Source organism: Perissodus microlepis, chromosome 18 (genome assembly GCF_051167445.1).
Source record: "Perissodus microlepis isolate ML-2025 ecotype Zambia chromosome 18, ASM5116744v1, whole genome shotgun sequence".
Lineage (NCBI taxonomy): Eukaryota > Metazoa > Chordata > Actinopteri > Cichliformes > Cichlidae > Perissodus > Perissodus microlepis.
In genome coordinates, this window is record NC_140478.1 from 12,916,457 (window position 1) to 13,060,635 (window position 144,179).

The following is a 144,179-nucleotide window of genomic DNA, read 5'->3' on the forward strand; positions in this document are numbered from 1 at the left end:
AGCGCGTTGTGCCTGTGGTAAATCTACGTCACACTCCGACAGAGAATCGCTTTGACACAACCTACCTATACAACAAATCCAGCATGGCCAAATTAACACTGTCAGATTTGATTTAAACACTACTGTCGTGTCTATATGGGTCCACACCAGAGAGTGTTAATTTAACTCTTTTTGGAGAGTTGGTATATTAGCTCTGATTTAGTGTTAAATACCAAATTTGTCTGGAGTTGATAATTTAACACTTATTAACACTAACTAGAGTTTATATATTAACTCTCATAGAGTATTTTATCTTAACTACATATGAGTTATCTTCTAATTAATTCTAAAAGGTGTAAATTTGACTGTTCTGAATTGTGTATTATTGTAGTGTCTACCTTACAATATAAAGCGCCTTGAGACGACTGTTGTTCTGATTTGGGTCTATATAAATGAAACTGAATTGAATTTATCAAAGGGTCTGACGTAGGTGAGATTGGTCAATGCAAATAACAGCGTGCTCATTACTCTTTTCTTCAATACGATATGCATGTCCTCCATTAATCACTTTGTGGAACTTTAACATACTTCTGTACTCCCCCATACTCCACCTTTGCAAGCATATACTGTGTGGAAATTCAATAAAAATGTGTTGTGCAGTAGTTAATTGCACAAATAATCTGGTAAACAACTGCAGCACAGTAAAAAAGAATCATTTTGAGCCATAACCAGATTTCATTGCCCATATTTAAAGGCAACATTATACCCAGAACACATTTGTTAAAATGGTGCTGAAACAACTGAAGAACACAGACAACAGTTAATGCTGAAATAAACATTATGCCAACATTTTATGATTTAAACATTGTTTTAGCTTTGAGTTTGAGTTTGACTGGATATTCATATGCAAACTTTTTTTTTCAACACTATAGTATTTGCCTGCATACAATAAATTTCAGCGAGCTAAAACAGATTATTATGCTATCAACGAGCAACATGGCTAATGCCTTTCACACAGCTTTACTTCAGCTCAAAAAAAGCCACAGAAGTAAAAGCTGAAAATAATGATTAAAACAATCTCAGAAAAAAACAACTTACCAAGCGTGACAAACAACTCAGAAATATGGAGAGTAACACGTTCTTCTTGCTTTAGCTTCAGTCGGAACCTGTGATACTGGGGGTTGCGTCTGTGAACTTACTCTGCTAGTGTTGTAGCCCCTGTAGGAGTTCAGAGTTCAGAGGTCAGGAGTTAATATTTCCATTGTAACACCTCCAGATATGATATAGAATCGCTCGTTTTTAACACGATTTTAAATAATATTATTTTACACCTCAGAGTTTCATGAAAAGAATGTGGGTCTACTTAGAGTAAAATTAACTCTACTTTTCCACAAAGTCTACTAACACAAAAACATTTAACACTTTTAAATTTGCTGTGTACTGTACAACACAATACAACTTTATTTATATAGCACATTTAAAACCAAAGGTACATCAAAGTGCTTCACAATAATACAATAGATCAAAAATAAATTTATATAAAAGACATTAACAAAATACAAAACAAGCACTAGCACTAACAGTAGCAGATGGGAAGCACTAATTAGACCAGAAGTGTGGGCTAAATAAAGTAGGTATCAGACCTCAATTCGGAGATAGGGTCAATTCATACATATAAAATATCAACTAGGAGGCTAAACAAAGATCCAATAATAGGATTAAAATAGATGAGATGAGAGCACTGGCTAGTCAGGAATGCCAGATTAAATAGGTAAGTTTTCAACCGTGATTTGAAAGATTGGATAGAGTCCGAGGCATGAATAGTAGCAGGAAGGCTGTTCCAGAGGTTAGGCGCACCTGAGACAAAAGCACAATTGCCTCTGGTCCTCAGCTGAGACCAAGAGTAATTGACTTGATGATCTTAGCGCTCTAGTTGATCATTGAAGTGACCTGGAAAGTGTAATGACTGCAACAAAGATCTGACTAAAGACAAACCTAAATACTGCTTCTTATTGTAGCTGGCTATTAGCACCATGGTATTGATGTGCCATGTGATCGTGATGCTTTCAGTATCCTTCCTGTAACAGTTTACAGTATAGTCTGTTGTAAAAAGATTTTATTGCCATGGAAGACTCAAGAAATGTAAACACTTCAGTTAAATTCAAATAAATACTCATGTGCAAAGTGTTAAGGCCAATGTGTGAACCACCTGCCACTGGAACACAAACAGAGAGGTAAATGTGGATAAGAGCACTGTGTAATAACAAAAACTAACCATGTCTTTTTACTATTTTTAATTTACTTTTTATATAAATAAAAGAATTGATACAAATATGTAGCTATACATACTTGCGTTTAATTTCAAACTGAATTTCTGTTATTACTGTGGCCCTTCAGGATTCACTGGTTTAAGGTAAAAATCCTACAATAGTAATGAGAAAAGCCCAACAATCTGACTATGAGCAAGCACTTGGCAACAGTGGGAAAGAAGAACTCATTTTTAAGAAGAAGAGATCTCCAGCAGAAGCAGGTTCAGGCCATCTGCTGTGAACACCTGAGCAGTGAGGCAAAAGAAAAGTGAAGAAAGGAGAGACAAGGACAAAACACAAACTGTAGGAGGTGAGTGAAAACAAGGGAACAACATGAGTGGAGGAGAAATGGGAAGTCCCTCAGCAGCCTGAGCCTATTTCAGTGTAACTAAATCCAATTAAGTATTTTACTGTCGACATAAATCATATTTTTATAATAACACATAAAAAAATTTGTAATTCAGCATGATTAATAAGATTAATAAGACACATCAAAACTCAAATGATAAAACACGTTTTCTGTTAGTCGGTTTAGAAAGAAAAATGAATAGAATGTATGTTTTGTTGTTGGATAAGCCTTTCCTGCCTATATTATGCCTTCTTATTTGTGTAGCCCTTTGCTATGCTTACAGGCTCCAAGAGCTTTGCGAGAACGCCCACAGTCTGATAACAGTAAATGAAAACGACACTGCTGATGTTAGAGTGGCAGTGACAACAAGGGGAAAAACTCCCACAACAGCATCAGCAGGAAGTAATAGATCCTGTGCTCTGATCTTCATGTGCGGAGAGCTATTCAAAACTGTAAATAAAACTATATATATTTTTAGCTCTGATTATGCATTTTCATAAAGTGGTAACTCTACAAAGCAGTTATCTAGATAGAGTATATAAACCCATCAGGGCTTTTCATTTTTGTGAAGTTATTGCATTATAATGCCTCGTGTGAATCAGTTTTTTAAAATTTAGATACGTTTAAATTTCTTTTTTGTAGCATTGTTGGCAATGAGGTAGTTTTTTGCTGCTCAAAATAATTGGGCTGAAGGAGGAGTGTGAGGCAGCTTTGACCCCCGCTGGTTGCTAAAGGGAGTTGTTTGACTCTGAGCTGACCAAGCCTGGCTGCTCGCCAGCATGCCCTTACAGCAGTCTGGCTCTTGCCTTCCATGTTGTTCATCTCTGTAGAGAAGCTGCTCCTCAGAGGAGAGTATATAAGACAAGAGAGCTGTGGGGGAAACCCCGCTGTGCAGCAGTAGACTGTAGTTCATCTGATGAGAGGATTTAGAGATCAGTAGTTAAAGCGTTGTAGGTATGTAGGCAGAAAGCTGGAAGAATGTGAGAGTTGTTGAAACAATAGCTTGTCTTAACAGCACTGTGGTGTTGAAAGATAAAGACATAGTGTTTGGCACATGTTTACTAAACCTTTTTCTTGTTGCGCTGATCCCCTATGCAACAGTTCAGTGCCCTTCCCAAATATGCCTGTCTGGAATTAGCTGATGTTTTCACAAAGCCATCAGAGATACGAAATAGTGGCATGGCTGAGAGTTACAGAGTCGACACAACATGCAACAATCTGACGTAAATGTCGGTCCATTTGCTCTGGCAAAATCTTGCTAGATTTTCCTACAGGTTGTAAATTATACGCTGGAGATTGATCACAGTGCATGCAAAGAGTCACACACTGATAATATGCAGCCTACATTGCATGAAAAAGTATTTGCTCTCTTTCTGATTTCTTTCTGGTTTTTTGAATATTTTTTAAACTTCCATGATTCAGATCATCAAACAAATAAACAAAGACAACCTGAGTAAACACAGTTATTTCATTGTTTCATTCATTAAGAGGGGAAAAAAGCTAATTGGCCCTGTGTGAAAAAGCAATTCTTCACCTTTGTTGAATCATGAATTAAGTTTGATTAACTGCATTTTTTGGAAAGCTGAGTGTAATTTCACCAGCCACAGGCCTGTTGATTTAAGAAATCACTTAAATAGAATCTGTCTGACAAAGTGAAGCAGGTTAAAATATCTCAAAAAGCAACACATTATGCCACAATCTATTGTAAAGAAAATCAAGAAGGGTTACAAAGCTATTTCTAAGGCTGAGAGCCATCTGAGAGCCATTATCTACAAATGGAGAAAACATGGAACAGTGGTGAACCTTCCCAGGATTGGTCGACCTGCTAAAATTACTCCAACAGTGCATCAACGAGTCATGCACTGCTAACAAAAGAATCTAGAACAACATCTAAAGATCTCAGTTAAAGTCAGAGTTCATGATCCAACAATAAGAACGAGACTGGGCAAAAATGTCCACGGGAGATTTTAAAGGTGAAAATCGCTTTTGGCTGAAGAGAACACAAAGGCTCGTCTCACATTTGCCAAACACATGAAGTAGTGTTTGGCAAAAGAGTGCTCAGGAGAAAAAACGAACTTTTTGGAAGGTTTGAGTCTCATTGCATCTGACATAAAACTAACGCAGCATTTAATAAAAAGAACATTATGCCACCAGTGAAACATGGTGCTGGTAGTGTGACGGTCTGGGGCTGCTTTGCTGCTACAGAACCTGGATGACTTGCTGTAACCATGAATTCTGCTCTTGACTGCTCTTGAGTGCTCAGGTTATGCAGCAGAACAGCGATACGAAACACACCAGCAAGTCCACCTCTTAATGGCCCACAAAAAAACCAAAATGAAGGTTTTGGAGTGGCCTAGTCAAAGTCTAATTGAGATGCTCGAAAACCCTCCAATGTCGCTGAATTAAAACAATTCTGCAAAGAAAAGTGGGCCAAATTGCCTTCACAATGATGTGAAAGATTTATTGCCAGTTATCACAAACACTTGATTGCAGTTCTTGCTGTTAAAGGTGTCACAATCAGTTATTAGGTGTAGAGGATATCTTTTTTTCCCTTAATAAGTCATTTAAAAACCACATTTTTTTTCAGGTATTAAAATTTGATGATCTGAAACATGTCTGTGTGTTAACTCAGGAAGGGGGCGGATACTTTTCCGCAGCACTGTAGGCTATCAGTATGGTGAGCCAAAATACGATCACAGCAGTTCAAAATCTGTCAAGAAGCACAAAGTGCACAAACTAAAATCAGAAATATTACTGGACTTAAATGAGTGTTAAATCAGACAATCAGGCACTCAGCATGACTTTACTTAGTCGTCCTTACACAATGTAACTGCCTCCACCAACACTGGGCTTTGTTTAATAGGAAATACTAAAAAATAAAACAGAAACACACAAACACAAAACAATCCTCAACCTGAATTTCGAATGAGTTAAAAAAGAAGGAAAATAATGAGGTCAAGGACCTTAACACTAAGAAATATATTGATCTCATTCAGATGAAGATAACTAATCAGTACCACTTCTTTTTACAGTCTTTGTATTACTGTATGTTTTTAGCCTGTGTAGTCTGTATTGTGTGTTATCTGCGACAGCACCAACCAAATCATGCCATCAGTAGCCATTGATGAATGTGCTAGAACTTTGAGCCCTACACTTAAAACATCAAAAGAAAGAATCCAGTAATTGCAGGTGGTGTGTTCAGGGTCAATTATCCATTGAAGTGAACATAAAGGAAGAGCGAGTGTTTAACTCTGTATTAAGATTGTGTATAAGTCATTTAACCTTTAGCTTTAGGCAATTATGAATTGCCCTGTCATGTTTGACCAATGCTACTGAACGCTGTTGTTAGGACTGTATTAATTGGACTCGTCAAAAGCCATAATTTGGTCACCGTGAGCCTGCATCTGCATCTCAGGAGAGGTTATCGCCAGGGATCAGAGCTGAATGGTAATGAGGCTGCATGGGCAGGAGAGATAAACCCAGAGACACGTATGTATGAGAAAGAGAGACTGTTTTGTTGTCTTTGTGGGTGCATGTGTGTTGCAGAGGTACACTGGAGGCTGTGTGTGTGTGTGTGTGTGTGTGTGTGTGTGTGTGTGTGTGTGTGTGTGTGTGTGTGTTTGGAATTTAAATGATGACACCACCAACTGCGGAGTACACTATTGTTCACAAGCATAATACATTCCCTTCACGTTTTCCTTTTTCCTCCCCCTCTTTGAGTGTGTTTATGTATTTGTTTTAATCCCATTATGGAAACACAAATCTGTTCACATTGTCACATTAATGATTGTTAGCGCTTATTTTGGGGGCAAAACGCTCCTCTACAAAAAATACAACTTTTTCTTTGGTCTAATAAACATAGCTATACACAGCTACGTGTAAAATATGTGAAACAGCTCGTGGTGATTAAAACACAGAGCTCCTGCTATTTTACACTGATTAATGTGTAATGCTGTTATTCATGTGACTGGGAGCATCGGCCAGCTGTTTGCAGTGAAAAGGCACTGATAAACGAACTGTACACATGCTGTCTGGCTCCAAATGCTAAATAGTGTAGTTACAACTACCTGCTGAACATAGTGAAGGATTTAGTTGCTAAAAACCTGTAAATTTATCTCAAGAGTTGCTGAAGACTAAAACATGTCCTATTAAGTTGACATTCAAGAACTGAAAAGAAACATACGCTTAAGAAGTAAGTTTTGCTCATCAGCAACCCACAATATTTAAGTGAAGACACTGAAAATAAATGTTTTACATGTTCATGGCCAGATACATAATTTGTTTTACTTATCCTTGAGCTACATCTAGAACCTGATTGGAGTGTGATAAACTGAAATGACTGGGTGCAAATTCCAGGGAGCTTTCCATGGTGTACCAAAGAGTACACAAAGAGCAAAACTTTTTTTTGTCTTTTGTAAAGTCCACTCATTAATTGGAAATAGACAGATTTTGTAACTTTAATTAGCAAAGGTCCATGAGTTCTAGAGTTGGACAAACTTAATGAATGAACAGCAAGGGCTTTAGGTGGCCAAGAATCAACTGATTAATAAGACAGAGATTGTGTGCATAGACTGAAGAACCTGCTTGAAGGACAACCGTCTCAGCAGCAGACATCAATCAGGACTTTATGGTACAGTGCCCATGCATAAGTCTCTTTTGACTTCAAGGTACCTGACAGCCTGCTCAGTTGATTAAAGAATTCTGAGATCACGAGAAAAAACATTCTCTTGTCTGGGGAAGATAAAAACGTTGCTCTGGAGGGACTTCTGAGCAGCAGGAACAGCAAAACTGGTCAAAAAGAGTGGAGGTTGAATGCAGAGAAATACATGGAGAAAAAGGTCTGCAGATCTCATTAACCCAAGACTGGGTCAGCAGCGTACCTTTCTGTGTGTATTCACTGAAGCATAATGCCAACACTGTGCTGAAATGGCTTCAGGACTGTCGTCAGCATCAGTAGAAAAACATGAACATGGCACTTCACAGATGATAATGCAGTCTAATGAATCTGGAGAAGATAAACTCCACAAATTGAGGTGTGCAAGCTTATATAGACTTACATACGAGGACTCAAGGCGGTATTATTATTTCCTCTCTGAATTCACTGCAGTGCAGATTTAAGGGTAAGATTAGAGTTAATATTTATTTCAGGAGTTTTGGTATCAATGGGTGTGATTGGGATAAGTCAGACTCCAGGGAATGATTAAGAGCCAATAAAAATGTACCATGTGCCAAAACAACCTTGTGTCAATTGAAGAATTGCTGGGTTAGTTTTTGCATGTCATGCAAAAGGTTTTGCCTTCTTGGAGACAAATCTGTTACTCCAGCTGCACAGTTTGGGTTAACCCCTCCCATCCATAAGTTATGTTATATTGAGAAACCAGAAAATAATGAAGATCACCTTATCACACGGACTTTTAATTTCTTGCTAAATTACTTAATCATGGGTGAGTGGAATCATTAGATTGCAGTATGCAATATAGTATAAAGCCTTAACGTATGATGTAGGGGTAAAGCCTTAGTGCATAGAGTTTTGCTGAGTGTTGACTGTGTGAGTCTATAACATCAGCGATGCGAGGGCGGTGGGAAGGGTACATTGCTGCCACACACATTTACAATAAAAGTCAGAGGAAACATGCACACACAACGCATTGATTTGTTTGCAGCTGCTGTTTGCTGTTATGGATTGATAAAACACAATGACCAAAACCTCTCTTTCTTTTTTCTTTTTCTTTTGCTGTCATCAAATGAAACATAGCTTATAAGCTCAAAATGTATTAAATTACCTGCTTTGTGAAACAGAACGTTGATGCTTTTTTTTACTTCAGGTTGGGCTGTTAGATGGGTTTTCAGCAGAGTCAGCTTATTCTAAATAATTTTTCTTGTTCCAAATCTGTAATCTTTCCACACAATTCATTGTCTTGATGCTTTATTCCCATTCCGTCCAACAATCATGCATACAAATAACATGCATTCCCTAAATTTGATCAGGTGTCCTCTCCAGCTTCAACTGTGTGGCCTTAAAATCGGCTCTTACCATCCATCACACTTTACAGCACATCACACATTATAACAATCTGGGAGCACCTAAGAGAGGCAGGGAAATTCTGAAACAGCTATGGTGGGAGGGAGAGGATTAAAAGGAGCAAAACAGCAAGGGAATGTGTGTGTGTGGAGGGGTGGGTGGAGGAAAAAAATTGAGGAGTGGGGGGGGGGGAGAGCATCAACCTTTTCTAATCAATATCCATTTCCCCGGGCTGTCATGTTGTTGCGAGAGTGGCTGTTGCATTACCAAACAGAGAGCGTCTGATCCTAAATAAAATATCACCTTCAATGCAAACCATCCCATTCATCTTCATTTAACAAACGCTCAGCTTTTGGCAATACCTTTTATGCACCCTCCCTGCCACAGTTAGAATGAATATGTCAAAATGACAGTTCCTGGCACCTGCATATAGGAGCATTTCTTCACAGAACGACACTTGACTGTTGGTTTCATTATTGCATTGCACAATTCATGCAAGCAACATGCAATTTCATTTACAGTTTATGACTTATGAGCATATGAACAGTATATTGCATTACAATAGTTTTGCTTTTTTATAATGAATTACTATGCAGCAAATCCAAATAGGTTTTTTTGTGTCTGCAGGGCATTCAATTCAATTCAGTTCTTTAGCGCCCAATCCCAACAACAGTTAAATTATATTGTAAGGTAAAAACCAAGTAATATTCTGGATAAAACCCCAACCATCAAACGATCCCCTGTGAGCAAGCACTTTGCGACAGTGGAAAGGAAAAACTCCCTTTTAACAGGAAGAATCCAGCAGAAGCAGGCTCAGGGAGGGGCGGGCATCTGCTTCGACTGGTTGGGGAAAGAGAAAAGAAGAAATAGAAGAGAAAAAAAGATCGCAAAGGGAGTCAGGACAAAACACAGACTAAGGGAGAGAGAGAAGAGAGTGAGAGTATGCGGTCATTATTTGCTTTATTGGTAAATTCAGTAAAAACACTGTATAGCATGCACTTTGTGTCTGTGTGTGTGGGTATGTGCTGTAAGTGTCCTAATGACACAACATCAGTTAAAAAAAAAACAGTTTGTGCATATAGCTGCGTATGTGTCTGCTTGTGCATATCGACTCCTTTAAATACATCTCGACTGACAGCTGACCTTATCAGCAGAAAGCAGGACCTAATTTGTGTGATGATAAGTCTGAGAAAAATATCTGAACGCACAAATTGGCTGTCCCCTCTCTCTCTTTTCCCCTCCTGGTTTTCCCTCTTTTTCTCTCCTTTCTTCCTCCGCTCTCTGTCCATCCTGAGTATGAGGACGGTATTATGTAAATCATCTGACTGTGTATCAAAAGAAAAAAAAAGAAGAGCATAATGTCATTACTGACATGCTGTTTGCTTTCGTGATTCTCATGGCTCTCTATCAATAGGGTCTCTGTAGAGGAGAAGAAAAAGAGAGACTCCTTTGGACTGGTTCGTCTCTCTGCTACTGCTCTTGAGTTTAATGCGAATGAGAAGAAAATTGAGTTTTTCGGATGCTGTGCAGCAATTCTGCTCATGTCACTTGCAGCCTTTCTCTGATTAGTCATCGCAAATGCCAATATCACTGATCAAATTCAGCTGTTATCGTTGTATGCATTAAGATTTCTTTTCGAACAGCAATTTAGCTGATGTCTATCTGCAACTGCACAAGGTTAAAAACTAGCAGTTGCAGCATGGGAATATGCTGAATGTTGCATCTCTAATGAGATTTTGCACACCTGCAGAGCATTTAGTTTGCACAGGGTCCCTAAACCGTTCCTGTGTATACCTTCCTGCTCTCCTCATTTGCTCAGTACCTTTCTTCACAAGTAGGCTTAGCACATATTTTTAACAATGTGAAGAAAAGAGCCTCTTCTGGTGGAATTAAAAAAAAGAAAACAACTCCCAAAACATTGGTTTGGGTGCATGAAATCAGTTCTGGAAGTCACGTTGAGAATGCAGTGCAGCTGCTCCAAGTGGGATTACGACATGATTTTAATGTTTGTTCAGTATTCCAAGAACAAAACCGCACAGCAGAACCAAATCAGAGTTTGGCTGTAGTTGTAGCAACAATAACAGAGGACACAATGGAGGCTTAACCAGTTAACATTAACACAGATTTCAGTTGGGATAAACACTGTGGTCGGGCATCCTGACAGGGGAAGAGTTTAGCTGTTGTTACTCGTGTTTATGTTTACTTAACCTTTTCATCGTCAGTTTTTAGTGCCGATCGAGGTGACAAGAATTTATTTTTTTTTTTTAAATGTGTGGACACATGAGGTCTAAACTGTTTTTAAGATACACTGCAGACATGAAAAAGAAAGCAAAAGAGCCCCTCATGTATGAAAGCACTCATTTGTCCGTCTTTGCGCTCTCCTCCTCTCTCGTGGCAGCTTGTCGCTCTGCACTCTGATCTGTGGAGCAGTGACAGGACCCTGATCCTCAGAGCTGCATCTCCACTTTAAGTGTTGAGGCAAATGACCCGCTATGGGGCAGGAGGGTAGGACAGAGGATTATATGCATGCAAGCACATGCAGGCACACTTGCGCATAAAACTATAAGAGGGCTTGCGAGGTCTTAACTCGTCCTTGGGGTCTGCCCCGAGATGTCATCTCCTCCAGCAGGCAGTTGCTAAGCAGTCCATTTCAGCCTCTAACCCTGCCTGGGGCCAGCACCTTTGAATAGAGTACTAATGATGCCTTCTTTATGTCTACATTTTACTCCCTCTATTTCTCACTGCCTTTATTACTATTTATCTATCATATTTACCCCTCATACTATACTGTACAGTTTTTGCTTTTCATAGCATTTGTTTATAACACTGCCCGTCACTGGCCGCACCTGTTCAATATTCTTGTTTGTGAGCATGTCTGTAATTATGTGCACAGCCTCCCATTTGCAGCTCAACACATCTTTGTAAACCTCAGTGTCCATTAACATTGCATTTACTGTCTTTGTATCATTAAGGACCACAGACGTGTGTCCTAGTAAAAGACTAGGACATAAACTGAAGTGATGTGGCCACGGTCAGACTCACATTATTCTCTGTTCTATTTCCATGGCTGCCTGGGAGCCTAAAAGCCTTCATAAATTACACTGTTATTTGGGTCAAACCTCTGTTAGTAAGCACGTGGCAGATTTAGAGCCTCAACTGCCTACCCTTAGCTGAAAATTTGAGCTGCATGTGTGTATAACCATGTTACTGCACACACACACATGCATGCACAAAAAATGCACTGTTGTAATGATATAAACAATGAACATTCATTCATGTCACACACAGTTCAACAGCAAGAAACAGACAGGGGAGAACAGTTTAAATGTTTTTTTGTTTTTGTGAGCAGACCACAAGAGGAGTTGGAGTCAGCAGTTGCACAATGTTTTAGGAACCCATCTTGTGTGGTCAAACATCAACTATCCCAGCGTGTGAGCTCAGTCCATGCGGTTATGGATGGTGTGTGTGTGCGCGCGTATGTTGGTGGGCCTCCAAAGTCGCTGTTAGTTTTCCATGACATTTTACAAACCCCATGCTTGTGGTTTTACACTTCAAAAACCCACCGAGAGTTATTCCTCTCTCAAACTTATAATTTGACTGTCCTGCTGTTTTTTTTCTTTATACCTCATTTTCTTCAATTCTACTCAAGCTGCTCTGTGATTGTGTGCGTACTACTATGAAATGAATGGGATGATTTAACTGAATAGGTTGTCTGAAAGCTACATTGGTTTATAACTTAAACATTGTTAGTCACTATCTATTAAAAAAAAAACTTAACCAGAAGGCTGTTAACATCATGTTGCCATAGCTGCAGTACACAGACAGCTTTCGGGTGCAGCACTGAGTTGTAGGATGTCAGAGAGCAATACATAGTCAGGGTAAAATGTGCATTTTAAAATGACTTTTTGGATACAGGAAATCATTTTGCCACCTGTGTGTACAGGTAAATTCATTAGTATATCTTACTGATTTTAACATTAAGGTTGGAACATGTTCATGAATGCTGGTTTTTACCAGGTATAATGTTAATAATTAGCCCTAAACAAAAGGTTAGCATGTCTTCTTCTTCTGTTGACCGCTCCTATTAAGAGTCACCACAGGATCAGCTACCTCCATCTCACCCTATCCCTTGCAACTTTTTCTGTCACACCATTTCTCTACATGTCCTCCTTCATAAAAAACATAAATCTTCTCTGTGGTCTTCCTCTTTTCCTCCTGCCTGGCAGCTCCATCTTCAACACCCTTTGTCCTTTATGTGCACTATCCCTCCTCCGCTCATATCCAAACCGTCTCAGCCTTGTCTCTCTAACTTTGTCTCTAAATCAACCAACCCGAGCTGTCCCTTTGATATACCGGCTTCTAATCCCGTCTATTCTGGTCGTTTCCAATAAAGGTTAGCAGGTATTTACCAAAGTATTCAAAATTTTGACCTGACTGTGGCACCAGATGGGAAAGTCAGGGCATGCCACAGTCAGAACCAGAGCAGTAGATCTGGGGCCAGCTAAAAATTAGGATTCTCACCTGAGACAGGAAAACTCAAAACCAGCAAGATGCCAGTGTGTAGATGTTATGTTGTTTTAACAGTTTCCTTCTTCATCCAACCTGTAATCATTTTATATGCAAGAATCTGAAGATTTAAATTCTACTTATTTTTAATGCTTGCAATAGCTACTTTGTGACAAGTGACATTTAAAAAAAAGTTATAATATAAACAAATAAATGAATAAAACTTTTTTTTTTTTAAAAATTCCTTTATTTATGTTTTTTTTTTTTGCAGGGAAGTCAGTTTAGGTACTTTTTATACTCAAAATTTACATTTCCGACACCATTTTGATGAGCTCTGATTAGCAGCACCTCTCAGCCATGCTTTCCTTTTAAGGCACTTCGCAAATTCCCAGAGCCATCACCAATCAATCAAAAAGTAGACATGCCCACCTGTCAGTGATGGCCGTTATGTTGATGACAAACTGTAGGGAGTAGGAAGAAGAGGAGATATGAAAGAGGAAAGCAACCAAATCAAGGTAGTGATTTATATAAAGAAAAAATGCATCCATACATCCCCTTAACTTCACCAAATCCTTCATGTAATCAATCATAGCTCCTGACAGAGTAAGAATAATACCACAGCATGGAGACAATTGTGTAACAAAGGCAGCTTTCCCAGCCTAATGATGTCTCTCAGCTTCAAATGTTTCCAAACTGACAGTAAAATGTTGAGAGCGTTCCATTTAAAACTTTGGAAAATTTGACAGACCACTCCACATGTCTGGAATATCATATTGTGGTAGCTACCCAACTTTCTTCAAAGGATCAAAGGATCACAACTGTTACAAAGAAGTACTTTATGTTGGCTCTGATACTTTATTTAATTGGGATTCTGGTGTGCTATGACACAATCGAAAGCAAAACAGTAACGCTGCAACAGCTGCTTCTGCAACACCGTTACTCCATAATCATTCCAGATGGGGAAAAAAAACGATTGTAGCAGTTGATGAAGATGAAACAATAAAATAAAGGCAGTGTGTATATCCAGGCTAATGCACAGAACACAACCATATTGTTTTAATGCCTATTTTGCAGTTAAGACATTACAGAGGGCCGCAGATAACCTTGTTTAATGGGTTACAGAAATGCAAATAGTCATTTGTTGGCCCCACAGGTTCTGCAAATCCATTTAATTTAGAAAACAATACCTTTGGATGCTCCAGCAGTAAAACTGCTTCCCCTGGCCCAGCCCCAGCACAAGGAGGGGGTTGCTCCTCCCTGTAACACCAAAGCTTGATTGATGGCACTTGAAGAGCTGTGTTTGATTATACGGGATAGGAGAAACACATAAATACGTGGTGTGTACAAAAGAACTCTGATGTCTCTGCACCCCACAAACACATGTACACACGCAGGCATCAGACGTAGGAAATCGTGCAATGTACTGCAATCAGCCGTCAGACACACACACACACACACACACACGCACACACACACACACACACACACACACACACACACACACACACACACACACACACAGTTTACGAAATGATTTTGCAGGAAGGCAGAAGCAGGCTTGTGCATTTCTGAGTAGGAAGATGTTAGACGTATGTTTATGTTTAAATAAATAAGGCCTCTAGAAACACCATCACCCCGCATGAGTCACTGGATCACTCCATGGCTCGTGTGTGTTTATATTTCATAGATCAGAACATGTCATCTTGCTACACTAGGATTAAATTGCGATTTTCATCATTTTTCTGTGTCGATAGAGAGCACAGTCTGAGCGAGAACAAGCTCACCTTTGGTTCGACTCCTGTTTGAGTCAGCCAGCAGCAGTTCAGCATGTCAGATCTGCCGTGCATTAAACAGTGATTTCCACATCTGTAAAGGATTATGTGGTCAATATTATCTCAGTCCTTCCAAACCCCTCCAAGTTTTTCTTCACCTTTTTTCTTTTCCCAAACTCAAATGTTATTTATTTATATCTGCCTCTGCTCCATTTCGAAATCTGTTACTGATTTGGAGAAAGGGGTTCAATAAGGCAGAATTCGTGCTGATTTTGTGTCTCTTGTTAGCTGTTTGGCTTGAGTCAAAATAAACAGCATTAGAAAATTCTTCAGTTTTTTGTTTTATTTGTGATAATCATGGATAGATTACAAGGCGGTCAACTTCAGGGCACGGTCTCTCTTCTTAGGGGGGTAGTGCCTAGTTGTCACCATCGTTATGCCTTTTTGCCTTTTTATTCATTTAGATCTTGCTATATTACAGTATTGCAAGATTTAAGTTTTGCAGGTAAGTGTGATGCAGGCTTTTCTAGGAGGTTTTCTGGGTAGTAAAAGGACACAAACAGGTAAGAACAAGGCTAATGAACACTGATCAAACAGGTAAGCAAAGTAAAAGGAACACTGATCAAACAGGTAAGCAAAGTAAAAGGCTTGAGCTACACTACCACATGAGCAGGATAACAATCTGTGGTGGATTGGTGGAGACTGGGTTTAAATACTGCATCGACTGATGATGGAAAACAGGTGAACCTGGCAGGGGTTTCCTGAGACCACACCCACTACTACAACAGATTGATTGTTCACACCTAAATTCACAGAGACAGGAGACAAAAAGAGGGGGAGAAGACTGAGAGTGGCCACGACAAGTCTTCCTGTCACTGCAGAGCCTTTGCCTCCGTGTAGTTTTTATCTCAGTGTTTCTCTGTTAAATGATTTTCATTGCTTTATCAGTGAAACTCTACTATTTGCTGTGCAGCTCTAATATGAAGGAAAAAAGCTGAAATCACAGCCCTGGCAGCATCCATTTTCTTGTTCTACTGCATTCACAAGAACTTGTACACACACTCAGACCATGACGCAGACATACACCCGGGGTGGCGTCTCGTTCCTGTAGCTGATGAGAGCAGGCATGATGGGAGTGAGGCATGTAATGAGATTTATAGAGCCGGGCTCACTTTTCAAATTCAATCAGGAACTTTGATTACTGATGAAAATTTGAGACAGGAAATCGCTTTGATAGCAAACTAAAACCTCATGAGACAGAAGAGCACTGATGTGTGCATGTGTGTTCAGACCCGGGGAATACTGAGCCTGTCTGAACTTGGCCATATTTGATTAGAGCGAACACACGCAATGCAATCAAGAGCTACAAAGCAGGAACTTCTGTGATTTTTGCCAATGACTGATGAAATCTTTCTCAGATTTTATCTACTTCTCTCATTTTGGCTGCACAAACTCAAATACTCAAAGTAAATAAATAATGTTAAATGAAATCTGTAAAAAGTCTAATAACTTTACTGAATATTTTTTAGTTCCTGTGAGATTTTTTACTGTTTGAGTTCATCTAACCACCTTTTTAAATAAAATAAAATAAAAATGTGGCCCATTTTGTGGAACAGAATAATATTTTTCCACTTATTTCTGCCATATGTCTGCTAAAATCTGCACTTGCCCTTTGTTTTTTTGTAGCATCCTGAGTAGGCGTATTGGGGAAGTTCTGGATTTGCAGGAGCAAATTAAGGACGATGGCAAATATGATGCTCATGTTGCAATAATGACGCGTTCTGCTTTTGTGCCATTATGGTTGAATCTCAGTTGCTCAATTTGTGCTTTATTTCACTTGACATTATAGCAGAGCTGTGACACTATTACTTCAGTGGGTTAGTGGGTTGATGAGAATCGTGTTAGCACAGAATTTGACATGTGCAGAATAAAAAATTTGCTTTTTGGAAAAGAAAAGCTCACAACGCACTGTTAAAGAATGACTTAGTCCCATTGGTGAAGTAAAAAAAACAACAACTAAGTCTTATAACTGATAATATTATATATAAAATTGATCTCTTTGCCTGACCCTTGGCCGAGGTGGTGGATCTATCGATGTTTGCTCCTCTGTGTTATATTAATGGCTGCTGTTGCACATGAGGGGACACTCTAACCCACACCTGACATCATGACAGAGGAGCCCAATTACCATTCACAGGGGAATGTGTTTCCATGTGTTCATGTGTGTCTGTGGATCACAAAAAAAGACAGAGAGGGAGAGGGACAGAAACAAAGGCAAAGACTGGAGATGAGAGATAGAGTGCTTGTGCATGTATGTGATACAAATATGACAGGCTCATCAGTCACCAATGGCCTTTTAAAGTGTTCTCCATAGGGACATCTGACCTTTTCACATGATGCCAATAGCAGCTGCATGATGAATCAATCCTGTAAACCTTTGGCTCCTGGTAGCCTCTGTTATCCAGAGTAAATATGTGAGATGACATTCCGCCTGCAGAGACACCTGGAGACTAAAGCCCAAAGTTATGGATCTGCCTTCAATGGTGAGAGGAAACCCATGGTGATAGCAGTAAGACAGAAAGAGGCAATGAACCTCAAAGAGAGAGCTCCATGTGGAGAAAAGTTTTGGATGGATGGGTGGTTGTATAGATGGATGGAGGTGAGGGGAATTAAAAAGCTATGAGAAGAGGAAAAAGCAAGGAGAGGAAGATAATGGGGTAGTCGAGGTCAGAGAACTGGCCACAACCTTTCCGTCTGTCTGCACAGGATGGATTGGAAGGGGGAGGAAAAAATGGGGATGCACAAGGGCAGCAGGAAGATTAAGAAGAGGGCAGTGGGAGGAGATAGATACTGAGGAAATGGCGAACAGGGCCTGCATTTTTTGCATGTCACGCCTTGTGTGAGTGTGTGTGTGTGTGTGTGTGTCCGTGTGTGTAGCGATGGTTGAAAGAGGGAGACGGAGTGAGCGAGCGATAGGGGAATATGGAGCCCAATATGATGGGCTAAATGAGGTGTAATGGTGGTAACATAGAGTGACAGCAACTGGGCCAGTGCATTAAGGGGTTAACCAAGGCCAGAAGTCACTGACCTTCCCTTTCCCCTGAGACAGAATTATCTCTCAGTAAGGAACACACACACAGCACACACACATTGATAATGAAGATGTGGTTGCTGGGCTGCTTTATATTGCCATTCAAGAATGTTATGATGGGAATTTCACCAGCGCTATCACCATTAGAGCAGAGCTAGGGACAAACCCCCCCCCCCAAAAAAAACACCATTGGATTTGCCAGCCATGCATGGATTTTATGGTAGGCTGATACTCACCAAAACAAAATTTTGTACTGCACCCTTTGGTACACATACAGAAAAATAACCCTTCACAATACTTTCATCTACACATCATTTGTATTTTTTCTTGTTCCACTGAAGTCTTATATGGAAAAAAATATATTAATAAAGCTGACTGAATTTCTTTTATCTGAAACCTGTAAGTAGTATGTGACAGACAAAACACAGACTAAATCCTCAGTATTTCTTCTAATATAATAATGGACGTTACTTTAAGTTAGTTTCCTTATATATGATTTTAAACTGTTATATTAAATGTGATTTAGGCAAAGATTGTTAAAAAAAAATCTGCAGGTAATGTATATAAGTCCCCCAAGACAACAACATCAGTAATCATGTGTTAGAAACCAATAATAAAATATTCAAAATGAACAATAATGAGATAATGAGTTGTAGGTTACATCTGAATATAACATAGAAAAACTTCACCTCATCACTGTGGCTTTGGCTCAGGTGGTAGAGTGAGTTGTCCGCTAATCAGTACTGGAGGTTTAATCCCTGAGCCAAATCTTTTGGCCAGACAGTGAAACCACTGAACCCAAAGTGTCTCCCAGTGGCAGGCAAGCACCTTCCCTCGAAGCTACCATTGCTCTCGCTCTCGCTGTGGCTGTGTGTGTGTGTGTGTGTGTGTGTGTGTGTTTGAGAGAGAGTGAGAAACAGAATGGGCAAAAACACTGTAGAGCACTCAGGCTGTTATGGTAAAAACGTGATATAAGTGCAGTGCATTTACTACTAATTGAGAATTTAATTAAAATGGATATATGGAAAACATAGTTTGCCATGTTAGTTTATCCAAACAATACACTTATTATTATAAATCATACTTGTATTAGTATGATTCATAAAACATGACTTAATGTTTTATGAATCATACTATGAGAACTGATTGAGATACCAGTAGAAATATTGCTTTAAGTTTGTTTTTAATTGATGTTTGTTTTGAAATTTTACTAACAAGCACTGCTTGCCTTGGTTGTTCTCACAGAATGCGTTTTATATAAAAATCTCTCTCTCGTCCCCTCTGGGGTAATATATGTTTGTTCTTCAAGCTTGGGTCCTCTACCTGAGGCCTCAGCGTTTGAGGGTTCTGTGCAGTATCTTAGCTTTTCCTATGATTGCACGCTTCTGGACAGAAACCTCTGATTGGCCTGGAGCTGTTGGAGTCACTCTTATAGTTTTGACAATTTTTCTGGCTTTTGTGGTTGCCATTCCCATGTCTATCATAAATGCAGTTTTCTGCTTCTTATTGCCCAACACTATTTCTTGTTGGTTGGCCAGCAGTTGCTTGTCTGTCTGGAACTCACCAGGGGTGTTTGGGGACATCTAGTCTGTATGTGGCACCAATGTTCCTGTACACTATGCCACCCGCTTGGTTGTGCCTCTCAGTGTATGCTTTCCCAACTAGCTTCTTACATGTTGCTACTATGTGGTGGGTTTTTTCTTGGTACCTGCCTCTATGGGTCTGATGTTTAAGGCCTATTCTTGTGCTGCCATGATCAGAGCCTCTGTACTATCCTTTACATTGGCTTTTTCTAGCTACTTGTAGGATTTCTTGACATCAGCCACTTCTTCTGTCTGTCAATGCTACATCCCATGCAGGGGCTTGGTCATCCATGATAGTTCCTCCTCCTGTTGCTCACCGTCAGTCTTCAGCTGTTTGAGGCTTTCTTGAAACAGCTCATATCAGGGGGCCATCTTAATGATGTGTTTGGGGATGCTCAGTGTTTCATCCTGGATTGTGGCTCTTATTTTTTACCATTCAACTGGTTTCTCAGCCCCTTCTGGAAGTATTTGGCTATGGATAAGATTTGTGCATCTTCATCATGGTACCTGTTGTGGGAAGCCTAAGTACTTGATGTTGTCTTATATGTTTGCTATTCTACCTTCTGGTAATTCCACCCTTTCAGTCCAGATCACTTTCCCTATCTTGCCAAACATTTGTCCACACCTATGAGTCCACATGACATCCCGATGACCTTGCTGTAGATCCTGGTGAGGTGAATCAGTCAATATCTTGTTCACTCCCAGCATACAGTTCGATGTCATTCATGTATAGAAGGTGGCTGATGGTCGCATCACTCCTGAATCTGTTTATGTAATAGTGGGGACAGCGCATCACCTTCATTTGTCTTCATTTGTTGATGATTTGTGCAGTTGCCTTGGAATTGGCGTCCAGTCCTTAGCAGTCCAATTTGGTTTCTGATGAATGCTATTAGTGCACTATTAGCCTTGTATAATGCCAAGCACTCCAATATCCATGTCTGTCATATAGTCTAAGGAGCTTGGAGAGAAAAGTGTCTGGACTTCTTTAAGTTGATTCAAGCAACTTCAAGAAGCAACTTAAAGAAGTCCAAACACTTTTCTCTCAAGGCTCCTTAGACTACCATGACCTGGATGACTGAGACCCTTCACAGACATACTGTCTGTCATATACTTTTGTGTAATCAATCTAGGCGGGGGTCAAGTTGGTCCAATTGATCTTAGAGCCCTGTTGTACTGCTTTATCAACCAGGATCTGGCTTGGTGTTATTTCCAATATCTGAGAGGAGCTTCTATGTTGTTGTGAGGGAGGTAATCGGCTGCCGTGATCAGGATTGTTTTGCCCCGTGTTAACCAGTCTGGATGAGTAGCTGCTGTTAGTAGTTTCCTTATTTGTGGTGTTAGGTAACCACTGACTTTTGTTAACTACTTTAGCCAGTAGACATGAATCATGTTAGGACCCGGTGCTGTCCAGACCTTCATTACGGAGACTCATTGTTGGATGTCTGCCTTTTTAATGTCACTCCGACTCATGGAAGGTGCTGTGATTGGATCTTAGGTCCACCAGCCACTTGGCGCTGGTGTTGTTTGCCATCACTCTTGTAGATATTTTATTGTCCTTCCTTTTCATCCAGGACCTGTCTCTCATGTGCCCATCTTCTTCCTTAATAGTGGCTTCCAGCCTTCTTCTCCATGGGGAACTTTCTCTACATGCATGCTTTATATTATATCCAAGTGCAGCTAGGATTACTGTGGCAATATATATGAGCTCATTGGTTTCAGTGTTACTGACAGTGGGGATGGTGTGTAGAGCAGTGTTCACATCAGCAAGCATCTACTGTAATGGGACTCACTATCAGTATATATATCAGCCTCGATAGTGTAGTGGTAGCAACATTACTGTCATTACTGTCAACACATACAAGGCCAAGGCTGAGAATATGGAATTAATGGAATACCAGCCGACCCAATGAGATGCGTTTTATGCGATACGTGACAACTATAAAAAGCCGTCATCTACACCTGCCCAGAAGCACCTAGTAGCTCAGTTCAATAAGTAAAATAAAACGTTAGATGGATGCTGGGACTGCATTTTTTTTTGTATATATAATATTTGTAAGTTTGTTTCAATCTTCTCTGGGATCTTCTCTCTGAGGGAGCAAGACAAGCAGGAAATGTGTTGAAGAAAAAGACACTGCAGGCTTCAGGTGAGAAATTAGAAATATTAGCATATTTATTACAGCGACATGAAAGACATTAAAATGCCTACACCCTTTACAACAAGCAACGCAGAGGAAATTGGCATGGGGACAAATAAGCCTTGTATGATGGCCAAACAAAGAGAGAGAGGAGGACAAAGAGGGAGATAGAGAGAGTGCTAAAAGTCTCAGATGAGAATCACTCATTAACATTTACGATACAGACTTTGTGGAGAATGGATACAAACACTGTATTTAAGTTCAAGCAAACCAGCCCACGTAGCTAACCTTGACATGGTGAAAAGTGATAAAAACCAGGGAGTTCAGAGTAGAAACCAAAATGGTTTCTTCTAAAGTGAGAGTGCTGATGAATAAGTGGGTCAAAAAGAGGACAATGTCAACAATTCACCATTATTTTGCAGGCAGTAACATAATGTTAAAAATGCAAGAGGAATTTGGCACTTATAAAGAAAAGAACTGAAAGCTAATCATATTCATAATTTGCAAATAAATAACAACACTGTGATTTTCCCCGTCCACTTTTACAGGTCTTCAGGTATGACGGTTCTAATAGTATCTACTTAAAGGTATGGAAGTTATGATGGTACAGTTTGAGGGGGCCTCTGGGATGTTATAAAACCAGGGTGTTAATGTGAGGTCACCTTAAGAACACAGATAAATACACTTTACTCTCAATATCCCCTGTATAGGGCAACAAAACAGAAAAATAGCTCAGAAAATAAGGCATCTAAAAGGCCAGCGGTCACGGGTAGTCCGCTAGAGTGAAATCATAGAGTTAGCAAGAGTAGAATGAACAGTTTCAAACTCTGAATTTGCATTTGGTCTGCGGCTTATGCTGAAAAAAGCAGAACACTTTGTCACGCCTCTATTTTACTAGTTCTAAAACATTGGGGCTGAACAACACAATTAAAAAAGCAACTTTTTCACTGGCAGCAGAGTGGCTCAGATTTTATAACTATCAGGTCTGTCTGGATTTCTCTACTAGCATGGTGCATGTTACTAATTGTATTTTTGAAATGTTAGACAAACGTAGGTTTCTACTTCAGAATAACAATATGCTAAATTACAACCACCAGGGGCACATTTTATCTGTTGTAGATAACTAATCAATTAAATTTACCGGTTTAGTCAGAGGCGGTACAAAAAATGAAGATAGCTTCTGGGTCCGAAAAGGACTTTAAATCTGCATTTTATTTTTTGGCCACTGGGGTTGATAGTGGTGGTTGCAAAAATACTTCCAGTCTTGTAGGAGTTGATAGAAAAATGTCACTCTGCTCTAACCTCAGGGGACAGTTTCCTCAGTATGAGGAACGGTGACTCATTTGAAGGCATACTGAATACAATGAATAGCATAATTCATTATTATTATTCAGAATATGATCACTGGCTAATGACATGTGATTGACAAGCCATTAGCAAATGAGAGTGTGGTTTTCCCTCATTAAATCCAGTTTAAAAATGCCAAGATGATGATGAGGTAAACACACACCTTGGGGCTTCAAAGCAGAACTTCACGCACAAAAGTATGTAAGAGCACATTGGCTACGTCCATCTTTTATACCGTCTATCGCCTTAGCTAAGGTCTCTCTTGGCTAACTGAGTTTCCAGGTGACTTCCAAAGCCACATGTACTGATTGGACATATACATGTACTGGATTTAAAATACCCTGTAACTCCAGAAAATAAAGCAATTTAGTAAGTAAAAGATGTACTTCTTAGCCTTTGAAGTAAAGTCTTGTTACAAAGCTAATAGATAAGCTAACAGTCACAGCTCACTTACATTAGTTCCGACAAACATGCTGCAGAAACCATTTCTTACACTTTTACTCTTTTGCTCTTGACTTTAGGGAAGCAGCATTACCCTTCATCCTCTTCACCCTCTAAAAATACTCTTATACCATGCAAACTACTGCAGCATGTATAGAAATGCAATGCTTGACAAGTCTGCTAAGCTCAGCTATCATTTCTAGGGTAAGGAGAGAGCAAATGTTCAATCTGTGATATCAGATCCAAGTTTAAATGGAGGATTTTTCGTGTTAGACTTTTCGTCCTTCCCTCTCCTGAACAAGCATCTTTTAAAAATTGTGTTGTATGCAGTCCAAGGTCAAAAAAGTGCATGTAACGACTCTTTAAGGTGGATATGCAAATGAAGCCAGTGTATCAATAAAGAAAGTCCATTCTACTCATCCTAACGCTATAGTAGAAACTGCAGTCACTCTCACCTGTCAATAAAAGCTGAAGCTTTGCACCATGCTACATTCCTTTGTTCAGACCAACGTATCACCTTCACCTATGTATGACCCACCCCTGAACGAGAACTTCAGAAATCTCTTTTTCACAATAAAAGTACATCATAGTCATCATCATTGTTATCATTACAAACATTCTAACATTGGAAATCAACACTGTACATATTTTACACTATGATACAATCATATATTCTGTACTTTATGCCACTGTTGGTCCTACGGAGTACCACAAATATTAAAACTGGATGCAGAAATACACTAAAAGCGGGTTCAGTGCCATTATTACAGTGTACACAAAGAGGGTCCCTTCATATATTACTGTATAATTATTGTGATAGTTATTGTGATAAGCAGCAGTTTCCTTCTAATACAGAAAAAAATGCTTCTTTAGGTTATGGGTATTTTTTTTTAAATAAGGGTGTTCAAAATGACAGATACCAGGGAAGTGATAGAGTACAACACGCACAAATCATCTTTCTTTTTTTTAAAGTCAAATTTACCCTCTTGTGGTGGCACAGCTGAAAGTCAACACTGCTTCTATTTCATTTTGCTGAAAAAGGGTCCAATGCTTCTTTTCATCAAGCAGACTATTTGGAAAACACAAACCACTGTAATTATTCCAACTGGCCTTGTGTAACCATCCAGCCACGGGAACTGATGAAAGAAAACCATAGAGTTGGAATGGTGGGTCGTTATTTAGATGAACATTTCAAAGTTACTGTACATGGCACAACACTGGAAAAACAAGTCATACGTCCTTAACAGTGTCAAGTCTGTCACGACATCTGTCCTGACATCTGTCTGCATCAACTTTGCTCTTCACAAAACACTATAAACCTCTTAACATACCTGAAATACTGGAAGGCAAACTTCTGGGCTGAAGTGTTTGCAACAACACCATACTATAACACCTGTGATAGACTGCTGTTTGGAAAAGGCGGCGGAAGAGTAACATTTTCTCTGTGCTAACTGCACCGTAGCTGTTTCTGCTGTATTCTCTGCTGTTAGTTAGGTTGTACTGTAAATGCAAGAGTACTTGCAAACATGCACTGGGAATAGTTTTTATGGAAGTGTGTCTGGGAGCAGTCACTAAGGAAGCCCTGGTCTTGGTCCAATACACTATTTAAAAACGAATCATAGTTCCATCCTATGTGAGCTAGCAAATCTATATCCCTCTCTATCCCTAAAGGTCCAGTTTTTCAGTTCCCCTCTCCCCAAACCCACACATTCATTTCATTCAAAATCTTGGCTCATTCACTGGCTTTCTGTGTACAGAGAGCAATGCAAGGGGCCACACACGTACTAATAATTACGTCTGTTAAGGTTGAGCCTATAAACCTCACCAACAATACAAACTTTAGGTCCATCTCTATGGTTGTGAGACACACAGCCCATATAAACATATATCTACACATGTACATACCATCTGACCCTTTTTAAACTCTTCAAGGTGAAAACTCAAAGCCAACAAAATGACAGAAAAAACAACTGTACACCTAACAGACAGTGATATTATATTCTAATTTGTTTTTTTGTCATTTCTTTTGTTTAAAGTCTTTTTTCCTCCTGTTTTGTTGAGTTGACACGGTGTGAAATGATCAGGGATGCTTCAGGTGCAGCCTTGCAGTTGGAAATGTGTCTCTTTGATGCTCCATAATGGTGACCGTATTGCTGGGACTCTGAGAGCTAAAGCCAGAAGTGCCCACCAAGGACAGTACAAATGGGGAAACTGCGAGAAGGTGAAGGAGGCAAGCGTCCATGTCGTCTCCATCTTAATGTGTCTCAAAATCCAAGAAGGCCCAAGCACAGAGCTTACATCACAACTCTGTTGCTGTGGGGAAACTCTTAACAGGAGCATCCAGTTTGACTTTGTCTCCTCGTGTTTCTCTAATGTTGAAAGTGTTATACTTGGACGTGCGTCCCCTGGGTCTGCAGGCTCTGCACACTGGACAAAATCTTCTTCTGGTGGCCAGCCAGGGACACTCCCATCTTAGCCAGTTCACTAGATGGAAAACACAAAAAAGTACAGGCAAAGTATTACGAAGCTATTTTGTTACGAAGAAAATGCATCTGTTTTACATTTAAAATACCAAGTTTCATGTCCAATTCACTGTCTTCACATTCAAATGACACCAAAGTAGATGTGTTATTACTCATGCTGAAAATCCTGTAAGTCTGCACCTGACACTGATGTAAAGGATAGAGTCCAAGCTGACATATCCAGCACTGGAAAAGTTCTCCTTGTAGTGGCCCATCTTGATAGCATCTAACCACTCATCCACTGTATTAACACTGAACTCTGGTGTGGACGGGTCCTCCCTGCTGGGATTAGAAAAAAACCCACAAATACAAATTCAATGAAGCTTTGGCCGGTTTATGGCTAGAAAAACAGTTTGTTGTTACTGCCGAAGTCAATAATTTGTGCTTGGACACAGATTCGTAAAAATAAAAACTATTCGCATCAGTCTTGGTTCTGCCGACAGAATCATTATAATTCTGCAATGACCGCAGCACGACAGCCTCAAATCCCCGCTGAAAAGAAAAACATAAACTTTAAACCCAACCATTAGCAGGTAAGTATGATTAATGCTGCCCTCACCCCAGAGCAAGCTTGTGTGGTATTACTTGTAAAACCCTTGACTTGTTTGCTTGCTTTTTTTTCTTATAAATTGTTAGAAATGATCTATTTGTCATTGCACACTCAAAGGTAACACAATCGTTTTTGCTAAAAGAACTTACAATATTCACTTACATAGTGCAGTATATGCTTTTGTGTAAGCCTGTGTAAGTCTTTTCGTCTTGTTACATAGTTCTCTGAGTCTGCTGTGTTCTGCCTTTTTTAGAGGTGCCTGCATTTGTTTTTTCTGTTGAGTATGTCAGAGTGGAAAGGGATTGGAACGTCTGCATGCTGTTTTCATTCTGAGGGTTAGCTAAATGCCTGCAGTTACAAAATGCAAATGCACAAATAATTATATTCAGTGGATGAGTGCAATATAACTGGGGATTAGGGGCATCTACACAGAATGTGAAACAAGCATGCGAGTCTGTATCAATGAATTTCCATTTCATAAATATGGCTTTGTTTATAAAAGATAATAATGTTCTTTCATGTCACCTCATTTACTGCTTTGCACTTTGTGCCTCTACTCTCCTACAATTTAATCCAGGCATGCCAAGATTTATCAGTGAAATTTGCAGTCATAATTCACATCTTTCTCTCACTGACCATACTGAGCTGTTTGCCAGCTCTCTGAGACTGGCTGGGTTTCTGATGAGCTTGTCCAGGATTGTGACAATCTGTGCAAACTTTGGCCTGTCGCTTCGCCCCTTCTCCCAGCAATCCAGCATGAGCTGGTGCAACACCACAGGACAATCCATAGGAGCAGGAAGACGGTAGCCTTCGTCTATTGCTTTGATCACCTGCATGGAGAGAGGTATCGAGTTCTGTGATCAGTACTATACAGGAAAAATGTAAAATGTGCAAACTTGTTGTTATAGATAGGAATTTTACTGAAGACTGAAAAAGTAGCTCTTTATCGCTGGCAGCACTGTGTAAGTGCACTAATTTGATTAACATCGAACCTGAGACTGTGTGTTTATGTGTGACTCACATCCTGGTTGGACATCTCCCAGTAGGGTCTCTCTCCGTATGAAATCACCTCCCACATGACAATGCCGTAACTCCACACATCACTTGCTGAGGTAAACTTCCTGTAGGCTATTGCCTCTGGAGCTGTCCATCTGATGGGGATCTTCCCTCCCTGTAAATGGTCCCAGAGGCAGTCAGCATTTATTCACATACTGAATATCAGCCGCTCTGGGCCCACTGCATCGTGCTGCCAATAATAGAGTGAATACTTCAAGGCTGTTGTATTAGCGCTGTAATAAATCAAGATACAGCAGAGTACTGTAGAGGAGAGAAAACAAATTATAAAATGGTTGCTGCAAAGAAGCCTGGTGCAGTGCTGTTTTAGGAACAGAGCAGGAGAGGTTATACACTAAGCAGCGCTCTGCTTTAATATGACAACAGGGGTTAATGTTTGCTCCAGTGTTTGTTCTTATACTTGTCTTTCTTCTGTTATCTTTTTTTTCCCTGCACCGCCGCCCCTGCCTTTGTCGTCGATCCTCAGATCAAAAGGATTCATATAGCCCACTGTATACACACAATAGGCAGCAAGAGCTCTCGCTCTCTTTCACTCTGACACACACACACAGACACATTGTACCTCTATAGGCTCCGTTCAGCTTTTTAACATGCGGCAGCTGCCTCTGCACCACCTAGCATCCCCCATCTCTGCTCGGTCAAAGTCAAATAAAAGGCAAAGCTTCCAAGTCACTCTGCACTGTACTTTTGTTTCCTCCACCTCTGTACACACCTACCGTACCCCTTTATCTCCCCCCTCCTAACTACGCTTACTCCATCCTTCTGCCACCTTCCCCCCTTTCTCTCGCTCTCTGTTCTCTTCCTGGATCATCTTCGTTTTCGGGCTCTACAACCCCCACCTACTCCCCCCTGCACCCCTCAGTGCCTGCAGCTCTCCATCTACGTCTCCTGACATCAGTAGGAGTTTGTGTGTGATTGCAATAGAGCAGTCAGCGGCTGATACACTCCTCCCAGGGCAATGCTAATGCCATATTAAAAATAACATCCAACCCTTCCTATGAATATGAATAATGCCATCTCCTTGTGGACATTTTAGATGAGTTACTCCGCAGTGGTTTAACTTACTGACGTTTAAGTTTCTCCATTCTCTCCTAGCTCAGTGAGAGGATGCTCTCGTTGCCAAAGACTGCTGTGATTTGACTTGACAGCATGGGTTTATGTTATTGGCTGTGAAAGCCTTTGTAGAACAATGTTCAAAACATACTTGCCCAGTGCAGTATAGTGTGAAACCGTACATTCAAGACATTGTCTTTTTTCTTACTTATTAAAGCTTGAGCTTGCATCCTTGAAGAAAAGGGCCAGTGAGGTCACTGCTGAAACTACTGGGAATGTGGAGAGGCAGAGTGCCCACTTTGCATCTAAGACTGTATTCCGGTTGCACACCGTGCAGTAAAACTAATTTGAACTTCCTGAAAGTGGAAATCTCAATAGTGACGAGTACATGAAAGCTTTCCGTCTACAGTGTTTTGCCTTAGCTGGCTCCAGCTGCTGTTATGACAGCAGTACACTGTGAGAGTGTGTCTTACCCTTGTAGTGTAGGCGGCCTCTGGGTCGTCCTCCAGAACTCGGCTCAGGCCAAAGTCGGACACCTTACACACCAGGTTGCTGTTCACCAGGATGTTTCGAGCTGCCAGGTCTCTGTGCACGTAGCTCATGTCTGACAGGTACTTCATACCTGAAGCGATCCCACGGAGCATGCCGACGAGTTGGATCACCGTGAACTGGCCGTCATGTTTCTGGAAGGAAGACCAAAGAGAAAGGTTGATTGAATTGTGCCCAGTTCCAGTATTTCTGTCCTGGGACTCCACTAGAGAATCTTTACAAGAGTCGCAGTTCAGCGCATCTTTATTCATCCTTGTTTTTCTTTTACTGGCCATTTATGCAACCATCAGTTTATCCACTGTTTTAGCTCTTAATGCCTTTAAAAGCCCACTTTCTTCTGATTGGTAGGCTTTGCTGAAACATTTGTTTTGGGGCAGCAGAAAACTGGTAGATCCGTAATACTTGGATAATATTCCCAAAAGTAAAATTTAACACAATTTGTCAAACTTTGACAAATGGCAACTTTTTTATATTCATCCCTTAATGTTCAAATAATACATCGTATTCATAATACGAGCAATAAGTTCAGTAAATTCCATTGCTTACCTGCTCATTGTAAAACATGACAGCCCCACACAGGCTTAAATGTCAACTGAAGTGGAAAACGTCTGCTGTCAGATTATATGAGTAAAATGTTATTCTGTGGTCACCAAATGACCAGTAAGTCCCAGGATTTGAGCTTCTGCAGTGTCAGCAATACACACTTAGCAAATGTCCTGGTGTAAGGCTGTGAATCTCTTTTAGATCCAGCTAACCCCACAGTTTAACCTCCCTTTGGAGCATGGCAAGCAAAAGATGGATGTCGCCTTCCAGGGATCAATGGAGGATCACATAGAAATCCAACTTGCAGAGGATTGGACCTGACAGAGGAGACAAAAGTTTCCTCTCAAACGCTGACTGCGTGCCCATGCAGAGCTCACTGGATTTCAGATTTGAGCTGTCTTTGGCAGAGAGCGGAGGCCGTTGATCGATGATGGTCCAGCTCACCTTCCTGTGCCAATTATTTCTGCCCTGGGCCAATGGTCCCCGTTAAAAAACCATTCATGTTATCAGTCACCCTCTCTCCTTTATATCAACTCTCCTTCCTCTGTCTCTTTGTTCTCTCCATCCTTCTTTGTCTCTCTTCAAGACTGTGTCTCAGAGAGGGAGAAACTCTGTAATACTTTGACTCAGTCTCGATCTCTCCATCCATCTTCCTTCATCTTTCTGCATCTGTGCCTCCCCTACACCCTCTTCCTCTATCGTTTCTTTTCACTCTCTCTCTCGCTCCCTCCCTCGGCAGCTGTGGACTAAGTTAATTAGCTGGTGGTTTTGTGAGATGCTGATTGATTGGACTGTCTAACAAACCTACAGACTTCCTCTATCAATCTGCCCACCACGTTGCATTGCCAGTAAAGAGGAGGAAGAGTGGAGAGGACAGGGAAAGAGAGATGAGACAAATGCAGGCCAGAGAGGCTGACAATGAGATGAATGAAAGAGATGAGAGAAGCAAGAAGTGGGAATATTAGGCTAATTTGGGCATGTTATTTTATAATAATAATTTTTTTTTGTTACCTCAAAAAACAGAACAAAAAAATTAGGAACTTAATGGACCGTAAACTATAACCAACTATAAAGATGACTCCATGTTTATACTGCTCCCTGTGGACACGTTTAGGACCCTCGCTACAGGACATGTTCTCACACAAAACGTGTGGCTGTGTGTGGCAGTCACACTGTGCCTGAGCCATTTTTTTTTTGCTTTTACTGTGTTTTGCTTCAGTTTGCTGCCAGGATTGGTGTCTATTAAGCAATGGGCCTATCATCACAGCCTTAATGGCTCTGAGCACTGCAGTGAATTTACTGCCTGACAAACGACACTGAATCTAAATCTGTTCAGCTCGGTGTATGGAAACCGTGATTCAGCTAATTTACTACACAATCTTTACTACTTCTACTATATTTCTATTTTGTGCTTGTAGATATCACGATTAAACCGATACATTTTAACATTTTCATAATGCTATCTTTGCCGTCTGAGTAGTTCATTAAAGTATTTAATCGATTAAATAAAAATATTCACATAGAAATCTGTTACTTAAAGTTAAAACAGAAGCCACCACTACAGTTTCATTGTTGTTTTTAATATATATCCTGACAGAGCAAAATGCACAAAAAGCAATATACTTTCTTTGTTTTATTGCCTACCAGTCAGCATTCGGATGCAGTTTTCCCCTCTGGAATATGGACTCTAAGTGCATTTCATTGACCGATTATCAAAAACTGTGTGAGGAAAATATTACCCATCTAAATGTTTCTGTTTGCTTTGCTTTTTCCCCCCACAGTGTTTGTGTTCGTGCTCATAACATGACTACAAACCCTTCTTAAATTCTATATATATTGTACCCATGACGACAGTGATATTATCCTCCTTTAACTGTACCATTAAGTGAAAATGTGTCTTTTTTTATTAAAAAAATGTCACCTGAAAATAAAGAACATAATAATTTTAGATTCTGTACAACAAAAGCCTTTGTAGATATTTTGTTGAAAACTACTTAAAATAATTCCACCAAAGTGTTGGTGGAATAAATTCTTCAGCTTTAAGAGATGAACAACAACTTAAAATTTCAATGTCTTTTCAGCTGGGACATCATTTTCTTTGTGGCATCTGTAAAGACTCGTGGCCCTGACCTTGGAAGAAAAGATGTATTCCTTCCAGCTGAGCCGTGACTCACCTTGAGGAAAGTGTCCAGAGATCCATTTTCCATGAACTCCGTTATGATCATCACTGGCTTACCTACAGAGGAACATTACAAGACAGCTGTTAGTAAGGCTGAGTTACAAGGAAGAAATACACAAACTATAAAGAGGCGAGGACAGAGAGGAGGCAGAGTCCACAGCTGTGACCAGCCGTTCCCTCCGTCTCCGTCTCTCTCTAGGGGATAGCATGGCATGTCGTCATCAGTCACACTGACAGCTTCTAATCAGCCCTCTCCATAAACGCCAGGAGATAATTAGAATAGACCAATCCACCAGAATATGTGTGTGTGTGTGTGTGTGTGAGTGAGTTTAAGGGGGCCTCCTGAGATCTCATGAATACTAATCAGCCTCAAGGGAAGGGGGTTGTGGTTGGATCGCTGTGCACCTGCACCTGCATGAGTGTGTATGTGTGACGAAGGCGTGGGTTGACTGACAGGCCCTGTGCACTATGGTCCCCTGCATGGCATCTGGTGCGGCTTACAAATGATTAACAAAGTACCTGCAATCACATACACACCCATGCACGCACACACGAATACCAAAAACTGCAGTTGTCCGTGCTTTAAGGGGGTTCTCCCTTGGTACCACCCCCTACAGCCGAGCTTTGCCAATCACAAACAAACATACAATGTGCAGTTACAAATGACTGTGCGTATGTAGGTGGGTGTGTGAGTAGCTTCTAAACATGATGAATAGGTCACGTTTCCCAAATCAGGCCTCAGAGATGCTGGGAAAAAAACCTAAGGGAAAGATAAATGAGGGAAAAAGTATTTTAAAAAGAGTCTTTCTTTCTTGCTTGTATGCATCGAAGTACTTAGCTCAAGTAAGCTCAAGAAAGACAAAAACCATTGGATCAGAGAAGATGGGGAATGATGGAAGGGTGGGGTCTGAAAGCAATGAGGAGACAGGAGGAAAAAGGAGGAAAGGAAAGTATGGATGAGCGAGAGAAGAGAAAGATAAAGAAGAAGAAAGGGAAAGCAGGGGAGAAGAGACGAGAGGAGAGGCGGAGGGATGGTGGGAGGATGGGTCAAAAGCATGTCGTGAAAAGGCAGGAACAACACCACCGAGGCCTACAGTAAGATTGTAGGTAAAGACAGCAATACATCACCTTAAATGAATTCAGTATCTCACCACAGCAAACACACACACACACACAAACAGAGTCGGCCGGTCTCTGGTGGTGGTGTCTTCTTTGACAGTAACATTAGTCTCAGGGATAAAAGTGAAAGAGAATTGGATTTTCTTCTGCTGGGGGTGAGGACTGCTGGTCACATTTATCTCCACACGGGGCCTGTGTTGTGTGTGGCCTGTCGCTGTGTTTGTGTGTGTGCGTGGGTGTGTGTGTGAGAGAGAGAGACAGAGAAAAGGAGAACTGAACTCAGGGGTGAGACAACTCAATGATGACTGTTTGATTTCAGCTCAGATCATAGGTGGAGAACGTACGCGTGCGTCTGCGCATGTAAACGCAGCACTGGCAATAATCTGATCCTGAATGATGACTGAAAGAAGTGCTGACTCTTCATACCGTTTTGTTTACCTGCACGAGATGTGTTTGTTTCAGTTTTTGCGAATGCTTAATTGCACTTTGTGGACTCCATAAACGTGAATGCATGTATGTAATTCTGCGACAAGCATCTGTGCATATGGTATTCTACAAAGCAGACAGCCATGAAATGGAAAAGAGCTGTAAAAAACTAACCCTAAAAACCAATTATGTGTTTGAGTGTGTGTGTGTGTGTGTGTGTTACATGGGTGTCAGCAGCATGTATGTATGCTACAAGTGAAGACTGCCTTCAGGTTTGCAGTGTTGGAAGCGGTCAAGAGTGAAGCACAATGAAACACATTCATCCTTTTGTCTCTGCCTTGTGGGCCGTGTTAGTCTGGCATGTACTCACACACACACACACACACACACACACACACACACACACACACACACACACACACACACACACACACTGCTATCACTAGCCATCATCTGTATACCTGCCATACAGGATTACCCCTCCAACTCTAAAAGATAACAGAGGTTACCAATGAAACGGCCACACACACACACACACACACACACACACACACACACACACACACATTCATGTTATATATTAGCTCATTTCATCTATTTTTTGTCAGGTGCTCATGCAAACACACACGTGCACACATACACACACATACACACACTCAACGGTACAATGAATCCCTTTTACTTCTTGCAGCAACTTCATCACATGCCATTCACACTTCACTTCAGCTCGTCATGGAGCTCTCTCAGCCAAATCTTCGCAGGCGCTCCTCAATTTCCTCCTGAAAGCACATAATTAACTAATCACATTCATATTCATTCAAATTTATTGCCTTTCATTGGCTTCAGAAATAACACATCCGTTTGCAGAGCCGAAAGCGCCTCCCACTGTATGCACGTACGTGTATGTGTATTTTAGTGCAGACTGCAGATTGGGTATTGATGTTTTGTGTGCTTTAGTGTGTTATGAAATGGATCAGAAAGGAGTTTGCTCTTATTTTACATCACTTTATTAAGTGAAAGAAGAAAGTGTTGTCTCTTCTCTCTCTGGGATAAAGGTGGGATCATTTAGGCCTTGCACGCATGTGCGTGTGTAGATGTGTGTGTTTGTGTGAATCTGTGAATTGCCGTGTATATATGAAAGTGATAGAGACAACATATATACACTCTATCTGGCAAATTACATTATGAGAGGCTGTTTCTGTGCGTGTTGGTGCAAGCGTAAACGAAAGTGATAGACTCTGTGTGTGCGCCAGTGGGCCGCATTACCGCATTATTGAATGAGGCGGCCCAAGGTACAAACGAGAAAATGAAATAACTGCTGTATTGATTAATGTTAAGGGTCTGAACTAAATTATACAATGCTTTTAACACAGGACAGATCTCTGTTCTGGGAAGAGCCACGCGAGGTTGTGGGGGAGCGGAGCAACAGAAAGACAGAAACTCAATAACCTTATCTCCTCTCTTCACCTCTCCTCCTCCCTCTTTGCTTTCTCATCTCCTCTCATTTCCTCACGTTTGTCTCCTCTCCATCTCTCCTCTCCTCTATCTGCTCCCTCCTTTCCTCAAATCTCTTTGCACATCTTCCCCCCATCACCCTCATTTATTCCCAAGCCCCATCCTCTTTCATTTCCTCCCTCTTGTATCCTCTCTCATCCATCCATGCCCCCTGCTTCCCTACATCCCGTTGTCACCTTTTCTCTTCGGTCCCCCTCCCGCTTCCCCGTGTCGTTGTCTGTGCAGTCCAATCTACAAAGCTACATGCATATTCAGAATACTTTCAAAGAGTCTGACAGGAAATATTGAAACACCTATTGTTCAGCGCACAAAGGTACACAGTTAAAACTAATCACTAGTTTCTTCAAACAGAAGACGAGAGGAAAATGTGGTTTTGCAGGGTTTAACAGCACCTTTGTAGAGCAGCCTTTTTAATGTTTGTGCGTGTGCGTGCGTGCGTGTGTGTGTGTGTGTCAGATGAGAAGGACTTCGGTAATTGAGGGTTTTCCAAATGGGCCAATTGTTGCAGCGATTGTAAAACGCATAGAGGATGGATGGATAAAATGAGGGACGGTGGAGATAAAAAGGAGATAAGGAGATGGAGAGGGGCAGGGAGGAGGGGATGATGGGATGGGGGTAGATTGCTGCACTTTTCTGATGTGCAGTGAGACAGACAGAAAAAAAGAGCATTTTTTCCTCTCCTTTTCTGCATGTGGCCCTCTAATTAGCATGACAATAGCAGCAATCAGGTGATAGACAGCAGAGCAGGTTATTAGTGTGGCACATAGGAGCGGATGAGGGCTTATGAGGTTTTAAGCAGTGAACACAGACACACATACACTCACACTGATAGACAGAATATTGTGCCAGAACTGTGCCAGATTTGTTACTACTACCACAACTTTGGTTGAATCAGCCACACTTCTACTAAAGATACTTATAGTACTTACTATTGGCACATCACAGCCATTTAGATAATTAGTACAACAAAGGCTACTATTGTACTTCATGTAACAACAAGATCAAGAGCCCCAATTCCGCCAACAGTTAACATTACTCCTGTCTGCACTGTTGAAACAAGTAATCCATTATCCAATTAAAGATCAAAAGAAAATTATGCTGCAGTTATTAAGATATTTTAGTGACTTCAAGAAAAATATTACATCATAGAAAACTAATAGTGTTTGAATTCTGGACTACTGGCAAGAAAATAAACAGCTAAAAAATATGATTTTAGCCTTGAAAATGGAAATACTTATTATCAGGAGTTCTGTTGCAGTGCATTCTGTCATTTGTATAAGAAAGTATTGTGCAGTACAACATGACTCCCTTCAAGTTTGAGCTTCTCCGTAATTACACCTACCTACCTACTCCTACTCAAACCAATACTCCACCTTCTACTTGTAAGTCTGCTACTGTTTACACCAACACACCTGAGTGTAGATCAGCTGGAGTCAGCCTGTCTGATTAGACTGAGGGTGGTGTAAAAGGACCAGCTGGGGCTGCAGAAAAGGGCCTGAAGGAATTATTGACCCCTCTCAACTCTCACCCCCTCGCTCGCACATGCACACCCGGGGCTGTGACCTGTGAAATTACTGCTTTGCTCGTGAGATTTGTTTCTGAGGGGCTCTATCAGCTTCTCAATGTGCCGTGAAGACAGGTGAGAAGGCAGACACAAAGTAATACGTGTAGAAGAAGGCGAGCGCTCATTAAATACACCTGCTAAAAGCACGCCAAAGTGCATAAACATATTTTTACATTCAAAGAACACTACGAAGTAATGAGTACTTGATTATGTTAAAGCAAATCACTTGTCAAGTCGTTGCTCAGCTCTTTAACCGTCTCCTGTGTCAACCCCGCTGATGTCCTCTGACCCAAAACGTCAAGGATTTGGCAGTAATTCTTCAATTAATTCTGTTTTTTTAAAACAGAATAGTGGCAGTTACTGGAAAAAAAGAGTGCTATAATTACACGTTTACATGTTACATGTCTCTCATGTCTGAAAGAGCAAGAGAGATAGACAGAGACAGAGCGAGAGAGAGACAAAGAGAGTGACAGCACAAGAAGAAATTAATAAGAAATGCAGTGAAGTCTCATTTGTAATATGCATGCTGTTGAATATTCATGGGGCCAAAAACACATCCAATTAACTTTATGAATTATTAATAATTGCAATAAAAGGCTGTGTATATGCACTTGCTCTTTGTTGGCCTGAGTTGCACTGAACAGCTTGGTGTGATGGACTGAAAATCTTTGTTTGTGTCACTAAGCAGGAAGAGGAGGGAGTCCGATTAGGGGAAAAGCTGAGGCTTATTTTGGTGCCTGTAACTTTATAAATATGATGATTCTCTCTCTTATTTGCTTGTCTATAGACCGCCCTCAAATATCTGTCAGATCAGAAGAAGCTTTTAGATTGAACCTATACTTTGCTGTAATGCAGGCGAGCTAATTGTTAGGGTTGACACATTTTCAGTATTTGTAACTGGGCATCTTAACCATTATAACGTGACTGTTATCCAGTGCTGCACAGCCAAGAGAGATATTTCTGTAATGACAACTCGTAATTTGTAAATTAACAGTTAATTAAATATGTAATAATCCATAATGTTAATTAAACATGAGTAATTCATGCTACTTCTCGTGTAATTAAAAATCATTTATTTTAAAAACTTTATGTTGTACTATATGTTAAGTAGCAATCAAATTCTGATGACATCAGCACACACAAAATGACATACTTTAGTCATTATTATCATTTTGTTGTAAAAAGTTAATGTGGACTTGTTTTATTCCCATGGGAGGGTCAATAGGCCACAAGCAAGCAGCATCCGAGAGAGATGGACAATGTGATGAGAATAGTGAGATGGGTGTCAGTCATCATTGATCTTCATTTATATAATGATGCTTGGGCTCTTAAAATCACATTTTAACACACTGGTAACCTAAGTGTCATTTCTCATCCCACAGGGTCATGTTTATGAATGGGTCTCTTTTGTAAGTGAAAGAAACAAGCAGGGAATAAGCTGTACAATTATTTTTAACTTTAGCGATCCAAATACTGTTTATAGATGCATTACACTGTATTTATTAACACTTTCCAAGGTGCTTTAAACATTAGTTGCAGTTTTACAATAATATCTGATTCATTATAGATGATTTATAAACTAATTATTAACTAATTTGATTACGATGAATAAGAATTAGTTCATTGTTTGGTAACATCCAGATATTAACTGAAGATGAATCAGCTATAAATGTGCAATTGTTGAGAAATGAAAAATCTTAACTTTAATGCCTCCAGCCACTAACAAGTGTGTATGATACTTATTGTAAAATAGTTTTGCAGAAATCCAAAAGTTGAAATTATGATGGGACCACTGACGCAAACAAAATATTGTAGATTACTCAGGCTACAGTCTCAAAGAGCTAGAGACAAGGAAAAATGTACATTTCCCAACTGTTTGGCAAGTAGTTTCTGGAAAATCGGCGGCTAAAGCCCAGTTACACAGGTCTAGAGATTGATCTGTCAGTCCAGTGCAGCTCCATATACCAACCAGTGCAACCAGTTACCCACAGTGACTGCCAGCAACCTACTGTAACCACTTCCAACAGTTAGAGAATATGTATTTTTCCCTAGCAACCTGTGGTTGCCAGGGGATCGCTGATTGATCGCAATGCCTGCATGACTGGGCTGCGCAACAGATTTCATAGTGAAAGCTAGAAACCTCCAGCAAGTACTTACCAACTGGTTAGGGAATATGCATTTTCCCAAGCCTGTGGTTTCCAGGGATTTAACCACCAGGTCTCTAAGCCTGAGCGATTGAAACCATAGTTCAAAAAAACAGAAAAGATCCTTTTTTTTTCTAAAATTAAAAATAATCAATAAAATTAATAATTATCTGTTGGCTGTCTGCTCATAGTCACATGTATATTTTACATTTTCCTTTATGGATTTTGGTTGTGAACCTGTCATAAGGGCAGATATATCCAGACATAGCAAGAATCAGGATTTCCTTCGAATTGCTTTGATGAATCCTTGCACTTCTTTCAATCTTTGGGCTCAAAGGCATTACCTCGATAGAGATAGTCAGCTGGAGGTGTCCGTGTAGTATTTTCACATTTATCTGGGTAAACGTAGCATTTACGTTGTCAGACATGGAGTGAGAATGACAAAGAGAGTGAGAGAAAGAGAGTGCTAGAGGGTGAGGAGATGAGACTGGGATTAAGTGAATGAGACAGACAGCGAGAATGGAATAGAGCGAACCAGGGGAGCCACTGAAAGAGAGGGATGGACACTGACTGAGAGAGAAAGCAGCAGTGCGAGATAGGGGTCTGAGACAAGAGCCGAATAGATTTCGAGAAACATGGAGTGAATGATCGAGAGAGCGTGGCTCAGTGATAACCAATCAACTATCTTGTTGTACCAGCGCTGCCTTATCTAACACGAACACACGCACTCATTCTAATTTGCCTAAAAACAATCCTGTGAAGTAAACAAATGGTCATTTAAGAGGAGGATGGTTACATCACATGCACACTGCCATGCGTCACCGCTGTGTTACCATGGTAATGGAGCTTTTATCTGATCCAGGGTCAGCTTCGATTTACATCACTGACAGCTCTGCTAAGTCTCAAACAGGTGTGCGACACACAGAGATCGACACAAGAGAAGGGAGAGGGGAGTGAAGGACTCCTTAAAAACATCGTCGAACCAGCCACGAACAGAATAGCGTAAAGGCTTCGTCACACTGTTGCCTTCACTTACATCTCGTGACGACGCCCTCCAGCCTGATGATGTTCGCGTGGTCAAACTGTCCCATAATGGAGGCCTCAGACAGGAAGTCCCGCCTCTGTTTGTCAGAGTATCCTGCTTTCAAACTCTTGATGGCAACGTAGATCTCTCTTTTCCCCTGCATACGCAGCCGGCCACTGCACACCTCGCCAAACTCTCCTACACGTGTGCACAGACACATACATTGAGTTTAACATGGTCTTTTATTGACTCCTTTTAATCCTTAAAATTAAGAAATCGTTTAATCCCTTTTTCCTTTATTAAAGTAGTCTACTGCTGGGTTTTTTATGCCAACTCACCAGCTCCGATGACTCTCTCTATGCGAATATTGGAAGCATCTATCTCTTTGGCAAAGTCTCTGACAGCCTGGTTGGGGTCTTCGTAGGTGTGAGGATGGATGTAAGTCCTGCTGCCTGGAAGCTTGACTGCACAAGTGGAAAAGTGAGGAAATGGGCACAGAATTTAATTTGCTTACAGCTTAAAAACATGCACTGTAAGAAAATCAGGCCATGTTGGAGATATGGTTTGGAATATTAGGAAAGTTCATGGAATTTTTATGGTAGTTTGGAAACACTTTCCTCAACACTGACTTAGTGTCTAAGCAGATATTTGTACAGCGTAAATTCGTGTTGAGACGGGAGCTTGAGCGCTTTGTCTGAGTGACATTACAAATGATTACATATTAATAAACACATATCTACTTTGTTAGCAGTGGTGTGAAAATGACTCAGAATTTTAACAGGAACCCATAAGGCGCTTCGCTCTGCCAGCAAACATTTATGCAAGAAACTGTGAAACAATGTGGTTTATTCGGTTAGGATGTGAAAAAATTACAGATTTCTGTTTTGTTAAAGTTCTTATGGTACATTTCATTTGCAAACAAAGCCCGACTGCTTTACAGGTATGTGAAAAAATAAGGGGTTAATTCTGAGGACGTTGTCACATTAGTGCTTGCCTTTGTTCATTTACTGAAAAATATTCCACCATCTGTTTGTTGTTTACAGCCATAAATACACGCAGTGATATGATTCATAACATGTGGGTGGGAAGTCTGGTTTTAAGACAAATGACATGCAGATAATATTTATCTAATATAATATTATCTGGATCTGCACATGCTCGTGTCTTTACCTCGCCCATGTTGGAACTGCATCTTTTCTTCATCGGGGTCTTGCTTGGCTTTGATATATCCACAGTGCCTGAAAAAGAGATCATTTTTATTCTAATGCTGTACAATAAACAACTCTAAGCTCACAGTAGTGACTATTCTTCCACCACAGTAACGCCACCATCTTCTACACCAGGGGTGTCAAACTCAAATACACAGTGGGCCAAAATTCAAAACTGGAACAAGGTCGCGGGCTAACATTAATATTTACTGAAAAAAAAAATCTTCCTCCAGATTTAAGAATGAATCTCTTCTTATGGACTCAAACAAGTTTTGCTGAAAAACTGAATATGGAACAAGCAAAGCTTAATACTAAACAATATATATATATATTAGCTGTATAATACCAGTAGGCCAGCTCTAATAATAATTTAGTATTGGCTTCGCGGGCCAAATGTAATTAGGGCCAAATTTGGCCCGCGGGCCAGAGTTTGACACCTATGTTCTACACCAACGAAGGACATGCACACTCACTGGCCACTTTGTTAGGTACACCTGTTCAGCTTCTTGTTAATGCAAATATGCAATAAGATAATCACATGGGAGCAACTCAGTGCATCTTTGGAACATCATGATGACCTGGGGTACTTTAAATGTAGCATCAAAATAGGGAAGAAAGGTAACTATGAACTGAGCAGGAATGGACTGACTACTCATGGTGAAAATGTCTTTATAATGCCACTGGTTAGAGGAGAATGGTCTGCTTTGAGTTAACTGGAAAGCAACAGTAACTCAAATATTCACTCACTACAACCAAGCCATGCAGAAGAGCATATCTGAATGCACAACACGTGGAAGAAATATGTGGAGGTGCCACAGATTTCAGAGCCCATCTAGTTTTTCAGGCAGTTTTGAAGGAAAAAGCGGGTCCAATCCAGTACTAGTAAGGTGTACCTACTAAAGTGGACTGTGGAGTATGTATGTAATTTGCACATATCTGTTTGCTATTTTAAATCAACGTTATTTTCAGGGAAATCTCAAACTGTGCATCGTTGACAGTTTTCCTTTTGTCTCCACACACCTCTTTCCTCTGAATAAAAGAAGGCTGGAGGAAAAAATAAAAACAACCCTTTTTTACATTTCTCTGCTTCCAGCGTTCATTGCAGTCCTCCTCTCTAAGCTCTTATGCCCGAGGTTAGAGAATTAATGTGTTTGTATATGTATAAGGCAGAGATCAATGCACTAATGCACTCCTCTGTACCTTCCCTTGGACCCTTCTGGCCATCAAGCACCGCTTTTAACTGTGGCCACACACACACCCACATTTATGCCCTTTCCCCAGCCCCCTCTGGGCACCCTGCAGCAAGGGTCAGCCCAATGATCAAGACAAAATATTGACAAATTGATCAGCTCAATCTTGCACTGCAGCTGTGTGGAAGTGTTAACTTTTTCTGTCTTACAGACCTCGCGGGGGAGGATTTGTGTTTCTGTGTGTGTTTGTGTGTTCCTGACAGAACGGTGTATTTTCTCTCCACTTTGTTGGTCGTTTGCCTCAAACAGGGTTTAAGAGCTATAATCAACCATAACACTGTCTCTGAGATTTACCGCACCTTTAAATTTAGATCAAAACTTCAGGACAAAAACATAAAATGTAAAAGCAGTATCATATAATGGTTCACTAACCACAACATAAATACCACATGGTTTCTATTTTTCTCTCCTCCTCTTTCATTTCAAGGTAATTTACAATAAGTCAATTTGTGGATGTTTATTTATTTGCTTTTTCTTTGCTTTCTATTCTTTAGTTTATTACTATAATCTAAGAGGACTGCTAAAGGTCATAGGTCTCCCCTCCTTTCCTCCCTTTTATCACATTCTCCTTGAGTCTTGTACAGGTAAAGGAGGACTTAGCCAGTATGTCTGTCCATCATGAAGACAAATTGATTTGGGCTCAGGGCCAGGAGTAAGAAATCTGAAGCATAGACAGCGCGCGATTTAAGAAAGCAGTGGAGAGGAGGACGAAAGAGAAACGGAGACCGAAAGAAACAGCGAGCCAAGATTTGATAAAGCAAAGGAGAGGAGAAATGAGATAAAGACAAAAATAATAAAAGAGGACTACTGAGGGAAGAAGAAATATGATGTGCTCTGACTAAGAATGAAGCACACGGCAACAGAAAGCAGAAAGGTGGGGTTCCACTAGGCTCAGAAAATCTCAGTCATTTGGTGTTTAATCCTTGTGTTGATTTTACACAGCTGAATGCATGGCATAACCCAGACATCAATAGGCTGTCTTGGGAATACACACAAACACATACACACTTAACGGCAGAGACTGGTTACTGGTATTTGAGGATAAAGAGGAGGGGAGCATAATGTTCTTATGAAATGGGAGGTGGGGCCCACCTGGTTATCAGCTGAGCTCAAGCTAGCTGAGCACCAAGGGACTGTCATTACCCCCTTGACTCACACTCTCACACACCAAGAGCTTTGGGGCATGCGTTTAAAACATATGGGGAATGGGTACATGGGTCACACCTCGACTCTAGCTGTGATAATCTCGTGGGGATGCGCACACACACACACACAAACACATACGTGTGTATATGATCAGCAAAACACCCAAACCAACGGTTGAAACACCTCCAGATCACTCTTTTAGTTTGTAACCATGGGTGCATGCTGCTTATCTGTGAGTGTGTGTGTGTCTGATGGGAAATGAACACATTTCCATAGTAATTACAGAGCAACTCATTTCTCCTCTCCAGTTAGAAGTGTCATGAATCATTAGCGCTGCAGTTTTAAACACGGTGCAAAACCTGACATGGCTGTGGCTTTTGTTTTCCCCTGACAGCTGTATCTATGTGTGTGCGTCTAAAACAGATATTTAATATCTTCAATTAAATGCAGCTGACCTGTGATTGCTCGACTAAAGCCGCTGCAATAAGACCTTTCCATTTTTTTACTTGCTAACTTTAGTGATTTTTCACGTTTCACTTTTAAACGAAAATTTAAGAATAGTAGCAGAAAAATTGCACAGCTGAAAACAAGCATTGCACTGTCGATACTTTGCCATGCTTAAACAGTTTAAACAGTTCATCTGCTCCTCCAGTCGAAGGTCATTTTTTTCCCCATACAGTCTAATCTGTTCCATCCATTGATCACAGCTAGTATTCAATCCTAGCATCTGATGTGGTGTGGTTAAAGTCGAGAAGATTTACAAAAATCTTAACCAAACAGTATCTGTTTTAACAGAGTGACAACCTTCCCCCCGTCTGTTTGCTCTCAGCGTGTTGGGTTTGGCGTCCCAGTTCAAGAGCTAATAAGCAGAGCAGTGAAAGACATCACAGAATAGCACAGCTTGGGGTGCTTTAGTGGCTTCACAACTTAAGATTATTTTGTTTCCCCTTCCAGGCATCAACACAGTGGTGCACAGTTTCAATGATTTATCCACACACTGCATCCACCCACCTTTCTGGCTTAAATTATTCATATCCATTTTGGAATCCATCTTCTTTTCTTGTCATTCACTTGGGATTAATTAACCAAATCTTAGAATATCAGTCTCAGATACTGTGTGCTGTAGGTTAAGATACCCTTCTTTCTCTTTACAAGTGATACAGGAGTCAAGGAGATGATATAGTTGTGTTATGTTTTATAATTATATATACACTGACCAAAAACCGACTGAGTGCAACTGCTTAAAACACTGTGTTGCCCGTGACGTACCCTTGTTCAATTACTAGTTTCTTGCCGCATGGATTTACCATACGTTATGAACACTCATAGAGTCTGGTGCAGGAACAGACTTTATAATGAGGAAGTCCTCCTGGATTTCCACTAGCGGATCCTCGATCATGCTGTACTGCACTGTGACGTGAACGCTCCTGGGCTATACTTTGCTGCGTCTGATTTAAAGTACACCCACCAATCACGCAAAAACACACATTAATGGGGTCCTGTATCAGTATCAAAGCCGGGCTCTCACCTTTCTCTCTGCCTCACTGTTCCACTTCAGTGAGGACAACAGGCTATCCCTGTCCTCCAAAGCCACACACTCCACATTTGCATATCAATTTACTTTTTAATATAATACTCTGTCACTCGAGACCCATTTGTCATTCGGCGAGCAAGCTTCTACCCTCGCAGAACTCCATCCATATATTATTTTCGTCGTGGCCCCTCCCCGTTTTCTTCCCTCTTCCTTTCCCCCGCTGCACTTTATCTCTCTGAGGTGTTAAATTCTTCCCTAATTCTGCCTTTAAGTGTCCGATTGCCAACATGTCCTCTCTTTCTTCTTTTTGTTGCAATCCATTCATCCTCTCTGAACAGGCCCTGACTTGTGCTCTTTATGTAGTTGTGCTGCTTTCTTTGTCAGAGAGCAAGATTCACCACTAGGAGCTGGAAGGGGGGATAAAGAAAGATATAGGGAGAAGGAAAAGGAAATTGAGAACGAGAGTGCTGACAGGCAAGAATGCACAATAGGGGTCCAAGCCTGCATACCAACTAACAAGCAATCAGATGGAGGGGAAGAGTAAGGCGAGACAGGAAGGCAGCCGTAGGAATAGAAACTCCAAGGTTAACATAAGTGATGTGGACAGAGAGCGGGAGAGCAGGGGCAGCGTTTGTGCTGCAGCAATCTGAGCTGAAGGTAAAGCAGAAGAGAAAGAAGAGATGCAAACGAAAGGGGGAAAAGTCAAACAGATAAAGCAGCAAGGAGAAGTAAAATCTTTATGAGCAAAACAATGAAGAATGGAAACAATCCAGTGTAGGCTGTATGAACCGGGGATACAAGGAGACAAGAAGAACGGGATCAGCAAACTGTTGTTCACCCCTTAAGGAAAGAGAAGAAAGAGAGAAAGAATAAAAGACTTGATAGACAGATTGAGAGCAGATGACAAAAAGAAGAGTGTCAGGCACCAGTTTGGCTGCAGGACATGTCCTGAGAAAGAAAGAACAGCATCTATGTGTCTTGGCTAAACCACAAGGTAATAGGAAAAAAGAAGATGAGAAGAACTGGAGAAATTAAGGAGTCGATTGGACAAATAACAGCTGTGTTTACTTCATCTTATAAAATACATCATATTCACTCAGTTTTTATTCATCCACGCATTCCTGCTCTAAATGAAAGGAAGCCAGATCATTTCATATTGTTATCATTGCAGATTACTGCAGTGTATGATGGCAAGAACACACCAAAAAACTTGGCCAGATTTTCAGTTCATTACAAGACAAGCAGAAGATATATCCACACTGAAATGTACTCAAACAGACACTTTGGGGTAGTCAGCCCACTTGACTCCGGGAGGGTAACAGAGCACACAGAGGTTAACTCACATGGAACGAGGTGAATGCTCGATATCAGACTGTGCCGTTGACATTAATGTGGGCTAAAATATCAGACCTTCCGATGTATGTATCCGTCTTTACTATTAAAGTTTAAGTGATACGTCTCTCCTCAGGAGGTCAGGATTGCAAAACCTGTAAAATCATCTGGCCTCCTGCATGGATTTTGCTTTGCATGTGGGACATATGCACATTTTAATTTTTCTCATTCTAATTTATACTTTAACCAATTAAATTTGTGTATACAGTTAGCTATTTAATTACAATAAAATAAAAAAATCTCAGCATTTATTTTGTTTTAGCCGTCACTTGATCACTGAGAAAATATGGTTGAAAGTTATTACACAGAGGTTTCTAACACATTACACACACTACACTAACCCCTGCAGCGCCCTGTTCCAATGATTGTTTTCCTGTGTGTTTGTAAGTCATTTTGTCCTCGTCCTGGATATGTCTTTTTTCAATTGTTGTCCTGTTTTGTTCATAAATAAAGTAAAAAAAAAAACTAAAAACTATTTTTAATCTTCATCAGTATTTCACAGTAGCCCAAATATAGATGCCACATGTGTATGAGTGCAGGAAGTGTGAAAAAGCAAGCCCCGTCTTTCTCTGATATTGTCAGTGTTATGCCAAGTCTTCATTTTTTGGTCTATTAGCCTCGGGTTCCATTGCTGCTTCCCATTTTCCCCTCAGTCTGACTCCAAACTATTGAGAGAAAGCGAGAGGGAGACAACACCATCGACAGCAAAGAGCTGTGCTGATTTGTGCTTCCTCTGATAATTGAATTAAGTAGTCAGTGATTCTGCTGTCATTTTATTAGACCGGGGCTGGACTGGGCTGCTAAAGCTCATCAGTGCAGTGTGGAATTAGGACAATGACCACTGTCAGATATTGATTGTGTCCTCTGTTCTGTAATATGTTGTTTCAGAGGATGCAATAGCCTGCAGCTCATAAAAAGCTATTTTGTCAAAGAAACATTAACATCTCTCTATGCTAAACATTGAGTGTAGCATAGAGAGAAGAAAAAGAAAGCTTGGAGGTGGAAGCGCATGGAGCAGCAGAAATATGAGAGAGACGAGTTATAGCGAAAGAGTGAGAATGCAGGCAGGGTGGAGTGGGTGGAGATGAGTGTCAGGGGTGATTTGTGACAGAATAGCGGGAAGAGTGAAAGGGAAGGTTTACTAGCTGGTAGTGAGCTATGATGTATGGTTTGGAAACGGTGGCACTAACAAAAAGCCCGGAGGCGGAGTTGGAGGTGGCAGAGCCGATGATGCTAAGATTTTCATCTGAAGTGACCAGGAGGGACAGGATTAGAAAGGAGTATATCATAGGCACAGTTCAGGTTGAGCAGTTTGGAGACAAAGTTAAAGATTCAAGGCTGAGATGGTTAAAAGAAAAAGTGAAGAGTGGAGAACAGTGCCACTTGAGAAAGAACCAGACAGGGACGCAAACAGGCTGATCAAACAAAAGGAAACTTTGGCTGGACAGTATGAGGAGATCGATTTTTCACAAAAGGCAGAGAAAGTTCGAAGGGATGAGAGCGATGCAAATACAGATGGTGGAATAACCTTGAAACTGAGCAGGACAGAGGCCACTCTTTGAAAAAGTATAAAGAGAAGGTCCAAAGACATAAACAAAGCAGAAATGTGAAGCAAAGAGAAGAAGCCAAAGATGTAACCTTAGACTAGTTTTAGCTTGAACTTGAATGTTCGGGGGGGTAATGACCAGCCATCTTTTATAAGAAGTTAGAAGTCGGCTGTCAACTAAAAAATGGATACACTCGAAGGTACGGAAGAGTCCAAAGAGGATCATTCATGTAAAAACTGCATTCATTTCCTTTCCTCTCTTCTCCTCCTCATCTCCTCGCCTGTCACCTCCTCTCTTCCCTCTCGTCACCTCTCCTCTCCTCTCCTCTTTCATTTCCTGTCTCTCCACATTATTTTCCCACCGCTAATCAGAATGACTAGAAAAATGAAATCAGTAAATCATTAGTCACCCCTCCAGCATGACACAATGAAATGACACATCTATCCACACACATAAATAAAAAACACCCTGCTGTGGGCATCTGCTCTCGTCATTACTTGTGATAATGGTGATTCCATTTAATATCAAGCTATTAAATAAAAAATAATTACTGGGAATGAAATCAATGGATTAAATTCACTCTCATTATTTTCGCAGCAAAACTGAAAACCTGAAAGCTTGAGCGCCGACAAACACTGAGGTGATTGTGGATAATTAATTGAGTCAAAGCAGCATGGTATCAAAAAAACAAACAAACAAAGAAAGACAGACTGATTTTTAAAAGTTACTGAGCGTCGATGAACAGAACGAGCGAGTACGATTTCTTCTTCTGGCTCTTTTCATTCTCCATCTTGGCTGCGTCTGGCACCAGCTCAGCACTCTCTGACCACAGTGTAAAAAGATTTACTCAGCTCGGGCTAATTATTAGGAAGGGGAAATGATTAGCTGAAGAGTTATGACTAATAAATCTGTCTATGTTTCATTAACACCCTGTTTGGAAACATTTCATTCCGGTGTCTCTCATTAAAGAGAGTGGAGTCGAAGAAGGAAAGGAAAAAGAAGGTAGGGGAAAGAAAAGGTAGGACGTGAGGGAATCCTAACAGTGAGGTCTGAAGCCGCGCTTTGGTAATGGGTGTAATGTAGCAGAATCTTTAACAGCACGGTGAAAGGTCAAATTGTACAGGATGCAAAAAGAGAGGGAGAAGCATGTCATCTGTATCATTAAGTGAAGTGCATTTTGTATTTGCAGCGAGATCCGTGTGAAACTAATTTCCCTAATGATGTTACTACACTGACGCAACTTGATTAGGTCATGTTCGTAATATGTGCGCTTATATAAGTGTGTGTGTAGTGGATAAAAGCTTTTAAATGCACCATAAAACCCTGGATGAAAACAGTTTTTGAGGTTTTTCAGATGTTTATAGGGCATTTGATCTGTCCCACTGCAACATCTGCTCATTTGCATAGATCCTGCCTGATACATTCTTGCACCTGCGGCAACTAGCTGCTGTTATTGCACTGTTTGCACGCTACTTTCTAGGCATTCTGCAGACAAAGCTGTATTTGGCTACACCCTACAGTTTAGCTGCATTCGCTGAAAGCGCCGCCATCCAAGCAATACGTACAAATGACACCCTTGCATATGTCTACACGCATGTCGCCAAACCTGGCCTGTTTTCGATTTTTACACAGAACCTTCTGGCTGACAAACCATTATTAATGTTATTATTGAGCAAACAGACCAACAGCACCCACAGGGGAAGCTGCATTGGCTGATTTTAACCTCAATCAAATTCACCGTTTGGAAATAGCAGGTGTGTTGCTTATGCCTTTGTTTTTTTTCTATTTCCTGGGGTGGGGGGTTCTAATTTTTTTTCATTTTTTCGAAATACAAACTGAATATCTTTTTCTCACGGCATCTTTGAAATACAAAAACGGCCCCCACCCCCAACACGCTTATACATTTTCGAACTGTTTTATACTCAGCGTTGTAGATCTTCAGCCTCCTTCTCTCAATGCGTCTTCACTCTGCTCTCTCCTCTCTCAGCAGCGTGTTTTCATTAGCACATGCCTCACGTTTTTTTCATCCTTCCTCTCCTCTTTTGTGTCATTAAGTTTTTAAGAATAACCCTGGGCTCCACAACAGATGCTGTGGTGGTAAAAGAGCTTACACGCACAGACACGATTGCACATCAACAGGATATGCTATTGTGTTTGCGAGGTAGAGCTGTTACCGCTCTCTATTAGTGAGACTGAAAAGTCTTTCTCCTACTATGACAGCTTACTTTCCTTTGTGTTTCTTTCTCGCCGCCTTTCACCTTTTGTTATTCCATACTCCGCTTTAAAAAAAAGTTTCCTTTCTCAGAAATAAGAATAATATATAACAATGAAGATGATGAGATTCGAAACACTGCAAGATGGCGATCAGCAGATTTCTGTTAGATCCCAATTCAATGGAAAAAGAACAAAAAACACAGCTTTGGTAAATAATAGTATGTCTTATTTTGAAGTAAGATTCGAGTTGGTTTCTTTTTTTCATATTTCTTTTGACGTTTTCTTTAACAGATTGTGACCCTTGACTCCCTGCCGGATATCTACAGCTCTGACAACAGATGTGATCCACGCAGGGACAGACTACAGACGAACCAACTTAAAAAAAACAGGCATGACATAGATGGAACAACTTCACGCAAACTTCTCGCCAAAACTCCCACTTTAAAAACATGAAAACAGAAAGAAAGAGAAAAACCTGGCATATAACCAAAATCTACAGCTGTTCGGAAAAGGAGATGGTTGTGAGGCCGAAGGATCATTAGACTGCAAACAAAGCAGAAGCACAAACACACACACACACCGATGCTGACAGGCAGAAGCTGTAACATGTTTAACAAGGAACGAGCGAAAGTGAGGAACAGAGGAGAGAGCGTTTTCTGAGTGAAAGGCCATCTGCTGAATCCATGGCTATGCCAGTCGCTTTCTAGCTCCCCATCGTTCGCACCTGCCAGCACGCCAAAGCACCCTGAGGAGGACAAAAGCACCTTCGCATTTTGCACACTTTCACACACAAACACACACCGTAATGCGTGTACTCGCCTCGCAATAATGGCACGCACACAGCAATAGCGGGTGTGATTTGTCAGCGCAGCGCTGTGTCTGAGGAGCTTTCGATGTTTTTCCATGTTTTCCCTCCTGCGGTAACAATAACATAACCGCTCTTTAATAAACGAGAGCAGGACAGAATAGAATAGCCGCAAATCAAACCGTTTATGAGGCTGAGCTGTTCAGCGCGCAGCCAGGAAAGGCTACAGGAAGCCTGTATGTGCTTCTGTGGCTGTGAAACTTATATTATAGTTGAGCGATAGGAAGCGCTGATCACATGGTTCAAAATGTTGTCAGCATTCTGGGTTTAGTAAGGCCCTTTTTACACATGGTTTTAAAATGTATTGCTAGCAATAAGTTTACAAGTGGACAGTTAGGAAATAGTGCTGTTTGCACCTGTGTCATCATGATCCTCCAAGGACTTCCTTACTGTATATGTCAAAGAGCCCCTGTGCATCCCTTCATTTGTTGTCTATTGCCAACCAAGTTCCAGGCTTGTTTAGCACGAGCTATAAAAGACAACAGAATGTTTTGAGAAGAAAGGTGTGATTTATTTCAGCATCTGAGACTGCCATTTGTCAGGGTGCAGGATAAGATGAAAAACAGCCACCACATATGGACACATTAGCATTCATACCATGTTAAGAAGTTGGATCAAAATGCATTTCTGCAGTTGCTTACATTTGTTCTTAGCGCCGCCCACTTGCGATCTGACTGCACTTCCATTCAATTTAGTGATTACTGGGGGAAATTATTTACACAGCGAGTAAAGGTTGGGAAGCTATGGAGAAAAATGCACCACACACGTCTCGTGGAAAATCAATCAAGAACAGAACAGGAAATGAAAACTGAGGAGCCAAAAGACGTTTGAAATAATGAGAAAAGCAGAAGCAGAGAGAGTGAAATTAGAGAAGGGAGAATCTGACTGATTGACAGACACGATGGAACGGGTGAAAAGAGAGAAGAATGGACAACACGAGGAGACATTTGAAAAAATAAAAATGTTCTCCCAATTCCTCAGAAACCTCAAGGACGACACTCTTATTGCACACAGAAGTGCAATCGCCCACCCATCAGCTCTCCTAGTCTTACTCCACGTCTCTCTCTACTCTTTCAAACTCGCTTGTAATCTGCCTTTTCATCTTTTACCCCTTGCACCTCTGCCTTCTTCCCCTGGCTCTCCTTCTCCTTCCATCTACTTTTCTCTCCTCCTCTTTAAAGCCCACCTCCTCTTTCTCTCTATCTCTCACACCATCTGAAAATGTAGCTCTCTTGTGGCTCAAACATACTTCAAATGTACTTCTCCCCCCCTTTGCTGCAGCCTGTCATTCTCGCTGCCTATCTAATATGTTTATTCTCCACTTGTGTGTCTCCTTTACCTCGCTTCTGTCCATCTCTCTCCCCCCTGAGCTCTCTCTCTCCCGCTCTTGTCTCTCTAGTGATGCAGCTTTGATCCTCGCTTCCTTCCCCAGTTACAAATGCACTCCACCTATGCACGCATGCACACAAATACACACACGCACACACACTCTTGACAGGTGTACAGATGTTGTTTAATAGAAAGCAGTAATCAACACTGCCTTCTCCCTGGCATCCACACCTCTGTGAGTAAATGAAAGAAAGACAGATACAGAGAGAGAGAATAACAGAGGAAGAGAGGGAGACCTTAAATTGATGGCAGTGCATCGACCCCTCTGTAAAACCTAGTTAACACCTCGCCAGCCTGTGAAACCCGATTAGACAAGCGGTAGTGTGTGTTTGTGTCATCGCGTCGCGTTCAAAGCACAAAATGTTGCACAGGTTGTTTTTCTTTGCAGACGGACAATCCCATTACAGGCTCTTGATTAAAAAAATGTTGATGCGATCCCGTTCACGTGCCTTGAGTGCAGTGTGCGTCTGTGTTTCTTTGCTGATTACCTTCCTCTTACTCAATAGTGAATAGAGCACTCAGCTTGATAAGCAATCACCTGAATCAATACTAATCTTTTAAGCGAGAGCATGTGCATGTTTGCATGGATGCATAGTAGCAGAGTTCTTAAAATGTGGCTAATCTCCTGTAATTTGAACTCATACAGGATAAACATTTAATTACAGGTACAGTGAGTCACGAATGCCTGTCATCCCTACTTCTCTCCCCTCATCCATTTCGTCCTCTCTAAAGAGCCTTCTTTTAACTTACATCCTTTCATCTTCTAGCCTCTCAACCAATCTGCATTCTTTTATTTTCCTTTCTTCTTCTCTCACGTCCTTCTCTTCTATGGCCTTCTGTGAGCCAGAGCATTACCAGCAGTCTAACCTTCAAAGAGAGTGATCATTGAAAGTCCATGCTCTTCACATACAGAATAATACGGCCTTTAGTTGGACTTTGGCGCCTGTGTAAATGTCAAAGTTGGACGGCCTGCTTTGGCACACCCATGCGTAATCCCTCAGAGACAGACAGAGAGATATGAAGAGCGCTTAGCTTGCGTGTGCATGAATGCACATGTTCATAGGGCTCACTGAATTTAAGTTCAGTCAATTTCAGCCTAAATCTTTTTTGTTGGTGACTCAATAATGTACAACTACTGAGAATATAGCTGTCTGGAGTTTAGCTCATTCGCTGTGTTAGAGTGGCCAAAAAACTGTATCCCATCAATTTAAAGGGTAAAATTTCTGATATTTTATGTTCTTTTTATATATTTCCTCAGGCAAGCCCGCTGGTTCATACTGAACAGGGAAACTGTTTAGTCAGAAATATTATATAATTTTATTTTTTTTAAATAACAAAAAAAGCATTTCTTACAACTGGCTGATTTTTTTTTAACAATTGTTATTCCAACGGAGTAAATATTGTGAAAAGAACTTGAAATTGTGGCCCATTTTCAGCTGCGTTTAAGTGCGCCTTTGAGCAGCACTGTGTGAAACTGACTCCAAATAAAGTCGCCACATTCAGTGCATCAAAACAACGTGTCACCCACAGCAACAGTGTAGCTCATAACTGTGCTTTTTAATAGTTGTTGGACAACAATAAAGGTCTGTGGCCCAGCGAGACAGTAAGATGTACCAGGCTTTGGCTACAGGGATTATTTCCAATACATTTAAGAATGGTGACAAAATGACATAATATTAACAGGGAGGTAATTGCCAACCCCTTCTTACTGCTGGCCCTACCTTCCGCTGACAACGAAGCAAGTCACCAGGAAGATGAGGAGAACAATTCCCCCTGCGATCGACACAGCCAGAATGGTAGACTGATTAGGGTCCCCTATGGCCAAAACATCTACAAAAGAGAAAAAGTGAAGACTGTTATTTAAGCAAGCATAAATGAGATTGGGAAAAAAAAGTCAGCAATGTTTTCTACAGGGGAAAATTGACAGAAGAAAATACTAAGGAAGGCTGGGAGTTAAAAAGATAACAAGTGAGAGTAAAAAAGTGGCGGAGGAGGATAGAGATAGAATGAAATATGATAGCAATAGAAAAAGAGGTAAAAGACAGAGGCTGAGGGAGACTGAAAAAAGAGAGGGCCGCAAACGAGTAAAGGAGAGAAAGGGAGGTGGATGGAATAGTAAGTAAGGTCCTTGATGAAAAGCGCTCTCCCTCTTTACATTCCCTGCAAGGGTATGAGAGTAGACATGAAAGCTATTCCCATTCTTCTGTGCTGTCCAAATGGATATGTTAACATTGCACATAACAAGGCTACCACCGAGAACTTTCTGCAAAGATGCATCGATTTTTACGCCACACCAATCGAGCCATTACTCAAAACAAATACCTCATTTATCTGGTTTAGCTAAGCATGGGCAGACATGTGCGACTGAGTGTGTATGCACTGCATATATGTGTGTGCTTGTGCCTGTGTTGAAGAGGCAAATTAAAGCTCCAAGGTAAGTACAGATAAGCATTGATCTCCTGTTATATTTTGTGGTGCACACGTACTCACCCCTTCTTTAACAATCAATAGAATTGATCTAATTAGATTACTGAGATATTGGATTAGCTGCATAAGGCAGATCCTGTATTTTAAAACACTGAACTTGACTGTGAACCTTTATTTGAAGGCACAGCAACAGCTCTATATGCTTTTGAGCATAGAAGAAGTGAGATCAGAATTCTCCGCGGATTCATCAGCTGACATTCTATAAACTACTGAGTATTTTGGTGACAGCCAAGAAAAGATAATTTACACCTTGTTGTATTAATTAAAATTTGATACTAGGAATTGAAACCATAAACTCAATAGCACACAAATTTAAAGAGGTTACAAATTAATTTAACTGTAGGTGTATTTTCCCGTAGACTTGTATAAACTCTAATTTCTTTTTGCCCTCTACTGTCACCCTTAAAGAATGCATAATTTGCACAACTTGCGTAATTGTTCTCATTTTTCATGTTTTATATAAATGCTCTAAATATCGAGATGTATATGTTGCATTAGTAGGAGCAATTTAAAGGACAGAAATCATCTTTCACATCAATAGGCATTTGTTGCAGGACCAAGTTTTTAATTACTTTAATTGATTACTGAATTACTTGAAATGTCATCCGTATGTATGCTATTCGTATGCCTTCCAGACAGCGTATGGTGCAGTTCCAACCATTTACACATGTATCCCCCTCTACTTTCCTCCACTTTGTCTTGGAATCATTGATCACGTTGAAGAACACATTACGCAACCTCTAAAGTAGAAAATCCTAGCACGCACAATAAGGTGATAATGAAAATGAATGACCCCAACCTTAACATCAACAACAACAATAAAAAGAATGGATGAACACGGGGAATTTGAAAACAACATGACAGAGAAGCAACACAAAGCTGTTTATGAGGCCTGAACAACCCCGCTGAACTTAACCAGGCATGGATTTGCCTTTGGTATAAAGTCTTAGTCTATTAAAATCTAAGTATAAGGCAACATTTTACTTGGAATAATCCATGTATTAAGCTGTCAAATCAAGTTTTCATCTGAACTGCTACAAAATGGCACATAATTATCATTCCTTCAATGAAATTTTTGCCTTTAATGATGACTGGATATATATATATATATATATATATATATATATATATATATATATATATATATATATATATATATATATATATATATATATCTCCAGTGTTCTGTGTGAATCACGATTTTCAATCCAACGGCACATCCTTCCTTGTGAAACTGGCTTGTCTCCCTTTCACCTGATAAGTATTCCACAAAACTTTCGAGCCACTGGTTCAGATACATAGATGACAACCTATGAGACTGCCAAGGTGTCTCTGTCTGACAGCAGAACTGAAGAAGCTGTTAGGATGAAAGTAAGATATTCCATAACCATACAGTCGATTGATTTAAACAGCAGGGATGACTTCAAATCTTAGTACACTTGATATAATATGGATGTACAATTTGCTTTAGAGGTAATCTTTGTCCCGTTTTTTTTTTTACCAGCACTTTTAGATTTCTAATATTGAGAATGCATACTGCATTTGAAGAACAGGCGTGTATTGAACATGGACTGGCTGCTATTCCAATTTTCAGCTGACCACATGGAAATTTAGTAGGAGGAAAAGAGATGAAAAAAAAAAACAAATCAACTGGACAAAGTGGGACAAAACAGCTGGGAGGAAAACTGAAATATCCGATTTCATATAAGTAAACAAAAAATCTTTTATTCCTTGTTTTACTGTACCTTCGTGACTTGTTTCCAGCTCAATCTCTCCACCGTAGCTCCCATACCCCCCATCAGTCCGAGCCCGGACCCTGAACACATAAGTGGTCCCAGGTTTGAGCCCTTCCACTGTCATCATGTTGGAGCGAGTCTTCAGAACTGTATAGTTCTGTTCTCGTTGGTTCTGGAGCAGAAAAAAAGAGTGAAACAGTGAGTGAAAAAGGAGAGAAACTTAAAATAGATGATATTAAGTGCCCAAGAAATTAAATGAGTCTGGATTAAAAAAAAAAAAGGTTGAATATACAAAAACCTCTAAAGAGGTTTATACAGAGCAAATAATAATATATAATATAATAAACAAAAATAGTCTGAAAATAATAAAAACCTCAAATTGTTGAATTTAAATGTCTCCAGGGTCCAAATACACCTCACTAAGTTTTCATTTGTTCATCGCTGGACCATTTGGTGGCATTTATACATGAGCATCTGTCAACTCTCAAATCTTTTCCTCTCCACACTCCAAAGCATTATGCGGTTACTAGTCCCGCTTCACTTCCTTCCTCAACTACCTTGTGGGTGTGCGTGCACTTATATACATGTGTGCAGGAGGATGAATAAAGAATAAGTGTGTCTGTCAGTAAGCTGATTCCCTGCAGAGAGGCTGATACTCTACCTAATGGAAGACACTTTACAACACGGATTAACACTGTTTTGCTGGTAATGCCTGCCAGCCCACACACACACATGATCAGATAGCGTGCACGCACACAGACACACAATCTTGTTCCATCGTCCACACGAGGACACTCATTAATCTAATGCAATCCCAAGCCACTTACCCTGATTTAGAACATCAAATTTCAATGCTTTGTCCTAATCCCAATCTATTTCTCAACCTTTTTTCTAAAATAAAGTTTTAACCCTAAAAAAAACACCTATGGGGACTTGTTTGAATGCTTGTCCTTACTGTGACGCAAGTCCCCATATGTTGGTAAGTATTTAGGCTTAAGTCCCCACCGGAATATAAAAACAAGCTCAAAACCCCCACACATACAGAGACTCAATTTCATCACCTCATCCAGGTTTTACGAGGTTTGTTCAACAGATGTTTGGTTAATTAGCTTGGCATGAACAGTAAAGGAGACGCTAGTGATAAGGCAGTGAAAACATAGAAAGGGAGAAACTGAAAACAGGCATTGTAGATGTTTGTAATGAACAAGTCATTCGTGACATACCCAAAGGCTGCAGTACAGACAACAAGAAGATTAGAAAATATGTAGTGTTACGGGGTACTCGAGATATTTTCAGCTGCGCATAATGACATTTTGGGAGAAATACTTATTTAGGTAAGACAGTTTACCCCACTTGTGCATTTTAGTGTATGTGTAGGTCTTTCTCACCTTCTCATAGTAGATAACCTCATATTCCACGATCACTCCATTGGGTCTCTCTGGGCCCTGCCAGGCCAAAGTCACACTGTCCTTGCTCCGCCTTTCCTTCAACACTACGCTGACTATAAAAAATAGAAAAAACAAAGGGAGAAAGCGTGAGTAAAAGAGAAAGTAGAGCTCTACGAGACAGGCTGGTGCAGGACCATGACATGAGAAGACCCATACTGCAATATGTGAGAAATTTTATTGTGTTAATGAAACAGCTTACAAGATGTGTGACACTCACGTGTATGTTATCTGCTCATGTGATCAGTGCAAACCCCAAACCCTACGACTTCCGATCCATTCACACATCGGAGCAGATGCTTGTGCGGTTTGAAAGTGTGTTTGCTTGTGCATGTGAGTGTGTGTGTGTGTGTGTGTGTGTGTGTATGTGTATGTGTGTGCATAGTTGAGAGCGACAATCAAGGCATGTGGGGATTTTAATGAGGTTAACAACCTCCCACACCCCTTTCACCTTCCTCCCACCTCTCATACACAGTAGTATGAGACCTGAAAGAGATCGTCACCTTGCTACACTTCTGTTACGCAGTCCCTCCATGTGACATATGCAAATATGATTGCACATGCAGGCAAGGGTGCAAAGATGTCATTTAGAGTCAGAGTGTTAGAGATGCTTCACATCAATGTTTATAGTTCTCACATAAGCATGATGCTATTTATAAACAGAAGATGTTCAGGCCACATAATATGTTGCTTTTTATATATATATTTTTATATTTATATATTTTTTATAAGTATTTACTGCATATTAAATCCCCAAATGTCTTGAAACATAATAAATAATACTGTGAAAGAGCTTCCCGACATCAACAAATACATTCATATGCAAATTGGGATGTCTTTGTTTAGGACTTGCACATGTTCTCACCTGTCTGCGATGTTGTGACATTTATCACGACTTTTCCCTTGGGTGTTGGACTTAAGGCTGACACTCCATTCTCACTCTCAATTGTGAAGCTGTAGTTGGAGTCTGGCTCCAAGTCGGTAACCAACACGGTTGTTGATGACAGACCAAAGTTCCTGGGAACAAAATGGACGTTGCTACCGCATTTTGTGCACTTCTTGCCATCACCAGAGCACTTTGTGCAATTGAGGTTGTAGATGATGTCTCCTCTGCCTCCGGTGTCTCTGGGTGGTGCCCACTCCAAGGTGACGCAGGTTTCATTCACAGTTGAGATGGGATTCTCAGGAGCAGATGGAGGACCTGAGAGAATACAAAGGCTCTGATCAGTTTCTGTATCTTTTTACTATTCATTATTTATTTATTACATTTTTTTAAAGTTCCTTTTAAACTGCTTTAACACTAAATCTAGTGTAAATGTTTCTAAATGGAAACCTTGGTGAAACTGTACACAGCATTGGTTAACCATCATTTTCACTGCCTTCAAATGTTGCTTAAAAAGGACTACAAACGCCCAAAATCTCACAGGTTACAACTGGATTTAATAATGCACATCCAAATATATAGTCATCTATAAAATAGTATTACAATACATGTGGCACCCTGCTAATTAATCCAAGCTATTCTAGCTTTTAATTGGTGAGAAGCATGGCATAAAACTGTCTTTATCAGAGCCCCTCCTTGAAATACAGACAAATATTATTTTTTGAAATATCCAGTCTTTCAATGTGCATCGTCTTCATGCTCATTACCAAATGAATTGCGATTTCTATAAAGAACAGACATCACGCTGATTAAATTACAAATTTAATAATTGACTTCAACCACGAGGTGCATATTTTTCCAGTCTGTTAATTAGCTTTGAAATCGACAGTGATTGAAAGAGTTTGGCAGATTGTCACATCGAAGAATAATGTATCATATTGCACTTTCCAATTTCAATCTTAAACTTTTAAAGAGAATTCGTATAATATTAAATAGCCGATACTTGACTGCACAAAGATTTTTTTACCATGTGAAATTAACTCACACCCTGAGAGTGCACTGCAGATAATAAATAGTAAGAGGACAATGATCTATGGAAAGTGCCCAAAGAAATTCTCACAAGTCAGTTGCATTTTATGATTTAGGTGGTTAATATCACTCTGAGCTTCAGCTGAAATGATTAGTTTATCACACTGTCAGAGTCCAAAGACTATGTCAGTAATCATTCTCAAGGAACCAAAGAAAGTTACACGCAAATGCCCTCCATTATACCTTTAGATGCAGCGCATTCTTCTTGAAAGACAGATTAATATAATATCCAGAACTATGTGTTTAACATTCAGAACACCAAACTTGGAAAATATATTTTAGATTCCATTAAACTCTTTTAAGACCACGGATATATCAGTGGAAAGGTCAGTTCTGAATCTGAAGAATCCTTGAAACACAAACACATCATCAAGGTAAGCTATTCCTGTAGCATGAGAACCACTCATATAGAAACCCCCGACTGTGGATACCCACAGCACAGCAAGGTGCCAGTATTTCAACCATATGGAATTTGGCAGCACATTCCATGCTGACATCTCATCAGGGTCCTGGCTGAGCCGTGAGCCCCAGGAGGGGACCAGCAGAGCTTGAGACTTTTTTGACTGGCCCTCCCGGTGCTGAGACCCGGCAGCATGCGACGGAGCCCCTATTACGTATAATTGAGGCCGTTGGTTATAAATCTTCTAAAAGAGTGTGCTGACTTATTCTAATTCTGTCTTTTTTTTCTTTTCTCCATCCTCACTTCCCTTGGCTGCACTTAACTGTCCATCATCACCGTTGGTACTGATCGGTATTTTATGACACTTAGATTATATGCCTCTGATACTCAACGATTTCCCCCACTGTTCTATTCTTTTCTTATGTCTCGAGTGTCACTCTCCATCTTTCCATGACTAACTCTCTCACCGTTTCTCCTTATTTTCTCATTTTCCTTCCTCAATCCTCCATAGTGCTCTTCACCATTCAAGAGAGATGGCGTGCGCGTGTCTGCCCATACATATTTGAACAAACCGTTACTCATTTCCAGCTGATAACACCTGTCACATCTCACCTGCTACAACGATTAATGAGTGTAATCTACCATAACCTGATAATGGGTTTGAGTATGCGTGTGCATGCTTGTGTGTGTGTGTGTGTGTGTGTGTGTGTGCACGCGTTCCTCAATATTTCTCAAGTTCCGTCTCTCTCCTCTGCCATGACAATGTCCTTTCCCGCCTCCACTTCCCTCCGTCTATCTTAATCTATCTAGTTTCTGTTTCTCCTGCACACTCAATCATCCCCCATCTTTTTGCGTCCTCTCTGTGTCTTTCCATGACTATGTAGCCCAAACTCTCTGGCTGTATGTGTGTGTGTGTGTGTGTGTGTCTACGTGTAAGAGAGAACGGAAACCGAAAGAGAGAGCATTTGAACCACGTATCTGTGTGCTGTTCTTACAGCAATTGTATCCACTGCAAACTGATTAAATGAAAAGTAACTAAATAATTTCATAGCCCAACAATAATTTCACTATAGTGAACTGTAGTGAATATTGTGACTGTGATGGCTTGAACTTTCTGACAGTGTTTGAATCACTCACGTGTGCAAGCCATTGAGCGAGGGTCGTTCTCAGCACGGTAGAAACCTTTCTCACAAATGCACTCTGTGGCTTGTTCCTGTGGGGAGGAGCTGTGAGGGGGGCATTTGGTGCAGTAGGCATCTGTAGCTGAAGCTTTGTAGGTGCCAGGTCTGCATGCTGGAGCGAGGAAAGAAGATGAATATGGAATAAGAAGTTGTACCATTGCAACAAACACAATACACAGTCAGCATTTATTAACCATAAAGAAAAGTGTTGCCAAACACTTTTGCTGCGAACACTTAAACACCAATTTACTATATTCTTGTTTGTAATGTGATGACAGAAGCTAGTAGTTGCAATTGCAGCAGAAATTCCTGCCTTGCTACAATGTGATTGTCTAAATTTTGTCTGATTTGGACATAATACTGTCACTTACTGTGACATTGTACAGGCCAAAGAAATTGCTGAGCTCTTAGAACAAAGCAGTGTTGCTAGAGAGACAAGAAATACACACAATCAGATGACTACTTTTGTTTTTATCTCTCGATCAAAAAATCCAAACAATCTGAATTTATGTCTGCATGCGTCTCTCATCTGTAATGAAGTTTTGTCGTCAAGTCCCCAAATCGTACTTTTAAGTTAATATTGCTATCATAATTTAAAAACATAAATAATACAGAAAGTATACAGAATTATACTTGAAGCCTGCACATAATAAAGAGAAGTCAGAGAAAAACTTACAAGTGTCCCACCCTTCCCCAAAAATGGTTCTTATTTTGACTCTTAGTTATGTTTTAAACATAAGGATGGTCAAGTGTGTAACTGCAAAGTAACATGAGTGCTGGTGTTGCCACTCTTAACTGAAACTACATTCTGCTTCCTAACATAGACCAAATGAACACAAATCACATTTTTTTCCTCTTAACCAAGTAATTGCTTTGCCTAAATGTAACCAAGCAGTTTCAGTGTCGGTGCAAAAACATGTGAAAATAAAAGCAAATGGTACGATTGGAGCTTAAAAACCATCTCTTTGAGACTTCTTAATACATACTTTTTTGGCCTTTTGAAGTAGAAATAGTCTTATATCTCATTTAAAGATCAATATAATTGCTTTTTCAGATAAGATGGTTACAATTCTATAACACGTACCAAAAAATACAAACAATGCAGTAAAACATTTTTCTTTTCTTCTTTGTTTTTTGCAAAAGATAGATACTACAGATACAGGTGGGTCACAGAATGTGCCATGCAGCGCTCGTGGCAAAGAACAGGAAAACAAAGTCTGATTTAATATGTTGTGACAATAGGTCTACGTGAGCGCCTTTCACATGAGGCCAAAAGACTGGTGTAACAACAGAGTTGTACGATACAATAACACAGTTCAACAGCAGATCAACTGTCATTCCTGTTATATAAGCATTAGATCTTCGGGCAACCGAGGGCTCAAAAATATATACAGCCGCAGTCACAGCAATAGTTCCAATAATATAATATGACTACTGGTAGAGCTGTTACAGTAGCTGCACATTAGTCATTATGTGGAGTCATAAAACTGGGGAGGGAAAACCGTGACACCGCTCAACAGGAGCAACCTACTGTAATAGACTGGGGACGTGAATGATTTCCCTTTTGCATCCTAGGCAGGAAAATAGAATTCCTGACTTTCCCTTTGGTAATCTGAATATAGATTACGCATGTATTTATTTATACATTCATAGTCCTGGTATTCCCGTTATTGTGAGGCTTTTTCTGCCACGGTGGTAAATAGTATTACAGTGTACAAAACTCTATGTAAGGAAAATGAGGGTGTCTCAAATGCAATTTGATAGGTGCCTGGCGTGTGTATGTGCACGTTTGTGTGGATATGTATACATGCAGCTATGAACAGGTTGGATCAATGATGCGACCGATTCCACCAGGTGCTGATTGCACCAAGCGCTCCTGTGTGAGAAGGTGTTAAGTATGCAGCGTGTGTGTGTGTGCGAACGCATGTGTTCGCCTGCTGATTGCTTGTGCTGCTGGTGAAGGTCATGGATTTAATCAAGCTACGCGTCACTTGTCCCAGAAAGGCTGTATATTACCACGCTAACACACACATGCACGCATATTCAATGCCGCGGTTAACCTGCAGACAGCGGAATAGAAAAGTGGCCTAAAAGTAGTTTGATTTCTCACTGTGCAGGTAAGTTCCTCCACCTGGATGCTGTGTGCTCACATACAGACAGTATTTTTAGGTAAATCATTCATCATAGGGGAGCAAAGTCCACTGGCACAATCCCCAAAAGACCTGAGAGAACACTGAGAGAAAAAAAAGGGGATGTGGGTGTGTAGGTGTAAAAATGAGAGAAAGAAAACGAGAAAGAAATGAAAGGAAAATAAAGGGAGTAGTAATTCTCAGAGGGTTTCTGCTCTCTTTCCTCCTTCCTGTCAGCCTTTAAGGTAATGGGTGCATATGTGCTGTGCTGGTGACTGTGTGTGTTCCTGTTGGCTGGGTCGTAGGAGCACGGTGGAAACGCGTCTTTTCTCCTGGGGGACGCTGCATCCGGAGAGTCCTGGCTACAGGCGCTAGCCAGCCACAGAGGCACAAAGGGCCTCAGCGGTAAAGGACAGACAGGGCACCCTATGCCAGCCTTGGCACACATACAACTGCCTGATCAAAAACTTTGTTCAAGAATGGTGACTTGGCCAGTATGAGTAGAGCTTCCTCATGTGCTGCTTTCTACACCCTTTTTCCACCTCTTTTACTTTCTTAGTAACCCTTTTCCTTCTCTCTCTCTCCTTCCTCTCTCTCTCTGCTTCTCTCGCTACTTTTCTCAAGCTACTCCCAGAGTCTGCCCCATGGGAAATATGTTACTTGAGTTGGTTCCCTTATGATTAATGATTTACCACAGATATAAAAAAAAAAAAAGGGACAAGAAGCCTGAAGCAGTAAGACAGTGATCGCATAAACATACACACAAAGCAGACACACACAAGAGCAAAAGTTTAGACACAAAAACTATGTCGTAGAACTACGAGCTAACTCCAAATTAACATTTTCCTCAGCCGGCGGTGTTGTGTGTGTGCGCGCGTGTTTTTCAGATCTGTGTATGCATTTCTGCGTATGATAAAGAGTGGCCTCAGATCCAGTGTCCTATTAATTATTCATGTGGTCACTAGAGAGAGTCGGTGTATTTATGCCAATCGATAGCTCTTAGATATGATATAGTACTGCTACTCAAGACACACCCTCAGTCACCATGCACTGATTGAGATGGGAACAGCACAACTTCTTCCTTTGTGAAAAACACTGTACACAAGAGATGATTGAGTTCTGTTCCACTCCACATCTTATTGTTTTATAGGACCACAAAAACTGATTAGTTCTATAAATCTATTATAAAATGCCAGAAGAAAATAAAATAAACATATTGCAGTTTCCCAGGGCCCTTTGAAGTTCTGTGTGTACACAAACTCCATAGAAAAGCTATTCTTAGCTGCCAGGTCTGAAAAGAGTTGCCACTGCTGAAGTGCCTTAAACCTGCAATTATGCACAGGAAGTGACTCCCTTCCAGTTGTAGAGAAGTCTATGACAAAATGACTTTACGTCTTCAGATTTAATACCTCAGTAAATACTTTTATAGTTTTTTTTGTGGTCCTAGTGCCCAGTTTCAAATCTTATGGAATATACACAGTGTTCATTTAGTATATACACAGTGATGGAACCCTTCGAGTACCCCTCAAGTGCCCAAGAATAAAATAGGTGATTAAACAGGGTGTGTTTTATGGGATGGCAACCTTGCAATCGATAAGCCGTTGTCATCTGAGCTTGTGGTGTCATCAGTTTCTCAGTCAGAGCCACTTCTTCTCTTAACTTACAGCTTCACAAACTATAGCCAAAGCTCAAAACTTCAGACTTGAAACGCAGGAGTCAATAAACAAACAGGTCCATCATCTATATGGTGTTTATAGGCACTCAGCAAAATATATATTCATCAACAAAGAATTTTCATCCTCTGAGTTTTTTAGTATCTATTAACTCATGATTTAGGTTTATTTTCCTCACAGTGTGACAGTTCTGGTTCACTCCCAGCACCCATCAGCCTTACTTTCAGCCCAAGGAGACAGTTGTTTTCTGTTAAAAGGTAGTGCGAGGTAGTGTATAACAATGGGGTTTTATAAACCCATTGCTCAACGCCAAATGACAGACAGTTAGCAGCTAAAAAAGCCAGTAAAGCATTTAGCAGATGAAATAGCAAACACCTGCCTCAGGAATCGCTGGAGGGAAAAGAAACGCAAATGTTCGGCTACAAGAGTTCATCAGGTGATCAGATTCTTGAATTATTTCTCCTCGTGTTTTCATTCAGCATATGAGACTCTTTTCATACAGATTTTCGAGGTTTAATGATTAAACCTGAGCAAACACTCCTTAAATCTCATAAGAAAAAAGGAAAACTGCTAATGTTCACATGCCAGAAGCTGTGACAGTTTGTGACCATTTTTTTTTCTTGACAAACGACTCAAATCGTCACCAAAATAGCAGTTAACGTCCTCTTTACTGACAAATTACATGCGCGTTTATTCCCAGTCACTTTCCTCCTTTTAGTAGGCATAAAACTAACGTGCTGTGTTAGAACAGTGGTTCACAGCCTTTTTATTCCTTCCCTCGAGGATGAATATATTACAATCTCATCCTACACTTCTGCACACGTAGCCTTTACAGTCAATTTAAATTATCCTGTTCAAGGGTCACGTATGTATGGAGCTGGTTGACTTTGTCTGTGGGCAAAGCTCTGACCTATGCCGTGATTAATGATTCCTGGCAGCTTTGATGACCCCTCGAGCCAGTTCAGGATACATTCTAACACGATAGCTGTGTTTCTCTATGAACCGCTACGCTTCAGCAGCGATTAAATGCTTACACGAAAAACAGAAGCTGCTGACTGCAATAGTTCAGGAAATGTGTTCCATTAATGTTCAATAGGGCCTTTACAGATTTAGACGCAAGTGTACGCACAGGAACGCGAGCCCAATATCTCACCGTCAGAATCATTACACGCTAATTGCATTCAACCAGGCGCCTCTGAACGTATGCAAAATCACCTCCGCTGCATTCTTCTGACACAAACACTTCCTCTGGATGACGGTGAGCGCTCTCCTCCTCTTCACTTCCCTTACAAAAGTTTAAGAGCTAATTGCTCCGTTCTTTTGCTTACTGTCGCGTTCGGTTCAAGTCAAATATTGGCTCTCGGCCGGATTTACCATAAAGGGCAGAAAAGAGGAGAAAATTGTGCGTGTGTTTGTGCATAGGTGGGGGGTACACTGTGTGTGTGAAAGGCCGTGTTCAGCTGGGAGGAAAGTTGTGTAAAGCTTGCTGGCCCATGGGAGATGAGCTCCATAATTGTCACCATGGCAACAGCCTTTCAAGATGGAACCCTTCGAGTACCCCTCAAGTGCCACAGCTCCCGGAGCACAGAGCAGTCTGTGTTCGAGTGAGAGTGTGTGTCTGTGTGTAAGTGCGTGTGTATATATACACATCCCCGAGTTGAAGCCAGCTACTTAAAAATTGATACATCAAGCGTCAGTGGAGAAATCTGACAAGATTGAAAGTGACGTCCTTTATGGCCACCGGGGTCACATCTGTAGGTGGGTTTGTTTGTGTTCATGCGTACATGCCTGTGAAACGTGTTTTCAGTCCAACTGACATTGTTGTCACACAAAACAAACCTCAGAAAGATGGTCAAAAATAGCATACGTGAAAAAAATGATGTGCAATAAAAAGAAATGAATAAAAATGGGGGCCATCGAGCCAGGTTTAAACCAAACGTGTGATACACAGAATAAAATACACAGTTCCATTACACGCTTAGTGGTGCTTCACTATATAAACACATCATTTTGATTAATTGATTAACTGGAGCACAGCAAAGAGTGTGTACCTTTTAACAGCGGCAGAGGAGCATAACCCATGTGACTTTATTAACTGAAAATGTGCGGGTGACGTAAGTGATTTCAAACGTTAATAAGTGGAAGTAGCGTAAGAGGTGTTGTGTGCGGTGTAGAGTTCTGTTTATAGAGAACCAAGTGTGTGTGGAGCTCTGTGTATGTGTGTGTGTGTGTGTAGTAATGAGGAGATCTGTGTGAGATAGAGATGTCAGCATCCAGAGTCCAGCCCCCTGCTGAGATCCTCTAATCCTTAATCGGAGTTCATAACAACATTTAACACCATAATATTCCCCATTACTACTAATCCTGCCCCACACATGCACGCTCACACAAACACACAATTCCTGTGCAAGCATTCTGGGTTAAGAAATATCCCAAAGAAAGAGGGTATGTGCCTTATTTTAAAGTCAAGTTTGACACAAATCTGTATGAAATTATTGGCAAAACTGTCACCTGCAAGCACAAGTTGCATTGCAGAGTGCATAGACTTATTTGCAAACACACTAAAGCTGACAGCAATGCTAATGTGAATGTTTGTTCACTAGCATGCTGGGATTCAGTGCGCTAAAAAAATACATTTTAATGACTCATTCGGATATTTGTAGACTCTGATTTTTTAACATCAGAGAGATTTACTTGTTCTAGCAGGAAAGGCTACTGAAAAAAACAATATATTGCAAATAGGAAACAAACAGAACAGACGTTGCCAGTATCAAGGGATATTTGCTGTACATGCATTTAGCTGCATAATTACAATAAATGAAGAAATGCCATATGAGATGAAAATCTATGTGTATAGACAGTCCATCCCACCATAGAAAAGGTGTTAAAATACGCTGCCAAGATGTTTATGATAGAATTCATTTATTTACAAATGTAGGACTAAGGGGGATATGGCTTATAGAAAAACACCTCATAATTAATCAGAAGCATATCTGTTCTCTGTGAGTGACAGTTCTGGAAATGCTCTGCTGTTAAAGACACAGGCCTTGAGGTTTTAGTGTACAGTGAGTTTACATTACTGACACCCAGTTCAGCTGCATGTGAGTGAAGCTCACAGTGGGGTTATTCTTAAAACTCTGATGTTTTCTTTGGAAGCACATGATGTATAGCAGCAGTTGCTTTTAACTGACTCTGGCAAGTTAGGATCACATGTTTGCAGAGCGGGCATGAGCCGTGACCACATGGAAGCCATAGACCTCTATGATTGATGCCTCTGGACAGACCCTTACTCTATTTATGGCGTCTTACAACTTCTCTGACACGCGCGCGCATAAAGGCACAAGACCACAGTGGATATGAAATGGTTTGTGATGTCCAGTACATGAAGCACATGAGTACACCCAGTCTGATTTCTGATCTAGTCTCTGTCCCTTGGACATCAGCCAATTACTGAGAGCGGCCAAGGGGAACTACAGGATGAAGCCCTCTCTCTCTTCCTAATTCTCTCCATATCTGTCTTTTTTCTGCCTTTTCTTTGTTTCTGTTTTTCTCTAACTTTCTGTGTCCCCTACTGTCTGTCTACTTATGTTTTACTTCCATTCTCACCATCTCTATTTGATTCTCATTATGCATGTGTGTGTGTGTGTGTGTGTGTGTGTGTGTGTGTCAGAGAGAGAGAGAGTGAGAGAGCAAAAGAAAGACTGCGTATGTATGTGTGTCTTTATTTCCCAGTGGGCTGTCTGTCATACTTTGACCCTGACCTTCTCCAGAGCTCTTGCACAAATATTTACTCTCTCGCTGACAGGCACACACACATACACAAACCGCTCAAAAAAAAAAGAAAAAAAAATCAGGGAAAGAGAGCGAAAAAGAGAGAGCTCAATTTCAGTACAATTAAAGCAAACCACATCTACACAGAAACGCACTTTTCTAGTGGTAACCCAAGATGATGGCACGCTAATTTTGAGCCTGGGTGATTATCTTGCCGTCTAAAAACAGATAAAATAGATCCCAGGTGCATGTGTGTTTCTGTGTGAGCGGGGTCATGGGCGAGGGACGGAAAGAAAGAGAGGGAGAAAGCATGACAGGCCAATAGAAGTCTGCTGGGAGTTTGACTCACAGTCTGAATAACTTATTCTTCTGTCTGTTTTGCCATCAAGATAAAAGGCTGTAGGAACACAGCATCTCCTTTTGAACAAAGCCCACCAGACCGACACAAAAACACACACAAAGAACAAACTTTTACTATTAACACACAACTTTTTGCCTCAGTAGCAATATATTCATTAAAACATTACACACACACACACACACGGCAGTAAACGTGCCCACATCGGCCGGCCCCGTGATCAGAAGAGTGTGTGTAGGAGGGGCAGTGAGCCTCCTTTACTCATCCACGTTATTTTCAGTTCATCACTCTCAATAATTCATTTTCTGAGGCAGGCAAGGAAAGGAGAGCCCTGTGGCTGTTTCTCTGTGTCAGTCATAAACACACTCTGCCAGATGTACCTGTCATGTGGGATGCCATATTTTCACTGCCTTTAATCTGTGTGTGGGCAGTGGATGACTTTGTCAGCCAAACTCGCAGCAAATCGAATTGAGATAGCACAAATTTGCACTTGTATGTTTCAGTCTCTTTCAAAGTTGAAGACCGCAACATGGTTAGGATTTAGAAAGAGCTAACACTAAAGCAGCGGAAAAACAATGTTTAAGCTTCCTGCCTTCCTCAAGGTCACACTGGATCAAAAAAGTATTTAGAGTTAGTTTCTAAGTGTGTGCTTATTTATGATACCTCTATTTCTCTGTGTGTGTGTGTCTGTGCTTCAATCTATATCTGAGAGATAAAGAGTTGTCTGGTTAAGAGTAAAGTGTTCCATAAATACATCCCCTTACTATATGTATGCCCCTTACTCAAGGTAAAGCAAGTCAAGGTTGTCACGCACAAGGTTGCCACGGGAAAAATACCAATGCATGTTTTACATTAAAAAAAAATGCTCAATTCAGTCCTGCAGAAGCTTTTTATCTGAATAAATATTGACATAGCAAGCTTGCTATGTGCACACGATATTCTGAAGTTTTTCAAAACTTGATCAGCTATAATATCGACAAAAACATTTAGGTGTGATTATTAGGTAAGTTCTAGAGGTTTATGGAGGATCTATCATGTAGCATTCTCATTTAGTCACACAGAAAATTACAATACTGGAAAGAAACTCCAATGATCACATGACCCCCTATGAGCAAGTGCATGGCGACAGAGGGAAGGAAAAACTCCATTTTAACAGAAAAAAGATTGTGGAAGGACCAGACTCAGGGACGGACGCCCATTTGCTGTGACGGCCAGTTGGGTGTGACCAGAAGGAGACAGGATAATAGACACACTATGGGAGGGAGTGTTTAAACACAGTAATAAACACACATCTCTAGTGCAGCCTAAACCTTTTGCAGGGATGTTCAGGTCACCGGATCCAGCCCTAACTATCACGATAAGGACTGTACTACTAAATATAGTTTTATGCCTAATCTTAAAAGTAAAGTGTCTCTTTCAGGAGGGTGGCCTGATAGCTGAAGGCTCTACTTCTTATTTGACTTTTAGAAACTCTAGTAAATGGTATAAGACAGTAATGTCTTTGTATCCAGTTTTGCCAAGACTCCATGAAAAAGTATTTTTTTCATAATGTTGACAAGCAGGCAAAAAATACCGAGTTCTCCTTTTCAGACCACTGACATTCACCTCTCTCTGCAAATTCTTTGCCTCGCATCTCTTCCCAGAAAAAGGCAAATCATTTCCAGTAAACAGTTTTTACTACCTAGACAAGGCGTCCTTCAAGCCTACAGGCATCGCTGAAAATTTCTACCTATACCACTACAGCAGCTGGTCTGGAAAGCAATATTTATAACAAAGAGAAAATTAATGATGTAACTATGCGCTTTGTTCTTGCTCTTTGTTCCGTCTAACGCTGCAGCTGAAAAGTCATTTGGAATCTTTGTGAATGTTACCTTCTGGCTGTGAAACAATAGTACAGCTGTAATAAATAGAAAAGCAGCAGCGAATTGAACTACATCTGTACACTGGAGCTGAACAACCATGCCTGTGCAGTGCCAGACCTATCAACCTGACAGGCTGATCGTACATCTGGAAGTAATCCATAAACTAGAAAGAGAAAGAGGGAGGGATGAGGGGAAAGGGTCAATGGCCGCCTTCCTGTTCTTGTGCTTCCTGTTCAACAAACCCACTGGCTACATGCAGGCGCCTTTGATTTTAAACTGAGAAAACTGGAGACTGATTCAAGACCATAGAAATGTGAAAATTATGAGTTTTCCCATGAGTGCGCACATGTTTATCCCTAACTGGAACTCAACGGCATATGGAAGATGCCAATTAATGGGAACTGTACCCAAAGGAAACACACTCTCCCCTCTATACCTCTCCTCTCTCTCTCACTGCTTCCGTCTGTGGGGAATAGTGCTAAATAAGGACGTGAAGAGTTGAAACATGCGTTAACAGTTTCTCAGTCCTTGGCCTGCTTTTTCTCTTTTCCTCTTAGGGTTTATTCACACGGTTCAACCCACTGCACCAGACTCAGCTATACAATGTCCCGTCACTTCAAAGCCACCTTTGTGTCCTCTGGTTTTGTTGCTTCAAAAGGCACAAACACCACCTTGGTGTTAAGGTGGCATTTGGCAGCTCGTCTTATGTGTGGCGAGTGATCAGCCATCGCAGAAGAAGAGCTTTGCGACTGTGCATGAATAGACATTATCTGGGTCAGTGTTGTGTGGGTATGTAGATGGGGACTACGTGTGTATGGAGGATATAGCGAGAGCCTAAGCCTTTGTGATTTCATGTCATTTATTCAAACACAAAAGAGAGGAGATGAGAAAGAGGGAGAGGGGAAAAGGGATGGAGTTAAGGAGGGACATGTGAGAGAGAGGAGATAAAGGAGAATAAAGGAGTAATGAAGGAAAATGTGGCTGTCATTAACCAAATAAATGAACAGGGAAGTCAGACAGCCAGTGCAGCAGAAAGGCACGCACTCGCACAGACAGGTAGAAGGACAGAAAACTGGCCTCCACTTGGCACATGTATCCGTTTGTCCTTTAAGAACATCTGGATCGTAATAACACCCTGCTTCCTAACACTTCAGTAGCTTGCTGCCCCCGTGCCTGCAGCAGCGTGCACACGTACACTTCATATACTGTATGCACACAAAAATCTTCTGACTAGCTGTCTAAATCCTTCTGTTAGCCGCCCACTACCTTCCTATCCACACCTACATGCTCTCAAGCTCCCTGAGCTGCCAGCATGAGAACAGCAATGAAATAAGAGGTGTGTGTGTTTGTGTGTGTACATGTGTGTGAGACATACCATACAGTAGGGAGCTCTTGACCTTCAAAAGTCTGTATCTGATCAAAATAAAATGCTTGCTTTACCCACTGCTTCATCTGTCCACATTAGCCATTCACACATGCACACACACCCGCTCTTCTGCTGTTGAGGGTAGAGGGAATAAAAAAAAGAGGTAGGTTTCCTACTGAGCTTTCAGCATACACATGCACACACACATAAACACACACACACAAAAGCTAAGTCTCTTTCATAGGTGTGAAGATTAGCCTTTCCCTGTGTCTGCTCCCTCTTTAGACCTTTCATTATGAAGGGAGGACTGAAATCCTCTTATGAGATATAAAGTGTAAAATTCTATTGTACATATGCTTCTGAGCATTATGCATTTTCCTGATACTTTTGCATGTCCAAAAGTCTTGGAATATCTCCATGTTTCCCCAAACATCTGATTTGTCTGATTCACTGAACGCCTGAGTCGGGGGGATTTTTATTTCTACGTTGACTGACTTTTGTACACTATGTATGAAAGGACAAATTTGTCATTGGATCAACAACAATTTGTCGTTATTACAAGCACTTCAAAAACGTTTTTGTTTGTAGGATTCAGTCGTTGAGCAAAGATTTCAGTTTTGATCTCTTTGCATCCTCAGTGATACCAAACATGGTTACCTCCATTCAAAAATGCCCCAACAACAAACATCTTTGCATATAACCACCTACATAACACTCTGTATGTTTCACTATTTTATTTATGCATTGATTGTAAGAAATCCATCCATCCATCCATCCATCCATCCATCCATCCACTGTAACCCCCAGGACACCTGGGATAGGCTGTCACCTCACTTCTCTAGACGTTGAAGTGGTGTATTAAGAGATATAACAAGTTATTTGTTGAGTTTGAGAAGCTCGTGTAGGGGATTTTATTAACTTTGATTAATTTTCGGTCTTTATGCTAAGTTAAACAGTTTATACTCTTTTATTAATGAGTCTAACTATTAAAATATTCTGTGTAGCAACCCAGTGTCTCTGTAGTGATAAGCGATCAGATAATTCACACCAAATCAGATGCACATTGGTCTCGTTCCTCAGTATTTCGCGCTTTGGTTTCGATCCAATTGGAGAAGTGAAAAGAACAGCAGGAGAGCTGAGTGGAATCAGTATGAGGAATGTGGTGTTACTTTGAAAAGTTCCTCTTGTAAATACTTCATGGCAGCATCAAAAAAGCGAATGAATAAGAAAAAGGGGAAAAAAGACTATCAGACAAGTGGACGGACAGACGTGTGATGCTGACCCATATTATTTTCAGCTCAGAAAGAAGGAGAGAAGAGGAAGGGAGGAAAACTTGCGTTGAGGTGACATGTGTCTGCCCTCCTTCAATTCGTCTCCTCCATCTCTCCACATCTGAGGCAGTAATTGGTGCTGTCAGACCCACAGAGAAGGACAGAACACACGAGCGCACACGTAGGTGACACAGCTACATACATACACACCCACACACGCTCCTGCCCTTCAGCATGTACCCCTAGGGCTTAAAGCAGGAGAGGTTTGAGAGGAGTATTCACTACATCCCCTACTAGCTATGAAAGACAGAGACAACAGGAGAGGGCAAAGGAGTATGCAGTGAAAATAGAGGGGATAGAAGAAAACAGTGGCAGACAGAAACAGAGAGGGCGAGCAGGACTAGAATGCACAAGAGACAAAGGCACATAGAATAAAGAAAGCAGGAGAAGGAAAGAGGAGGGAGTGGAGGAGCGGGGCTTTGGCTACGCAGGCAGAGGCTTCTGCATGGAGTGGAGAGAGACGGAGTTGAACTGACAAGGTAGTGCAAAAGCTACACAGAGGGAGAGAAGGAGAGAGAGGGCGATTATGCAACTTCAGTAGTGACAAAGCAGATGAGTATGATTTCTTGAGACTGAGCAAAGGAGTTAAAGGCCATTGCAGTAACACTGCTTTTAGTGCATGGCTGAAAACACAACTAATGGCATTAGCAGAGTGCATCTACTGCCATAGCCAGTAACCTGAATCAAAATTTTTAATGAAGGTGATCCAGGTCAGTACTAAAGGTTAGTCAGTTCCTTCTTGGTAGATGGTCCCTTCTGTTTTTAAACTTTACATTAAAAGCTTATTTAAAAAAAAATAGAGGGGGTATAAGACAGCATCTTCAAATATGAACAATCAAGAATAAACTTTCATTCATCGTATTGGTTATCACAACATAGAATATTTTAGTCTATGAACAAAAAAATGTTCCAGAAATTCCTTTGAAAGGTTGATACCTCTAAAAGTATTGTTTTTTTGGGTCTTTCTCAGAAATAGAAGGTGAAAGTACCGAATTACACAGTTTACTTCCAGGAAATCTCAGAAGAAATTATTCGACCTGTAAAAGTAAAGCAAATAAATCTTTGTCCCTGATTTTAATGACTGTCTTTAATAGGACTGGATAAGAGTGAGTGCCACAGGCAAGTTAGCAAAAGCCAAAAAGCATTACCGTTAATTTGTTTTGGTCCTTTAATGAGATTTCCAGGCAATAAGAAGAACATGGAGTCATATATCATCACTGTCGCATTAATTATGATAACTCAGTAAAAATATATCAAGATGACAGAAGACTGTTTACATCTCAACCTCGTGGTTTGTTTTTGCTTATGTTATTCAAAATTAAGACCACATTTCCCATGAATACCGCTGTATCCCATTCCACAGTCTGTTGATATGTGTGCTGTTTATCCTGGTCAATGTATTTCCCCTTATATGTCATAAAACAACCCGCCGGATTTAATCTAGCACAGTGCCCTCGATTAACAAGATCAAAACACACATATCCATACATTTAAACACACTTAGCTTCACACTATCTCCAGGGAACGGGAAGCATTGGGTTGGAAAAGGGAAGAAGAGAAAGATGAACCCATGATCTATAAATGTTTAACAAGTGCAGACAGAGGAGATAAGGGCTGCTAGGAGGAGAAGTGAGACAGAAAGAAAAATGGTGAGGTGGAAGAAAAAAAAAAGAAGACAATGGCAGAGGAGGCGGGTGGGGAGCAAAATGGGTGGCTTGTCGAAAACGAGAGGTGGAGAACAGTCCCATAATAGAAGGAGACATCGCAAAAAAGGTTAGAAAATCGACAAGGGGAGGGGACAGAAATTGTGAAAAAAAGCTGTAATTGGAGGTGCCTCGTGGTTGTCTAACACAGAGGGGCTAGTAATGATTCCATTAGCGCTTTGCACCGTGAGAAAGAAAAGACAGAAAAACAGAGAGAAAGGAAGGCAGAGGGAAAGAATGACAGAGAGAGAAAGAGAAGCCAAAGACAAGGAAAAGATTCACAGAGAACACAGGACAACGGTGAATGTCAAAGGTGCTAAGAAAAGAAAAAAAAAACAAGCACAGAAAAGGAACAAGAAGGAAGGAGAGAATTGAAGACATCCATTAAATGGCTCGCTCACTTGTGCTACAATGACAATTACAAAATGCCCTCCTGAAGCTCTCCCCCCGAACCTCACCTCTTCATCTCTTTGTGTGACAGCAAACGGGAGCGGATGATTTAAATGCATTAGCAGAGTGTGTTTTCCCTATGGAAGACCTCCAGACCTCCAGACTGTTTCAGGCCAGGAACCTTTTGTTTGGAGCTGATGCAGAGCGCTGAGAGGACCCTTTAAAAGCCTGCCTGTTGTTCTCTCAGGAACACATTAAAGTGCAACGTACTGAGTTGATGTACTTTTTTTTGTTGTGTGTCCTCTCATGTCTTTTGTGAATCCGCTTGCTAAAATGAGGCTGATTACGGATGCAGCTGCATTAGCTGGCTAAGTGAATTCTGACAAGGTAAGGTGATAGTATGAAAATAGAAGCATGTTCATGCAAACGCAGCACAGGCAAAAAGTTATTTAAAACAAAAGAAGGTTTCCAGGGAGTGAATTTTTGGCATTATTATGTTTGGCTGATATGTTTGGCTGACACTGGTGGGACAGCGAATTCTCCTGCTGTATGAGGAAATTTCATTGCTATGCAAATCCTTCCCATGATCCTACAAAAAATGTTTTTCCTAATACCGAGTAGGTGGCGCAGACATCCCTGCGGGTGGGAAGATCCAATTCACCACAAAGGAATTAAAATCTATTGAAAATGTTTATTTATTTATTTATTTTTGTTCCCAGAATAATTGCTACATATGAACTGAATAGAGAAACCTGGCTTTCCTTTCCATGTTGAACGCAGTGGACACCTGTTTTCCCTGCATCTCTGGTGACCCTAACCTATTAGACATGAGCCGCATATATTTCCTGACATGTGACCTCAGACTGTCAATAAGACTCCATCATTACCTTTGCACACAACTGCAGCACACACACATACGTGCGCACACAAAAACTAGACTGTTTAGACTTTAGAGTTTAAGCCAGCTTGTTAAATGCTCCTTTATTACTCTATTTATTCTCTCTGGAGTGAGAAGAGTCAAGAATCTGGCCGACGAGGTCATGGAGATCACTGAGGTCAAGCACCCTGCTGTGTCAGACTGACTTTAAATAGTTTTTAGTACTGTGACAAAGACCTGCATAGTGTAAACATCTGCCAGCTAGCTCACCTGTCAAATAACTACAGTGTGTACGTTTACAAGACAGGCATGTAGCTCAACAGTCTGCGTTTCATGATTGAGATGCAGCTCGAGTTCTGCCACAATCTGCGCACATTACCAGTCTGCAAACTGCAGAGTACAGCTTGTTCTTATTCACTTGTCTCTAAGGCCCAACTGCCAAGTTTTCTGGGCGTCTTGGCTGCTGCTTCTCCCAAACAACTGAAATTGCATTATGCGCACCGATTTCAAGTCTGCAGTGATGAATATCTACGATTCCATTTTCTTTTCGGCGAGGAAGTGAGCCCGTAGGGACAGGTGACAGCATGAGCTTAATACAGCTTGCTCACTCAAACGCATGCATGCACAGTATGTACACACAAACTCACACATGCTGCACACACCATCTGGGGAGTTTTACAACTCAATAATCTGCTTCCTAAGGCATACCTTTTCCTCCCCTCCTGCAACACAACACACATCAATAAGCAGTTTCTCACACACACTCATACTGCTCGCCTCTACTTGAGAAGGGAAAATGAGACGTTCAGCTCTGTCAGACACACACACTCACACACACAAAAGAGGAGATGCCTTAAAGCAACTTCTACTCTTTCCTCTACAAAAGCTGTTTTCGCTGTATTGGGAGGGATGACACACACACGCACACAGTTAAAAAAAAAACACATTCACACAAAGTGTGTACCTAACTTAAATACATAGAGTCATTGTCATTCCATCCTCTGTTTCACTGCAAAATTCACTACAGTGCATCTGCACGCAGAGGCAGCCACATAGATATGTACACACTTTTATACACAACACCACTTCCAAAAAAGTGGGGACACTGTGAAAAATGTGAATAAAAACAATAAAATAAACTGTAAATCTTTTAAAATTACTCACAGAACAGCATAGAAACCATCAACCTTTGAAAGTGAGATACTTCAGTGTTTTGGGAAAAATATGAGCTTATTTTGAATTTGATGGCAGCAGCGTGTCTCAAAAAAGTTGGGACTGAAAGTAGCAGCAAAATGGTGCAGCGAGAGTGCAGACAGGGACTAGAAAGAGAGAGAGAGCATATTTCTGCCAAACTGGCTTTTCTTTATTGTCTCTCTTTTAAATTTAGAATTCTCATTGTTTACAAGGTTTTGAATAATCAGGCCCCATCTTATCTTAAAGACCTCATAGTACCGTATCACCCCCATCAGAGCGCTTCACTCATAGACTGCAGGCTTACTTGTTATTCCTAGAGTATTTAAAAGTACAACGGGAGGCAGAGCCTTCAGCTTTCAGGCTCCTCTTCTGTGGAACAGCTCCCAGTTTGGATTCAGGAGACAGACACATCTCTCTGCATTTAATCATTAGTTATTATTAATCTCTGTCTGTCTTCCACAGTGTGTCTTTGTCCTGTCTTCCTCCACTCACAGCCAATGGCAGAGGTGCCCCTCCATGAGGCTGGTTCAGCTGGAAGTGTCTTTCTGCTAAAAGGGAGTTTTTCATTCCCTCTGTCGCCAAAGCGCTTGCACATAGAGGTCATCTGAGTGTCGGGGTGTTCTTTGTATTATTGTATGGTCTTTACTTTACAATATAAAGCACCTTAAGGAAACGTTGTCGTGATTTGCTGCTATATAAATAAAAATTACTTGAATTGAACTGAATTGAATTAATCACCAAAACATGTCAGCACCACACTTTTTCCTCATTTGCCCTGTCTCTGTCTGTCTCTCCCACACAAATGCACAAACACTTGCACGCTTACATTCTGTCCCCTACATGCCTGAGGACCCCAGCCCCACTCACGTTGGCACATGTCCTTGTTCTCCTCGAAGCCTGGTTTGCACACACACCTCCCGATGGGAACCAGCCATCCGCCGTCTGCACTGCAGTACATCTTGGGAGGCTCAAACTCCTCAGAGGCGTTCACACACACACCATGCACCTCAACCAGTGCCGTTTCTCCACCCGTTATTGTGTCAGGAAACTGGGCCAAATTTAGCACAGTGAGTGGACATTTCTTGTAGAAGACCCTCACGGAGACCAGAGCAATGCAGGCGCCCAGGTCCTGGAAGGCCAAGTAGAAACCCTTTTTACTCAAGTTGTTGATGGTCCGCACTTCCGTGTTTAGCTTCATGACACGGTCGCCAACGTCCACCTGTGAACAACAGATATATTTTACATGTGAGTTTGGTGAATGGGATAATGCAATCTTTAGCAAACTGAAAGCAATTGAAAGTGTTCTTATGCTCTCTCTGTGTGAGTATCCATACCTGTGTAAAGCTCTCATCTGCAGCAATAGTGTCAATTTTGATGTACTGACTTTCCTTGATAAACCACAGGTTTGCATTGTTGGACTCATAGTAGTACATGTTGAATGTCTGCAAAAACAAACAGCATCCATCAGTTTTCAGGCAGTAAAAATCGAAGTTATCACACAAGACAGAACGACGCACAGTTAACCGAGACAGATAAAAAGTATGGGTCCATCCAATGTGAAATTTTAACAAGCCATCCACTGTTCTGCGGCTCTTCAGCAGCTTGTCTCCGTATCTCAGTGCATCTGTCTGGATTGAAAGTCAGCAATGCTGTCTGCAGCTTCATGAGAGCGCAGCTCTAAACTGTCACATTAAGCCCATTATTTATTCTGGAGATGTAGTAAGACTGAAAGGCATATAAGGGACAGATGAATTGAAATGTATACAGAACAGAGCAGTGTTATAAGAGAATGGAGGGCGGGAAAAAGATTAATAAAAAGAACGAAAAAAGCCTGTAGAATAAACTTTGATTTATTCTCCAGCTATTGCTTCGTGTTATTCTTCTGTGTTTTTCTGTTTGTGTTTAGTATTCTGACTGGAAACGGATGAAAAATAAGTTATTTTGCATGTTTTAACTACATTACAGTAAATAGATTACACACACCTCCTTTTGACAGACCTGTTGATAATACACATGTTAACAACCTTCATATAAGAACAGGAAAAGCGATGGTCTTAAATATGCCTTAAATGTGCTTCCATTCATACAGTTCACAGCACAGCAATAAATAAACTCCATTTAATGTGTCTAATTTGTAAATGATCTACTTAGTGGTCTAATTAAGATGTATCTACTAAGCCACACATTTGAGGAGTTAAAGAAGATGCTGCAAATGCTGCCGAGCACAGTGGATAGTCAGAGAATATTCTGCGGGAGTGCAAACAACTGCAAACAAAAAACACTCAACTTGAAATATAACTTACCCGTGTGCTATTGATCTAAAAAAAAAAAACCACTAAGGAAATGCATTCTTTTTTCTTCTTACTTCACACCAAAGATATTTCAAAGAGCAGACAGCTACACAGCAGAAGCCACGGAGCCTATCAACACTCAATGTTTTGCTCAGGACGAGTGGGCAAACGAGCAGCATAAATGCAACAGGAGGCCTTAAACACAAACACACACACCAGCTGCATCGGCATTTGTTATCTAACCGAAAAGCCCACATGCTGATCATGTGTTTATGAAGCTTGCTTGTGTATTATGCTTGTGTGATGCAAACCTCTTTGCAGGTACCAGGGACCCCGGGTAGACTGTTACAGTCTCTTAGGGTGAATTTGATCTCAATGTGGACGCGCTGCGCTTCTTCCCGGCTGATGTGGCGCGTTCTCAGCCAGTTGTTTTGGTTGGCTTCCATGACGTTACACACCTGGTAGGTCCTCATCGGGGTATTCCTCTCATCCATGACACTGATCTCCTCCCACTGAGAATAAGAAACAGGAGGTAAATAGAGATGATTTATAATGATGTTTTCATTTGCTAGTTTAGCTTTTTCAAGCATATTTGGGACATTGCATATTAAAATAATTCCATTATTTAGCTTGGGGGCAAAGAAAGAATTAGGGTAAAAGGAGAAAGATTGCATGAAGCTGCAAAGAAGAGGGACGGAAGAAAAAAGGAAGAGAGAGTGAAAGGGGGAGTAAGTGGATGAGTGATGAGGGGATGGAGGAAGGAAAAGAGAAGTGATGAGGGCTGCTGAGAAGTATTTGTGTTAAAGGGGAAATCTCTTTAACTAAAACATAAATTTCAAATCAAAGAGCAAGGGAACGTGAAACTGAGTCAGGGTGACGCTCAGCAGCACTGGGCCCAGGCTGACAACAGCACCACTCCCTTTCATCGTTAGGACAAAGAGGATCTCAGTTTAAAGACTGGTTACAGGGAAACTGGGTCTAAGTTCAATGAACTGTGGTTTAGTGCAAAGCAACACTGCTCTGCAAGTTCTGTTTTCATGTATGGGTGACTATGAGTGATGATCTGTGTCAAGATCACTGAAGGACTGTCTTTGTCTATGCTGCACGTGTTCGCAAAGTGGGTATGTTTTTCCTGAAGTGAACGGGCGATTTAACGCTTAAGAGGTAGACGTGTGTGTGAGACGTGCAGAGAGAGAGAGAGAGAAAGACAGAGAAGGAGAGAGAGAAGGAGTAGGTAGGACAGAGCTACTTTGTCTCCCATCATCTACTACCATCTGTTTCCACTTCTGACTACGGCTGTAATTGAGAACACTTCTCGCATGAGCAGGAAAACATTTCTATCTACTCACACATAGACAAGCACCCACATGCGTATACCACTCTCAGACAGACACACAAAGAAAAAGAACATTTTTATTCCTTAAAGAAAAGGAAAATAAACCAATGTGGTTTCAGTGTCTCAAGATATCTGATCCACTCAAGAGGACGCTAACTCAATTTTCTTTGACACACACACACACACACACACACACACACACACACACACACACACACACACACACACACACACACACACGCACACACACACACACACACAGGATAGGCTCTAGTTTGTGGCTAGGAATGAAGAGACCACCATCTTTGTTCTGAGCTCCTGTCATCATCTTAAGGCTGAAGCCTTTAAGCTCCAGAGTGATGAGCACAGAGTTACTTACATGTTCTCGTTACCCACCGTACTACAGTATACACAAATACGCTAAACTGTGCAAAATCAAACAACAGTGGACCCAGACCATGACCCACCAAGGTAAACACCAATTATCTCTGACATGTCCCAAAAGTCCAGAGAAATAAAGAAGAGACAGGCAAGGAAAGAGCCGAGTAAGCAGCAAAAATGCAAAGAGAAACTTTCAGACAAGCGAAGTCCAAGCTGAGGTTGAATTCTTGAGGTTAATCTGATGTGACAGCCCAACAACCCGGCAAAAGCCTGACGCATTTCACCTCGAAGTCCTGAGCACTAAAACAGAGCCACATAAAAACACACATTCTCACACACATTTGCGCTCACTCGCCAGCTCTCCTGTGCGCTCAGATGCTTTTAATCTCCACAGCCTCTTCTGTGTATGAACTGGAGCTTGAACAAAACCAGCTCTCTCTTGATCCTGACCTTAACAGTACTTCAGCAGACAGAGAAATTCGAAGAAGAAGAAAACAAGAGAATAAGAAGAAAAAGAAGAAGAGGCAGAGGATTATTTAAGATGCTACAGTCAGCTGACACAAATGTCCCTGACAGGCAGTTAAGAGTTGGAGATTATACACAGCATAAAGGACGTAATACTGCTCGACGATTTTACAAACGCAGCGGCTGAGACTCGCTGTGATCAGCTGCACTCGATTCAACTGAAAGAACAAAAACGCAAGAAAAAAAATTAAGAAAGACAGTGAGAGAAAGAGAGAGAGAGGAATGAATGTTGGTAAATAACAGGCACGACTGGCAGCTAAATAGATCCATCTGTGCAGAGCGGAGACCAGTCGGACATCACAGGACGGTCACACATACCCACCCACACAAACACACAAAGCTGAGTCCCCGGGGAGGGGTGATTAAAGCATTTATGGGAATAGTCATTGAGGGATAAAAAGGGCTTTATAATGTCTTTGTTTATTTCTTTGTAGGCAGAGATTGGAGTGGCTGGATTGCTGCCACTTCCTGTTGAGCAACTTATTTCCCTGTTCGCAAAGTCTGCTCGTTGTCACTTCTGCCGGGTGTGAGACGCAGGTGTGCTTAGGAAGTTGAGAACAACCGGGCTTTGCTAATTTGCTAATGATACGTCACACAACTGAGAGAAAGTCTCCTAAAAATACAACTGAGGAAACGTTGGGATAGGCTCAAGGGTTTCAGCTATCTTGTTTAAGACGCAAGTGCACAAACACAAACACACATGCACACACAACTTATAACTATTGCCAGGGCTTTGTTGGCTCAAATTGAAACCCTCCTCCCTGAACTCTTAATCACCTCGGCCAATCAGCGCAGAGCCAGCTTGATTGCTTTGAAGTGAAGCAGAGACGTCGGCTCAGCGTTTAGGTTCAACCATTCACCGGCTTAACATAACATCCCTCCTTCTGCAATCATCTGATGGGTACACCTATGAGGACATAATTGGCCGCCAAACTCTGGAACAAGCTCTGGCTTAGCGAGGGGCAGAAAAAAAAAAGAAAGACAAATGACAGGGTAGGGGATAAAAAGTTGAGAAAAAATGTCAGGGGACCAGTGAGGGCCAGGGAGCCTCTGGGGAAGCTGAGAGGCAGTTGGGCCTCCCATTTTCAAACATCATTAAGACATATCTGTTTTGTGTCCCTCACTGCTTTGTGGTGACAGAAATGGGTCGCTCCACTCAGTCTCAGCCACATCCGGCCCTGCACGGCTCGGATTAAGCGTGACCCGTGAGGGTCAAGTGTGATTTTGGACTAATTCAGGTAGACATTGGCCTGATATTGGTGGGAATTGCCTCTCACTGAGAATAATCCTCAGGTTTAAAGCTTAAAGGTCAACTAGATAATCCCCCTGATATAAAACACAAGGCATTCTCACCACCCTTGCACATTTTCTCTCCTCTCTGAGTCTCTTATCGCTCTATTACTTCTCTTCTACATAAGTTAGTAAATCTTTACGACATTCATTTTTAGACATATGCAGAATCATCATAAACAAACAGCACTTTTGCCAGCACGATTGGCAGCCCTTGTTGGTCTCTATACTGTTTTTTTTTTAATGTTGAATGCAACCAGCTGAAAAAATTAAATAGATAGTTTGCAGCTTTACAAATAGAGATACAGTCCATGACTTGAATTGTGCAGAAATTGCAAGCAGTAAGATCTTGTGGCAAGAAATTTTTAGCTTTATTGGATCTTGTAAGAATAAACTTCCAGTAGAAGGCCAAACTGTGCCAGGAGCTACTGTGAAGACTTAAACAGTGCTGACGTATTGGTTTCCCTGAGGATAGGTGGCAAGGTAAATGCATTTTTTACTCCAAGGACCATCACAATGAAATAGAAAAGTAAAGATTCAGCAACTGTAAAACTTTGGGCTAAAAGGTTTAAAGCAGTAATTTGGCCCATAGCCTGCCTTAAAAGTTTTTTCTCAACCAAACAATTTTAGAAAAAACAGAAAACCGATTAAAACAAGTAACAAAAAAAAAATAATCATAAAGAGCTGACATGAGTTATGTTTCAAGCTCATTTGCTTAGTGCTTAAGTGGATAAGTACAAAGTGGGATGAAAAGTAATGTGAGGCAGAGGCTTCAAATAAAATTACTTTTATCAATTATAAAAGTTTGCCACAATTAAACTGTTGAATTTCAGGTGATTTATAGTGGTTACGCTTTGCAAGTCTCTCGTTTTTTAATTTTTGAGGAGTCCTTCAGTTGCACTCCCTTTTATTTGCTCTGTACCTGATTACCCTCAAACGTCAATAAAGAATAGATTTTTATTTTTGTGGCAACAACATAGCTCACTGTAGAAACTTGTATATTTTCTTAAATTACCAGATGAAAAAGAGCGATCCAGGTGGGAGATAACGTCGGCTCCGTGTATCAAACGACCGCATGAGATGGGCAAAGAAAGCAAAAGATTTTACAAACTAATTTCCGTGATCTGATTAAAGAAGCTGATAAAAAGTAAAGACTCTAAACACTTTTATTTTTGCAAAGTCTCGGGTGGATAAAAGGAGGCTATATTTATAGTATTTATTTCACAGAGGTATTGTGTGGAGACCAGCGTCTCCCCATCTGACAGTCCATGAAAAAAAGATATTCAGGATGGGGTACGCTTCACTTTCCAGCCAACACATTTCTTTGAGGGTAAACTAACAACACGTGTTCACCCCAGCCTGAACTACATATTCAATAAAAGTAACTTAAATTAGATTGACCTGCTTAGTTTAGCCACAGATGGAACACATTCTGCTCTTTCTGCAGGGACCGCAGAAAAAATAAAAACATCCACAAACATCTACAATATGACCGCACAATAAGAGCATTTCAATTAAGCGAACTCGATACCCTTGATTGCCTGAGAAAACAACTTTGCCTGGCTCTGCACACATCAGCTGCCTCTCCACTTCACACAACCATGAAACCGCGTGTGGCATCCTGCAATTTAACACACTGATGCTGAATAGTGGAGAGGGAAGACGAGCGAGAGAGACGTGTGACTCAAGAGGAAATAGAATTAATTCAGTGCCATTCAACAGCCCCTGCACTACAGTGACATACAGAATCCGCTCTATTGAATGCACTTCTTCATTCTTCCTCTATATGCTCTTCCTCTTCTCACTGCTCTGATTCATGATAGCTGCACTCCAAACTCCCGTGGTCCCCCATGACCAAGAAAGTCTAGTTATGCAACACACCCACCCTGCAGGCACATGTACACAATGCAGAAACACTAGGATGTATATGCCATCTCCTCTTATGTAGGAATATTTACTCCCCCCATCGTGTCCCTTCACTCCATCCCAAAAATCGCAGCCTGTAATAAATGCAGGCTCCAGCACCACAGCGTTTTCAGCGTAGCAGAAATAATTTGTAAATTCCCACTGAAAACTCCCGATTTAGCAAGGACTGCTTATGAACCCAGTGCTCTCTAAAATACACACTCCAGTCCTCCTGCTAGCTTTGAGTCCTTGCCTCTTCCCCTGAAATAATGCAAGCCAACATAACATGCCATCAGATCTTATTTTGTGCCAGATCATATCTATGTGTGTGTGTGTGTGTGTGTGTGTGTGTGTGTGTGTGTGTGTGTTGCACACTGCAGGTACTCACCCCCTCATTAGGATAAGCCTCCCAGCCCAGGTCGGCCAAAGCTGACATTGAGTCCAGCAAAGTAACTGTGACAACACAAGGAAGATAAAAAAAAAAGAGCAAATGTTAACAGACACATACAGGACATTTTTGTGGCATTTGTTGATCCCTGCCTCCTTAAAGAACGACTGATGTTTTCCAGACATGGTGCGGCATGTTTCTCTCTTGAATGTATAACATAACATTATGTCGCATTGTAAGTTTTCCACAAAGACACTTTCAAAATGTATTCCACAAGGGCATCTTTTGTTGTGTTGGAGTACACCAGCAATGGAATCAGAAGCACTGGTGAACCTATAATTTTAACTCCAAGATTACTGTGGTTGCGCTGCAGCTGTTCCAGTTAAAGGGGACACAAAGTCATTCAATGAAGCCGTAAGAAAGACTGTATTTACAGTTGAAATTGGCTTCAGACAATATAGTGAGTAGTCAGACGAAAATGCTGGTTACATGTTATATATATATTTTTAAGGCTCACTTCAGTTCAGTCGGTGGCTAGAAGGAGATTATTGTGCTGTTAAGTGCAGGAATAGTACAATAATAATTTGCTTGCCTTTTGATGCATTATTTTAAGTACATTAGTTGTCGATTGAAGAAGTGTGCATGTCTGGTTTACTCTGAATTCAACGTGCTGTTTCCAGTGTGTGGTCTCTGCATAACAAGAGGAAGTAGAGGGGGGATGCAGGAAGGTGAGAGTGAAAAGTGAGAAGACGCTGTGGCAGGCTGACCTATGGGAGGCACAATGAAAACCTGTTTAGATTGCACAGCACGGTTCTGCACCTGTATGTGTTTATCACTTGTTAGTAGAGCCTGAGCGATATAGGACTTTTAAGGCTCATACTGATATTTAATTATTTCAAAGTCTGATACATTTTTATCATATTTTTGTTTCTTCTAGACACGTTCCTGCAGATTTTCCCGACATTTGTAGTGTGCAGTTGTTTAGGAGTTCCTATTAAGAAAATATGCCACAACATTTCATGGATTGCTCTTTTATGCGGTGCCAAACTCTTCCAGACTTGCAGAGAAGTTGCAGCATGCCCTCTTGCAGGCAAAGTATGCAACATCAATGCTCATAACATGGTTGAAGGGTGTCTCTTCTTTATGTTTCTAATTTTCATTTATCAGCTGTTATAAATGCTGACACTGGCTGATACCAATGTATCGCCAAATTGCTAATACCACAGATATATGTTCGTGGTACTTGCTAGTGCATTTATAGATGTGCGGCACTGTTCATTCTTGGCTTACTCAGGTCCTAATCAAGCCTTCAACACTGCTGACCATCAATATTTAATCAGTATCCATCTGCAGAGACTTCTGCTTTGCTCTTTCTTCTCTCTCTCTCATATTGTGTGTGCTTCACAGGTTATCCTTCCTCTGTGAAAAGGTTTGAATGTATGCTTTCAATCCACAGATCCAAGATCAGCTGTGTGAGTCGCTGATGTGACACAATTTAAACAAGAAGCATCCCTTTTAAGCAGCGCACTTTCATATTCACTCCAATTTTTATAAGGTAGGAGCAGTGACCTGGAAAAACTATTTACCGCTACTGTAAAGTTTGCTCTCTTGAATGCAAATGAGGCTAATCGCTCAATTGAAAAGGGCTGAACGTGTCTGTTTACAAGGCCCTCTGTGTATCCATACTGCTAGTAGGTATAACAAAGGGACTGTAAAATTGGTCCAGCCTCCTCTTTTCCTTCCCTTCTCTTCTTCTTGTGCTCATGCTGCTCATCAGCTCTAACTGAAACCCAGCCGTTCCCCTCAGCACACAGCACACTGTGTGACAGCAGGGAGGCGTGTCATGCTGTAATAATGCGTGTATATATATGTGCACTGTGCGCGTGTCATAGCACACATATCTGCGTGTGTCTGCGTGCACTTGCACAAAGCGGTATGCGAGTGAGAAAACAGCCACAAAGAAAGCAGCGCGCATGGTATAATGAAGCAGAGAGAGGCGCTGCACAGTGGAGCCGGGGTGAGAGAGAGATAGATTAAATGAGAGGGATGAGACAGAAACAGTGGTGGAGAGGTGCTGCGCAGCGAAAGGTCAGACGGAGCCTCCAGCCCATGGTGTATTTAGAGGAACTAAAGACCATTTAGACTGCTTTGCTCAGTTCATGGGCTTTGGAGTGGCACAGAGAAATGGGACATAATAATATAATAATATATGATTTCAGAATCCAACAAAGAGGCACACATCCACGCACACACACACACACGGGCACACACGTTATTTTCCCCACACACTCTCATATCTCTGCGCGAAGATAAAAGCTTCCTATCAACAAGGAATTTAGCAAAATTGCCTGTTTCAAATACAAGCAATTATGAATTATGTGATATTCTCTGTGATTCACTTCTTTTAGTACCGTTTCATGTATTTCACAGAGAGTATAACTGAGTACCTTTGACAGTTATAAAGGGTCAATTCACCCAAATTACAAAAAAGACCATTCATCTCCACAACACAGTGCAGATGATTGGAAGATTAAAACTTTAAATTAACTCAGCTGAAATTCTGAATCACCGTGTCTGTCTATAAATAAGTTACTTTGTCTGGATAAAATACAGGTCATTTTGTATTAATTTTCTTTCACAACTGCTTTCGACCAAAGGAACTGTCTGAATAAAAAACGTTGATAATATTTTGTGGAATATATACCTGAAATTTGTGGAATTTGACAGCCAAATTGTCCTGTAAAAGCTCCCTAGTCTAAAACTTGATTCTGCCACAGATAAGTTAAAGTTCATGTCATTATCCAAATTTTGAGTTTTTTTCTTAAAAGTTAGCATTATTAAGTCAGAATTTTGAGATATGTAGTTTGAAATTGTGAGATAATGACCCTTGAATAATAGTTTTAAAGGTTGAAGCAAACTTCCATAACCTGGTGACCTTGAAAAAGACAGCAGGTTTAAGACACTTTTATTATTCTAGTGTATGGAATTAGCCTAGCCTAGCAAACAGCTAACTGCTAAAACTTACCAGTTAACATCTTAGGGGCCAGATTTATATAGCATATAAGCACAATATCCAAACAGTGCTCATAGTGTTGGTTCGTTTTACAGGCAACTTACAGAAGTTGCACTATTTTCTAAACACAGCCAGAGTCTGTTTATTTCAAGCACAAAAAATGATATGCATTTTTTGGTATTAGCAGTTAGCATTAAATTGCGTGTAGCAAACATCATTAAATCCAACTTCTTGAAATGTTCTGTCTTTGTAAATATCTGCAGTAACTAATCCTTTTTTATGTCCAATTTAGATTTTGGCTCAAACATGTGGAAAAAAAATATTTTGTTTGTTTTTTGTAGTTGCTGTTTTTTTTCTCATTATAGCAAAATATGTCTTATTGTTGTCTAGTCAGCTAAAGCATTACTAGGTCAATACATAGACCTACTTTAAAGCCATTTTGCAGCCCACTGGGAAAACACAACCACATAAACCTACAGATCAACACTTTTTCTTTTCTCCCAACACCTCCTGTCAATACCTCTTATCACTTGTAATCATTGACTGGACACATCAATAATGTATTAGGTATAGTTTCCTGGCTGCTGACACAGCCAGCATGCACAGACTATACTGTATGCATGGCTGTGTATCTGTACGTGACATGTGTCAAAGACAAAGATGCAGAGAAATTATGTAAATACATTCCAGTCTTCCCCAAACAAACACAAAGCCACACCTCAGTCTATCTAAACACTTTCATCATGTCTCATTTTATCTCTTCTTCCCCTTCTCAGGGGAAATTGCCTGAATTGTGTGTGAGTGTGAAATCTAAGCCTGGTCAAGACCTGCCTTGGCCCAGAATAAAAACTCAAAGCTCATCACTCAGTCACTCAGACCAGGTTCATATTTGATCTAATGACTGGTCTCTCTCACACACACACACACATACACACACACACAAACATGCACAGGCAATCTCCAGGTCGTGAGCATCTAAACATGACAGCTGAACATCTTCCAAGTGTGGAGAGACCATGTGAAAGCAAAGAGACATCTACTAAGAAGATTTTTCCCAACCTTTCTGGCTAACAATACGCCTTCCGGGGGACCCAACAATTTCGCTCATGGACACCCAAACATTACTTTAATTGCCTGAGGCCTTTGTCAGAGGACACAAGTGCACAGATCCGTAGTCGTGCACATGTGACCCGATTACTGTGAGAGTTGTTTTGTTACAGAGAAACAAGCTGTCGTATTGATTTTCAACACCAGACTGTGAGGTTTACATTCTGAGAGTGAAAGATGAGGAGGAGGTGGGGGTGGGGGTGGAGGGGGTGAATTTGTGAATTAGAAATTCCTATACAAAAGCAGTAAAGCACTGAAACTGCAACTACTTATAGAACAATGCGGAGAATGTGCAAAACTTTTTTTCTTCAGTTTCTTTGTCTCTTCATCTCCTTCTGTGTCTGTCTATTTTCCTTCACCCTCCCGCTTCCTCCCTCTGTGGTGTCTGTCTCTCTCTGTCTTCCTCTCTCTTTCTTATTCGCTGTCTTTTTAGGTCTCTCGACCGCTCGCTCACTGGATGGTATCCACTGCTTCAGCTGGGCTGCAAGAGGCTGTGATCCACCTGCCAAGAATCAAACAGCACTGCCAACAGCCAGACTGGTGCACAAAGAGACCAGGATGCTTACACACACACACACACACACACACACACACACACACACACACACACACACACACCTTAAGACTGTGCCAGTGCCACAAAGAGAGAGACTGCACAATAAGACCACCACACAGACTCAATCTAGAGGACAATATGTGACTACATAATGAGTTTATAAGATCCTTTTCATCTCAGAACACATCATATTAAACTGAAACGAGTAGGCTTAGTGGATCCTGAAGAGTCCTGCTGACACTACATTAAATATGCTGATATCTCACTGTCTTCTCCTTCTATAAATATAAAACCCAGGCTTTTATGCTTCTGTTTTGTGTTATAATAAAAATGTTAATCACAACTTGCAAATTCAAACATACCTGATAAATTCAATTGCAAATTCAGAAAAAAATCTAAAGGGAGATAAATGAGATGCTGCGAAGTGAAGCCGCAAGCAGCGGCTGCACTTGAATGAAGTTTTTAGAATTTTGCATAAAATCAGCCAGTTCCAATATGATCATCACAGGCTTAAAAAACAAGCAATCAAACAAACAGTATGGTCCTAGCACCAACAGTAAACTGACTAATTCCATCTTTTATATATAGTCTGCCTTAGATATTTCCCACATGACTGAATGATAGTGTTTTTGCCGGTAGAAAACTTCCATAATCAGTCGTCGTGTAGCTATATTATAAAGAGGTAATAACTGTTACCTTAGCTCAACAAAAATTGTGGAAACAGGGAAACAGCTAGCCAAGAATGTAGGACCATCCCTTTGAGTTCAACAAAATGAAAATAGGCTTTAAGAATGCAGGACAAATTTCTCAACACATAAAACAGCTAAAAAAAAAGAGCATGCACACAAAACACACACACCTTTATCCACGCTCCACTCCACTGTGGGTGCAGTTCAACGAGTAAGAGCGTTGTCAGGGCAACAAATGAGCTGATGGAGAGCAGGATGAAGGAGTGGGAAGACTTGAGCCCTGAACTTTAGGAATACACTGGTGTTACACCAAGACTGCCACCCTTGCTGTCTTTTCATCAGCCCTCTCTCCAGTCATTCACAAACCACTAGAGGTTCTCAATCAGCCCTGTGCTTTTCTCTCTCCATCTGCTCTCTCATCCTTGTGCTCATGCCATTTTATTAAAACTGAGCGATACAGTATATCCTTTGTATCCTTATCTCCAGTGACTTCCCGGCATTTTGTTATACACAACATCCCTTTCCCCTGTTTTTATGTTTCCATTGAATGCCACACGGAGGCAACGGTGAATAGAGTCAAGTATTTATAGCTTTATTTGTACTGAGCACCCTGGATGCAGAGCATGTTAAGATAAAAGTTGCAGCTGTGAGGGCAGCACTCTGTTGTGGTGGATGCCGTTCGAAATATCTCTATTATATAATCAGCAATGACAAGACATTAAGTCACTCGACGTTCACTATAAATTTTTAATGGATTACCTCATAGCTTCGATGGTCTGTTTTAACCTTATGAGCTAAAAGCAGTTTTCCTTTTATAACTCAGACACATGAACATCATTATGTCACATATGGAAAAGTTTTTACTACATTTCAGGCAATATTATGTGCCCTTTATGGATGTGGCGTTTAATTATTTCTTTTATGAAAGAATCCTAAGAAGAAGAATGTTATATTTTCTTTATAACTGTCTGCAAACCGAATGGATCTATGAATAATTCAGCTGATTTGATTTAAATTCTAATCCCGATCCTTCATTAAGTCAGTTCTGTTTCTTGCTGCTTTCCCACTATGCATCTGTTCAAATAACTTATGTTGGTTTACTACACTTCAACAGGCGCAAAATTAAGTCAGCTTTAATCAAAGCCATGTCGTCAAAAGCATTCATTCGCTCTGTCTTTATCGTGAAGCTGCAACAATTTCTCTATTAAAGTGATTCAGCAAAATCAAACACAGAGGCTTGTTGCATTCAAATCAAGCCATCTGCAGAAAAACAAACCTGACAAAGGACAGAAAACCTACATCATTTGTAGGGAGAACTTTTCATAATACAGAATCACCTTTTGCCAAGTAAAAATGTATTCAGTTAAAAGTAATTTTATTTATATAGCTTCAATTCACAACAACAGTTGCCTCAAGGTGCTTTATATTGCAAAGTAAAGACTCTACAATATTAGACAGAAAATCCAACAATCACATGACCCTCCGATCAGCAAGCACTTGGCGACAGTAAGAAGGAAAAACTCTGTTTTAACAGGAAGAAACGTCCAGCAGAACCAGGCTCAGGAAGGGGCAACCATCTGCCACGACCTGCTGGGAGTGATGGGAGGGAGAAAACAGAAGAGAGACGGGACAAAAGGCAAACTATGGGAGGAAGAGCCAAATTTTACTAACTGTTAATTATAAATATAGTAGTAGTGTATAAATACACAAGGAATGAAAAGAAAAGAGTGAAGAAGAAACACTTAGTGCATCATGGGAAGCCCCTAGCAGCCTAAGCCTATTGCAACATAACCAAAGGAGGGTTCAGGGTCACCCGATCCAGCACTAACTATACGCTTTATGAAAAGGAAAGTTGTAAGCCTAATCTTAAAAGTAGCGAAGGTGTCTGTCTCCTGAATCTAAACTAGGAGCTGGTTCCACATGACGGGCCTGAAACCTGAAGGCTCTGCCTCCTGTTCTACTTTTGGAAAATTCTGGGGAACATAAGTGAGCCAGCAGGTTGAGATGACAGCCATGAGATACATTTTATGAGGAGGTCAGGAATAAGGTCAAACAATGTTTTAGAAAACCCAATTCAATGCAATGACTTTTGTGAAGTTTTTTTTAAAAAAGGGGAGATTTGAATGGGGAAAAAAAGCTCCAGCAACCTAAAAGGCATATCGTGCAAAATCCCCCCAAAATATTAAAATATTCAAGTATGTGATAAACTTCGGCTTGTTCAGCTTACACTTTTGGAATTACATTGTAGCAGAGGGCAGATTAGCCTACTCTGCTATTTCACAAACTGGAAACAGTAGCAGGACAGAAACAATGATATTCTGACAGACTATGACAGGAGCACTGCCCTAGTTTGTCGCTTGAAGAGGCTCTGGAGTGCGAGCGTGAGGGCACGGCTTCGTCTGTGCATGCTCGTCGAATGCTTACGGGGTTGAAGTGTGACACCCAGTCAGATCCAGACACTTGTTTTCTTTAATAAGCTTCTTCCACCAGTATGCCAACAACTCATCAAGGGCAAGGAACGGCAAACACACAGACACACACACACAGTGATGTGCACACACAAACAAACGTAAACCAGAGACCCTGAAAATTCAGAAATAACCTGCAGTAGAAACAACCACACATGCTGTATGCCTCCACATGTGTCTCACACACACTGACACTGTGGCACTGATTTAAAAATGCTTTTTTTTCTTCTGTTTTGTTGTTGATAAAATACAACATCTGCAAACACTTCCATGCTTATTTCTCTCCTTTTTTGCTTTTCTGCTTCTTGTTGATCTTTTTTTTTTTTGCGTATGTGTGCCCTGTTAGTTCTTAAAGACATTCCTGTTGATCAGACAAGAGCACAAACACACACATTCACACACACAGAGACAGGCAGCTGTCACACAGTGGTTGGTCACAGGAGGGCAAATTGGCCCGGAATCTCTGGGGTGATCCTCAGCAGTCGAGACAGAGGAAATCACATGTCAGATTAAAGCGTGCTTACCCAGGTTTTCTACTGATGTTGCACCCGGCCAACTATCAACACATGCACACACATCACTGTTTGTCTTTACCACACGCACAGTAGATGCCTAGCAGATTGCGTATCTGTTACAGCGCCTTCATGTGACAAACAAAAATCAGATGGAGCTAAAAAACGACTGAAGTTAAAATGCTTCAGCAAATGCTGTTTGACGTTTAAAACAGGGAAAGACACTGTAACTACATTTGATCCATTTCAAATTCAAGGGTAGCTGTCAGTATTTTCTGGAAGCATTCCAGGTGTTTTGCTCTCAGCCGCTCCTCTGCACAAAAAAGAAAAAAAAAGGAAAAAAGTCTGAAGCACTGGCCAGTAAAGATGTTACATCAACGACTGAACCAAATGCTAAGATGTTTTCTTGCAAAGCTGGTTAATGTAGGCTTTCACAGCCGCAGCAACAACCACAAAAAAGACTGAATATGAGAGAGAGAAAGGAGTGAGGAGACACGGAAACAACCTAATTCAATTTAGCCAAAAATAAATAAATAAGCAAAAACGAACATATCCGGGACGAAGGACGCCAGGGGTGCGCTGTGTGTGTGAGTGAGGAAGGACAGTTAGAGGGAAAAGAAGGAGAGCTTGAGGGTGGTGGGTAGATGGTAGTCAAGGCCCAGTGATCAGTAATTTGACCAGCAGTTAAGGGCTTGTTCATATCAGAGAGGGGGAAGGGGTCAGCAGATGTGGTGGTGGCAGAAAATGGGGGAGGGGCCACATAGCCAAACTTCACTACAGCCATCACACATTGCAAGCCGAGGAAGGTTTCCTTTGACATTAATGAACTCGACATCCGAAGGGAATCATTCAAGCCTAAAAACCGTTCATGTTCAAGCCTCAGCTGGTTGAGACTTGCACATATTCATCCCCGTGGTGGGAACTGAGATAAAAATAAACTCCTGTCTCACAACACTTCTGAATATAAAATACAAAAACAGCCCATATCGTTTCCAAAAGTGAAAATAAACATATGGATACACAGGAAATATGCATATGGCATTCATAATTTAGATCCTTGTCTTGTCTTTTTTTTTTAAGAGCTACTTGAAAGATCTATATCTTGTTTCTCATACATGAATTAACCCTAGTGCTAAAAGAAGGTATGGCTGTTTTGGGGGGAGTGATATTGTTCTGAATTGTAACATGAATGGAAACTTAATGAATACTTAATATTATTTTTCTGTCTTTAAAGGAATAGATTGAAGAACATCTGCCACATTCACATCTGTACAACACACATAAATCCCAGTAAATAAAAATGATGGTGGACTACATGTTGGCAGTGACCTAACTAAGAGACCGAGACCATCAGCGACTGTACCATGCATAGCCATTTTTAGACTTTACACACACAGACAAAATAAACAAAATAAATACAGACAGACATAATGCATTAATTTGGGGAGTTTAGGGGGTCAGACCGGATTGGAGTTAAGCTAAGCTGGCTAGCTTCTGGCTTGAGCTTCATGTCTGGCACAGAGACATGACACTGATTTCAGTCTTCTCGTCAGACTCTCATCAAAAAGGCAAATAAGAATGTTTAACCCCTCCACCTTTGAAACTCCACGATAATATTTAAAAAAAAAACTACTAGGTTAAGTGTAATACAAACCCTCTTAGCCACCGATGACTAAGTATGACTAAGTATAACACAGCACAAAGGCTCTTGTGGGTGCTGTTATGGATGCTCTGCTCAGTAGGGCTCAGAGATATGGTTGAGCTCTTCAGCTGTTTTTTTTTTAACTACATTCCCCCGTCTGTCTTTCTTCTTGTTCTCCTTATGCATTTTGCTTTGTCTCACACTTTTTAAAAAATCCCAGTCTCTCAGCCTTTCTCTCACTCACGTACACACTTAAACACACACAGTTAAACACACACAGCCTCACACACAATGAGTCCATGAGGTGAAGCGCGCACAGCAGAATCATTCTCTGTCACTGAGTTGTATTTATAACCCCATCTATCAGCCAGCCCCCAGAATATGTGCCACTATTCTCTGGACCGAGACCACCAAACTGCCCCCCAGCCATGCATTAAGATAGGATAAGTGTGGGAGAGTGTGTGCACGCGTGTGTGTGCACAAGTACGCACACATCCATTCGCGCTCGCGTGTGAGCCTTTGTTAAGCAGTTGTAGGAGCTCCACCTGATTACAGAAAGCGTACGGGAGCTCCCACCTTACTGTTACACTGGAGGTCAGAGAAATAGAGAAGGAAGAGGAGAAGAAAACAAAAGATAAAAACAATCAGGGACAAAGAGATGGAGGCCACGAGGGAGGCTGATAGAAAGGAGAGAAGGGCAGATATAAAAGACCGGGATTAGAGCGAGCTCGGAGTGGAGGCAGAAAAGAAAAACAGGAGGGTACTCGCACTTGCTGCTTTCCTCTGCTGCTCTCTGATGAGAAAGGAGATCTATATCCTCTTCTGTCCAAGGTCATGGCTGTTACATGGGAGCAGAACAATCTCATGGACTCTCGCGTGCACACACACGCGTGCGCGCGGCTGCACATCGTGAGGTATGGTTCTGCCGATAACTACAAGCAGCCATTATAGATTAAAGCAATTAAACCAGATGAGACCTTTGACCCAACATTATACCACAGTCAGGATCTTGTGTGAATCATAATGTGGATGTGTGTGTGTGTCGAAGCAGAGGGCATGCTTTACATATGCTTGCCTCTGCACTAACTGCTCACCTCCGTGTTAACCTTAAGAAGCAATACAGCAATCTCCCGCAGCACCCTAAGGTCAATTCAATTTTTAAAAAAAGATTCAAGTGCGTTCCCATGAGCAATTACAGATTACAGTAAACCTCGAGACTAAAAAAAAACCCCTCGGTTAATTCATCTGTACGTCCACTTGCACAGGGATTTACGCTTTAATATGAAATTAAATCAACATCCAGAGTTGGAATGGAAAGAAGCACGGGGTTCCTTATTTTCTAGGAGTGAGGAGGTAAATTTAGAGGCAGAGAGGAAAGACACAAAAATAGAAAGGTGTGATAGTCTGCTCCTTTCCACAGCACGATTCGGCACAAGAAGGATGAGAGAGAGAAAAAAAATCGCAGGGAGAACTAGGTGCAAAGCAACAGAGAAAAGAAACAAGACATGTTGTACCTCTGCATAAGAGAGGATACAGACTGAGAGCAAAGAAGGGTGGGAGATGGTACGGCAACCAAGGGGGGGAAACCTGTGAGCATCCACCCTGCTGTTACATCAGTATGCCCTCGGGGTCCAGACAGAGGGAATGGAGGGCTCCCTCTGCTGGTGCGCAATAACTCACAAAGTCCTTTTCCTCCGTTCACTGGTGATAACAAAGACCTTCAGACCAGTTTTCTCACTCTTTATCTCACAATTTATGAATGAACCCATTTCTGCAGAGTCTTATGGGCCCCATGGAGATGCAATTACAGCAACAATTTCAAGCGGTTCTTTCAATTTTACCAAAGCTCTCTGTTACGACAACCGAGTTTCTTGTAAATGCCAACCAATTTTGGAGCGGATCAATAGCTCTGGTGGTAAACTAAGCTTTGTGACAGCTTAACACTATTTTTCCTGCTAACGCTATCATCTCTATCAAAGGGATTGTGTTCTTAATTGAGCCCTGAGAGCTGTATCTCTCCTTTTATGACAGCCTCGCTTCTAGTACGAGACAGACTCAGAGGGAAGATTTCCTGGAATAACACGACTACCGAGAGGCGTGGGTGGAGAGTATGCACACTTATAGGCAAACACAGGGTACACACACGCACGCACGCACACACACATAGACACACACACTGGCACAAAGAAGCACAATCCCTTAGCTAAGCACGTGCGGTCACAGCAGGAAAACTGGCAGGCCAAAAGGTAAAAGCGAGCCACAGAGTAGCTGACAAAAGTGGCTTCGTTGGATTACTGTCCCACTGGTGAACGTATACACACACACAGACCAGACACCACACACACAGATACCGGCACATGGAGCAGTGGGCTTAAAGGTGCCAATTAGGCCAACAGTCTGAAACAGCAGGAACTGGCTGGAGGATGACTAACTTGTAGCACATTATTTAAAAAGTGCATTTAGAAGTAATGAAAACCCTCTGACCCATCAGTCACCCCACATGAACATGATCCACATGTGCCTGCAAACATTCTCAGCGGCTCACATGCTTCTGTGTTTATTTATCGAAATCAACAGGAGTTTCCTTTGGCTTCCAGATGGTTTCATCATTCGTGCTCTCTCCACTGAATATTTCAGCAGTGTGTTAGTGTCTCCTTCACATGCATTGTCTCCTGCAGTTAAAAAACCCTCCTGCTCCTCCACTCCATCTCTACTCTCCCTCTCGTCCGCTGCCTTTCTGTCCTTCAGAGCCTTTGTTCTGCGTGAACTCCTCCGGGCTGTGACATACATTTAGCAGCAATGTATGTACACGCAGCTTATACTGTTAAGTCAGCCGGAGACAGGAGATCCCATTTAACCTCAGTGGGGCCTGTCATTGTATGAGTGTCCCAGAGCTCACTGTTTAATCTATGTAAGCCTGGAGTTGAGGTCTCTCCGTATCTGTGTATGTGTGTGATAGTGATTGAGAAAAAACAGAGAAAAATAATATCAATGAAAGGCAACTCATAGTGACAGAAAAGCTTTGTTGAGCTTCAAAACAAGACTCAGTGGAGCTTTTGGGGGAACACTGAACAAAATGATTCACAGGATGACAAGTCACAGCTGTATCATCTCCAGCCAGACTGTCTGACAGCCAACAAGCAAAACAACACCACAGACCTCCAATTTAATCCAAATAACCTGCTTCATAAACTAATAATTGTTTTGTTTTTTGTTTTTCTGGCTATGACTTTAGCACATTGATCTGCTGTTTTCTCCATTTAGTGCAAGTTCAACTTCCCTTTAAACAAGCCAGCCCCCATGTTTCAACCCAGCAAGCAGTCAGGAGTAGTTAGTAAGTAAATACATTGTCTAATTTCAGGCTGAGCATCGATGTTAATACAATAACCGAGAGAGGCTCAGCAGCAGCGTGTGACAAATTTAATGTAATTGCTGCTCCTCATTTGCAGACTGAGGCAGTGGCAACAGTCCACGGCAGAGAAGAAAACATTTATCAGTCTGTAATAATAATGAAGATATCTATAATTAAGAGGAATTTTGACAGAGATGCCAATGCTGCTTTGGCATAATCATTATAAGTTAGTATTCTTTGACGCAGGGAAAAATAGTCCACTGATTAATAAAATGTCACAAAGTGACAAGTCGACAGATGATACACGACAGGTTTGCCTGCGCTTATATGTCATAAAAATTTCATGTCAGCATGCTCGGAAAAGAAAAAAACGTGACGAACACTATTTTTGTCTCTCTTACTCCCTCTCTCCGCTTTCCTTTATGCATGATTTATAAGCAGCACTTAACGGGAGTCTCCGCCGCTGCGCTCCGCTCCTTCGCCGGCGAGTGGAGAGCCGCGGGATGGGGCTCCCCATCCAACAACTCAGCGCACGACCAAGTCATCTAAACTCACTCGACTTTAAAGCTCCACGAAACACGTCGGGGGCAAAAACCCACCTTCATTCTCCGGGTAATTCCGTAAGGCTCGGCATGGCGGAAAAGCGTGGAAAAGAAGCAGAGAGGACAGGAGGGAAAGGGACGGATAGATCCACAGTACGCGTGGTGATGCCATTTTTCAGGCTGCGCTGCGCCCTCGCTGCATCCCTGTTCGCCGTGTCGAGTCGGTGAGCGCAGCCTCGCAATTGAGGCAGGGAGAGAGAGCAGAGGAGAGGACGGGAGAGCAGAGAGAGAGAGGAGGAGACGCTGGGAAGGAGGGTCCACAGTCAGCCAAGTTCTGTCAATCAGCCGCCTGGCTTTTTGGGTGATGTAAAAGGCCTGTGGAGACTCTGTATTACACTGCAAAAAATCAACATATGATAATGTGATTTGGCTTCATGTTGACTTTTATGAAAAAACATTACAAGCGGCCGAGTGACAGAGTAAAATTTCAAAGCTAACTGAGCGCAGTAGCCTTCATAGTTGCTCTTGAAGAATAATTATTGGCTGAAATGTCACAGCAAAACCAAACGTCATTCATTTCTGTAAATCCAACTTCCTAGATCTTGAACATTTCAAAGATTATGTATTTATAGCAAAGATACTTTTATCTAGCTCACTGTTTAGCTCATTTATATTAATAGCAATGCACAATTTGACATTTGTCACCGGTTATGTTGGTAATGAGAACTGTAAGCACTGAAAAATAGAAGCAAATTGGCAAACCCCAAAGAGGCCTTGTTTAAGGGGTGAATTATGCCTATTAAAAATGATGCCAGATTATCCAGGTGAGTTAGTCATTTTCTTATGGAAAATGCCAGAACAATAGTACTTGGCAGAGCAAACTATTACAAAGCCAGTCATCTCATTACTGTTTGGGTAACATTGTAGGAAATGCTGTCAACTATTTTGTTAAGAGTCGTGGCCTCACAGTGATTACTGTACAGGTATCAGCTCGGCCTCTTTCTCTCCATGTGTCTTTGCCCAGTTCCTGGTATTGTTGCTTTGGAAGCAACCAGCAGTAGACAGCATTGGCATGCACAACAGATCTCCTTATGGAGATTTATTCAACCCATATTACATGTATGTGTGGGCTGGGTATATGTGTTGGTAAGTCTTGAGCAAGCTGTCCTTAAACATGAATAAATAATGTGTTTGGCCTGTCATATGAAACCTGAGGAAGAGCTGAGAGTCTGCAAGGTCGACCTTTCTATCTTCCACTTTTTAGCACGTCCCACTGTCAGAGCTGGTGGGACGTGCCCCTGAAGTTAAAAAAATGTGACATTTCACCTCCTGAGAGTGTCCATTTATGTTTGTATTCATATACAGAATCTGAATCATGGTTTTAAATTATTTCCCTGAAAACCAACATTCATTTCACGAGAATATGGCACATATAAAGCTAAAGTTACTAACAGTTAAATCAGACCTGTGATTATTCTGAGCCATTCAATTCATATTATTAGCAATAGGGCTTAATTGGAACTACTAAATGCAGTATCCCAAGAAAAATGCTTATTTACTTTATTGCTAAGAGGTATAAGAATGATGGCACTCTCAATTATATCAACCTAACTTTGTTATGTGAGCTTTCAGAATATAAAGCTTCCTAATAATTATGGATTTGAGTCAGACAGAGAAAGGCTAGAGTTTTTCCTTACATTTGGGCTTTGTGCTGAACTAGTGCTGTTGTTTACATTTCAGAAAGGAGAGTGGCATCGGTATTCTCATGTAACCCTTTTACGAAGAAAGCAGATTACCACACTTCCCCCAAACTATTCCTTAAATAGCGTTTCCCTCTGTGAATTCCCAGTGAGAAAAACTAAAGCAATCTCAGGTGACTTGTAGGTCACCTGATGCACTGGGATTCCCCCCCCCCCCCCCCCCCCCCGTGGAGCCTCCAGGCAAATGTGATGTAACCATCCCCTGATTTATTGAAGGACCATGACCACAATTATATTTGCCACGGGTAACGTTCTTCTATCACGCTTCTATCCCAAGTGAGGCTCCTGAAAGAGCTATAAAACTGTCAAACATACCCTGATTTATGCTGAAATTCTGCTTTACCTCCTCCCAGCCATGTGCGCCGTTTTGCAATTGTGTTTTGGCTTTTGTGTTTTTTTCTCGTTCGTGTGTATGTATGTGTGTGAATCCACCACCTCCACACATTTGTTAAGGCTCCAATTATGATGATGATTTGTTCCTTGCAATGGTTTTACTTGGATGACCTAATTTCCTTATTGAGTGTGGGAAGAAGAAGAAGAAGAAGAAGAAGAAGAAAAAAATCTTCCCTTCCTTCTACTCACTCCATCCCCGCGTGTTTTTTCCTCTTCTCCTGCTTCTTCTGCTGCCATGATGCTGCAGCCATCCATGCGCTGACAAAACAGTGCTGTCATGACTTCCCGCAGCGATGGAGTGACACAGCCCCTCAAACCCGTGTCACCCCCTCCACCACAGACATGCACACATGCATGCACCCAAACACACACCCATTTTCCATGCTTTGTGGAAGACTCTGGTTTTGCATAATGACACGCCGAGGACACAGACACACATAGACACACGCTAACACATGCGGTGACAATCCACTGACAGAGCTGACACTAGTCTAACAAATGTTTGAAATGTTGTCATGTGTTTCTTTATGCCTTTATGCTCATGTCTCTATCTGCATCTCCATGTTCTGACACCTTTTCACCCTCCTAACTTCACATGCATTTCCACAAGGAAATACGGATTTCTTTGCAACCTGTAATTTATTTGCAGACGGATTCTTCTTTCATTCATTTTCCTTTCTCTTTTGACCTCTAGATTCTAACCCTTCACCCTGATTAGCCTGACTGGGTCAGCGATTCACTACAGTGGTCCACTAACCAGCCAACTTATTTCTGTGCCGTTTCCTTACAAACAAATAAACACATTGTTGGAGCGCTCCCTTTCCAATAAAACCGAGAGAAGTTACAGACTCGGACTAGCACAAAAGGAAGTGAAGCAGGAGTGCGTGCTGCATGCATGTGTCATTGGCGGCGATTGCTTGTTTGACAAGGGGGCAGAGGTGATGGCAGGGTCGTCTGCCTTGCCAGGAACTCCCCCGCTCACCCTCCACACTCTCTATATACACACACCCTTAGCCTTATTCAAAGCCACTCACTCATGTGGTAATGTCTCTATTGTGACGCCCTGAACGCTCTTTGGGCAACAGCTTGGTGCTGGCATTTGGGCAGAGGCATGTGTGCGCATATGAGCATGTGCATGTGTGGCTGCGTCTGGCTCATGCACTGAGGAATCTGCCCATGCAGAGCTTGAAGCATTGAGTTTTCTGCCTCACCCTGGTGACAAACTCAGGGAGATTTGGGGGACAAGGGATGGGAAATGTTGGCAGCTTCATGTACTGAGATTAAAGGACACCTCTCCAACCCACCCACACACACACCTATATATCTGCACGCACACATCAATTCATCTCACTCCATTCTTACTTTCTGATACCGCCACCATCTCAGTGAAGAAGGCAAAGCGATTCGTCATGTCAGAGAGCCCTGGTGTTGCCATACAACAAAAGGTGAAAGGGAGTGTGGGAAAGGGCTGGTGCACAAAGCCCTCCCTGCCCCTGTCTGTCGCCCTGTCTCGGTTGCATACGCGAAGCTGAGAGCCCCTTCAGCATCCCCCACCCTGTAGCACATGAGGCCCCTATCTGCAAAAACACATCCAATCTCCCTAAACCAGGATATATACACTTCCATATCTCAAGCTTGCTTCTGCTGTGGTATCCCCTAGTTGAGGCATTAACACTAACACAGCCAGGAGGGATTTCTATTCTGGCCACTAAGCCTAAATATATATGTTCATAGATAGTGTGCCAAAATATCTCAATATCAGGTTTCAGCAACATCTAGAAATCAAAATCCTTTAACTCAGGCCAGACAGCCATTCAGCAAGAGAGATTGAGGAAGGGGAAGACAGTGGGACAGAGGGAGAGAGAAAGAGATAAAAACAGCTATTCAGGGAGAAAAATCTGCTGGTGTCCGTCAACTCTGCCCAGAAAAAGGGAGCAGGAAAGAGAAGGAGGATCTCATTGAGACTGACGCCAGCTTTGCAGACAGAGAGACAAACAAGCAGACAGACAAACAAATAGAAGGGCAGAGCGAGGAGGATACTGTTCACACTCTTCCAAATGTCTCGTCATCTGGGCTTTATTTGTACCTGATTTACTCGGGTTGCTCGCATTCAAACTGTTTGGGATACAGACACACACACACCGACGAGCACACATAGAGTCGTGCTCAGTCGTAGGCAAAGTGAATACTGTTTGGCATATAGCTTAGAAACTATATGTACTGTAAGCCTGCTGGGGAAAAGCAGTCCATGTCTTCCCATCTTAATCGCGTCCTTCTCAAACAAAGGACTGATTAAACAATCAATGAAAACTGACCTTGCCTCCCTGTATCACATTCCCACTGGTGCTGACCTGTTAGCCAGCGATGAGAAAACATGCAGATTTGCCAGCAGACGTGAGCAAAAATTGAAATAACATTTGGGATCAAAACAATGTTTCCTCCAAAACATTTTCTCACTGAATAAAAGAAAATCTGTCTTCATGTCGCCTACATTATCTTGAATACGACAAAAAACAAAAGGGAATGAGCCAGAGTGCTTATGTTACCGGCTTCAGCCAATGCCACATCATTTTAATAGTGCTAATGGAAAAGGAAATGAATGGATAAAAGGTAGAATGGAGTCAGCATGATGCATTGGAGCATCCCCAAACAGTGACAGTGTCTTGGCAAGAGAAGAGGTAGAGATGCCTAATTCGGAGCTCCTCTTGCTCGCTTAGTGCCAGATATCAGTGCAGTGGTTGATATCAAGCTGAATATTATACATCACTCATAAAAGCTGGCAATTGATTTCTATGCTGTGACTTTTAGGGGCCGATCCCTCGATGAGTTACAATTTTACACACTATTGTTTAAACCAGTGAAGACATGGGCAGAGCTGCCTCTGACGGTAAGATTTTATTTCCTTGACCATAAAGATTCTGGAGTCATAAACAGCAGATGTATTTCACTCTCATGTTTTGCTACACTTTTTTTTCTTGTGGCCACCACTTGGACAGTTAGGACACAGTTGTTTGTGTGCATGGAGACACTGTGTGTACTTAATATCATGTTTTTGCAACAAGCTCTTTTGATTATGTTTTTAACCATCATATGAAGTAGAATTACCTGAACCTTCTTGCCCAAGTTTCCATGGTCTTTTTTGCAAAAAAACAAAACATGTAAATGTTAGCATTTCTATGCTTGTAATCATATTAAGAAGTTCTACAGTCAGGAACTGTCCTTGGCACAGCAATGTGTGACAGGAATGTTGGAGAAATTTGTTAGTTTGTGTGTTAACAAACATTATTATTTCATTATCACAAAAACAAAATAAAGTAAAATACAAGTAAACATAGTGATTTATTTGGACCTAACAAACTGAAAAGGGTAAGTTAATGTAACGCGATTAAAAACAACTGATTGCTGACTATGTTTTCCATCTTCCCTTCTTGCCCCCTCACTTTCACTATGTCAGCTTTGACGTAAACAGGGAGGCTTTTACTTGTGATAAGATACCAAGCTGTCGTCAAGTGAACTGAAATGATTTAATTTCACCCACCCGAGTCTGTTCCACTCCATGTTTGAGGAGGAACACAGGGCATGAAAAATTTCTGCTGTGACAAAGACCTTTTGCATCATCACTTTTGATTATGAATTCTGAAATCATTTGTTTATAGGTGTTGTTGTAGGTTGTAACTGGTCTTATTATGCTTATTCCTCATTCCGTATTTTTGTTCTTGAAAGTAGCTTCACATGATTGGCGTTGATAATTATACACTGGACTTTTTAATCAGAATATAAGGTCAAGTCAGTTAAACTTCTGCAATATTCATTTGATCAGTTGAGTAGGAGAAGTGATGTTGATCAGTTTCTGCTGAAATTACCAGCACGTGCAGTGAGACAGCCTCCAAAACAAGAATGGTTTTAGAGGCGGAGACCACTGACATTTTACACTCACCATCGTTTCTGACAGCTTTTTTCACTGGTGTTGCATTTGGCTGGGGTCGCTACTTGGAGATAAATTATTTGAATTTCAGGAGTGGGATCATGCCTCCAAACACGCCCCTTCTGGGTCTTATCTATATATGACCCCCCCCAGTTCTACAAACTGCTCATTCTCGTTTTCATGCCCCTCTCTCCGTACCCTTTTTTCAATTCTTTCTTTACTTCTCATTAGTACATCTGCCAGGCCTGGGAGCTGCCGCCAGTCCCCATCGAGGCCTTCCCCAAACCGCAGCTCAATTCTAGGTCAATCCATTCATCTTTATCTACCAAAAACTGCCGCCAAACCTAAAATGAGGATGTGGGCCTACAGACCCTACAGAGGTTGCATAGGTAGTCTAACTCCAAAAATCTGAAACACGAGGGTGGCCCGAGGGCCCAACATCCTCTAGTGGTCCCTGTGCTCACTGCCCAGTACCATGAAGCCCGATTAGTATTTGCCATAGGATACCAGAATTGGCAAGTCTGCCACTAGTGCCCTGCGCTTTTCATTGATGAGAGCAGGTTCACCCAGAGGACATAATGTGAAAAGAGTCTGGAGAAGCCATGGAGAGTGTTATGCCTGTAACATTGTTCACCATAACCGGTTTAGTGGTAGGTCAGTGATAGTCTGGAGGAGGCATATCTATGGTAGGACACACAGGCAAAGGCACCCTGAATGCCATTAGGCTTAGAACAAAATCCTTGAACATTGTCAGACCCTACGCTGGTGCAGTGTGTCCTAGGATCCTCTTTGTGCACGACAATGCCCGGCCTCCTGTGGTGAGAGCATGCAGGCATTGGCTGGAGGATGAACGAACTGATACCACTGACTTAACCCCACCCCACGCTCGTCTGACCTAAATCCAAAAGAACACCTCTGGACATTATGTGTCACTCCACACGGCGCTGCCACGTTGCACCACAGAGTGTCCAGGAGCTCAGTGATACCTTGGTCCAGGTCTGGGAGGAGAGGCCCAAGGACCCCATCCATCGTCTCATCAGAAGCATTCCTCAAAACAACAACTTGGGGATCACACAAAATACTGAGTACCATTTTGAGTTGCTACCATTTTGAATTTCTGCAAAATAGACGAGGCAGCTACTTCAGTTTTTCACTCTCATTTTCAGAGTGTCTTTGAATTCAGCCCTCTGTAGGTTGATCATTTTCATTTCCATTAAATGATATGACATCCTTTGGTTCCTAACACATTACCCAGTCCATATCAGTATAGATATCAAACATGATTTGTTTTCAAAGTGCTCCTTTTTATATATTATTACATTTATCCATTCATACAACATAAATATTTCAGACTGCATGACAAACTGAATGGTGCTTGAATCAAATAAATGAAGCAGGGAGAAATGTCTACAAGTGAAGAGTAAATATGCTCGGCAGCCTGGTGTCTCTCAGGTGTTAAAGCCACATTAATCATTTTGTTCATTTAATGGCAGTAAGCAGCAACAGTAGCAGGGTACATAATATTATTGTATTACAGGTAGCACAGAAACCTTCCTGCTGCGCTGACTTAATTCGATAACGTGAAGTGCAGACGTACAGAAAGTCTCTCTGTTTGACTCGTGCACGGCAAAACAAAGAGCTCCAACTGGCTGATACCCTTTCAAAAAAGAAGGATATTTATTTCAAAGTAACTAAAGGTAAATACATGTTTTCTAATGAAGTATGAGGTGTTTCACATTTTCCCCATTCACAATAATGAACACAGAGCAGAGGCACATGCTGGTGTGATTTGTCACCATCTCCCTAGGCCTACACTAATGGACAGACACTCTTTGTGTGCTAAACAAATTAGCTCCATTACTAAGAAGCAGAGAAGGGTGAGACAGACACATAGGGAGAGAGAGAGACAGAGGTTTAAGATAAGGGACATGCAAGGAAATAAATGTAGTGAAAGGTAAGCATAAAAGGGAAGGAGTGTGGGGAAGTGATTCATGTATTCTATACGCTGAATAAGTGGGAAAGAAGTCTTATCTAACACCATTTTGTGCGAGTGTATGTGTGAGCCAGGCTAGACATCTAAGCACTTCGAGCCCTCGTGAGAGAGGGCAAATGTGCATTATCGTCCATCCATCACTCACTCATTACTCATTCACTTACTTACACTGAGAAACACATGCGCACATACACACACACACACACACGCATGCACACCCACCCACACACATCCACATACATGAATGCTGATACGCCCTAATACATGCACTTAACACCAGACTGGATGCGAGTGAGACACATTTATCTCCATACAGCTGTGTGGAAACCATTCTGAGTGCATTTGCGAATGTGTATATGTGTGAGCGAACGTGATCCGCCAGGTTTCAGGTCAAAGCAATTCTCTGTTAATCTGATTGACAGGGAGACACCCTCGCCTTCCCCGTCTTCTGTCTTTTTCACCATTTATCACCCATTTTCTCATTTTTCCACCCTTCCTCCTGAATACGTTCCTCCGTTCCTTTCATAAGTTCTCACCTCTTCCTGCCCGTTACACGTTCAATCGTTCAATCGTTCAATCGTCACGCTGCTTTTCAGTGTCGTGCCTGTCCTCGCCTCCTCCCTCCTTTTTGCTACTCTTCATCATCCTCCCTCCATCTTGTTTCACCCTTGATGACATAAACACATCATTCTGCCTGCGCCGTGATCGCATTACCTGTGGTAACACGGCTTATAACCACAGCACCTCTGCCATCCGGAAGTGTGCATGCATGTGTGGAAACTCCTCAATGCAAGCTTGTGTAAAAATGTGCCCTGAATGGTCAAAGTTAATGAAAAGCGAAGCACAAAGACTTTCCTCTCATTGATGGAAGTGCTGTAGTAGGCCTTGAATCTTTTCACTGGAATTACTACAGTCACATATAAAGTTGTATTAAGTGGAAGGTCATTGCTTTTCAGTGTTAACGTTCTGCAGCATTATGGAGATATCAGCTAGACCTCACGGAAAATTAAATCTGACTGAGTACATTTGTCACATGTCATCCTCACTCTCTCTCTTTTCACTGTGTCTATTTCTAATTAAGGCATTAAAACACTCCCTCCGTATGGTATAAGAGGTGGAATACATACTGAGCAGTGTATCACACAGTAAACATATTTATAACCTGCATTTATTGGACACAGCGATGGGAATGTTGGTCGGATAATTTGGTCCTTTCAAAACATTTGCCAGAAATGTGTCTACTATTGGGTAAATTGTCAACAAAACTTGCTACATATACTAGATTTATGTAATATAGAGCAGGCTTAACAGCAAACCCAGCTGCAACAAAATGACAAGGTTAAAAACTGTGATAACGATGGCAAAGCTGTAATGATTACAGCACAACATCTTTGTAAAATATTCTTCAAGGTATCCTCGTTCACCGGTGCAGTTTTCTCAGAGTTTTTTCATTCAACAGTTTTCACCAGCTAAATAACAGTCCTTGTAACGTGCAGAGAGTGAGCTTCATTTACATATCTGGAAAAGCAGCAAAAGAACAGCTAAGAGGGAAAACATCAAAAGAAAGCAAAGAGTCTATATCGATCCTGTGAAGGAAAAAGATCCCCTGAACCACCACAGAGCGGTGAAGACTCCGAGGAAAGATTCTGAAAGTAGTTTTTTTTTTGTTTGTGTGCATTAATCTTTGGGTAAATCCAGGAGTGAAACTGACATGGAGGTCAGAGTATGCTGAACCTGTGCACCTATAAGGTTAAAGCTATTGTATCCTAATCAGCAGAGGTTCCACAGCTCTGGCCTAACAACGTCTAACCCCTTGTATGGACGTATTTGAAGTGCGAGTCAAAGGTGATAATGCAACCAGAAGTGCAATACTCACACAAATTGGCTCTTGTTTAGAGGCTAAAAAAGAGAAATGCTTTGCTGGTGTCTCCTTAGACATTATCATAGTGATTTAATGATATGCTGCAGGCCTCATTTAAACTCTTAGCAGCTGCTTGGGATCTATACTGCCATGTCGCTCAGCAATCAATATCCCTTACACACACACACTCGCACACGTACTCATGCCCTGGGAGGAATTTCTTTTATCGGGAAACATCAGATCAAGCTGATACACTTGAATGGCTATTGGGGCCAGATTGACTCACAGTGAGGCGACTCAGGATCAATGTTTTTGCTCGGAAGCCAAACTCGTCCGGTTGTTTTGTGTATGTGTGTGTGTGTGTGTGTGCTGGAGCGTGTGTAGAGGGAGTGTTAGGCTGCTCAACCAGCTGTCTGCTTATTCATGGCATATTAATATTAAGATGGCAGAGGCGAGGATCAGAGGACAGACCGGCAGCTCCAGAACAGGCCGAGCGCATCCGTGGACTCGCCTGACAAGAAAGGCCCCTAGCTGAGCTCTCCCGCTGGGTTCAAGAGACAAAGACAAGTGCCTGTGTTTCCAAACATCAGCCCCTCTCACCACCCAGAGGTCAGGAACTTGAAATAATCTAGCTCAAGCAGGAGGGACCAGGCTTCCCTTGTGCACGCGCAGACTTACAGACACACACACACACACTCACACACACACACACCTACACACACACATGCACACACACATACACATTTAGGGATTAAAGCTTTGATACGACCCTGCTTAACCCAACAGCGGAACAAATGGCGGGGTGTCACAGGGGAAGAGGGGGGCTGAGGGAAGAAAGTTCTGAAGGGTGGGGGGTCTACGTGGGCAGAAAGACAAAATATGGCGGTGAAGGGGATTATGGCAATCAAGGGGCATGTGCTCGACAGACAGATATCTAATGCATGTTCCCTAACAGACTTCAGAAGAAGCAAGAGGGTGATATGGACTGAATGGACTGTATGATCAAAGCAGACAAATAAAGAGAGGATGTAGAGACGGGGGAGACCTTGATGCAGTGAGTTATGAATGAGCTTTGGTGGTCTAAAAGCGACTTGTGCTCTTTGATCTGCCTCTAATAATGTTTCTCAGACACAACCTCATCTGAAATGCCACTGCCAAAGGGACAGACCAGATACAAAAAAATCAATCAGTCGATTTATCAGCTGTCTGCGCGCTGCATCACTTTTTTAAGCACAACAAACCGCTCGACTTTATTTGTGATGTTTAGAACGGGAAGTCTAAATTATTCTGGGCCCGCTGACATTTTTTGGCCTCACGCTATTCTGAAGAGGAGAATAATGTCAGCTATAGCCTAGGGGTTGCAGCGGCTGTATTTTTTGCCACTCTGGTCTACTGGGCTAAATTTGGATGACTCTCTCAGAGCCTGTCAAGTGCCAGCTTTCATTTACTCACTGAAGAGAAAGCACGCCATCTAGTGCACCAGTATGAAAGCTCACAAGTTGAAAAGCAGATCACGCATTAGAGCAGTACATCAGTGTGTGTCATCTACGGAGAAGAAGTGACGCTTTACTGGACTAAGAAAAAGATGACTGTAGAGTAAGATCTGTGCTGACTCGTTTAAGTTCAGTTGCAACTGAGAAGAAAAGTTGTGTCGATGATGGCTCATAGCACGTTTTATTAACTCATAGTTGGGAAAAGTTGAAAATTAGATGGAGTACTGCAAAGACAATTATTTATCCTGTGGAGATGACAACAAGGTAGGATGTGAAGAATTTAGGGTGCAAATATATTTTAAATCTTTTGTAACTTCCAAAAGTCCCACACTATTTTAATGGTGTACGTCAAATTTAAATCTCGCATTTATATAGCGCTTTTCAAGGCACCCAAAGCGCTTTACAATGCCACTATTCATTCACTCTCGCATTCACACACTGGTGGAGGCAAGCTATGGTTGTAACCACAGCTGCCCTGGGGCAGACTGACAGAAGCGAGGCTGCCATATCGTGCCATTCTCATCTTGGGAAACAGCCCAGATGATTTAAATGCCACATTATTTTTATTTTCCACAACTTCACACTGGGATCTCCAGGAAGATACACAAAATGAAATGAAGAATGAATACAAATGCTGATGTTGTCCTCTCTGGATGTTCATATATTATTTCACAATTACATCAACAAAGAAATAAATATTCTTAGACTTGGAAAACAGTATTCACCGAGTCCTGATTAACACCACAAAACACTCTGGAAAAAAAAGTGCACCTCCCCCTCTGGACTAATGGGCCCATTTTACCAAATCTATGAAGAGGAGTGGACAATTTGCTGTCTATAATAGCACAGGCCAAAAGAGACAGGTTACTCAGGCGAAGAAACCCCACTCCATCTGAAATGATCATGCTGGATCAGTTGTGGCATTGCGCGTCTCCCAACCGTGAAGAACTGCGAGCCGAGGGCTCCTATAATTAAAGCGCTTATTGATTAGACTTTGCGCTCCTGCGTCCCCTGAACCGTGAGCCAGAGGCACGGGGCGGGTCGGTCACTCTCACAGACATTCAAATCACCCCAGAGCCACAGGGGCAATGTCTATGCTAATGTCTATGGTAATATAGCCCCCAGTTTAAGTCGATTATTGATGCTTTCTCTAAATGGACGGTTGATCCACAATTGAAGCTTTATGTGAACGGGTCAATAGCAAGGAGATTGATACTGGGCATGGGGTCAGTCTCATTTCAACCTCACCGGTTTCAGGAAATGAATTGCGAATTGCTTTGTTAATTGGAGCATTAATTGGAAAGTAAATGACATTTCTCAATTCCAAGTGGGATTTCTGTTCGTCCCTCGGCACTGAACAGAAATATACAATATCCATGTATAAAGGCCCCGGGGAAGAGGTCAGAGACCCTCATTTGCTGAGGATCAATCTGTCGCTAGTTTTAATTCAGACATTTCTTTCCTTTTTAATAAGTTTTGTCACATAGTTGCTGTTTTTTGCGCGTGTGTATGTGTGTGTGTTTAAGAAGAAGACAGAGGGGGAGAAAAATGAAAAGAGCATAAGAACATATAGAGTACTGCGAGTCCCAAGGTAAAAGTCAACAGGAGAACTGGTCTTACATATATCTGGACCAGACAATAACAATGGTTGATGGTTGATGGACCTCTGGTGGGCGCTGGTGTTGGGGCCAAAGCAGAGCATCGTGCAATCAGTCTGAGAAAGGTCGGCGTATTGATCGGTGCGTATGGCTCCACTGTTACATATCAAAAACATCTTTGCTCTTCCCAACACTGACTTGAAGTGCACTGCTCTTTACAACCGTCCGTCCCCAGACAGCCATTCTGCTTGTGAAGCTGAGGCAACATCATCTTTTAGGCTCCAAACCCAGACCTATAGTTCTTTGTTACCACATTCGTGGCCTTTATAGGAGTTCCCCGGCAGTATTTTCTTATTTGTGCTTGAGATAAATGGAAAGATGTCTGTTTGATCACAATAATGCCGCAAAAATTAAAATCTTTCCCAAACTGATTAATATAAGCCCTCAGTGTTAGGTGGGGGAGATTAAAATTAAACCTTGATCTATCTGGAGTCGATTCTTCATCAAACAAAGAGAGGAGACACAGCCAAAAACATGCATCTGATGAGACACTTCTTTAATTACTGGTGTCATTTCCATTATGCCACTCAAACTGTGTCTTTGCCTGTAGGTGCTCTGAACTGTGCTCTAACCACTGATCTGTGTCATGTGGGAAAACTGTATTTTTCACCCCGGTCTGATCCCACACACACTTTAAGAAGCTGGCACAGAAAAGTACAAAGAGGGCACGACCGTACATGACTCATGACGAGGTGTGAATTAGGTCTACACAGTACGATGAGAAAGCAGCGGTTTGAGGCACGGGTTTTTGGCTTCCTTCGTCTTTTATTTGTATGGTTTCTGAAACAACCACTGCAATTAATGCAGCTTCACTGTGCTTCACGTGTGAATACGTTCTTAAGTAGGCCCTCATGTCCACGTATAGGGGCATGACAGTGTGCTTCTCATTCCCATTTGCAGTCGATATTGGATGAGGATATGAGAGTCGGTATTGATTGCAATTTCCTGCAACGCTACGTTCCACTCTCTTGCTTTATCAGGAGACTAATTCCTATCAGCTACGCTGTCGGCCAACCAACAGCCTTGGCTGCTGCCCAGGACAACAGCTAATGAATAAGAGAGGAGTGAATAATCCAGCGAGGCATTTCTCCTCTGACAAACAGGTTGCTACGGGGACGATAATGATGAGTCTGGGATATTGGCTGTGGGGAAATGTGTACGTGTATTAGTGTGCATCAGCAGCCAGGTTGCGTTTGTTTGCATGTGTGCCTGTGCGCTTTTGTTAGGTGGATGTGTTCTTCAGTATTTGTAAGATGTTTGTGCTCCATGAATGCTTGCACCAGCCAAGTCTTCACTGATTTTAATGGTGAGATGTTTGGGATGTCAGACATTTGTGTGCCTTGGGATTTGCTGTTGTTGAGTGAAGTCATCAAGGGCATGAAGCCAGTATTTCCACCCTGACAGCAACTGGAGAGCCAATCAGGCGTTTATTTTTGCTATAATTGTGGAGCTAAGTAATAATGTTGTCCTTCCTGAGATGCATTAAGATCCAGTGAAAGTTTTACTTTTTTGTTGTCTTTTTTTCTTTTCATACCAGTTTCAATAGGAGAATCTCTTTTAAAAAACATAGCACTTGTTTTAGTGGACTACATCCACTGTCCAAACCTTTTTTTTTTACTACATTCACTTTTTTTCCTTTTAAATTTCATCCCTCTTCCTGTTTTTTGATAGTTTGAGTTTTAAACCGAATTGATTATACTATAAGTCTCTGTGGCTGAAATGCTGCTTTAAATCTCTAAATATCCTGCTGCACACATTTCAGATGCCTACTCTTTTCCATACCACTTGCTTCCTTCTCCCCGATTAAGCATTTATCCTTTCTTCTTAGTTAATCTAGTTTAAAATAAAACGGCCTACAATGTCTTTCATCAATAGCTGCAACCCTCTTTGTGTTTTGACTTAGTGTGAAAGTGGCAGGAACATGCACGGCACCCATAAAGTGATTCAAATGCTTTTGTTTTTGTGTTCATGCTGGAAATAATTTTGATGTAACTGTAAGTTTTGACGTGGCTTCCAATATTCCAATAGCCAAAAAAAATTTCAACCTTCTGTTGGGGGGTTGCCAATGCAGGGCCATTAGCCAAAGTGTAGTTGTGTTGTTGATAACCTATTCAAATTCAGTCAGTCACTGATATTAATTCACTAACTGACTGTGAGAAAAGTGTACAGTTCTTGTAAGCGCCAGACGTCTGCTTTATATTTTTATCTACGATTGAGTTCATGTTTGTTTTATAATTCATAGATTCATTACATAAGTCATCTTTTCAGGATTAATAAATGTGAAAATATATGTGTTTACATAAAGTAATTTTAAGTCACTGTTTTGGGATTGGAACCTAAAAGGGGGTACCTCTCACTTTAAGTATGTAAGTGCAATAGTAGCATGAAACCCTGTGTGAGAGGGAAGGGGAGGAGCATGGACAGAGGTTAGGAGTCTCACGGTTTTCTGACCGTGTGCACAGGTAGTTCTGGATAACTGCTATTTTTTGGAGCTTTCATGCTTATTTAGGAAGGAGTTCATTGTTACATCTTCAGTTTGTAATAAATAAACAGTCTTCAAATCATAATGCAACTGGAAGCATTTCTTTTGGAAACCAGGAACACGTGTCAGCCATAGACTCCCCTTTTTGAACTTGGTTTATTGGAAATTACCATACAGTTCTAATGAAATCTGTTAAAGTTTGTGGCTTGCATCAACTTCTAGCTTTAGTGATAAGTATCTCTGTGTCTATGTGCAGTATATGTACAAGTAGTTATGATCATGCACATGTGGTTTTACCTCTGAGCTCTATATGTCGTATTATGGGTTGGCATGCGGTGAACAGAACAGTTCCTATCTTTTCTGTTTAATTTTAGGCTCACAGAATTGAAGCTTGACTTCTGAAGAACAAGCCTAAAGTAGAGTACTGAAGATGCAGTCACGTTTGATTGTAGCCGCTCTTCTCTGTTTCACTACCTGGATGAGCTCAGTCTGTGCAAGTGAGTACTGCAAGGAAGAAATAGTTTTTCATTTACTTTATGGTCTGACTGTTTTTAACGGATAAAATTAATGTGACTTTTTCTGTGTGTGACATTTTCAGCCCCTATAAGCATACGCAGTTGTTGTGTCGTGTGGTCCAAAACCAGAGTCCCACTTGACCGAATTGTGAATTACTCCATTCAGACTGAAGATACTTGTCGCATCAAAGCAGTACAGTAAGTTTATAGACAGCTTCACACTGTATTGAAAAATATGTACTTGCTCTTCATTCAAAGGTGTTGGCCAGCTGTTGTGGGCAGAGTTTCCTACTCCAGTCCGAAGACATGCTTGATAGATTAACTAATTATTCTAAATTGACAGCAGGGTTAGATGTGAACTTGAATGCTTGTAAGTGTTCATATCGCTTCACATGGTATTAATGTATCCCTCTACTGCACACATTTTAATGTTACTTGATAAAAATGCCTCCCCATCATCTATTGGTGAAAATATTTTCCTGTAGATATCCAACACTAGTAACAAATTCTACAGAAAGCTATGAATTTACAGATTTTTTACATAATGTTAAAAAAAAAACCCATTAAGTAAAAGGAAAACTCATAGCATGACCCAATAGACCCAATAGAAACTAATTAAAAAACTCACAAGGTTTTATTGTACAGAATGAGTTGCTTGCACATCTCAGAAATGGAACTGGGAATGAAAAAGCAACAGATGTAGAACTGAGGAGCATAAGATAGATGCTCCACCCAAAGGTAAGGCCACCTGCTCAACACAGACCTCAAAAAAAGAGCAAATACAGCAACACAAAACTCAAGCGCAAACTAGTGCCTACCGTGATGATATCATGTGAAATTTCAAAAAGCAGTTATTCTAACCTGCAAAAATCCAAATGACTTTCAGTGTACCTATAATCACAAATAACTGACAAATATGAAATGTGAAATACTGTCTAAACAGATGTGGGTCATAAGCAGTGTTGGTCAAGTTACTTGAAAAAAGTAATCAGTAACTAATTACTGATTACTTCCCCAAAAAAGTAACCCAGTTACTTTACTGATTACTTATTTTCAAAAGTAATTAATTACTTAGTTACTTAGTTACTTAGTTACTTTTTAAAAACACGATTTACAACCTGAGCGATAGATCTTTCAGCCCAGTTCTACTTTTTCTGCATAATCCATCATACAAAATGTAATCAAATGGAAAAGTCTCTTTTTAAAACTTGTTTTATTAGTTTTAATCTTTTAACTTTATGCATCAAGCAAAAATTTAATTATATGCAACATTCTCTGACTGGAAGAAATTTGTTTAACATTTAAACTTATTTTCTGCACATTCCAGCACATAAAATAAAATATTTTTTTTGTGTGTTTACACTCACTCTTTCAAATAGATGCAAGTAAAACACAGCAGAAAATAAATAAAGTCAAAGACTAGCGGTCCTGTTGCTCTAATTTCACCTGTAAAGCAGGAGTAGGGTAGGCGGAGGTTTGCCCTGGTGCAGGTGTGCCGCAGCGGTCAGTTGAAGAATCCGCGAGTTTCTCTGTGAATTTCCCATTACGTGGTAGCGCACTCGGTGCTTGCTTGGAAGTTTAGGGGTTTTTTTTCGCTGTAAAAAGAAGTTTTCTTCCCACGCAGTGAACAGCGGACACTAATGTTTTTGTCACTTTTTATGGAATCAAACTGAAAGTAAGGTCAGTACTTCCACGCTTTAAATGCTGCACGCTCATACTCTCTCCCGCACTCGATATATGATCCTTTGTTGATCTGCAGACAGCTGTTGTCACGAACGGCACACTCGCTTACATCATTGTCATGAGACATTCTCGCAAAAAACTCACGCAGTAACGCAGCGTTCCTACGGGAAAGTAACGGTAATCTAATTACCGTTTTTGCAATAATAATCCCTTACTTTACTCGTTACATGAAAAAAGTATAGGTGCAGACCACAGAGAAAACATGCAAATTCCATTCCTTATCGATTCCAGTATCAATTCTTATTGGTTGCACTTTGAGAGTCACCACCCTCTCTAAGCAGCATATCAAAGAAATTCCATTCATCCAAAATAATAAGAAGCTGTGTTGTCAAATGTTTGTGCATGTTGGAGGCATTTCTCCACTTTTTTGTGATCAGTTCTGAGTAAAAAAGTAATTATTGCACATATTACACAGAACACTTTTCTTAAAAGTAATGCAGTGTGTTACATTATTACCCCCAGGAGAAAGACATACATTATACTAGTCATTATGTTGCTTTCATGTTGCTCTGTAAAATGATCTGAACACTGTCTCATAATTATCAAACAGCGATATAAACCTACAGGCTATAGCCCAACACACCAAATCAAATCCCTAAATTCCTAATGAGGACATATCTAAATCTGATTGTACCTACCAGTATATACAAATAATGTTAAAAAACTTTAGGCATAAAGATCAAATCACCAATTGTAGTGAAAGTGCAAGAACTGATAAGTGGGATCAATAGGCAGGCAGAACTACAAGAACTGGTTCTTGATTCCCATCCCAACAGAGGTAACCAATGTCTGTGTCTTCAAACTTAAATGAACATCTCTGTGTTTGATTAGAAATAATGTCAAAATTGCACTGCAGTGTCATTAATGACTAACAATTGCAGGTTATGGACCGTGCTTGGAAAGATCATTTTCACCAACCCGACGCTGTGTGGACAAAAAAAGCTATTCAGAAGGTGGACAAGAAGTACTTAAAAGAGAAAAAGAGAAAAAAACCTTCATAAGCAAGAAGTGAAACTTTTTAGATCAAGAATCTTTTTTGCGATTGGTTCCTGTTTCTAGATAGGTAGAGACCACCTATCTAGACACAGGACGCAGAAAATGAGAGAACATGCAGGCTTGCTGTGAGGCCTCTAAATCTGATTGCACCTACCAGTATATACAAATAATGTTAAAAATATATTACAATGCCATTAATAGCCAACCAACAATTGCAGGTTACGGACCGTGCTTGGAAAGAGAATCTGTGCCAAACCAGACGCTGACTGGACAAGAAAAGCAATTGAGAAGGTGAACAGGGAGAATTCGCAAAAGGGATTCGCAAGTGACATGATGCCAACAACATCCACACCAACAACATCCACACCAACAACATCCACAACAACAACATCCTCACCAACAACATCCGCACCAACAACATCCGCACCAACAACATCCGCACCAACAACATCTTCACCGACAACATCCACTGCATCCCCAACATCAGGAAACATCACTCAGAAGGACAAGGAGACAGGGCAGAGCCTGACTATGTTATGTCAAATACACTGCTGTGTAGTTCCATGGACTAAGACCATGTTGTGTCCCACTAACTAGCTAAGCAGCAGCAACAGTAAGTGACATTACACCAGCAGCGTTAAAAACACACACACTTAAAGACTGGCAGATTGGGGAAAGAATACAGGGAAAAAAACAAGAGAGGGAAAAAGGGCAAAGACATGAAAAGACTTCAAAGTTGCCATAATCAGCAAATGTTGCTCTGTTTAGTTAAACCCATCATGGTATGTGTATAAATACAGGTTTTAATTCTACACTATCTTCTTATTCATGCTTCTCTGTTTTGTAAACATTTTTTCTGTGGTCTTTGCATGCATTGCCCTGACCTCTTCTACTACAGGGAGTGCAGAATTATTAGGCAAGTTGTATTTTTGAGGAATAATTTTATTATTGAACAACAACCATGTTCTCAATGAACCCAAAAAACTCATTAATATCAAAGCTGAATGTTTTTGGAAGTAGTTTTTAGTTTGTTTTTAGTGTTAGCTATTTTAGGGGGATATCTGTGTGTGCAGGTGACTATTACTGTGCATAATTATTAGGCAACTTAACAAAAAACAAATATATACCCATTTCAATTATTTATTTTTACCAGTGAAACCAATATAACATCTCCACATTCACAAATATACATTTCTGACATTCAAAAACAAAACAAAAACAAATCAGCGACCAATATAGCCACCTTTCTTTGCAAGGACACTCAAAAGCCTGCCATCCATGGATTCTGTCAGTGTTTTGATCTGTTCACCATCAACATTGCGTGCAGCAGCAACCACAGCCTCCCAGACACTGTTCAGAGAGGTGTACTGTTTTCCCTCCTTGTAAATCTCACATTTGATGATGGACCACAGGTTCTCAATGGGGTTCAGATCAGGTGAACAAGGTGGCCATGTCATTAGTTTTTCTTCTTTTATACCCTTTCTTGCCAGCCACGCTGTGGAGTACTTGGACGCGTGTGATGGAGCATTGTCCTGCATGAAAATCATGTTTTTCTTGAAGGATGCAGACTTCTTCCTGTACCACTGCTTGAAGAAGGTGTCTTCCAGAAACTGGCAGTAGGACTGGGAGTTGAGCTTGACTCCATCCTCAACCCGAAAAGGCCCCACAAGCTCATCTTTGATGATACCAGCCCAAACCAGTACTCCACCTCCACCTTGCTGCCGTCTGAGTCGGACTGGAGCTCTCTGCCCTTTACCAATCCAGCCACGGGCCCATCCATCTGGCCCATCAAGACTCACTCTCATTTCATCAGTCCATAAAACCTTAGAAAAACCAGTCTTGAGATATTTCTTGGCCCAGTCTTGACGTTTCAGCTTGTGTGTCTTGTTCAGTGGTGGTCGTCTTTCAGCCTTTCTTACCTTGGCCATGTCTCTGAGTATTGCACACCTTGTGCTTTTGGGCACTCCAGTGATGTTGCAGCTCTGAAATATGGCCAAACTGGTGGCAAGTGGCATCTTGGCAGCTGCACGCTTGACTTTTCTCAGTTCATGGGCAGTTATTTTGCGCCTTGGTTTTTCCACACGCTTCTTGCGACCCTGTTGACTATTTTGAATGAAACGCTTGATTGTTCAATGATCACGCTTCAGAAGCTTTGCAATTTTGAGACTGCTGCATCCCTCTGCAAGATATCTCACTATTTTTGACTTTTCTGAGCCTGTCAAGTCCTTCTTTTGACCCATTTTGCCAAAGGAAAGGACGTTGCCTAATAATTATGCACACCTGATATAGGGTGTTGATGTCATTAGACCACACCCCTTCTCATTACAGCGATGCACATCACCAAATATGCTTAATTGGTAGTAGGCTTTCGAGCCTATACAGCTTGGAGTAAGACAACATGCATGAAGAGGATGAAGTGGACAAAATACTCATTTGCCTAATAATTCTGCACTCCCTGTATATACAGCACAGTAGTCACTCACTTATTTCCTTTTTCAGATTCACCCATCATCTATTTCTTTGTCATTTTAAAATGAGACAATTACATTATTGGTCTCCATGACTGGTTGTGAAATGCTGCCTTTATGCTCTAGGACTGGCATGTGCTGCCTCCTGCACACACTATTGATGCCTACTCTTTCCTGTATACTACTTCCTTCCTTCCTGCTCTCCAATACAGCTTTTACCCTTTCTTCTGGTTTGTTCTACTTTGGTATGAAATAAAACTTCCTGCAGTCTCTCTCACGAGCAGCTGTGAGGGACGCCACTCATGTTTGTACTTATTCTGAAAATAAAAGAAACACGTATTTAACCCAGAAATATACCCAGAAACTTTGTTTTGTTTATTTGTGGGAATTTATTCTAATGTAACTCCAAGCTGTGACACATCTTCAGATGTTCTAACAATATGTTGACATGATTATAGTTCATAGTAGTTTACAAAGGGGACAATATCATTGTCCTCTTAAATCGTCTGCATTTCCAGTGTTGAATTACAAATCCTGTTCTGCTCCTGACTGTGAGGATTTGGTTGATGTTTAAAGTCAGTTTCCCAGGATTCCACATGCTAAAACTGCTGATTTCACGGTTTAATTGTTAATTTAAAAGAAGGAAATTAAGCTTAACAGTCCCGCGATGTTAGTCACTACACACCCATACAATTGCGAGAAAGGGCCAAAAATAAATGTAACCTCTTGTGTGGGTATATCATGGGTGTAAAGGGCTACTGACGAAGGCTTAGCTGAGAACCACCCTTTCATGTATGATTCTGTGGTTGACAGCAGGATGAAAGAGGTGACTTAATTCTCTCATAGATGTTTTAGATAAGGATTAATCAAATTCAAACACTCACTGAATTCAATTCACTGATTGACTGTGTGAAATCCCCACTGTCCTAATTAACATTCAGTATTAATTCACGCTCAAATTCAATGTTTCTTTAAGCTAGCAAACTTTTCAAACTCGTAGTGACAGTGGAGGCAATTGTGGCTTTCAGAGTGAGCACAAAGGGAAGTGATGAGTATCTCTGTGTGTGTACAAGTAACTATGTTTATGTGTGTTTGTATTTCTATACGCTGCTGTTTGTGTTGCATTGTGGGCAGGTCTGTGGTGAAAGGACTGTTTGTCATTTTTAGCTTGTAACAGATGAAGTCAATATTTCCTTTCCCCACTATGTGGCCATAGTGACTATCCCCCCATGATGAAAGGTCTGGGTGGGGTGGGGGAGAAGCGGAGGGGCTTATGTTTTATAAGAGGCGAGATCAAAAATTTAATGCTCAGAACGACTGAGAGAACTTCACAAGCTGGAAACGTCATATACCCCACGCCTGCTGCGTGAGCAACACTGCTTTGATTCAACACTCCGTTATCTGATCAGAAAGGAGTAAGATTACTTAGCAGGCTGTAAAGGTTTGCACTGACAGAATCAAGACTCAACTTCTGAAGAGCAAACCCAAAGCGCAATACTGAAGATGAAGTCCAGCCTGGTTGTAACCACTCTTCTCTGCTTCACCACCTGGATGAGCTTGGCCTTTGCCAGTGAGTATTGCAAGGAAAGAAAAAAAAGGCTTTTCATTCACTGTGTGGTTTTTCTTCAGGGTAAAAATTAATGTGACTTTGTCTGTGTGACTTTTTCAGGACCTGGAGAAAGCTGTTGTGTCTCGTGGTCCAAAACCAGAGTCCCACTTGACCGAATTGTGAATTATTCCATTCAGTCTGAAGATACTTGTCGCATCAAAGCAGTACAGTAAGTGTTAATAAAATCTCACACTGTATTTTAACTTGTATTTTAGGAAAGATTTTTTTTGTAAAAATAAAACACGTGCGGCATGAAGATTCTGGGTTAAAAGCTGTTGGCCAGCTGGGGTCTTTTCTAGATGTTTCACCAGTCCAAAGACACGCCTGAGTAACTAGTCATTCTAAATTGACATCAGGTGTAAATGTACATGTGAATGACTGTATGTGGTCCTGTGATGGACTGGCGACCTGTCCAGAGTCCACTTTGCCTCTCGCCTTAGGCTGACTTTGGGCGAGAGTACTTTTCCCAAACCTGAAATGTATGGATGGGTATAAAATAATAAAAATGAAATAACCTGAATGTTTTTAAATTGTCTTCATAAATGATATAACAAATAAATAATTTAACCCTCTAAGCAAAGAGATGGTCCAGGAAAAGTTTCTTAAAAACCGAGTGCATATTGAACTGTTAGAAAAAGAATCCTTTTAGATGAGAAGCGAAACTTCTTCATTTAACTGCAGCACAGTCGCCCTCTTTTCAAGTTCTTATGACTACCATGACCTAGATGACCAAGAACGGACTCCGACAACGTAACACTAGGTGTAACTGAGAGGGAACAATTTTGCTATAAATATTAACTTTTAATTTATAGGGGAAGTGAAACGTTTTAGACAAAAAACTCTTTGTGGGAATGTCATTGGCCTAGAAAAGCAACTATTACCGGTAATATTATTGAGAGTCAGGAGAAACCAGAGCACAGAGAGAACATGCAAACTCCACACAGACCGTGCCCAGATTTGAACTCAGAGCCGCCACACAGTGAGGCAACAGAGCCAACCAGCCTCTCTTTCTTTAAACTTAACATGTACCAAATATGCCAGAATATATTTAGAAATAATGTCAAAACTGTATTTCAGTGCAATTAATGACTGACTAACAATTACAGGTTACGGACCGTGCTTGGAAAGACAATATGCGCCAATCCCAATGCTGACTGGACAATAAAAGCAATGGAGTGGGTGGACAAGAAGAAAGCACCAACAACATCCACAACAACAACATCCACACCAACAACATCCACACCAACAACATCCACAACAACAACATCCACACCAACAACATCCGCACCAACAACATCCAAACCAGCATCCACACCAGAAGCATCCTCACTATCAACATCCATACCAACAACATCCGCACCAACAACATCCACATCAACAACATCCACAACAACATCCACAAAAACAACATCCACACCAGCATCCACACCAGAAGCATCCTCCCTATCAACATCCACACCAACAACATCCGCACCAACAACATCCACAACAACAACATCCACAACAACAACATCCACACCAGCATCCACACAAGAAGCATCCTCACTATCAACATCCGCACCAACAACATCCGTACCAACAACATCCACATCAACAATATCTGCACCAACAACATACAAACCAGCATCCACACCAGAAGCATCCTCACTATCAACATCCGCACCAACAACATCCACATCAACAACATCCACAACAACAACATCTACAACAACAACATCCACACCAACAACATCTGCACCAAGAAAATCCACAAAAACAACATCCACAAAAACAACATCCACAACAACAAAATCTACAACAACAACATCCACACCAACAACATCCACAACAACAGCATCCGTACCAACAGCATCCGCACCAACAACATCCACACCAACAACATCTACAACAACAACATCCACACCAACAGCATCCGCACCAACAACATCCACACCAACAACATCTACAAAAACAACATCCACAACAACAACATCCACAACAACAACATCCACAACTAAAACATCTACAACAACAAAATCCTCACTATCAACAACATCCACACCAACAGCATCCGCACCAACAACATCCACACCACCAGCATCCACACCAACAACATCCACAACAACAACATCCACAACAACAACATCCACAACAACAACAACATCCACAACAACAACAACATCCACAAAAAATATCTCTCTGACGAAGTGCAGAAGAAGGAAAGGACAGAGGAAAAGGCCAGGAGAGGGAACAAGAAACAATGTGTCTGAGAAATCACAAAACATTTCAAACTTATCATAGTCGGCAAATGTTGCTCTTTTTTATTGTACTCTTCCTGCTTTATTTAATCAGCAGTACCTGATAAAAGTAACATTAATCTCTCCATATATTACCATATATTCCCATTCTTTGTTTTCATATTGTTTTTATGAAAATGTACAAAAATGTATTTTAAAGTTTTCCCACTTTTAACTGCCAATAAAGCACTTTCCAGCAAATATTGTGTTTTTGTCATAATCAGTTAAAACAGGATTTAATTAGAATTATTCATACTCTGGTCGCTGTCGTTGCTCGTACCTTTAACTGCACACTAACCTCTAATGTTTGTCAAATGAGGAAACTCTGCTTTCTGAACCTACTCACTCTTTATTTACTATAATAAACTGATTTTAATTTAACCCAATCTCTCTCATTTTAAAAACTGACTTGATTACATCATCAGTTTGCCTAGTGATGTAATCATTAGTATCAGTCTGCTAAAACTTCTCTGACTGATGCTTTTCAAATTCAATCACTCACTGATCTTAACTCACTTTCTCACTGTGAAAACTTTCCATGGTTTAAATTACCACGTCACATGCCACCTAGAATGCAGGTCACCTGTGGCTTTCAGATTGAATATAAAGGAAGTGGATTAATCTGTTTCTGTGCATGCACATAGTTACGATTATTTATGAGTTTGTATTTCTGATGCTGTTGTACTTGTTGCATTGTTAACAGTTTAATTATAAATGATGAACTCAGTGGTTTTTTACCCCATTGTGTTGGTAAAATGAGAACGAGCGCAAAGGGGCCTTTTTTTTTTATTAGAATCAACATCAAAACCTGATTGCTCAGAAAGACCACACTAGGAAATACCATGAACGCATGCACTGCGTCTGCCATGTGAGCAAGACTCATTTGATTCGATACTCTGATAAAAGCTCAGGGAGGCACAGAGATTATTTAACAGGCTGTGAAGGTTTGTGCCGACAGCTTTGAGGCTCAGCTTCTGAAGAACAAACCTGAAGCGGAATACTAAAGATGCAGCCCAGCCTGGTTTTAGCCGCTTTTCTCTGTTTCACTACCTGGATGAGCTCAGTCCGTACAAGTGAGTACTGCAAGGAAGAAATAATTTTTCATTTACTTTATAGCTTGACTGTTTTTAACGGATAAAATTAATGCGACTTTTTCTGTGTGTGACATTTTCAGCCCCTATAAGCATACGCAGTTGTTGTGTCGTGTGGTCCAAAACCAGAGTCCCACTTGACCGAATTGTGAATTACTCCATTCAGACTGAAGATACTTGTCGCATCAAAGCAGTACAGTAAGTGTTCAATAAAAAACCTCACACTGTATTTTAACTTGTATTTTATGAATATAAACACATATAGCATGAAGGTTCTGGGTTCAAAGCTGTTGGCCAGCTGGGGTCTTTCTAGGTGTTTGCTTCCCCTTTCCAAAGAGATGCTTCATTATTATCTTCACACTGTATTTGAAAATACATAGATAACGGGTAGTGACACAGAGGTGGGCACAAAAAGGTTCTTGGTTGTAAACTCCTGGCTGGCACTGTGTTGAGTTTTTTTATATTCCACATTGCTTCCAAAACCATACTTGTTCAATTAAAAATGACTATAAACTTACAGTAAGTGCAGATGTGAGAGGGAATGGATGCCCGTCTCTTTCTGTGTTAACTCTGGGATGATCAGCTGACATCTGACACTGTGCTTTCCGTTTAGTCAGCTGGGACAGACTTTAACCTCACTGTCTTCACCGCTTAAAAAACAGGAATAGATATAATTTAATAAAGTTTATACACTCCATCCAACTATTTTAAAATAACAATAAAATGACAAATAAATGACCTATAATATAAAAACACATTTTCCTGTGGTGATATCCAGTCATTCAGAGAGGTTTGGTTCTACATGTTTGACTATTCAAATACAGTGTCTGTCTTTGATTTTCACCACTATACCAATTAAATTGGCCAGTTGCGACTTTAGTAGTCATGTCATTCCTAACAATCCAAAAACCTGTCAGCAATTCTCACTGAAACCTCTTTGTACTGGAGGAAATTCTTTGAAAACATGTTCACAGGAAGGCCTTCGAGTTTCAGAAACCACTCTGTAAAGAGATGCTGCAGGGGAAAATATTTGATAAGCAAATTTACTGTGTACTGAGAATGGAGATGTTCAATACAAGCTAATTGCATGCCACTAGATGCAATAGAGGTGAAATTTTTTTTTATTAACTTTTAAAAGCAAGAAGTGAAGCATTTGAGAATCAAGACTCTCTTTTGTAAGAGTGTCCTGGGTCTAGATAGGACCCACAACATGAGAGAACATGCAGGCTTGCTGTGAGGCCTCTAAATCTGTTTGCACCTACCAGTATATACAAATAATGTTAGAAATGTATTACAATGCCATTAATAGCCAACCAACAATTGCAGGTTACGGACCGTGCTTGGAAAGACAATCTGTGCCAAACCAGACGCTGACTGGACAAGAAAAGCAATTGAGAAGGTGAACAGGGAGAATTCGCAAAAGGGATTCGCAAGTGACATGATACCAACAGGATCCACTCCAGCAACATCCAAACCAGCAACATCCACTGCACCCCCAACATCAGAAAAGATCCCTCAAAAGAATGTCACTTTGGGAGAGGACACGCAGGATGGAGGAACAAGGAGCAGTGAAAATGTGTCTGAGAAATCCCCCCCAAATTAAAGCTTACTAAAATCAGTGCCACTCTACTTAGCTTTACCGCTCTTGCTATATTTCATCATTAAAGTTAATACAAAGGAATACTATAGCTACATAGTATAATATAATATATAAATATATATAAATATAAATGTCAGTTTGTCATGTTTCATTGTCAGAAATATATTTGTTTTAAAAAAGTATATATTTGAAGCTTTCCCACAATCAATTAAAGTTACTTTTAAGAAAATGTTGTGTTTGTTGTAAAATATGAAAAATGTGGGTGAGGAATGTTCCTGGGAACTCTTGTTCTTACTAAGTCTCACTGTTTTTGTACAAAAATGGAAATAACCAATGTGCAGGAAGGAAGCCAATATAGAAATGCAGCTAAACACTGATAGTAATCTGGAGATGTGCATCATTTACATCATTAGGGCATGGTAAATAGACTTGTGCCAGCTGTCACACAAACCTTGCACCAATAACCTGTACTAAAAGTTGAGTGATAGTTTCAATGCCAGTCTAGGGGTTAAGGGAAGGTGGTATGTGTGGTTTTGATCTTTATCACTTTGCCAATACCCTCAAAGCAGCTCTACTAAGGAGTCTCTTCACTTTTCTTTTCACTTGTTGCTATAATTTTGCCAGACAATAACATCACCTAACAGTGCAGTGTGCTAACAATTAACAACCAACTAACCAGATGTTAAACTAGCTAGCACATCTCTGTATCCTCCAACATGCTGCTCAACCAATCAAACGACAACATGCTTAGAGTAGTACCACTCAAAACTATGCTGCTAATCACTGTCCTAATCACTTAAGCTAACTCAGTTGCCTCACCTGCATAACTGCCAAAGTGCAGTGTAAAACCTAAAATTGTAACTGATATTTCTTTTACTGTAGTTATAGGTAAAGAGGAACATTTTTATTAACTGACCAATGCGTTTCAGCTTGTGGCCTTCATCAGGGTCATGATGGGTCAGGATGGTGAGGAATACCCTGATGAAGGCCACAAGCCAAAACGCATTGGTCAATTAATAAAGTTGTTCCCTCAGCAACCTTTAAGTGTTGCTGGAGTTCCTGCATTGTTAGTTTCTCATCCTCTCCATGCACCTTGGAAGTAGGTGAAGTTGTTGCTATCCTTTCACTGTAGTTCTAAAATTAATATGCAATGACGTTATATATTTCCATTATGGAGATTGCATGGTAATTTTAAAGAAAATTGGACATCACATGGTCTGGCTTAACAGCTTGTTCTGATATAAAGCTGACTTACGCCTAAAATAGCAGAGAGGCTCACGTACCGTGTTAGTATCAGGGTGTAAAACCTGCAGTGTTTTTTTCTTTCTATTTTAATGCACAAGTCAGGTTCATGCAAACAGTCTACTTGTTATGGGTGTGCAGAAGAACAGACACATCTCTGACTGATCACCATGATAACCGGTGACATTTGCTACTCACGTACATCCAAAAATTCTAGATAAGCTAATGTTATAGATAGTAATTGCATTTGAGAATTATCAATTTCACAATCTGTATGGGTTTTTTTCTTTATTTGTGACGCACATAAAATGCCACAAAAACACCTTATGGTGCACAGAAACCCAAAATACAAGTACATATTATAAGATGTAAATATGCATTATATTAGTTGTATATTATATGTTAACATGTAACTTTTTCCCCTAATGACTGTTTGTTAATGGAAGACTAGTTTTTTCCATGAGTAAGAACAAAATCAGATAGAAAATTCAGAGTAGGTGTTGTTGCTTTCAGCATGAGCATAAAGGTTTTAAAAGTTTAATTGTGCTGGGGCAATTTTTTTTAAATATAGGTCATATTCCTGCAATATTTTTGCATTTATGTTTCAGGGTCGAGTTTGGTTTTCTCTGAAACTGGGGGCCTGTGATACCACGCTAACCACCACATCCTGAGTATACTTGAGCAGGTGGGATGAGTTTACGCTTGCAGGGTCTAATTTAGCAGAAGGCTAATACAGGGGCTATTTCCTCTCTTCTAAGAACATTAGGCACATTTCAGTAGTCCGTGCAACATGAAATAGCTGACACAGACAAATATGTACAAGGTGTATTTATAGGAATACTTGAATACTTTGTCATACTTTTGCCTTAACAATAGAAAAAAAATACTGTGTGCTAGGTGACAGATGAGAGATGAATGTGGATATAAATAAATGAGAGATTTCAGCATCTTTTAACTCACTGTTTTGGTCCTACAGCCTGCGGTTTTGAGTCATTCCTGCATTTGTCATCTACCTCCACAAAGCATGTAATGAGGCATTAAAAAGGATTGAATCAAATCCATTGATAAAAGGTGAAATCTTTGGGGGAATGAATCCTTAATTGATTTCACATTTACAGCAGCATTGATCTGGCCAAAGACTTTAGCACCTAATGTAGGTTAAAAAGCATTTCAGGAAGTTGTTCATAGAGTTGGGGTCAAAAGGCGACTCAGGAATCGTGTCGATGCAAAAATTAACTTTTGACCTGCATTTGTTATTAAAACTGATAAAATAAGTAGGCCGAGGTAAAAGGCAGGACTATTTTCTTCATATAATCTTACGTCTTTTTGCCTGCAATAGTACACATTGCCACATATCCTCTAGTATTCGGCACTACATATGCATTTTGTGGTAGACCCGCACAGAGGAAAGTGCGACCTCACGTAGTTCTTTTGGCTCCGTGCAACGTGAGTATAATTTAGTCACTGAGGCATAGGAAGTTATTCATTGTCACCTTCGTACTGCACATGCATGCACCCACACAAGCATTTGCAGTTTTATGAAAAAGTGTGAAAAATAATGCAATACAGTACAAAGTAAATAAAACTTCACAGAGATTCTTCTGAAACCTACTGTAAACTGAACCATGCACGGTACTTTTTGACTTGACGGCACATGAATGTGACAACTGAAAGAAAAGCCTTAGCCCCAGTGGTTTTTTTGCAATGTTTACGCCACACTTTTGTTTAACTACGGTTTAATTTGTAGTTTAGGGTTTTTGCTTAAATGTTTAACAGCTCTGTCATACAAATAGCAACAATGGCGGACCACTAAGGTGGGTTCAGGGCTGGGAAAAACCCATTACTCTTTAGCGCGAGTAAAATGTCTCATCGACCTCAAACGCTCTCAGCCCCTCAGACCTCCCCCAGCTCTAGCACACTGAGACAGAGCTGTACTTTCTCTTTCTACCCACACATAGTAAACGTGGTTTTTAATAGCTTTTTTTTTTTTAATCACACATCATTGTGTTATAACACCGGAATGGAGGAAACATGCAAAGTAAAGCCCCTAAAACTTCCACCTGGTCTGCCTGAAGCCCACCACGTCTTAGTGAGGGACATGGAACACGGTGACCACTAAAGAAGCAAAAATGATTAAGCTGTCAATGCAAATGACTCAGCCTAGATCGTGAGAAGATTCAGACTTTTGATCAACAAAAATGTGTCTGTTTTGATGTTTTGTTTGCGGTTTTAATTATGATTTATGAAAGTGGCTTTAGAGACAACATGTACTTATGTCTATTTTTATGTGTTTAAATCCCCGTCATTTTGAAAATTACATATTACACCAGTTATCTATGACTGCAGGTAATAGGATAGTTAAAATATTAGAAACATTAGCTCACTACTACACTAGTTGGCAGGTCATCTGGTCAGTTTGTTGGTCGATATGCCTAAATTGAAAACCATTGGCTGGACAATGCCCACTCTTGCTTTCATATTGAGAAACACACTGAAAACCTTTATTTTTATTTATTTGAATTCTTCCAAAAGAGACAATCACTTAATACATTTACTAAGTCTTTACTCTGAATCCTTCCTCTCTGCAGTCCCTAAACAGTGCAGACTTGAGGATGGACAAGGAGCATTTGGGCCTGTCCATGCTTAGTTGTGTGAATTATGTTTCAATCTGTGTACAGTCATTGTAAAATAGAAAGCACTGCAGTGATCAGTTCTAAAGTTTTCTGTATCAGAACATTTAAAAAATTGTCTGGTCCTAAGCAGGCCTTAACTTTAGGTAAATACAGCCTCAGACGAACAACAACACATGACATGTTACACTGTGTCCTTATTTGTTTAACAGAAACTTGGACAACACAAAGAGCATCTCATTATTATGGCTTGCAGAGCCACCCTTAACAGCAATAACTTAAGGTGATCATTTTCTGTACTTCCAGTCTGTCACATCATCGTGGAGGAATTCTGGACCACACACAGTCCACACACACAGTTCAGTGAGGTTTGTGGGTATTCAGTTATGCACAATTATCCCACCACAGTTTTTCGGTCAGGTTGAGGTCCGGACCTTCACTAGGCCACTGCAACACTTTGATTCCTTTCTTCTTTTAGCCATTCCTTGTACATTTGCGCCTGTGCTTGGGATCGTTGTACTGATACCTGACCAAATTTCGGCAGAGCTTTAGCTGTCGGACAGATGGTCTCACATTTGACTTGAGAATACTTTGGTTTACACAGGAGTTCATGGTTGACTCAGTGACTGCAAGGTGCCCAGGTGCTGTGGCTGCAAAGCAAGCCCAAACCATCCCCCCTCCTCCCCCTGTACTTGACAGATGGTATGAGGTGTTTCTGTTCATGTGCTGAGTTTGGTTTTTGCCAAACATCCCGTTGCACATCGTGGCCGAACATCTTCACTTTGGTCTTGTGTTGAAGATTGAGTCTTGTGGTTTGCAAAGACTCAACTTTGCAAAGCCTCCTTCCGTTAGAATTTATTTAAAACTTCCCCAACCATATTAACAGTAAAATGCTTATCATCTATTATTCCATCATTGACGATCTATTTAGTAAATGTATAATAAAGCCTACTAAGCCATTGGACATCACGCTTACCTTTACTTAAGCAGCATTTTAAATCACATTTAGAAACCTTCTAGTATGGTTTCTGTCTCTATTTTAGTAAAGGCCTTGAACTACAAATGTTTAACACCTGGCAGATCTTTTAGATGTGGGATTTTTTTTGGATCGCTTCTCCGTTTTAAAACTCTCTAACATCAGTGCTGAGGGTGACATTCCTCATCGACTTAGCCATCTTACTAAAGGAACGTTTTGGTTTTGTCATATTCTCATGAAGATGAGACATTTAGAAACATCAGATAAAGAGGTGAAGAAATGCTCAAGATTTTAGCTTTTCTCGCTGGACGCACCTCGATGCAATAGCAATCTTAAAAAAAAAAAATACAGTCACCACAATATAGCCATTACAGTGTGACACCTTTTATTACCCAATCTCAATCCATATCATTTCCAATATACGGAAATATACAATAACATTTTATTTACATATTTACATGCATAAATCCAATGAAGACATTCAATGTCATATTAACATCACGAAAGTTATATAAGGTAGAAAAATGAGCAAATATTCAAGGTCCGTGGCAAAATCTGTAGTTTAAATAGTAATGTCAATTTTGGATGAACGTAGATATTGTGTCACTATTTCTTTGCCGTGTTATTTCGTTTTTGCCAGTCTTTTCCATCAAGATAGGCCATGCTGGTCTGCGTCCATGTTTTCGAACTGTCCGAGCAGATTCTCCTGCCACTAATTGTGGTGAATCTGTTGAAAATCACAAAGAGAGAAAATTAACAGTCAGCAAGGGAAGAATATACATGAACAATTTGGGCTCAACATTTTAAAAACTTAAAGATACTTTAATATTGGATCATTTTTCTGACTTACACCACTGCAGGTATAGAACACGACGGTGGCTGCTGGATGTAGTATCTCTTCAGCAGGTCTCGATGGATTTGGGTGTTCGAGGTTTTCTGACAACAACTTGAAATCCCACCTTGAAATAAAGATAAAAGATTACAGTGTTATCATCAGCATGATCCAAATCTAACATGAAATCGTGCAAAAACGAAGTCAATATTCATCCATAGAAGAATCCATGCATTACCTTGAGCAGCGGCTGTAGATACCATGATAGCTACAAGCAAAAGCGAGATAATTGTAAGTCCCTTCATCGTGTGGCCGTAGCTGAAACAGATTTGACTTTTGCACTGCTCTGCAAGCCCTTTTAAAGACCACCGACACATTCAGCATTCAGTTATTCCGCTTGCAGCAAGGTGTGAAGCACCCACAGATACGCACACGGCTGGAAAGTAGTAGAACAATTTCCTCCCACAACAGCTCACCAGTGTTGCACTTTGTTTCTCCACTCTCATCAACGGTGGTCTGAGGGTGTTAAGGCATTTTCCACTGCAGTTGAATGTGGTCTGTAACGATCATTATAATTTATTTTCATAATGAAAATTATATGGAAAATACCTGTAGCTACAACATGAAGATCTTAGAACACCATCTTAACAACTATGGCAAGTGGATATGATGTGATTCCTTTTTGTTTCTTTTAATTTTTAATTAAAAAAGTGATTTGTTGACTCCTTCACATAGTTTTATTTCCATCATTAAGTGACAAAGAAGCTGGTGAAATATATAAGTACTTTGTTAAACTCAAAAGAATCTGGAAAATGATGTGGAAATAAGGACTTTAATGTAACTGCATATGTTATGGTGAATTCCTCTCACTTTCTAGCACGGAAGCTTTCTACTGTTAGGTTTTTGAGGTGAGCGTCTCTTTCTCTGTGCGCTCAGTGCCGATGTACTCATTTCTGCAACCACACTGCAGAAATACATTTCCCTGTGTCGGTGTCATGGCATTTAAGAGTATATGTGAGGTTATACTTAAATCGGCACTCGTGCAGTGATGCTGGAAATGTTACATCATCCCACTTTAACCTATATGGTTTAAGGTCATGCATTCTTCTGGAAGAGCATAGGAGGAGTTATATTTAGCTCTGTTGTGTCATGGCTGTTGTGCAGTTCGGCAGTCATGGTTGGAGAAGATATGAATAAATGTTATGAAGTGGTAACATCACTACAGCAGGTCACAAAATCCCACACCTGGCATCAGGGAGACGTGAGAGCAGTCATTCTTTCACAAAAAGAGAAAGACTTCTTTAATTAAGGTGATACTAACATTAAACTAAAGAGTTAACATCCTCATGCATGTATGGAGACTCTGTATATTTACAAGGGTTAGACCTACCAATCATACAGAGTGGTTAAGGAATTAAGGAATTGTTGCATTTTTCCAAGCTATCCATGGGAGGGCGCTGGCACTTGAAGATATCTGTGAGGAGAAGGAAAGAAAACCTGCAGAGGTCAAGATGCAAGGTACCCAAAATGTTTGACTGACATTTACGACATATAAAGAGATCTAAATGTTTGCATCCAAATGTAAAATGTTGTGATTTGAATAAATAAATTGTAAATGTTTTTTTATGCTGCTGTTAGCTTACACACTGATAGCCTGTTGACTCATAGCTGTGTTTTCTAATTTAAACATAGTTTATGTTATAAATAAGAATGAAATAGAAAGATCTATAATTTAATGTGCAATTGGAAAATGAATCTTAGCTGGATTTTGTATTCTTTGCTGATAAACAAAGTTGCACAAATCTTTTTTTTTTTTTTTTTTTTGCTTTTCTGGCACATTGGTCCCTACTTAACATGCTCCAGTGACCATTTGATGCTTCAGTCTACCCTAGGTCAGAAAGATGGTGGTGCTGTTAGTGTGGCAATGTAAGCAATGTAATATGAACTCGAACTTGTACACCTCTTTGTAACCTAAAGCAGCGGTCCCCAACCTCTGTATTTATCCGCAACACCTTAAAGGCCGGTCCGTGAAAATATTGTCGGACATAAAAAAGGCGCAAAAAAGGTTGGGGACCTCCGACCTAAAGAACATTTAACCAATGTCCGGTGTTGGTTGGCGATTACCTGTGCAATGTTAAGAGGGCGTTACTGTACAAGAAAACCTTCCAAAAATCAAATCATGTATAAAAAATCAAAAATGTTACATTTTTATTGAAGAAAATTGAAATCAAAGCTTTCCTTCTCACATCACAGGATACATCACTCAAGAAAAAACTCCATTAAATACATGTACTAATTAGCATTTTAGAGCCTTTTTGGGTCTGTGTTTGGTGAAAAGGGTTTCTGTCTGATTCTGTGTCAGTGAGGTCAGTGCAGCTGTGCTAGCACACATGAAATACCGCACGGATTTATTAATGTAGATAGAAAACCACTGACATACAGCCAGCTCAGGGCAACAAACAGGGTGCCAGTGACTAATTTTCTGCAGAATTTCAAAATGGCAACTAAATGATATGTTGTTACACTTTGGACTAAGCTTAGCAACAATCTAGCCATCTTAGATGGTCTAAACTTTAGACCATCAAAGATGGTTTGCAATATTTTAACAGATGTTATGATGTGTTGAAGATGCAACAGTATAGAGAAATAACCAAAATGAGGCAAAGCAGATTACATGAACTTTAATTTGTGAAGCTGAGACACTGATGTAAACTGCTGACTAAAGACACACACACACAAACTCAAATCTGTGTAGAAGTGAAAGAAAATTTGAAACAGGAATGCTTTGGCATACTGAGGAACTGTTCACGCCCTACTTTCACATTAACTTCATTCATTCTGTTGTATTAAAAAGCATTACAAAGGGCCAGAAATATGCAAGGCTCTGCTTGAAACTGCTGCTTCCTAATTTATATAAACTCACTGATGTGTTAGATTATTGTCCTGCAGTATATTGTACATTGCCAAAACACTGTATCATGGTAGAGATCTTTATCATTGGTGTACATCTCATGATAGCATTGTGTTATGATGCATCTCTTACTGTATGTACTCTCTGATTCCCACTCCTAAATATTACCTATTGCAGTGACAAATCATAAAGCAATTATTTAACAGTTGTTCATAATGTTTAACCCCTTAATGCCTCGCGTATCATATTTGATACTGTGACACAGGACCCACATACACACAGGTCTGGGTTGTGCTTGTAACTGTGCTTTATTGAAAAATACGCTGTGTTTTCCTCCAGCGGTTTCCGGCACCAGTTTCGGATGCAGCCACTCCATCACTCCCAGTGAGTGATCCTTCTCACTGCCAAAGACATAAGACAGGTCTCCCTCATTAAACAGTCCTGTACACCTGTTCCTTCCCCGCCTCCGTGCTGCCCTGTTTCAAAATACTTGGATTTCTGGTAGTTATTTCATGAGTCAGGCTTTAAAGAGTTCCAGGCAAAAACATTTTTTTTCTCATTTCTAACAATTTAGTGGTACATACGTGTTTCATAATATTTTTTTTAAATAATTTAGCCATGTGTGTTTTACTTATTATACTTTAAAGAACACATAGGTATTTGTTTAATTGGTATAACACAAAAAGCACCATGGATACTGGCATTATGCTGATATGAACGTGGACTCTTTTTTGAGGGACTTTCCATCAAGATAGGCCATACTCATCTGTGTCCACAGTCTCATGGTGTCAGAGCAGATTCTCCTGCCACGCACTGTGGTGAATGTGATACAAAGTACAGACAAAACAATGCGCTACAGCTTTTCTCAAAAGAGCATTTTTAGACTTCAGGCTAAGCAGTTTGTAAAAGCACTGTTTTAAAAAACAAAACAAAAAAAAACAAAACAAACCACTTCAAGATGAGCTGTGTTCACAAATCTAATACTAGATCCCATTTCTGACTTACACCACAGTAGTTACAGAACATGACGGTGGCTGCTGGATGTAGTAACTCTTCAGCCGGTCTTGATGGATTTGGATATTTGAGTTTTTTTCACAACAACTTGACACACCTTAAAGTAGAGACACAAGACTGTAATGTTGTATTCATCATTACCATAATCTGAAATCAAACTTATAATCAACAGAGTCGACATGAACACGGACAAGCTAGTTCCTCATGCATGCAAATATTCAAATTAACCTTACTTTGAGCACTGCATTCAAGGCTACGAAGCACAAGTGAGAGGAAGACAAGAATTAGCATTGCCTATCAGAATTGTAGTCTTAAGTACAAGCCTTTTAAAGACCAGCAACACTGAAAGCATACACCTACACTGCTTGCATACTTTCCCCACTGGCACTCTGAGAAATTTACAGTATTAACTAAATCCAATCCCTGCATTACTCATCACTGGTGGCTGGAGGTAATTTTTCTGCTGTTGTAGTAGTTAAAATATTCACACCTTCTTAGATGTTAGATCACTTGCTTTACTAGGTTTGTTTTAAGGAATCAATATTTTTGTTGACATTTTCAATCAGACCAGTTTTCTCCTTAAGTAGAAACCCTAATTTATAATTGGGGTTGGATGACTGAAATAGTCCAACCATTTGGGGTCGGGGGAATAGCCTCATTGGCAGAACTGCCATTTATGGCATTCTCTGCCAATCAAGCTGCATGGCAAGTAGGCACTAAACATCACTGGGACTTCACACCAAGCTCATATAGTTTGTTTCGGACAGTTTGTTTGGCAGCTTCTGTTCTGTCTTGCAAAAAGGAGCAGATACAGGTACGTCTGCTGTGTTGGTGCTCTCCTTTAGTTCAGTTCTCCCTGTGTAGTGGCACATATCCTGGTATCAGCTCCATACACTTGAGACTCTGCTGGAAGACAAAGCACACCTTCTTGTGATGGCATATATGGCATATATTACATTAAAACAAATATAATATGTAAGAGATCCCTCATGAAGAACCTACATTAAAGTGCATTTTAGAATAATTTTAGTTGTGTGTTTAGTGAAAAATTGCTTTCTGTCTGATTCTGTGTCAGTGAGATTACTGCAGCTGTGCTAGCACACATTACTCTCACCTCTTACATTCTGCCACCACAGGTATTTATTAATGTCTATAAAAAACCCAACACAGATGGCTGAGGGAAACAAATAAAATGTCAGTGACTCATGTTCTTCACATTGCTAGCTATATTTTGACTGCTGTTGAAATATGTGTTATAGATGCACTAGTAGAGAGAAATAACCAAAATGGGGCAACAAAGCTTACATGAACTCTGATTTCTGAAGCTGACACCTGTGTGCATTGCTGACTAAGTAGCCAGAGATGGGACGTAACCAAATACAAATAGTGTTACTTTTACTCCCAACATTTTTAAACCAATGTCTGTAATATCTTTTCTCCTCCTTGCATTTTCAAAACAGACTCGTTACTTCGTTACTTCTTCCAAAGCATTTACACGGGTGGGGGGATTTAAACCGGAAGTACAGCAGGGGTGTCCGTATGCTGTGTTTGTGGTACTTCCGACTCTAGCTAGCGCTACAGAAGAGAAGGAAGCATTAAGGAAGTGAGGTTTTTTTTCTGTGTAGATCCACAAATAGCAGCAGGTTAGCTGATTACAGCACCTACACTAACCTACATAACAGATTGAAGCTTTCACGAGAATTCAAATTTAGATTTGAATAATATTTGCATTCTCCTGTACTAATATTGTTTTATATTATGTTATAAATGTTATGTTGTATATTATATAGCACAAGGTTCAGTTACCGTTTTGCAAAAATGATTATTAGAATTGTCCTTCAAGGAGCTCATTTTTACTTTCTTACTTTGAGTACATTTCAGAGCCTGTACATTTTCACTTTTACTTGAGTAAAGAGTTGCTTCAGTACTTCAACTTTTACTGGAGCTTTTCTAAACCCAGGTGTCTGAACTTGTACTTAAGTAAAGAAAGATTCTACTTTTGCCACCTCTGTAAATGGCACATATGGACAGGCCATCCTGAAGGAGCTGGTTTGCTTGTGCTGTTGCCGATGCCATCTCTTACTACCACTACTGAGAGGGACACTAGCATCAAGCGTAACGTCACTCAGCAGGGATAAGGAAAGAGTAATGGTCTGTGGCCACCATTCCAGAATGTGGTTTATTATTTAGGACAAACTGAAATCCCCAAAGTTGAACTCAGTGTATTTGATCTTACATGAGAATTATTATCTAAGTACTTTTTGTTTTTTGGCTAAACACACATTTGTGACATTTCCTGCCATAATATCAGTCCACTCTGTGCAAGCAGTGGGGAGTCATGCCACCCGTCTACAATGCTGCTGGTAAATTCACCAACAGACACTTGTGAAACACATGTGGGATGAGGTGCCACATGGTGCTGTTAGTTTCGGGTCTGAAAAAGCAGTTTTTGAATAATTGTGTGGCTGCCCCCCAACTCTATGTGCCTCACAGTGTCTTTGTCACATTGTCCACAGAGTAATTTCTGGAAGTCGGGCTTCTCTGTGCGTTTTTCAGCAGCTGTGGAAAGTGTGCCTCAAGGACTGCATTGTTGTGAAGTTGCCAGTGCACCGTGGTCCTTCCTGTTTCTTTTAAATCTCTGGAAATGTCAGTGGTGACTCAACTCCACTCAGGGGCTGCTTCCTTATGATTAACCTAAAACAGAAGTTTTAAGCTCCAACAAAAGTTGTAGCCCATAAAGATATGGCACAGCAGATAGTAGTCTGGCTGGATTCCTGAATGATCACATGCAGTGACACCTATAATGAAATAGTGGATTTCATTGTTAGATTGGGAACCGTGGTGTTGGATACAACCTGTCTTTTTCAGTTTCTTATGGTCATGCTTCCTTCCTCATTGTGAGTTATCATTTCTGCTTTCCTTTGACAAGTATTTTTAACATTATTGAAAATGACCAGATCCAGTGAAGTATCCCATCAGCTGACATTACTGTGACTTGATGTCATTGTGCTGTAAAGCATGTTACAGAGCCAAGAACCTTTCACATATTTAGTAACTCTTAATCTCAAAAGTCTGCTACTAATCCCAGTAAATGAAGAGATGACACGCTGCGCATTTTGTTCTGTAGCTATTTGAGATCTCATAATATTTCACTTTAAATGTTAAAGTTAAATGGGGAAATATCTTTTAGCATTTTAAACCATTTATACAGCTATGTCTGTAGAGGATAACTCAAGACTGAGACCATTGCATTTATTCATTTCATTAAAAAATACCTCAATATTCTTGTTAGTGACACGGTTATATGTTTAATATGTTCAGGCCACACAGTGGTGCAGTGGTTAGTACTTTGTGTCATATTAGTCAGATGGGCCTTTCTGTATGAAGTTTGCCGTTTCTTCTTCCATCTTTGTGTGTTTCTTGTGGTTGCTCTGGTTTTGCCCACAGTCCAAAGACATGCTTGTTGGGTCAACTGGTGAGTCTAAATTGTTCTAAATGTAGTTGTCTGTCTCTCTGCTTTAGGTCTGCGATGGGCCGGTGATCTATTGAGCCTTAAACAGTGAGAACATTAGGCAGCAATCTAAAAGTCCTTGTGTAATAAAGGCTACATTACAATGACAGCTTGGTGAGATTAAAGTGAATTGGGGGTAACTGAAGGTTAGGAAGTGCAGACAAGAGGACCTTCTGTGAAATGATAAAAACCTGTATTTGAAAGCAGTTGTTTCATTTATAACAATGACAGTGGTTCCCTGAGCAGATTAGACTTGGGGATATCAGAATATCAGATTCTAATGAATGTTTCTGAAATACAAAACATAACAAATACAATCTGAATTCTTTTTTCACAAATAATCTCCTAATTGAAAGACTAGTTGTTTGATCTTTGTTTCTTACACATGAACCACAGGCCAAAGCCTGTCACTGTCAACTGACTTACATAGTTAGAAAAGTTATTAAATATATCCTGTTTACAATCAGCACAATTTTATATTAATTCACAAGGCAAATAAGTGCTTAACTTTGGGTGACGTCTTTGTCATGTGTTTATGGTTAGAGATTTGACCAGATTTGCCTAAATAGTGGCCACAGACCTCTTACTTCCCTTTTATGACAGGTAATCTTTAATGAACAGAAATTTCAAATTAAAATGCAACATTTAAAATATCCAACACATTATTTAATATTAATAAAATGGCGAGCAGGTTCATTCTTTCTTCTTTTGCTTCCAAAAAAAGCTTTTAACTACAAACTTGGTATTTCAAATAAAAGTAAATAAATGCTCCAATTTGAATATGTTATTATCATTTTATAAGAAAAAATATAGTTGTAGGTTTGCATTTTTTTTTTTTACTTTTCCTACTTGGTTAAATCTTGAAGGATCATTGAACAAGTTCAGACATATAACTTTACTTAGAAATGACGGAATGACCAAATTTGGATGGAGGATGCTCGGAAATCGGTGGTTTGTGGTGGAACCCTTAGGAAATGCTTCCTTCCCTTTTCCTTGTACTTGTAATAGCTGTCAGCATCAGAAAAAAAGAGGGATAAAAAGGAAGATAGAGATTGTGTCAAGTGGCGTTCCTGATATGACGCGTAATTGCTTAAATCAGCAGATTTAACTAAAATTAATACCTGATTATTAGACAAAGATTAAAAACTGTCAACTTTAATTTCAGGTTAACGATAACAGTTATCTGAATGCAAATGCTCACCAACTCAATTTATCCATACTGCGTTCTTGCTTACCTTGTTAACAGTAATACTGTGGAGTGTTGCTGAGCAGACACATACAGATGAGTAAAACAAAGTCAGTTTATATACTTTACTTCATGTTTTTAACTGCAGTTTAACACAGTACAAAGACTGTAATACTAGGAAATCAAGCATAATAAACAAAGTTTACCAAGTGTCCTTTAAGTGGACATAGTGTGCTTTAATATAGGATCAGAATAATTATCACTGGATTGCTTCAGGTGTGTGTTATATAATATTTGCAATGCACATCACTTTGTTATTTACTTATTAAAGGTAATATTAAAAAAAGTAAAATAAAAAGTCATGAACATGATTTCTTAACTCCTGTGCGAAAGTGGTGATGAAATTTATTTAAAAAAAGGAAATGAGAGTCTCAGTGTCACCCGAGTCGTCCTGTCCCCCACCCTGATGCAAATGGATACTGTAGAAAACCCGAAGACACAATTCATCCGGTCAGTATGGCCTGCTTCCTCTTTTTTCAATGGGATAAAAGCCAGAGGTCTGCTGCAGGGAGCAGACTTCATCTGCAAGATCTACAGGTCACCTGCTGCAAAGAACCTCAGAAAGATCTTACACGATAACCATGCAGCTGTGCATCAGAAGACTCGCATGCCAGGCCTTTCTCGTCGGGGTTCTGTTAGTGGCCGCAGCCGCTGGTAAGTTTCCTGTCAGACTCCTCCGCAATATTGTTCTTATATTTATACTATAGTTTTAACTCTACAGTCCTCTGCTATGACTATCATTACTTGTAAAGAAATGTGTTTGAAATTCTGTTTTTGTTTCCTAAAAGCAGAGACCAAGACAAGTGACTGCTGCAAAGTGATCAGTCTCAATCCCATCAGCGCTCCAATCATTGGCTACAGGATGCAGAAGAAGAACCCACCCTGTGTCAACGCTGTCATGTAAGATTTATCTCCCTGTTTTATCAAAGAAAGACATGATTAAAACATTTTCTTGGAAAAGCAAGTTTATCAAAGTAAGCCGAGTGAAAAATATGGGCTCAAGTTTGAGTTTTTTTCTTTTCTCCACCCAGATTTGAGACAACAGAAGGGGAAGTCTGCAGCCACTGGAAACAAGACTGGGTATATGAAAAGATCAAGGAGCTAGAGTGAGTATGCCTCCTTATCTCAGCCTGTTTCCTGTTTCGAGAAGTTATTGGTTTCTTTGCACATGAAGTTGCTGAGGTATACCACAAGCTTGTTTTAACCATTATCCACCTGTGTGTTTTTTACAGGCATGCACGCAGAGCAAGGAAGACTGCTCTCAAAACTACTGCCACTACCACTACTACTACCACTACTACAACTTCCAGCCCATAGAGAGCATCCTTCTTCACTCTAAACAGCTAGAAACATTTGTTTTAATCTTAAATAATTTAAAATGCTTTCTAATGTTATCTGTATTTCATATTTATAATTGGCGGTATTTATTTTTTCTGTTGTCTCTTTTTCTTTATGATTCTCTGCCTATGATAGTTGTTTGCTCTGTGCAGAGACACATCTTTATGAGGCATGATGAGATATGGTGTTTGTTATAAATAAAAGGACTGATCCTGTCATCTGTCCACAGTCTTTGTTATACTTGCCAATTATCTGGTTTTGTATTATTTATCTATAAAATGTAATCTTGTCTAAATCTAAGCTTATAATTAACATTTCTGACTTTATTGAACATATTCATTGAGAAGACACCAAATATGTGAGCATGTTACTGTTCATATTAGTAATCAGGAACTATTTATTA

The 144,179-nt window shown here is 40.7% G+C and overlaps 4 protein-coding genes across 6 annotated transcripts; 2 read left to right on the plus strand and 2 right to left on the minus strand.

Annotated features, from left to right (window-relative positions):
• Positions 1-21,756: 21,756 nt before the first annotated feature.
• LOC146367454 (ephrin type-A receptor 3-like) lies at positions 21,757-100,467 on the minus strand. Of its 2 annotated transcripts, none has more exons than XM_084913538.1 (19): positions 100,271-100,467; positions 86,333-86,397; positions 80,819-81,019; positions 79,551-79,658; positions 79,084-79,435; positions 61,519-61,674; positions 58,875-59,210; positions 57,953-58,065; positions 56,574-56,736; positions 54,063-54,171; positions 40,967-41,034; positions 40,135-40,260; positions 39,809-39,994; positions 32,000-32,061; positions 29,207-29,416; positions 27,628-27,777; positions 27,243-27,436; positions 26,198-26,335; positions 21,757-26,018 (listed from the first exon to the last, which is right to left on the minus strand). In XM_084913538.1, the coding sequence occupies exons 1-19, from the start codon at positions 100,383-100,385 to the stop codon at positions 25,919-25,921; spliced, it is 2,952 nt and encodes a 983-aa protein (XP_084769664.1). In that variant the 5' UTR covers positions 100,386-100,467; the 3' UTR covers positions 21,757-25,918. The 2 variants fall into 2 exon arrangements, with proteins under 2 accessions (XP_084769664.1, XP_084769663.1); XM_084913537.1 differs by having other exon boundaries at positions 26,198-26,338.
• Positions 100,468-116,208: 15,741 nt separating this feature from the next.
• Positions 116,209-121,839, plus strand: LOC146367455 (cytokine SCM-1 beta-like). The gene is made up of 3 exons (XM_084913539.1): positions 116,209-116,275; positions 116,377-116,491; positions 119,251-121,839. Exons 1-3 carry the CDS (start codon positions 116,209-116,211, stop codon positions 119,627-119,629), a joined length of 561 nt encoding a protein of 186 aa, XP_084769665.1. The 3' UTR covers positions 119,630-121,839.
• Positions 121,840-133,286: 11,447 nt separating this feature from the next.
• On the minus strand, positions 133,287-134,100 carry LOC146367456 (monocyte chemotactic protein 1B-like). The gene is made up of 3 exons (XM_084913350.1): positions 133,995-134,100; positions 133,775-133,883; positions 133,287-133,651 (listed from the first exon to the last, which is right to left on the minus strand). Exons 1-3 carry the CDS (start codon positions 134,059-134,061, stop codon positions 133,531-133,533), a joined length of 297 nt encoding a protein of 98 aa, XP_084769476.1. The 5' UTR covers positions 134,062-134,100; the 3' UTR covers positions 133,287-133,530.
• Positions 134,101-142,725: 8,625 nt separating this feature from the next.
• Positions 142,726-143,994, plus strand: LOC146367457 (uncharacterized). Of its 2 annotated transcripts, none has more exons than XM_084913493.1 (4): positions 142,726-143,092; positions 143,230-143,338; positions 143,470-143,544; positions 143,671-143,994. In XM_084913493.1, exons 1-4 carry the CDS (start codon positions 143,020-143,022, stop codon positions 143,753-143,755), a joined length of 342 nt encoding a protein of 113 aa, XP_084769619.1. In that variant the 5' UTR covers positions 142,726-143,019; the 3' UTR covers positions 143,756-143,994. The 2 variants fall into 2 exon arrangements, with proteins under 2 accessions (XP_084769619.1, XP_084769618.1); XM_084913492.1 differs by having other exon boundaries at positions 142,928-143,092; positions 143,227-143,338.
• The last annotated feature ends 185 nt before the right edge of the window (positions 143,995-144,179 follow it).

Bases quoted from the DNA above. Each gene is read 5' to 3' on its own strand.
- LOC146367454 (XM_084913537.1), bottom strand. From the start codon at position 100,385: ATGGCATCACCACGCGTACTGTGGATCTATCCGTCCCTTTCCCTCCTG. The intron at 86,398-100,270 runs GTGGGTTTTTGC...GTGTTGTCACAG, and splicing joins GAATTACCCGGAGAATGAAG to TTACTTTGCTGGACTCAATG. The intron at 40,261-40,966 runs GTAAAGACACGA...CCACTTGTGCAG, and splicing joins GCAGTTCCAACATGGGCGAG to TCAAGCTTCCAGGCAGCAGG.
- LOC146367455 (XM_084913539.1), top strand. From the start codon at position 116,209: ATGCAGTCACGTTTGATTGTAGCCGCTCTTCTCTGTTTCACTACCTGG. The intron at 116,276-116,376 runs GTGAGTACTGCA...TGACATTTTCAG, and splicing joins GATGAGCTCAGTCTGTGCAA to CCCCTATAAGCATACGCAGT. The intron at 116,492-119,250 runs GTAAGTTTATAG...CAACAATTGCAG, and splicing joins TGTCGCATCAAAGCAGTACA to GTTACGGACCGTGCTTGGAA.
- LOC146367456 (XM_084913350.1), bottom strand. From the start codon at position 134,061: ATGAAGGGACTTACAATTATCTCGCTTTTGCTTGTAGCTATCATGGTA. The intron at 133,884-133,994 runs GTAATGCATGGA...CTTTATTTCAAG, and splicing joins ATCTACAGCCGCTGCTCAAG to GTGGGATTTCAAGTTGTTGT. The intron at 133,652-133,774 runs GTAAGTCAGAAA...GATTTTCAACAG, and splicing joins TGTTCTATACCTGCAGTGGT to ATTCACCACAATTAGTGGCA.
- LOC146367457 (XM_084913492.1), top strand. From the start codon at position 143,020: ATGCAGCTGTGCATCAGAAGACTCGCATGCCAGGCCTTTCTCGTCGGG. The intron at 143,339-143,469 runs GTAAGATTTATC...TTCTCCACCCAG, and splicing joins CCCTGTGTCAACGCTGTCAT to ATTTGAGACAACAGAAGGGG. The intron at 143,545-143,670 runs GTGAGTATGCCT...TGTTTTTTACAG, and splicing joins GAAAAGATCAAGGAGCTAGA to GCATGCACGCAGAGCAAGGA.